The sequence below is a fragment of the Hemitrygon akajei genome, chromosome 15 (assembly GCF_048418815.1).
Source record: "Hemitrygon akajei chromosome 15, sHemAka1.3, whole genome shotgun sequence".
NCBI classification, from domain to species: domain Eukaryota; kingdom Metazoa; phylum Chordata; class Chondrichthyes; order Myliobatiformes; family Dasyatidae; genus Hemitrygon; species Hemitrygon akajei.
Window position 1 is genome coordinate 11,589,752 of NC_133138.1, and position 144,179 is coordinate 11,733,930.

Consider the following 144,179-nt stretch of genomic DNA (forward strand, 5'->3'; position numbering starts at 1 on the left):
GCTGGGCCAAGGGCATTACTGATTATGGAAGGAAAAACAGCATTGACTATACCAGTGATACCTCTTTCCCTGATGCTCTAAACAACTTATATGCACACATTGAAGCATGCAATACAGTGCCATCCTCCTCACAGGGGAGCAGTTACTGTCTGTACCAGCAGCAGAAGTGAAAAGGACGCTGCCCGTAAGGTAGCCGGGCCAGACAGCATCCAAGGGCGAGTACTCAGGGAGGGCGCACACCAGCTCACTCACGTCTTCAACACTTCACTCATCCAGGCTTCAGACTCAAAAACAGTAACTTTCCCCGAGCAGCAAGGCCGATCAAACATTTCAAAGATGATTGATGAGAGTCATAGATTTTTGAAGTGAACTTAATGTTTGAGTAATCCACTGCAGTTCTTTCAGAATATATCTTGATGTGCAAATGGGGAAGTATTTGGATTTTTTTTTAAGGGTTTTCTGAAACACCCTAACAGTTAGACAGGTTAACAATTTAGAGGACATGAAATTGTGGTTTACCTACCAAAGTGGATAGGGAATCATCAACAGAAAACAAACACGTCAGCAGCTTGTGACTTGTGGTGTACCACAACATTGAAGCTTGTGTCCCAACTACACTCTGTAATTTTGTAAATTATAATAAATAGATTGAAAAATGTGGATTTCCAAAAGTACCTAGGTGTTATAGCATGCAATTTGGAAGGTAAATTATTTATTTGTGTCTTTTGCAAAAGGATTTGACTACACGTATAAGGGTGTCTTGCTCAATTATTTAGGACATCGATGTGACTGCTTCTCAAGTGAGATTTAACTAGAGTTGTAAAGGGATTAAGGTTTGAATTACTGTATTGAATTTGTCAAGTACAACTCACGCCGCAAATATACCATATTTGCGTATTACCATACCATATAACTAAGTTTGCCACCTAGAAATCAAAAAATACAGATTCATTGTTTCTTTTTCCCATGCATTATTATACTAAAGCACTTCCTAAGTTCTGTATTTATAGACTGTTCAGCACTTACAACTTCCTAGTTTCTCAGGGCAGTTATTGCTTACATGACAAAATTAAATTCAGAAATGAACATTAAACTATTGAAATTTAGGAACTAGTGTGGTTATGAAGTATAGTAGTTCAAATTTTATTTGGACTTTTAAAATAGTATTAGTATTTAATGTTGCACTCATTTGCATATAAGATTAGCACACTTTAATTTAACGATACTCTGTCTATGCAGTAGATTAATCCAAGTATGATCTGCAGTTGAGATTCGTCATCAGTCTGAGACAAGTAATGCTGAAAGATCACAGTAATTTTTAATGAAGCTTGTCCTCCAGTTGATTTGAGTACTTTCAGAATTTTAATCCCTCTCTGCTTTTGTGTCTGATTGTTCTTTGACTGTGCCAGTTTCAACCATACCATTTAGTTAGTAATCCATTAATTTAATCCATAAAATAATGAAAAGCATTCTCCAACAACCTTTACCTTGCGCTCAAAACACCTTCCCCCTCCTCCATCACGCCCCTCTCCCATTACCCTCTTCTGGCCCCATATCTTGCTCCGACTCCAACTCCTGCTGGGTCCTAACCATCCATCCCACCCCCAGCCTTACCCTCTCACATCTGAGCAGTGCAGTCTTTAGCAGAGACCTTACTTTTGCACCTGTGTACCTCAATGAATTCCATCATGGTATCGAGTTCTTCTTCCATCCTCACCACCTCTGTGCCTGTGTCTTTGACATGATGTCCTCACTCCCGCAGATAACCTTCTTGCATCTCCAGTGCTCCCCTTTCCTCTTGGACAGCCACCTCAGGTCTTCTAACTTCTCCCGATCCTTTCATCTCCAAATATCATTGTGATATATACTACCTTAACTTTCTCCACTCCCCTCATCCATTCTAGCCTCACCCCCTCCAAACTTGCAGCATTTATTCACTTTCTACAAATCCTAACATAGCCATCAAAATTGTAAGTAATGGTGGTGCTGTTGTGGTCCGGTGGACTGACCTACCTTGAAGAGACCGGACGCAGCCCTCAAATTACTCTTCACGCATTCGTTGGACCTTGACCCCACCAACAAATAGCAGGCCACAGTTTCCAGCACTGTCACAGATCTCATATCACATCCGGATACCATTCCTCTACAGTCTCCACATTCACTGTCTCTCCTCTCCGCTCTTACTCTTGACACCCAAAGTGTTGACAATTCCACTCTCCCCAGAGATGCTGTTTGATGTAGAGTTTCTCCACCAGATTCCAACATCTGCAGTTTCCTGTGTTTCCAGATAGATAGATCGGATAGGTGGATTTTTAACTCTCCCTGGTTTGCAGGAATGGACAAAGGGCTCAATTAAAAACCCCAGAGTGATACGCACAAAATAAGAACTCGGTAGGTTAGGCAGCATCAATGGACATTTCACACTGAGACCCTTCATCAAGACTTGATTGAGGATTTCTGTCTGTTTATTCCTCTCTATAGATGCTGCCTGACCTGCTGAGTTCATCCGGCATTTTGTGTGTGAGCTTCTGTAGGGTTTTTCAGCATTTAGAGAATCTCTTGTACTTATAATTAAAAATGTCCATTTCCACCTTGGCTTTAGAAGAATGAGTAATTTTATTTCCTGGTAAAGGCCTGATATATAATACATGATCAGGGTCATATGTTGGCATTTTAATTTCCATAAACGCAGGCATATTTGAGGTAAAACCGACAGAAAAGGAACATGACTACTGAAAATCTTGCTTCATTGAAGCAAAAGGGAAGAAGGTGTGATTCTGTAAGTACCAGCATCACCCTGCCATAACCACTATCATCATTCAGGTTCTCATCTGGTGGCAGCCATCTTAACTCTGCCAGGTGCCTGCCAATTACCACTTTTTGTTCAAGCTGGGCAAGGTGCCCTCTTAGATTATTCAAATGAGGCTCAGTGGTTAAAATTTTCTGACCATCTGAATGAAACTCCTATGAAGGAATGATGCCTGTTGTCATTGGGAGTTATACGTCTATAATGGGAAAAATATGCTTTTCATTTGTAACGTTAAGTGCTGTGCATGAAAGGTCCTGCATGACTGTATAGCCAGATTTTTTAAAAAACAGCCTCACCACAGAAATAATCGTCAATTTGATAAGGTTCTCAGAGAGTTGCATTAAATGATGCTCCATCAAGGGCTGATTAAAATATTCCTGATGTATTTTCACAACAAAGTAGTTAACAGAAAGCTTGATATAATGAATACAACCTGACATCCTCCAAAATGTGAAAAGCAGAATGACTTTTCTCAGACAGGATATGACACAAGAGCAAATATTGTTCTTTAAGCTACATAACTTATCAAAAGAACTGCTTAAGTACCAATGAACCACTGTGTGAAAAAGAGTAATGCCAGCGATTGATTACGTCTTGAACCCACGTGATAAACAAATCCACTTTTAAATGTCTGTTACAGATTGTTCTAATGCATGAATTAGAAATAACAAGAATATCCCCATAGTCCTAGCAACATACAGTATTGTGCAAAAGTCTTAGACACACATGTATATAACTAGGGTGCCTGACACTTTTACACAACAGTGTAGTAATTTTATTTATTGAACTGAACTGCTGCTGCAAAAGAACAACAAATTTCATGATGTGTGAGTATTTATTTAGCTTGTCGCACTAGAGAGTCAGCCTTTCTTGTCTGGCACGTGGTGTCAGGATTGGTCTCCTTTCGGATTAACTGGGTCATGGTACGAATGCTCCTGACTCGACTCTTCATTTTTTTTATGAGGCCGAGTGGCTAGCTCAACGCTCAACCTAGCACAGATGGAAAGTGTGCCCGGGGTGGGGGGCTGGGGGCGACTTGGATTCGAACTCGGGAGCCTTCGCTCTGGAGTCCAGCGCTGATGTCACTGCACCACCGACCGGCAACATATGAGTATTGATAAAGCCTGACTCTGATTGATTCTGATACGGGCCTCTTTTGGGACTGAGAGTGGGCAGGGGACAGGGAGAGAGGAATCGTGGCTGGGAAAAGGCAAATTAAGTGGGAGGGGGTGAGCAGGAAACATTGAAGAGACATTCTGTAATGATCAATAAATCAATTATTTGGAATCAAATAAACTTGCCTTCTGTATTAGGGCTGGGGATGTCTGCACTCTTGGCACCAGACTGCCCCGGGACTCCTTCTCTGCCATCTGTCCACCTCCCTTCCTGTGGTGCTCCTCCCTCACCATTCCCAACATCCTTTGCTCCTGCCATATTTACAAGCTTGCTCCCTGCTCTACGTTGACAAACACAGTACTGTGCAAAAGTCTTAGGCACCCTAGCTATATACGGTATATGTGCCTAAGACTTTTGCACAGTTCTGTAGAGTTGATGTGTCAAGGCATCATGTATACACGTCATACAGTACTAGAAATGTTTTCATTTTTAATATGTTGTTACAGTTCAGTTTTATGACAACAACTTATCTCATCCTAATCTTCTGAAAAACATTCTTTGTGGAAAGAACAAAACATCAGTTTCATCACCGTGACCACAATTATGCTTCAACATGATGTGCTTCTATTGAATTTGCTTTACTGTAACAACAGAGTGAGGGTGCCATGATTTTACAGTATTTCATACTACTGTGTTTTTTTTTAAATCTACTTTTCTTTTGTAAAAATAACTTATAGGTTCATGGAGTCACAAAGAAATGCAGCATAAACACAGGCCTTTAGCACACGGTGTCCATACTAACCAACAACTACCCTTTATCCTACATGAATACCATCCTTATTCTCTTACGAACTCCCCTTAGATTCTAAAACTCATTCAGGGGCAATTAGCTTACCAACGATGTATCATGGGATATAGGAGGAAACTGGAACACCTGGAGGAACCATGCAGTGACAGGAACAACACGCAGGCTCCATACAGACAGTATCCAAAGTCAAGAGTGACCTGGATCTCTGGCACTATGAGACAATGGCTTGAGCAGCTGTGCCACCATGCTGCTCCTGGGTGTTTCAGAAGAAGAGTTGTATGGAAATGACAGAAATTGTTGTTTTTAATGAAAATATCAACACTGTGCTCAGTCTGTGGTTTGGGATGACTTTATTTTATGACGTTTAAAAATAAACAGAAGGAAATGCCTTTTATACAGTGTCATTCATTTGTAGAGGTGAATTCCAACCACTATGAAAAAAAAATCCTTTCTGAGATCCTGGAGAGACACACAGATCTCTGCCTGATTTTAAATATACATTAAATTTTCTTACTTACTGAAGAATTGAAATTCTTCACAATTCTTCTCATCAAATTATATTTAAAGTGGAGGACGATAGGTTCTTGATTAGTAATAGCATCAAAAGTTACAGATATAAGGCAGGAGGACAGGGTTGAGAAGGAAAATAAATCAGTCATGATTGAATGGCGGAGCAGACTTGATGGGCTGAATTCTGCTCCAATGTCTTATGGTTTTACCACAGCATGATGAGTCTACTTGTCAACACATTTTTATGATGTGGTTTGTTGGGATCAAAGATAACACCAGTTCCATGGCTTCTGAGGTAGCAACGAGGCCAATATGCTACTTGTAAACTCCATCACATTTGAGGCAGGAGGTGCCTGACAAGTAGGTAGTTTGCAAGGTGGTGTTTTCCTTTGGGTGGTTCCATTTAGCCCCCCCATGCTTTCCATTCATGTGAACTAAATTTTCACAATGTTCATTCTGCATTGTAAGTGGTTATGGACCAGGGTTCACAGAAGTCAGGATGTTGACTTTTTCCCCCAAGAAACGTTGGGAACATTCATTTGTTTTTGCTTTCTGTCCATCTGGTCATCTCTTCCACACCAGGGCTCAAAACAAGGTGTTTTTTTTTTGGGAAGCTGTTAATCCATGTGTACATTAGGACTTGTCCAACAGAACCGATCTAATGATGCCAATGCTGCCAACACTGGCTCCACTGAATTTGGAGGATTTTGTGAAGGCACAAAATCTGTTGGCTGTACAGTAAAGGTCCAATAAACTAGCAGTTTTGGGACTTTTGTAGAGCTGGACTGGTAGATTTTCCAGTTTATTGGATACTATTCATCCCAAACACGTTTTAAATTAGTTTTTAAATTACTTTAAATCGTAGTACAATACATTTTCCAGAATCTAGTGGGTCTCAGGACAGGTTTCTTCAGGCTGTTGAATTTGAGGACAATGCCCCACAGTCCAATACAGTTCTAGTGAAATCTGAAAAAGGACCAAGTACAATGGTCGATATTCTTTGAATTTCACTTGGAGTTGCCATGTGGTGAAAATTAAATTGACTTTGTTTCTAGATGGATATAACTTGGGCAAAGCTCTTTGAGAAAAGGTGATTGAGGAGAATCCTGACAGTGACTTCCTTTGTGGCGTGACTGAAGGAAGATCTCTCTGTAGTTAAGCATTTGGATCATTCCCCTTTTTTGCATGTAGTCATAATTAGAGTGTCCTTGATGTCCTTTGGCATGCCCTCCTTTTCCCAAATGTGGACAGTAATGTTGTGGACATTCCTTACTCTCAGCAGGGATAATATCTGCTTTTGAGCCTTTGTAATTTGTTTTCATTAATGCATGTCTTTCTTTGATTTCCTTTCAGTTAGGAGAGGTGGCAAGGCTAGAAAACATAGATTGCTTTGGCATAGGTAAGTTGGTTCATAGCAAGGCCTGAGTTGTTAAGGAGATACGCATCTTCCAAGTGCTTCTTACAGTAGGAACACCTTCCATCTTAGGCAACTTCACCTCGGTTCTAGGCGGTCGGTAGGGTGGGCTTGGCAGCTGAGGGCCTTGCCACTGCTGGAGAACATGCAGGTTGTCTGCAAATCACCGGGCTTCCTGTGGTCTGCCCACCAGCTAACTGTTCCATATGTTGCAAGTCTTCTACGAGACTTCAGCCTTCAGGTGCCTGTGAAATATTTCACCATGAGCTCCTTATCCACCTTTCTTTTGCTCCCAGGTCTCCTGGTCATTCTTGCTGAACCAGTCTTGTTGCTAGAGAAGCCAAGGATTTTTTCCACAGATGCTAATTAAGGTGAACCAGGGCAGTCCGTACATTGTAGGCATGTAGCAGCTTCTGCTGAAATACAAAATGAATGTCAGATAAATATGTTTATATAATGCTAGACTTCTAGAGTTACATATAAGTAGAATACAATTTGTATCTATTGGATGCAAATATCTTTCAGATGTAGTGAACTAACACACTTTTGATAATACAAATGTGTTTGTATCTATTAATGGCTTAGAATTTCTTTCAAGTGTACTTCTATCTACTCTTATTCTGTGTTAGTGTTTTCTAATCATCATTTTTTTTTGCTTGGAAACATCAATACCTTTGAATGGAAAAAACAACACAAAGTAGTGGACAAGGCCAGTTAGAGCCCCCCAGACCATTGAGCACATTTACAAGCAGGGCTGTCGCAGAACATCAGCATCATTCATCAAAGACCCCCACTAATCAGGCCATGTTGTTTTCAGGAAGAATGTACAGGGGCCTCTGGACTCACACCACCAGGTTCAGGAATAGTTATTACTCCTCGACCATCAAGCTCTTGAACCAGAGGGTATAACTTCAATCACCCCAACACTGAACTGATTCCACAACCTATAGACTCACTTCTAAGGACTCATGTTCTTGATATTAATTGTTTGTTTGTTTATTTGTTATTATTATCTTTTTGTATTTGCAGTTTGTTGTCTTTTGTCTCTGTCGTGTCTCGAAGTGCATATGGTGACACATATGCCCTTTGATAATCAATTTACTTTGAATTTGAGAATGAAATTTGGCAAGATATTAATGCTTTGTTCAATTTTTTCTCAGGTGTGCTTGAGACAATGAGTTAGAAGTCTGGCTTCAAACCACACTCCAGAGAATTGTGTAGTTATACAAAATAGAACAGTACAGCATTTACCACTCCTGTACTATTCAGACCCTCATCAAAACATAGCAATCTCTTCCATTGCTTCCCATAGTAACTTGAGGTATTTGCATCCCACCTGGCCCTGTGGACTTATTTAAATATCCTAATGTTTTTCAAAAGCTCCAGCACAACCCTTTCAATAACATCGATATTCTAATATTTCTGCCTGTTTTGCACTGTCTTCACATTTGCCAAGATCCCTCTCACTGGTGAATACTGAAGCCAAGTAATTATTAAGGAATCCTGCCCCTAGCCCCCCACCACTTCCCCTTCTGACTCCGGCATGTTTCCTCTTCTATGGCCGATCAGACCTACCTTCACCCTTGTCATACTCCTGTTCTTCACATATGTGTAGAATGCCTTTGAATTTTCTTTAATCCCGCTCGCCAAAGTCTTCTCATGCTCACTTTTAATTTACGTGTCCATTCTTAAGCTCCTTCCTGACTACCTTATACCTTAGGCTCTTGTCCAAACTAAGCAAAACAAATGGAAATGATTCTACTAAGAGTCAACAGCCTTCAATAAATGGGCAGATGTTTAGACCAATAGCGATTATCCTGTCTATGGTAACATGGGTGCATGCTAAGTGAATAATAAGGATCCCTTGGTATTAGTTGGAGAGGAGAATGTTCTTCTCAGATACTGCTTATCATTCAACACTTAGTCAACTTCTCACATATCTTATTATGAAGGAAATGTGGAAATGCTACCTTCTCTCCTTCACAGAGACATGTCTCATTCTAGACATTCTCAATACATTGGTAAGACCAGAAGGGTTCTCGATACACAGGATAGACCGGACTGCAGATTGCGAGAAGGCAAAAGGTGGGGGTCTGTTTGCTGAGTGTGTGTACCTCCTCCTTGATGGTAACAATGAGAAGAGGGCATGACCTGGATGACTGCTGGGGGGGAGGGGTGTTCTCAATGATCAATGCCAGCTTTTTGAGGCATTGTCTTTTGAAGGTGTCCTGGATGCTAAGGAGGCTAGTGCTCATGATGGAGCAGGCCGAGCTTACAACTTTCTGTGGTGGAGAGTATATTGACTGGTTGCATCACAGCCTGGTATGGAAACACCAATGCCCTTGAACAGAAAGGCCTACAAAAAGTAGCGGATACAGCTCAGTCCATTACGGGCAAAAGTCCTCCCCACCATTGAGCATACGTACACAGAGAGCTAACTCTGGAGAACAGCACCCACTACTCCGGTCATGCACTCTTCTCACAGCTGCCATCATGAAGAAGGTACAGGAGCCTGAGGACCCACCCCATCAGGTTCAGGAATAGTTATTACCCCTCAACCATCAGGCTCTTGGCGCCTCAGAGGATAACTTCACTCAACTTCATTCACCAACTGTTCGCACAACCTATGGACTCACTTTCAAGACTCTTTATCTCAGGTTTTCCATACTTATTGCTTATTTATTATTATTATCATCTCTTCTTTTTTTCTTTTCGTATTTACAGAGTTTATCATCTTTTGCACTGGTTGTTTGTCTGTCCTGTTGGCTGGAGTCTTTCACTGACTCTATTGTTCTTCTTGTATTTGGAGGTCGTAGATGTGAAACAGTGCCCGATTTGGAAGGGCTGTATCTGAGATGTTTGTGAGGGAGCAGGTGTAGAGGCAAGTGCTGGACTTCCTGTCGTTACAGGGGAGTGTGTCAAATGAGGGGGAGGAGTGGGAGAATAAGGATGAGTGACACAGGGAGTCACAGAGACAGTAGAAGTGATAAAGGTTGATGAACTGGATGTGGAGGCTTGGAGAGTAACAGATGAGCTCCAAGTGATCCATTTTGTTTGAGGGGATGAGGAGTGAGTTCGAAGTGTGAGAAATGGAGGAAATACACCTGCAAGTCTGTCAACCACAGTAGAAGGGAAACCATATTTCCTGATATAGGACACCAGAGAACAAATGCATAGAGACGCTGAGAGAAAGGGATTGTATCTTTACAAGAAACTGGATAGAAGGAGGTGTAGTCAAGTTAGCTGTGGGACTTAGTGGGTTTATAGTAAGTTTCAGCAGATAGTTTGTTTCCTGAGAAGGAAAAAAAGTTCCAAAAACAGGAGAGAAGGTTCAGAAATAGGATGAGTAAATTTGAGGAAGTTCATAGCGAAGCTGTTAAAATTCAAGAGTTCTCTGTGAAGGAGGCAGCATCAATTCTGTCTTGATGTGATGGGAAAAGATTTGGGAAACAGTGACAGAGGAGATTAAGAACAAAAGCTTATTTGTTGATTTAAACAAATTTTCTTTGCCCAAATACATATTTTTCCAAGATTTGGTGAAGAAAACTTTTAATGATTATAATTTTGATAATAAAGCATTGCCATCTGAATTAAGCCTACAAACAAATCTAATTTATCCATGTCAAAAGGTTATCAATACTTTTCTTTAGTTCAAAGATAAACTTATAAAATACAACAATGTACAGAATACAAAATGTACCAAAATTGACGCAAACAAATTTTAATTACCTTAAATACAAAGAGTAGTTACAGATTAAGAGACCTGCCTGAACATTTATGAACTTCCTTTTTTTAAAAGCTTGCTCAATTTATTTACGCCATAAAGCAGATTTCTTTATATAGGAAGAATCCTTATATATTTTAAATGCTGATGTTATAACTTCTTACTTAATGGCATCCCCACCCATTAACATTATGTGTCAATTATGTTCATTGCATAAATCTGCAGAACTATGGACACATAAAGCAATCTTCAAAATCTTAGATGCTTCTACCTTGTGATCAACTGGTATTCAAAATGATTTTAACTAGCTTTTCCTCCAGTGTATGGGAATATCTACAATATTATTACATGTAGATACAATACATGGTGAGCCACTGAATGTGATCTCCTTCACATAACTTAACCCAGCCAATTTACAATTTAATAATTAAGTCCAGGTTGATTACATCTTAGTTTAGATGAGTGAATTAATCTGAGTCACCCCATTTGTTCAGCGGCCCCAGATGAATCGTTAAAAATTTTACTACTTCCTGGGCTTTAATCAGACATAATTTCAAAGAAATGCTTTAATGTATTTACCTCTGAAAAGGTATATGACAATTTCCCTGAATTGGTCTTTGTGCAGTTTTAGGACACTATTTTACCTCAATTGATAACAATGCAGCTTTGACCAAAATGTTATGGTTTATTTCCTACTCGAGAAATTTTGCACATTGTCTACAATTCAAAACTCAGGGACACCTGTGTTGACAGGGGAGCAAACTTTTTAATAAAACAAATGAGATTCTACCTGTCCCTTTGCACCAATGTAAAAGATCTGATAATTCTAGCTAACAATTGTGTGTGGGCCAACTCTTCTCAGTTATCTCATTTCCTTTGTTGTCCTCCAACGTACAAGACACAGAAAATGTTAATATTAAATATATAAATTTCTTGTTTGAATAACAATGTAACAGATGGTTCAAGAATTTAAAGTTTACAAAGTTAAACTGTTGTTGGGAAACATTCCAGATTCTCTCATTGTATCATTAATAGATCAAAAGACATCAGCTTATCAAGCAGACTTTGATATTCCACCTGCCACTCCGCTTGAAACTGATATCAAAGAGAAGGAAGTTAATGTTACTTGAATTACATTTTCAATTGTCTGAGGAATATATTGCCTTAAATTTACACCCTCAAATTCTTGGTGTAATTCATTGGACTTCAATGCATGAGAGTAGTTCCCCTAACGTAAAAGGAATAGTTCCATTCTGTAGATTGCTTTCTCACTTCTTCTTAAATCTCAGGTTACAGCACACAGATCACCAAACTGAGCGATTGGTAGGATCAGGCCTCTGTCCGGTTTCTGGAATGAACCTTGGCAATTATCACCCACTCTCCACCACGCCACCTTCTATTGTTTAATGGTTATGATCCTAAAGGATGACAAATTGTGTTGAATTGCAAGCTGCTGAGTTCTAACTGTGTTGAATATAAATTATTCTCATGGCTTTAGTCAAGCCTGACCTTATGCTTCTGCTTCCCAATGAGAAGTCTGATTTTCTGTAAGTTTCTGCTACTCTGTACAGTAACCATTTCTTTTAAAAAGGTACAGCACAGTAACACACCCTTCTCGCCCAACGAACCTGATGCCACCCATGTGACTATTAACCTGCTAACATACATGTCTTTTGGAATGTGGGAGAAATCTCAAGCATCCAAGAAATCCATACTGTCACAGGGGAGAGTACAACCCCCTTACAAACAGTCACAAACAAGAGGAAATCTGTAGATGCTGGAAATCCCACACACACGCACACACACAGTCTGAGGAAGAGACTTGGCCTGAAACGTTGACTGTTTACTCTTTCCATAGATACCACCCGGCCTGCTCAGTTCCACCAACATTCATGCACGTCCTTTACAGACAGTGGCGGGAATTGAACACAGGTCGCTGGCACTGTGAAGTGTGACACTGACTATGCCACAGTTACCATTAATTGTTGAATGAAGTTGATTCAGCCCTAAAACCTGTAATAATTCATTGGAAAGTAAACATAGAAAACCTACAGCACAATACAGGCCCTTCAGCCCACAAAGTTGTGCCGAACATGTCCCTACCTTAGAAATTACTAGGCTTACCTATAGCCCTCTATTTTTCTAAGCTCCATGTACCTATCCAAAAGTCTCTTAAAAGACCCTTTCGTATCTGCCTCCACCACCATTGCTGGCAGCCCATTCCATGCACTCACCACTCTGAGTAAAAAACTTACCCCTGACATCTCCTCTGTACCTACCTCCAAGCACCTTAAAACTGTGCCCTCTCATGTTAGCCATTTCAGCCCGGGGAAAAAGCCTCCAACTATCCACACAATCAATGCCTCTCATCATCTTATACACCTCTCATCCTCCGTCGCTCCAAAGAGAAAAGGTCAAGTTCACTCAACCTATTCTCATAAGGCATGGTCCCGAATCCAGGCAACATCCTTGTAAATCTCCTCTGCACCCTTTCTACGGCTTCCATATCCTTCCTGTAGTGAGGAGACCAGAACTGAGCACAGTACTCCAAGTGGGGTCTGACCAGTGTCTTATATAGCTGCAACATTACCTCTCGGCTCCTAAATTCAATTCTGCGATTGATGAAGGCCAATACACCGCACGCCTTCTTAACCACAGACTCAACTTGCGCAACTGCTTTGAGTGTCCTATGGACTCGGACCCCAAGATGCCTCTGATCCTCCACACTGCCAAGAGTCTTACCATTAATACTAAATTCTGCCATCATATATGACCTACCAAAATGAACCACTTCACACTTACCTGGGTTGATCTCCTTTTGCCAACTCTCAGTCCAGTTTTGCATCCTATCAATGTCCTCCTGAAACTCCGACAGCCCTCCACACTATCCACATATGTACCACGATCTCTAGCTGTTCTCCCTCCCACTGCAGGATATCTTGGACGTGATCTGAAACATCCCAGACCCTGGAACCTGGGAGGCAAACTACCATCTGAGTTTCTTCCCTGCGTCTACAAAATCGCCTCTCTGACCCCCTAACTATACAGTCCCCTATCATTTCTGCCTTCCTCTTCTTTTCCCTACCCTTCTGAGCCACAGGGCCAGACTCTGTGTCAGAGGTATGGCCACTGCCGTTTCCCCCAGGTAGGCTGGCCCCTCCAGCAGTACTCAAACAGGAGCACTTATTGTCAAGGGGTACAGCCACAGGGGTACTCTCTAGTACCTGACTTCTCCTTCTCCCTGCTTTGAGATTAATTTTCTTGCAGGCATTTACAGGAAAAATGAAGAACATCAGAATTTATGAAAAAATATACATAAATGAAGACTCACAAACAACCAACGTGCAAAAGACAGATGGTGCAAATGATATAAATACATACCTAAAAATATAAATCCGTAAGTAATGCAATAACTGAATCATTCTCAATGAAGGCAATGCAAAAACTGATGCCTTCAGGTTAAAGAATTTGTAATTGCAAACTACATTCTAATATCTTTTTAAATTATGACCTAATTATACATACCTATTTTATTAAGTACAGTTGGAAAGCGGCCATTTAAATTGCAGTTCTTCCTGTAAGAGCAATTTATTCCTTTACTTCCATAGACTTTGGATTGAAGTGTTATCAATTATGCTGCTCTATGAGTAAAAAAGAACAATGCCTCCCGAACCAGTACATCTTTCCTCAAGTAAGAAGACCAGAACTGCACGTGGTAATCCAGGTGAGGTCTTACCCGCACCCTTTACAGTTGCAGCATAACTTCCCTGCTCTTAAACTCAATCCAAATGATCGAAGTACATATATATTACCATATACTGCCTTGAAAGTAATTTCCTTGCAGGCATTTACAGGAAAAATGAAGAACATCAGAATTTATGAAAAAATATATATAAACGAGGACTCACAAACAACTGACAGATGGTGCAGATGATATAAATACCGAGAGCATGAGTTGCAAGGGGTCCTTGAAAGTGAGTCTGTAGGTTGTAGAATCAGTTCAGAATTGTGGTGAGGGAAGATATTCATGTTGGTTCAGGAGCTTGATGGATATTGGGTAATAGTTGTTCCTGAAGCTGCTATTGTGGGACTAAAGCTTCTGTAGCTCCTGTCCGCTGGGAATAGTGAGGAGATTGTGTAAGCCTGGATGGTAGCTGTCTTTGATGATTGCTTCTGGTTTTGTGTGGCAATGCCCCATGGTCGGGAGAACCATGGTGATGGACAGGGCAGTATCCATCACTTTCTGTTGTCTTCTCCTAGGCACTGGTGTTTTCATACCAGGCATGATGTAACTAATTAGGTTACTCCCCATTGTGCATCTGTAGAAGTTTTTCACCATTTTTGGTGACATGCCAAATCGAAGCAAACTTCTGAGGTCGCAGAGGCACTGTCACACCTTTCTTCGTGTTGACACCTCCCTCCAGCAACGAAGTTCTTCTGCAGAATGCTCCAATATTACACCATTTAAACATTCTAATCTACAATTTTTACTTCCAAAGTGGATGAACTACCATATCTTTGTGCACTCACTTACCCTATCTAAATCTCTCGGCAGACTCTCCATATCCTCTGCACAATTTGCTTTTCCACAGAATTTAGAGTCATCAGCAAACTTAGATACACTACACACAGACCTTTTACCCCAAAGTATTAATGTATATCATTCATAGTTGTGGGTCCAGCACCGATCACTGTAGTATTCTGCTCACCAAGGGGAGAAATACCCATTTACCCTAACTCTGTCTTCTATTGTTTAACCAATCCCCAATCCATTCTAATACATTAACTCAAACTCCATGTATCCTTATCTTATGGATATATCACATCCATCTGTTCCCCACTATCTACAATGCTCATTAAATACACAAAATACTCCAGTAAGTTTGCCAATATGTAACTGCCCTACATGAATCCATGGTGAATCTGATTGATGGAACCACTTCTATCCACATGTCTCACTATTTCTTCCTTAATAAGAGACATTTTCATGAGTACAGACATTATGCCGACTGCCCTATAATATCCTGCATTTTGCCTACATACTTTTTCAAACAGTGGCATGACATTTGCTGTCTTTCTCATTTGCCGGGACCTGCCCCGAGTCCAGACAATTTTGGTAAATTATCACAAATCTGTATAACTTCTGCCATTTCTTTCATATCCATCTGATGAGAGGGGAGAAATTTGAAGGAGATCCTAAAAGGACGTTTATGATAGGCTGGTGATTGCTTAGAACAAACTGAGGAGGTGCCTGAGGCAATGTCTAAAAGGCACTTGGATAGCTACTTAAATTGGAAAGGTGTAGAGTGATGCAAGACAAATGCAGGCAAATAGGATTAGCATAGATCGTCATCAGCATCGGAGTTGGTGAAGCGGGCTGAACAGGCCCATTGCTGTGCTGTATGCCTTTGATTAGCTGTTGTCATGGTAGTATAGTGGTTAGTAAAATCTATTACAGACCAGGGCATTCTGGAGACAGGAACTCAATCACAGCTGTGGAATGCATGGGTTTTTCATGGGAGCTCTGGTTTCCTCCCGCAGTCCAAAGATGTACCAGTTAGTAGGTTAATTGGCCATTGTAAATTGCTCTGTGATTAGTTTAGGGTTAATCGGCTGTCGAGGGTTGCTGGGATGGCGTGGCTTGAAGGAGTGGAAGGGCACTTACACTCTGTCACTAAGTAAAATAAGTAAATGACATTTCTGATTAAACGCCAGTGTTCTACAAAGCCGTCATCAAGTTTGGATTCGGTTTCATCCGAAGCATAGGAAATCACACAGTGAGCACTAAAACACAAAACTGGTGGAATGAAACTGTTTTATTTGGAAGGACTGTTTGGGTCTCTGAATGGAAGGGGGGGGGGGCATGTGAATAGGGAAGTGCTGTGAGAATGCATTGGTTGGTTGAGGTCAAAGAGGAAACTAGGAGTCACAGAGGAAATGGTCCCGTCAATATGATGAAAAGACAAAAGGAAGGGGCTGAAGGGTTTGGTGGTGGTGGTAGTAATGAAGTTGTGTTATGTGGTGGAACCCTCTTGAAAAAGGCAGACATGAGAGAACGTGATATTGAATGAGATTAGAGGGTGTGAGGTGAGGCCAAAGTGAACCCAATACTTGCTTTGCCTGGAAACATGTAGGTTGAAAGCAGAAGAGCAGGAAATAGACATGGTTGGGAACCCTGTCTTTTATGGTAGAGAGGAAGTCACGGTTATGGCCGAGGGAACGAGTTTAGCAGCACTAGTATGGAAAGTCTCATCATCAGAACAGTGACACACTGGTTGAGTTGCTGCCTCACAGCTTAGATTCAGTCTTGACCTCCAGTGCTATATGTACTGCATCATGTGCCTGGGACCACATGGTGCTCTGGTTTTCTCCCACATCACAAAGTGTCCTGGTTGCCAGGTGAATTGCCAGTATAAGTGGCAGAATCTTGGGGATGTCAAAGGAAATGGGGGGGGGGGAGAGATTAAAAAGGGATTACAATGAATGAGTGTTTGAAAGTTGTTGTGTACTTGCCTGTTTGAAGTGTACATTGCCCTGTTGTAAAACCCTATGAGCATATGACTTTATGCTTTGATGAGGCCAGTGAAACTGAGAGAACGGCATGGAGTCTTTGTAGAAGGAGGTGCTTTTGAAGCAGATGTGAGGTTCTGTAGGAGTGTAATGGATACTGATTGTAATCTATCCTCTAAGAAGCAGTTAGAGAAGACAAAAAGAGTCAGTAATAGACCATCCAAAAGCGAATTTTGTCTAAGTGGAGGAGGCAGCACCAAAGCTGTTAACATACTGAAACAAACACGAGGAAATCTGCAGATGCTGGAAATTCAAACAACACACACAAAATGCTGGTGGAACACAGCAGGCCAGGCAGCATCTATAGGGAGAAGCGCAGTCGATGTTTCGGGCCGAGACCCTTCATCAGGACTGGAAAATACTTTGAGGGATGATGCCCGAGAAGGACTGAAGTAAGGAGTGGTCCACATATCCCACAAAGAGACAAGTTTACCTTAGATACAAAGATTCAAAGCACATTTATTATCAAAATGTATAAACTATAATGCCCCTCCTCCCCTTCTTACCCCATCCCTGACATATTTAGTTGTTTGCCTGTTCTCCATCTCCCTCTGGTGCTCCCCCCCTTTCTTTCTCCTGAGGCCTCCCATCCCATGATCCTTTCCCTTCTCCAGCTCTGTATCACTTTTGCCAATCACCTTTCCAGCTCTTAGCTTCATCCCACCCCCTCCGGTCTTCTCCTATCATTTTGCATTTCCCCCTCCCCCCACTACTTTCAAATCTCTTACTATCTTTCCTTTCGGTTAGTCCCGACGAAGGGTCTTGGCTCGAAACGTCGACAGCGCTTCTCCCTATTGATGCTGCCTGGCCTGCTGTGTTCCACCAGCATTTTGTGTGTGTTGTCACTTGAGATTTGTCTACTTACAGGCAGCCACAAAGCAAGAAACCCAAATAAATCAATTTTTTAAAAAGACCAAAAACCACTGTGCAGAGAAAGAGAGAGAAATCCCACAGATCATGCAGACAGTAGAAGCAAGCCAATAGTATTCCAAGCCAGACTGAGTCTCTAGATCCACTCCCAAAGCAGCCGGTGTAGGCCCAAACCTTGGTCCCAGTTCATCACTCCAGCGGGGCAAAAACACACAGCAGCCAGGTCAGTTCACAGACTCAGTACCACAGCGGGGGAGCGAGCAAAATCAGCCCCACCCTCGCCTCTGCTACCGACGCTCGGGCTTCCAGTCTATCTGTGCCACTGCTTAAATTATCCAAGCACTGGGTAGTGCCTCGCTCTACGACCTGGATCCCGGCACCACATAATACTTGGGCCACACATTCTGAACCCATTCTTGATCTCACCAAATCAGATTGGCGCTGGTGCTTAATGCCCCAGGGTTTTGATGTTTTAGAAAAGATAGAGTGGGAGGGTAGAATTTTTTGTTTTTTGTGGGTAGAATTGCTCTAGTGCTCAGTGACAATCAGAGCTGCATTTAGAGGAGGCAAAGTGGAGGGTATGTCCACTGAGTTTATGGAACTCAAAGATAGCAAGCGCGCAGTCACTCTGGTGCGATTGTACTACAGAAGGTCCAATAGCCACCGGGACATTGAGGAAAAGATATGTAAGCAGATTAAGGAAAGATGTAAAATCGACAGGGTTGTTGTAATGGGGGTGTTCAACTTCCCTAATATAAACAGCTTGGAAAAGAATCGAAAGACCACAGGTCATCCTGGTGTGGAATGGAAGTATTCCATTTGTGACCTGGAAAGACTACCAACGTAGCAGGGAACATTAGAGCTTAAACAGACACTGGTGGGAAGGGGCTTTACAAAAAAGAAAGGATAGTCAAGATGGGAAGGCTGAAACAGCCTGGTGATAGGTCTTGGGAGTTGGGTAGAAAACAAAGCTACAAGGCTGGGGAACATGGAGGGAATACTTCCTAAACAAAAAATGAGGCCAGTGAGTCTCTGGGAAATAATAACATGATATTCAATGGCTGGGTCATGGTCATGTGAGATGTCAGTGGATTGTTGTTGACCTTCTATATAGAAGAAGTCAATTTGCAAAACCATGGCTACATTGGTCTTGTAATAAGGTTTATTCATGGCATATTTTATAATGAAAAATAAATCACATTGATCAAGATATCAAAAATTATCTATACGCCTGTTGGAGAATCTCTCTTCCACATCAAATAATTTCTTTTCTGCAAACTATCCCTTGGAATACTGTCCTTGTGAATACAATAAACTGTTCTTCATTCCACATCTGGAGGATTTGACTAAGCATAAAGGGGATCAGCAATATGTATTTTCGTATGTATTGGAGTGCCCCGTATTTAGGTAATAAATGACAGAAGTGTGTATCATTTCATATCCAAAGATACTTAAACTACATCCCTCATACTTGATTACATAAAATGCTAAATGAATTGACCCTTAATAATTGACATAGTTGATGCATTAAGATAAAAATGCACAAATCCGTAAAGAAAATTGTCCAATTTTGATTGACACTTAAGCATAGATTTAAAGTAGTTTAAAATACTTAAGTGCCAGTGCAACTTAATAGCTCTGAGCTGATTTCTGAAAAAGGATTAAGGGTAGAAACTGCTTAGATTTCATTTTGGGTGTGCTGTATAACCTAAATGTTTTCAGATCTAAATTTACTGGAGGATATTTTTAATGCTTTAAGAAAGTATCATATTGGCCGTGCCCATACTTGCATTGAAAAAGAACATGCACATACCTCTAATGCAACGGACCACTACATCCTTACTTTTGAAATTACCTAGGGTTACTCATAGCTCTCTATTTTTCTGAGCTCCATGAACCTGTCCAGGAATCTCTTAAAAGACCCTATTGTATCCACCTCCACTACTGTCGTCGGCAGCCCATTCCATGCACTCACCACTCTCAGCGTAACAAACAATACTGACATCTCCTCTGCAGCTACTTACAAGCAACTGGAGATGTCGGCTCTGGGAAAAAGCCTCTGACTATACAAATGATCAATGCCTCTCATCATCTTATAGAGCTCTATCAGGTCATCGCTCATCCTCTGTCGCTCCAAGGAAAAAAGACCAAGTTCACTCAATCTTTTCTCATAAGCATGCTCCCCAATCCAGGCAACATCCAAAGGGGGTCTGAGGGGAAATTCTGTATTTAGGGAGTGGTGTGTAACTTCATACAACTATATACAATCTCCTCTCATTCTCCTATGCTCCAGGGAATAATGTCCTAATCTATTCAAGCTTTTTCCTGTAACTCAGATCCTCAAGTCCTAGAGGCATCCTTGGAAATTTTCCCTGTACTCTTTCAATTTTATTGATAATGTTCCTATAAGTAGGGGTCCAGAACTGTACACAATGCTCCAAATTTGGCCTCACTAAAGTCTCAACTCGTGTACTTAAACTCAATGTTTTGATTTATGAAGACCAAAAGCTCTCTTGACAACTCTATCTACCTGTGATGCTACTTTGAAAAAATTATGGATCCATATTTCCAGATTCCACACCCCTCAATGTCCAACTGTTGAGTTAAATGCAAACTTTCTGATCCAGTTTAACACATTATCATCCAGATTGCTGATACGGATGAGAAGCAACAATGGACCCATCACAGATTCCTATGGCATATCTCTAGTCATATGCCTCTAGTCAAAGAGATAACCCTCTACTACCACTTTCTGGTTTCTCCCACTAAGTCAATGTTTAATTTAATTTACTGCTTCATCTTGAATGCGAAGCAACTGAAAATTTTTGACCTGCTCTCCATGAAGTGCTTTGTAGACAATATTCGCTGCCTTTCCTTCATCTACTTCCCTTGTAAGCGCCTCAAACAGCTCTACATGATTGGTTAGATGCAACTTACCACACACAAAGCCATGCTGACAATTCCTAATCAGGCTCTGCTTACTGAAAATAGAAAGTAACAGCAGAGTACATGGCCTGCAATCCATAATGTTGTGTGAGCTTTTAACCTAAGATCATTCTAACCCTTCTCTCCTATATAGCTCTCCAGTTTTCTCTCATCCATGTGCCTAAAAATTTATTTTTATGCCTCTACTATTGTTCTACCATTGTTGGTAGAATCTCAGGTGGTGATGAGAGGGCGTACAGGAGTGAGATGTGCCAACTAGTGGAATGGTGCCGCAGCAACAACCTGGCACTCAACGTCAGTAAGATGAAAGAGCTGATTGTGGACTTCAGGAAAGGCAAGATGAAGGAACACGTACCAATCCTCATAGAGGGATTAGAAGTGGAGAGAGTGAGCAGCTTCAAGTTCCTGGGTGTCAACATCTCTGAGGATCTAACCTGGTCCCAACATATCGATGTAGTTATAAAGAAGGTAAGACAGTGGCTATACTTTATTAGGAGTTTGAAGAGATTTGGCATGTCAACAAATACACTCAAAAATTTCTATAGTTGTACCGTGAAGAGCATTCTGACAGGCTGCATCACTGCCAGGTATGGAGGGGCTACTGTACAGGACTGAAAGAAGCTGCAGAGGTTTGTAAATCTAGTCTGCTCCATCTTGGGTACTAGCCTACTAAGTACCCAGGACATCTGCAGGGAGTGGGGTCTCAGAAAGATAGTGTCCATTATTAAGAACCTCCAGCCTCCAGGGCAAGCCTTTTCCTCACTGTTGCCATCAGATAAGAGGTACAGAAGCCTGAAGGCACACACTCAGTGATTCAGGAACAGCTTCTTTCCCTCCGCCATCCGATTCCTAAATGGACATTGAATCTTAAGACACAACCTCACTTTTTAAAAAAATATACAGTATTTCTGTTTTTACACTTCTTTCAATCTATTCAATACACATAATTGATTTACTTGTTTAGTTATTTTATTTATTATTTCTCTCTCTCTGCTAGATTATGCATTGCATTGAACTGCTGCTGCTAAGTTAACAAATTTCACATCACATGTTGGTGATAATAAACCTGATTCTGATTCATCTGCCTCTATCCCCACCAATGGCCGCTCATTCCGCACACTCGCCACCCTCTGTGTAAAAACCATATCTGTAGACATTCTCCTTTACTTTCCTCCAATCACCTTAAAGTTATGCCCCTTCATATTAGCCATTGAAATACTTATATATCCAATAATATACGCATGATTAACATCAGGCTTTCTAGCTTATTCTCAGAGCCTTTCTGAAACAATGGAACAACATTTGTGATTCCCCCCTTCCTCTGGCAACTCACTCGTGGCTAAAAATGTTTTAAAAATCTATATCAGACCCCTGCAATTTCTGCACTACCCTCCTGCAAGGTCTGAGGGGGCACCTCACAGGCCCTAAAGATTTATCCACCCTAATTTGCCTGAAGGCAGGAAACACCTCCTCTTCTGTAATCCAGATATGGTCCATAACCTTACTACTCTTATGCTTCAGTTCTGTAGACCCCATGTTTGTCTCCCAAGTAAATATCATGTAAAAAAAATACACTTAACTTCTTCCCCAGCTCTTTTGGATCCATGCATAGATGACCACACTGATCTTCAAATGGTCCAATTCTGTCCCTTGTTATCGTTTATCTTTAATATATCTGGGCCTGTACAATTGGGACAGTTTGCAACTGTACTGGGGGGGGGGGGGGGACCAATATCCTCACTGGAAGATCTGCAGGTGCTACTCCGGAGGAGTCTAAATGAGAGTTGCATTGGGGTTGGAACCAAGGAGGCAGGTCAGCAAATGCAGTGGCTGTAGAGAAAGCAGATGTTAAGCCTACATGCAAAGAAAGGAATTGAAAGGTTGAGCATGGTATGAGTAATGTTCTGAGTTGTATACATTTGGTTCTCCTCCAGTTCACGTGCAAACCATCCCATTTGTACAGGCCCCACCTTCCTGTACACAAAGCCTAATGATCCAAAAGTCCAAAGCCCTCCCTCCCGAACCATTTCATTAACATATGTTAAACTGAATTATACTCCTGATTTTGAGTCTCATTAGCATGTCCTCATTAGCATGTGGCACAGATAACAATCCTGAGGTCACCACCCTGGAAATACTGTCCTTTAACAGAACTTCTAACTCCCTGTACACACTTTGCAGGAATTCGTCTCCCTTCCTGCATATGCTATTGGTACCAATGTGGACCATGACTCCTAGCTCTTTAACCACCCTTCCCATTAAGAATGCTATGGACTTGATCAGAGACGTTCCAGACCCTGGTAATTGGGAGACAACATACCATCTGGGAATCATGTTCTTGTCCACAGAATCTCCTGTCTGTTTCCCCTAACCAATGAATCTCCTATCACCATTGTTTTCTCTTATGCCCGTCCCCAGACTCAGTGCCAAGAGATCTTACTGCTATGGCTTTCTTCTTCAAGGTAATCCACCCCAACAGAATCCAAAACGATATACTTATTATTGGGGGAAATCACTACACGGACTACTTGCACTCAATGCCTATTGCCTTTCCCTTTAGGATTAATATAGAGTCATGGAGTCATAAAGCACTAAAGCACAGTACTTCAGTCCATCTAATTTTTACCAAACTATTATTCTGCCTAGTCCCATCAACCTGCAATGGCACCACACCCCTCCCATCCATGAATTTGTACAAACTTCTCTTAAATGTAGAAATGGAACCCACATCCACCACTTCCACTGGCACCCTCTGGGTGACGAGGTTCCTGCTCAAATTCCCCTTCAATATTTGATTAACGCTCTTCTCTCCCAAACCTTTCAATAAAAATGCTCCCAAATAAATTTCTAAGTCTTTCACTAAATCAGTATTTAAGTCAGCTCTGCTCAGCTTGGATTCAATGGAAATGTTTCCTTACACCTCTCTGAAACACTTTGAGACTTCAAAAATGAAGTAGTGCCAAATGAGTGTCAGTTGTTAATATTAATTTCAAATTTTTTCTTTGCCATTTTAAGGCAACGAGCCTTACTCTCTCAACACTGTGGAAACTTGATCATTCAAACACTGACAGTCCCAAACAAGAGGCCAAACCCTGACCTGTTCTATGGGGCACAGGATATGAGCTGATGTTGAGCATTGACAACAGGCAAATTTAGCCAAGCATGTGACTTCACATGTAAATTCAAATGAAATTCAACCTTGGCTTCAAATAAACGCATTCATGTGAGCGGAAAAATGTTTGCTGCTTGTTGTGCTCTGCTTTCACCTCCTTGCCAAAGTTTACATTTCAATTTTCCAAATTTCCTAAACTTCAATCAGAAGATAAACTTCCAAACATTTTAATAAACTCTTGATACAAACTAGGAGTTGCTAATGCTTTATAAAACTCCTACACCAAGATATAAACAATCTGATAAATCAGCAGGGCAGGAAAATAATAGTGGACAAACTACATCCAAAGTTCATCAACTATTCTATATGGAAGACACAAGCTTTGCAAGGAGTACGATCCACTTTACTAGACTACAGAAGCAAAATTTATGAAGAGGTTACAAGCTAGAAATTTATTCCTTGCAATTTAGGCTGCGCTGTCAATGCTCCAGTCATTCAGGCCAGACTGGCAATAGTGGCAGTGAGGCATTAGCTCATTTTTTCCTGTGATTGTGTAATCATCCCGAGTGCTCAGGCTTCTTCATACATCCCCAAAACATGAAGATTAATAGGTTAATTAGCCTCTAAGTAGCTCCAAGTTTGTAGATACATGGTAGAATCCAGGGGTTGAAGGGGACGCATGGAGAATAAAATGGGTGCTAGATGGTTGGCGCAGATATGGTGGGGCACAAGACTTGACTCCTTACTGTATCTCTCTATGACTCTGTTTTTGAGATGCTAGAAGATAATAGACATTATAATGTCTAATTTGCAAGGTGTAAAGAACGGTATGCCTTCTGATCTCAACCTTTATAACTTGGATGAAGATATCAAAGGTCTGGTGGCTAAGTCAGGCAGCTGTGAAGAGGATGCAGGAAGACTACAAAAGAATATGGACAGGTAACATGGGCAAAGACCTGTTAAGTGGGGTCTAATACTGCAGAATGTAAAATTCTTCGCCCTTTATCTAAATAATGAGAGAATGTAGAGGTCTGAGATGCAGGGAAATCGGGGTGCTCTCTGACTTCAGATGTAGTCAGTTACTAGAAAAACTAACACAACATTATAGTTAATTGCTAGATAATTGCTAAATTTTAAAAAATGGAGAGGCTTTGGTTTATTTTATAGGTTGTTAGTCACTATTATTCATTTATTCTATATAACATTGTTTAAGGTAGTACATGAAACAGTTCACCTAAGATTTATAAGACCAATATCAGAATCCAAAAGATTAGATGCTAGGCTTGTTTCTGCTGGAGATCAGAAACATTGATGGTGACTTTACGGAATCATTTCAATTCTGAGGGATCTTGATTGCAGAGAATATGTTTCCCCTTGATGGAGAATCTAGAATTAGAGATTGTTGTTTAAGAATTAAAGGTCATCCATTCAAGACACAATGAGGCAATTCCCTCTCTCTCAGAGGGGTGTGAATCTTTTATGCCTTCTCCTGAAAGGGTAATAGAAGCACTGATCTGAACAGTTTTAATATAGATATGGAGGTATGTTCTCAATCTGGAAGAGGATGAAAGGATCAGAATAAAGAGCTGAGGTGACAATTTGGCCAGTCATAAATTGTAGAGCAACATTGGTGTATTGAGTGGCCTGAAAAGATATAATCTGCACAATGTATGTAGCTTGTAGCTTTTATTCAAAATACCTTGCCAATGTTTTTGTACTGTAGCTTCTGTTTTCCGTTAATTTGCTCTTTAATTAAATGAAATATGCTGAACTTAGTCAAATATTTTTTGCACACAACTGAGACAGACTGGGAAAAACAATGCAGTATCCAGGCTCAGGAATTCTGCCGTCAGGAGAGAACTGACCTTGACAAACTGAAAATTTTTCGCAATGCAGCACCATACACAGAATGCTGGAGGAATTCAGCAGGCATCATCCATGGGGGGACAATGAGCAGTTGACATTCCTGGCTGAGACTCTTCAGCAGGTCATTTCCCTCTGTAGATGCTGCCCTAACCTGCTGACTTCCTCCAGAAGTTTGTGCCTGTCGCTCAAGATTTCCAGCATCTTCAGAATTTCTTGTGCCTCCATTCCCCTCCCTGCCCCCAACTCTTCTGAGAGAAGTATGTAGAGTCCAGGCTTCCCAGGAATAACTCCTTGCACTTCCGTGACAGCTGTAAGACTCACAAGGCCACATGCATTCTGACATGTTGCTGGGTCCCTGTTTTAGTGCCTTTAGTATCTTTGTCCTTTATTAGCTGTGCCTAACAGCTGCTAGTAATTGGAATGTTTATATCAACAAATTGTCAATAGAGCAAGGATAATTTAAATGTGACACTATTAGAGGATAAATAAAATACTGGAAAACACTACAGACTACAAGAATAACAAACGTTTAGAACGGGCATGTATTTGCCAAAAGAATTTTAAAATAGAGATGAAAAATGCTGCATCTTAGTTGAAAGAATCAGCAGGTCATAGATTCGTTGATGGCTATTTAAACAGAATGTCATTATGTAATAAAAGGTGTTCTGTAAAGTGGCCATGGAATTTGCATTTTGTTGCTTCAATATAGAGGAGGTTATTGTTCTTTCTATTGCTCTCCCTCTCTGAAACTTAAACCACACTTGTTCATGAAAGGTCACAAACCTGAAGCACAAACTGTTTTTCTCTCTTCACAGATGCTGTCTGGTCTCCTGCATTTGCTGATTTTGATTCACTTGCAACACTCAGTGGCACAAATTCTCTGTCTCCGTCACATTTGCTCTGATACCGTCACCCTCCTCACCTGTGCCCTTTATCCTTTATATGGAATCACCCCCTCTCTGCCTTCATTGTCCTGTTACCTTCATATCTGCTTTCACTTTCCCCCCCTCTCATCAGGAACAGGAAAAGAAGTCAACTTGTCCCCATCAGTCCCTCCTCTCATCAGCAACGAGCCATAGATTGTGTGGATAACAGACAATTTCCCAGGGCAGAAATGCTAATTGGAAGGAGCATAGTTTTAAGGCGATTGGAGGAAGGTGTAGGAGGATGTCAGAAGTAGGTATTTTTTTAATCTCGAGAGTGGAGGGTGCATGGAATACATTGCTGGGGTGGTGGTCGAAGCAGTGATACATTAGGCATTTAAGAAACTCTTAAATAGGCACATGGATTACAGAGAAAAAAAAGAAAGGCTATGTAGGAGGGAATGGCTGGATTAATTTTAAGAGTAGATTAAAAGGTCAGAATAACATGGAGGGCTGAAGGGTCTGTACTGTGCTGTAATGTTCTATGTTCTACAATGCAGTGCCACCACCAGACTCACCTTCCCCTCCATTTCAGCATCTTTAAGAAGCTGCTCCTTCCAAAACACTATTTTCACCAATAACCTCTCCACTTCTTGCAGCATTTCCCAGGCAGTTTGAACTTTGAAACCTTCTCTTTCCCTGCTCAAATCTGACCCTACCTTTTCATGCCCCAATCTATTGAACCCCACCCCCCCCACACAATTTTCCAGGATAGGATCCCTTGATAGGGTTCCTTTTCAAGCCCTGACAAAGCACCACGACTGGATACACTGCCCTCCCCTCCAAGACAAGCTACAGATTCCTAAAGTTTCACAGTGAGCTCCTTTCATGCTGTGAAGGCCTGCTTTTGCAGCAATGACCTGCACTGACCCAGATCATCAGAGGCTGCAGAAATAGTGTGCAAGCATGCACTAAGTGTCACTGTGTGCCCTGCCACCATGCATTTTTGAACTATAATACAACAAAGGACTCTGGATGGAAAATTCTGGATATTCCCAAGCGCACGTCAAGTCCCTGATTTTCTTTTCTGATGCTCTTTTCAGGGAACTTACTTGGCACAGAATACATGGATGCTGCATTATGCAACTGAGTTACAAAATCTATGATTCTATGAAGAAAGGAAATGTCTTCTGCTCCACCTACAGCAAAATGAAAAACCTTGAGATAAAAAGAGGGAATTTTTTCTCCTTTATACACATCAATTCATTGTTATTAATATCCTGTGTTAGGTCTTCCTGGACTTTCTGAACCATTTTCTTTAAATTTTATGGAAATATTACAATACTAATATCTCCCTTTCATCTCAGATTTTTTATAGAGGGGTGAAATTTCACCCCTTTATCTTAATGTTCTAAAGTTCAAAGTTCAATATAAATTTATTATATGGTACATATATCTGGCATATGGTACATATATTTCACCATATACTACCCTTGTGGGCATACTCAATAAATCTATAGAATAATAACCATACTAGAATCAGTGAAAGACCTCACTAATTTGGGCATTCAAACAGTGTGCAAAAGACAACAAACTGTGCAAATACAAAAAGAAAATCTGGACATTGAAAGTTTTGAGAGGAGGGGATTTCGATCAGGTCCACTGCCTGAGTACAAAAGGCAGGAGCAGGTCAGTGCAGTGCAGTGAAAAAGACCACTGACCTGCAACCAAATGACGTTTGCGATTGATTAGCAAGAGCAAAGTAAAGGAAGGCAGGGGTAAGTGTAGCAGCCATCGTCAGAGTGGGCAGAGTCAGAGTGGTGATCTTGAGCGTTAGCTCTTTTGAGGATTCTGCAAAAAGGGGCTAAGTCAGAGAAAGCAGAGTTAAATTTTTTTCCTTCCCTTCTTTATATCTTCTCAGCTAGGATAGCAGAGATGCCAGGCAGGAGAGTTGAATGCTCATATTGTGGGATGTGGGAAGGCAGGGAGACCTCCAGTGTCCCTGATGACTAGAACTACAAGAAGTGCATCCAGCTGCAGCTTCTAGCAATCTGCATTAAGGAGCTGGAGCTGGAATTGAATGAACTCTGGATCATTTGAAAATATAGGAAATATAAGTGGTTACACCCAGGGTACAGGACGGAAGAAACTGGTTGACAGTCAGGAAGGGGAAAGGAGTTAAGGAGTCAGTGCAGAGTACCCCTGTGGCCATCCCCCTTAACAACTGGTGGTGGGGAATGACCTAACAGAGCAAAGTCACATAGTCAGGCACAGAGCCTGCCTTTTTGACTCAGAAGGCAAGGGGGGACCAAAGGCACTCTATGGTGATAGGGGATTTGTTAGATAAGGGAATGGACGGGACATTCTGTGTGCAAGAATGAGATACCTGGATGGTACTTTGCCTTCTGGGTGCCAGGGTCTGGGATGTCTTGGATCCAGTCCTCAGCATTCTTAAGTGGGAGGGTTAACAACCAAAGTCGTGGTCCATGTAGGTAACAATGACATGGGTAGGATGAGGGATGAGGTTCTGCATAGGGAGTTCAGGGAGTTAGGTGATAGATTACAGGGCATGACTTCCAGGGTGGTGATCCCAGAATTGCACCCACGCCACATGCTAGTGAGGCCAGAACTAGGAAGATTATACAGATTAATATGTGGCTAGGGAGTTGGTGTAGGATGGAGGGCAGGAAAGGTGGACTTTTACAGAAGGGATGGTTTGCATCTGAAGTGGAGAGGGACTAATATCCCAGCAGGAAGGTTTGTTAATGCTGCATAGTGGGGTTTAAACCTGACTTGCAGGGGAATAGGGACCAGAGTGCCAGAACAGTTAGTGGAGAGGTTGTGGAGGCAGATGCTGGTAAAACCACAGACAAAGATAGGAAATGGAAAGTTGAGCATGATGTGACCAAGGTCCTGAGCTGCCCATATTTCAATGCAAGAAGTATCATAGGAAAGATGGATAATAGTGCTGAAGATTAAGCAGCTGGTTTACAAACTGAGGCAATCTCTAGCGAGGAGCGGCTGTCGATAGGGCAAGACTGCAGTCAACAGGATGAGTTGCAACATAAAAAAGTGGACAAAATTGAAAAGGGTGAGTACAGGACTAAAGGTGTTGTATCTGAATGAGCGCAGTATACAGAATAAGTGAGATGAACTTGCAGCACAGTTGTAAACTGGCAGGTAAGCTGTAGTTATCAGGGAATCATGGATGAGAGAAGAATGTAACTGGGAGCTTAATGTCCTCATAGGGTCGAAGGGTGTTGTGGATAGAGTTAAGGAACTGCAAGGGTCAAAAGACTCCCAAACAGTAGTAAGGATATGGCCTACAAATTACAATGGGAGATGGAAAATGCATGCCAAAAGGGCAAAGTTACAATAGTCATGGGGACCATCAGTATGCAGGCAAATTGGGGGGAAAAAATTGGGAAAATCAGTTTGGTGCTTGATTCCAGGAGGGAGAATTTCAAGAATGCCTGTGAGACGGCTTTTTAGAGCAGCTCATGGTTTTGCTTGCTAAGGGATTAGCTATTCTGGACTGGGTGTTGTGCATTGAACCAGAATTGATGAGTGAGCTTAAGGTAAAGAACCTTTAGGGGAAAGTGATCATAATTTGATCAAGTTCATTCTGAAATTTGAGATGGAGAACCTAAAGTCAGATCATCAGAATTACAGTGGAGTAAAGGCATGAGAGAGGAGTTGGCCAGAATTGATTGGAAAAGAACACTGGCAGGGATGATGGCAAAGTAGCAATGGCTGGATTTCTGGAAGCAATTCAGAAGCAAAGGGTAAAACATCCCAAAGAAGAAGAATTTTAAAGGAAAGATGACACAACTGTGACTAACAAGCGATGTCAAAGCCAACAAAAAAGCCAAAGAGAGGGCATATAATTGAGCAAAAATTAGTGGGAAAGCAACAGTAGGCAACTAAAAAGTCATTAAGAAGATAAAGATGAATACAAAAGTAACCAATAATATTAAAGTCACCAATAATATTAAAGAGGATACCAAAAGTTTCTTCAAGTATATGAAGTGTAAAAGGGAGGCGACAGTGGATATTGGTCTGCTGCAAAATGATGCTGGAGAGGTAGTAATAGGGGAGAATGAAATGGTGGATGAATTGAATAAGTATTTTGCATTAGTCTTCACTGTGGAAGACACTAGCAATATGGTGGAAGTTCCAAGTGTCAGGGAGGATGAAGTTGTGAAGTTACCATAACTAAAGAGAAGATTCTTGGCAAACAGAAAGGTCTGAAGGCAGATAAGTCACCTGGACCAGATGGTGTACATCCCAGGTTTCTGAAAGAGGTGGCTGAAGAAATTGTGGAGGGATTAGTAATGATCTTTTAAGAATCATTAGATTCTGGAATGGTTCTGGATGAATGGAAAATTGTGAAATTGCAAACGTCACTCCACTCTTCAAGAAGGGAGAGAGGCAGAAGAAAGGAAACTATAGGCTAATTAGTTTGACTTGAGTGGTTGGGTAGATGTAGGAGCCAATTATTCAGGATGAGATGTCAGGGTACTTGCAGGCAGCTGCTAAAATAGGCTGGAGTCAGCATGGTTTCTGCAACGGAAAATCATACTTAACAAATCTTTCTCTGAAGAAATAACAAGCAGGATAGACAAGGGAGAATCAGCTGATGTTGTGAACTTGGATTTTCAGAAGGCCTTTGACAAGCTGCCACACATGAGACTTAACAAGTTATTACAGGAAAGATTCTAGCATGAGTAACGCAAGTGCTGATTGGCAGGAGGCAAAGAGTGGGAATAAAGGGAGCCTGTTCTGGTTGGCTGCCAGTGACTGGTGGCGTTCCACAGGGGTCTGTGTTGGGACAGATTTTTTTTAAATGTTATACTGTACATCCATGATTTGGATGATGAAACTGATCATTTTGTTGCAAAGTTTGCAGGTGAAACAAAGATAGGTGGAGGGGCAGGTCATTTTGAGGGAGTAGAGAAGCTACAGAAGGACATAATCAAAAACACACCCCATCCCTATCGTGAAGCATGGTGGTGGCTGCATCATACTGTGGGGCTGCTTCACTGTAGCAGGCCATGGAAGGCTTTTGAAGGTAGAGGGTAAAATGAATGCGGCTAAATTGAGATATTAAGAATTTTGGTTGTCCTGCTCTCAGAAACCTATAGGAGAGCAATGATCACTGTTAACACGGAGATAGAGTTGTACTTAGTCCAAGCTCTTGTACTTCAAAAAAATTTTTTACTTCAATTAAAGGCTGTAGTGATATATTCACATCAGTGGTGAATTGCGTCATTGATTGTTGAGACCGAGCTCCTAAGATATATGAAGTAGTATGACTTTTCCAGGGTTCTATTATAAACCCTTATTGAAGTAAATGAGAGTATGAGCCTTATGTTCGACTTCCACAAGATGGAGATCCTCCACCAATCTGACTGCCCTCTGCGCTGCAATCTCACAATATCTCACGTGACTTTCTGCAAGTTTTGTTTGATGGTGCTCCTATAAAATGCTCCCATCTTAGGTTTGCTATAGAAGTGTAAGTTTTCTTCCTTATCACTCAGAATTATTCCAAAATATGATTTGGTTGTGAGTTCATCACTGTATCTTGATTTATTAATCTAACTACTTCCTTTACAGTAGAAAAACATTGCAGGAAACTGGCTGTCTGGAAATTCTGGAGGACCAATTTGTTTGTGGGACAGGAGTGCCAGAACCCAGAAGCTTTTCCGAGGGAGGGATATTGGTTAATTATAAAATGGTGAATAACAGCATCTTGCAATCAAATTTCTTGGCAGAGGTTTCTCCATTTTCAATGTTCCCCCACTCCCCACATCATCTCCCTAATGTTTCTACCATTGGTTAGTCTTGGTCACTCTTGCTCATCTTACTTCAGAAGTCTTAAGTTCCTCTTGAGGCCTCGTGCATGTTTCTGAAATTGATCCGCAGATTTTGTAAATTTGAGGAATTTTCTTTAGTGCAAATGACAATTTCTGGTAATGGTTTTCAGCACGCGCACGTCAGAAAGTAGCGTCTGTATGCTAAAAGAGAGCAATAAGACTGATCCCAAGAGTAAATGAGCTGGACCACAATAGGCATGAACAGAGAAGGTACAAGGTGGCGATCTGATATGAGGTAATTAAGCCACGTCTTTGGTGAAATATGTAAATATGTGGTAGAAATATGGCAGCTTCAAAATAAAAACAATGCCGTACTAACAGAGCCAGGATACAAGGTAAACTTTTTTTTTCCAGCAGAATTACTTCTTGTTTGATGATCTATGTAAATGATACCACTAATCTCCTGATTCTCTTATTTTCCTATTTGCAGCCAGGTTTTCATACGAAGCATGGGAAAGAACCTATCACAATAGTCCAAAGATGCATAGAAAAGGTCTTCACTTTGACAGCGATTGTGAACACACTTAACTCACTGTCCAGATTTCAAGAAAGTGAGCAAGAAATCTAGGTCACATACTGCAATTTTATTATTGAACTGAATGTCTAGCTGCAAGGATAGTGAAGGAATCTGATGAACATTTTAAAATAATGTAGAAGTGGCCAGTCATAATACCCTCAACACATGATTCACAGCACTTCCTGCTCTCGCCCACACAATGCAGAGGCAGTTATTTCAAGCACCATTAAAAAGGGAGGCACGGATAAAATTACAATGCTTTCAGCTAGATTTTTACCCTGATAGCTCATCATTTCTTTACATTAAAGAGGATCTTTGGTGGTATTTTGAGTTCTGAATCTTCAAGGAACTTTACCTGCTGCAGCTGTTCCCTGACAAAGCTTAACGCACTCTCACAGTGAAGGGAGTGAGGAAGGATTAAAGGAACAACTGCAAAAGGAAAAAGGAACAGAAGTTGTAAGTAATAAAAAAAAATTTGCAAACGGAATCTACGGCCCTCAAAATAAATTTTGCTGCAATTTTCTGAGCATCGCTTCAAACAACAGCTTCATTTCTCTGCCTGTGATGCAAATGTCACATTATTGATTTCATCAAAATAACCAGTGGGTTCTTTTGTAGAATTAAGAGCACTGCACTGGCAATTCAGGAAGCACATACAATAAGAAAGATACCACAAATATTGGAAAATGACAAAAAGAACAGAGAAGTATAAGATGGCCCTTCATAGTGTTATTTTAATTCATAGTCTGGAGAAAGACCACCATTTCCCACCCTTCCCACCCACCTGGCTTCACCTGTCATCTTCTAGTTTCTTCCCCTTCCCCCACCTTTTTATTCTACCATCTTTGTCTTCCTTTCCAGTCCTAAAGAAGGGTCTTGGGCTGAAATGCGAACTGTTTATTAATTTCTATAGATAAAGTCTGATCTGCTGAGTTCCTTTAGTACTTTATGTGTGTTGTTAATGAACAAGGTCAGAGGAGAATGGCTAGACTAGTTCAAGCTGACAAGAAGGCACCAGTAACTCAAATAGGCACTAGAGTGTTGTGCAGAAAAGCTTTTCTGAATGTAGAATACATTGAACTTGAAGTGGATGGACTATAGCAGCAGAAGACCACATCGTGTTCCCATGTCTGTATCGCTGGACTTTGAACACATCAGAGGCCGAGACTCTGGCCTAACTTCTAATTTCCCCAACATTCATACATACCTATCTCTAAACTGACGCTTAACTCCCCACTCTGTGCACAAAATCATTCCTATGAAGTAAAAACAATTTTAGTCGGCGTACAAGGACCCAACTCTGGCCGCGAATGTATGTAATTGTATAGGTAATATGTTAATTAGACTCCAGCATTAGCTGCATGGCTGTTACTTTAAACAAAATCATGTCAATATCAAGTTTATTTTGTAATCAATTGAGACAATGGTTACTGGTCATTGATTTCTATGTGTTTTTTAGAATTAAGATATGATTATGAAATATCATCTGACTTCATTGAGTAGGCCTTCTATTTTGCATTCCTCAAATCTAAACACACATTAGTGTATTTGATCACAAGTGTTTTAAACAGGGTTACTTGAAAAACACTGGAAAGGTTGGTAATTAAGAAGATCTCCTTGCCATGATGGTTTCAGCCTCTGATGAGATTAATACAGCCAGATATGTCACATGTACACCTAAACATCGAAACATAGAGTGAAATTTGTCATTTTGCGTCAATGACCAACATAGCCTGAGGATGTGCTGGGCAGCCTGCAAATTTCACCAAGCTTCCAGCACCAACATGGCATGCCGACATCATACTAACCCTTACTTTGGAATGTGTGAGGAAACTTTAGCACACAGAAGAAAAAACCCCACATGGTCATTGGGAGAATGTACAAACTTCTTACAGAGAGCGGTGGGAATTGAATGTTATCACTGATGCTGTAAAGCGCTACGCTAACCACCATGATACTCTGCCATGCAAGCTGCAACAGGCAGTAGATGTGAAAATTGAAGGTGTACAGGAGAATGAGGAGTAATAATCATATTTTTCGAAGGGCAGTTCACAGGTTCTTTGGCCAACAATGTCTGTGCCAACCATGATACCAATTCATACAGCACGTCTGCTTATCTAGATACACCTCTCAATTCCCTGCATATCCAGGCACCTATCAAAATGACTTTTAAACAGTGAGCCTGTATCTGCTTCCATCACACTCCAAGGCAGCATATTCCAGACACCCATTCTCCTTGTAAAAAAATTGTAAATCACTTTAAACTTCCCCTCAAATTGCAGTTCCCAACACCTGACATTTCCATCCTGGGAGAAAAAAGCACAAGACTCTGTACATCTACCCTGTCTGCTATTTTATATACTGTGAATGACAATGATGGCAATACTAACTTAATCAGCTCAGTCTGTTTTGTTAGTTTTGGAATCACTTTGAAGGTGAACAGTTAACTCAGTTCACTGTAGGTAGCTGAGACCAACAACCAAATTAGAGCTTGTTATCTCCAACACAATTTTTGCATCAATTTTATGCTATGTAACTTTTGTGAAATTATTAATAGAATTGTAATTCTATTATAATTCTGCTTTTTAAAGTGGCAATCACTTACTGTATCATATTGACTAAGAAATGTTTCAAAGGTGCAAAGCCAGGTGGTGTGACTGTGGAGGAAGGATCAGATGCTAGGGGTCCTAAAGGAATTTTTGCAGGAGCATGTGCTGCCTCAGAGTTTGCTATCTTTGGGGAAGATTGGGTTAGAATTGTTACTGTGGAATCTCTGGAGGAGAAAAAAAAATGATTCCTCATCTATTTCCTCTTCCCCTAGCTCCTCATTCATGGTTGTCCTTGTAAGTCTTTTCATGTTGCTAATCTTGCTGGTCTTGCTCTTGGGCAATGGCTGAGTATGTCTAATAACCAAGCACTACAGTGCACAACAAAGTTAGAATCTGGCTCCTGAATTCTGCTTGGCGTAGACTGCAAAATTGCTTTTTTTTTTGACTGGGTTATAGCAGCCCTATTGTGGTCACCGCTAAGCACTATAGAAGTGGTAGCTGCATGGCTGTTCCAGTGGTAGCACTGGTCATCTGGGTTTGCAGTTCTCGAATGGAGTGATTAACCCTTTGAGCAACAGACTGCCGATCCCCCAGAAATGTTCTTTCTCACCAATGAAAAACAGCCCAAGAACGAATGGAAAATATCAGTTATTAGCAGACCTAGAATTGTCCACCATGAATGTAAGGGCTTACATTGCCATAGTGGGCTGCAAAGTGAGGTCAGGCAGCATTGCTGACAACTGCACATCCTTTCCCAATTGAACAGAAGGGGTTTGAGATGTCACCATCCACCCCAATAGCCTCCAATGCACCTGGGCACACAGTCATCATTGTGGATGTCTCCTAGTGAACCTGCGGAAAGCAACTGTCCTTGATAGTATCTCTGGCTGTGTCCTTAGATCCTGTGTGGAGCTGATGTAGGGTAATTTGCAGATATTTTTAACCTCTCCCTGCTTCACTCTGAGGTTCCCACCTGCCTTAAGGTGGGAACCAATTTGCTTACTGTCAAAACAGGTTGATGGCTAATATCATTTCCCTGGCCCTACACTCATCTCTGGAGCATCTGGAAAGTAAAGACACCCATGTTAGACTATTGCTTATTGATTACAGCTCTGCTTCCAATACTATAATTTGAAGCAAATTCAGCTCTAAGCTCCTAGACCTGGAACTCAATATCTCCCTTTGTGACCGAATCTTTGACTTTCTGACCAACAGACTGCAATCAGTAAGGGTAGGCAGCAGCACTGTCATACTATCATGATTAATCACCACACTGACACCCCCCGGGCTTGCTTCTTCAGCTCAGGGTGTACATCGTGTACACTCATTAGCGTATGGCCAGATTCTGCAGGTGATACCTGCAGTGGGCCGTACCTCAAATAATGATGAGTTGAAGTTGAGGAAGAAGATAGATAGCCTAGTGAATTGGTGTCATGCTAACAACCCTACCTTCAGCGTCAGCAAAACAAACAGCTGGCCATTGACTTCAGGAATGGGGCAGTGCAGACGCTCCTTTTTAAATCTATTGTACTAAGATTGAGAGGATTGAAAGTCTTAAGTCTAAGGGGTGAACATCACCAAGAGCCTCTCCTGGTCCAGCTATGTTGACTTCATGCCTTGGTATGGCAACGGCTCTGCCTGAGGTTGTAAGAAACGGTGGACATAGTTCAGCAAATCACAGAAACTACCCTCTCCTCCATGGATTCTGTCTACACTTCTCACTGTCTTAGTAATGCAACCAGATTCCATTCTGGATATTCACTTCCATCAGCACATACCACCAGGTTCAAAGACAGCTTCTATCCCGCTGTTATAAGACTACTGAATGTTTCCCTTGTATGATAAGACGGACTCCTGAGCTCCTGCTCTACTCATTGTGACCTTACACCTTGTTGTCTACCTATACTGCACTTTCTGTCCTCTAACACTTTATTCTGCATTCCATTATTGTTTTACCTCAGACTACTTTGATGCACTCTTGTAATGAATTGATCTGTATTGACGGTAAACAAGACAGGTTTTCACTTTACTTTGATAAATGTGACAACAATAAACTAATTTGTCAATTTATTACCAACTGAGAGAAAACACTTCCTTTCCGTAACTGTGAGTGGGAGCTCTATGAAAATGCTTTGCAGTAATTTTCTTGCAGAAGTAGAAAAGGTTTTCTGCTCTGAAGCAGAGAACATTAGTGGCCTAACTGATCCAACAGCCAACTGTGATATGTGTCATTTATCAGCAGCTGTGGCCTGGTATGATCTTTAGAGCAAGTTGCTTTCTCTTTGGGCAGGGAGAACAGGTAGAATTGTAACTGACTGGGTGCAGAGTTAGAGAATGGCTGAAACTGAAGTATGACTTATTTAGCAATCACACCTTGGCAACAATGAGTCTGGCCATTGGTCCTACATGATGGTGGTGGGTGGGAGAATGACAAGATCAACGGGGAAGTGGTTATTGCTTTCTTAAAAGGACTGGGCCAATACATGGTCTAATACATGAAACAGGAAATGCCACACCAACTTTTCTACTCCTCTGTTTCCACCACTCAGGGACTCAAACAATCTTATTAAGTGAAACAGTGATTCACTTGTACTTCTTTTAACTGGAACATGGTCTCTGCTAGATTGTAGAAACAACAGAATGAGCGACAGCTTTGTGAAGCATCTATACTCAGGCTCCAGGGGCAACTTGGAGCTCCCGGTCACCTGGCAATTTACAGTATTTTCTGTCTCTGCTCTCAGTGATCTATGCCCTATGACCACCTACCCTCTGATCATGATGCCCAATATACAAGCTGGAGCAATAGCATCTCACAGTTCATCTGGGCAAGTTGCTCCCCTGCTTTCTGCAAGTAACCCATTCTTTCATTAGCCCTTTTTGCTGTGTTATCTGTCTGTGATATTGCCTCAATTTTTCTTTCTCCACAAGTACAGTTTGGCTTGCTCTCTAGTCCTGCATTTTGGATGTTAAAGTGATTTCTAGGTTCAGCACATTTTCATTTAGGAAATGACTTCTGCGACCAGTTTCTGGTCCGAGTATAAATTGTGCATTTAATTTGGAATGCAGCTCTGAGTAATGGGTTTCTAAAAGATGTGAATCTCAGACCAGACAATGCTGATTCATATTGATGTCTCTGGTGTGGGTGCGAATCAGGAGGTATGAAGCTCTTGTGTAAGGGAAGCACTGCAGATACATTGTAAATATGGAATTGTCCTTTGGTGTTTAGCACATAAAATATTGAGTCCCACGTAGGGCCAGCCAGCCTTTTCGACCGAAAGCATCTCCATATGATGCCTGCTGTACCTTGTTTTGCCGAATAAAGAAGCTGCTTTGTATCTACCTGTACTTTCCTCTGGTGACTTCATTCACACAACAACATTGGACCTTTTCCCTTTTCTATGTTTGTTTTCTCAATCTCCAACTTCCCTTATCTCATAACTTTTGTTCTCCAACTGCCTCCACTAACTCACTCAACAAGGTGACCTTCACAATTTATTGCAACCCTGGCCCCACTCCTCCCCCAGCTTCTCTGCAATTTAAAACTACCTTGATTTTCCTCTTTCCTAGTTCTGATGAAGGGTCTTTGACCTGAAACATCACTCTATTTCTCTTTTCACAAATGCTGCCTAACCAGCTGAGGGCTTCCAGCAATTTTTAAAAAAATATCAGATTACAACCTTCTGCAGGTTTCCATTTGTCCTCTTTGAATGCTGAAATTGTTATCAGAGATTCTGAAAGATCTTTGATGTCACTTATTCAGCATGAGTCAACAACTTAATGTTAAAATGACCCGGTTTAAGACAGTGCTGGTGAATCTCAGTGACCACTTGCTGTCAAGAAACAAAAAGAAAAATACAAACTACTTCATTAATTACACTTCATATGGTGAGAGATAATTGCAAACAATCACCTGTAACCTCCCTTTCAGAGTTGAGCTTTTGAACTGCCAGTACAACCTGGCATTTTTTTGCCATTTGAACTGAAATCTCAAAGGTGCAGGACAGCTGCGGTGAGGAGCAAACAGGCCAAGTCGAAGCGGCAGGGCCCAGGCCCCAGAGCGAGGAGTGAGTCAACGTCTGGTCATAGCTGGAGCGGATACGGTTCAACGCGGCAGAACAGAGGTGAGCAGATGGGACCCAAGAGTGAGGAAAGAACAGAGGTCCGATTGATTTAAGCACTGGGCCAAATTGGAAAGGTCAGTACAGACTGAATCGAAGTGACAAGGTCCAGGCCCTAGGGCGGGGAAGGCCAACCTGTGGCGCATTGGATGATTAGAAGTGGTGCATTGCACCCCAGTGATAATAATAAAAAAGTAAGCCTACTCATGCAAAAAGTATTAAACGAAAACCGAATTGTAGAAAAAAAATCTATTACAGGAATTCAAGTAGCTTAAAGCTAGAAATGGGTTTTACTGAGAATAAATCTAAAACTTAGCAATTTTTTTTAGCAATTTTATTATTTCATGCACATCTTTCTTTCACATTAATCTGTTTTCTATTTTAAAAAAATTTCAATGAGTCAAACTAGGAAAGAAGGACTTTTGTTCTGCAGTTGTTCCATAATTCTTCAATACATGTTTGATATTTGTTTGATCGAGGCGCCAGGCATCTGCACCAGCAGTGCGTCGCAGGTTTTTGTCAGTCAGTTTGCAATTGAAAATCGTGCGCTATGGGGTTGTGCTTTGTTCGTCCTTTGTGAACATTTGCAGTTTTGTACTTTTTTGAAAATTAAGCCATGTTTTTACATTCAGTTATCCATCACAGTGCAAAAGAAAATGAGCAAAAGAAAAGCAGAAAGTGATAGTAAGCGTGAATTCAATGAACAGTGGGAAAATGAGTTCTTATTTATAGTGGGTCTGTCAGGAAAACCGTTGTGCATTGTTTGTGAAAACATTTTCTCACATAATAGAAGACAGGATCTTAACAGACACCATAAAACACGACATCAGACTGAAATAGAAGGAAAACTGAAGCTAGTGCTTGGGTCTGAGTTACGGAAAGAATATGTGATTTAAAAAAAAGAAAAAGGAAGAAATCAAAAGAAGAAAATATATTTGTTAAAAGTCTCATTCAGGTAAGTAATGTTTATCTTGTTTTATATTAAATCAATATATCATGTAAAAATGCTAAATATGTCTATATTAATATACTTTTACAAGAATTGAATGGGGGTACAAGAGTTACATGGCGCATCTGAACTCATATGTGAAAATATTGATGCATGGAATGTAAAAGGTTGGCCACCCCTGCCCTAGGGCATTATCAAAGCAGCGGAACCCAGGTCCAAGAGTGAGGAACAGCCAGAAGTTGGACAATTTAAACACTGGGCCAGATTGAAAGGATCAGAGTGTCAGAACCGAAGGCGAGTGACAGGCCGTTTCAGCCCACTGCACTCCGAAGTTTACTCATCTCCGTGCCGAACTAAGACAGCACTGATAACTGTGACAGTTATCAGTGACAGCACTGATAAGTGGCTGTGGACTCACTTTCTTGAACTTCAGTTGTTTGCACATTGGGCTCCATTGGGTTTCTTTGTTTTGTGGCTGCCTGCGAGGAAACGAATCGCAAGGCTGTATACAGCACACGTAAATTGACAAATGTACTTTGATGTTAAAACCTATTGCTAAATTGGTCAGAGATAAGATGTTAAATTTGTTCCTTGTTTCAATGTTTTAACAAAATAGAAAACCTCCAAAAATCATTTGAAAAGTTTTAATCATTACAATAAATTCATTACAAAAAATATTTTTGCATTTCATCTTGTTGCTGATTGCAACAGCAGATATCAAACAGGACTGTCAAAAGCCAGAGTGAATTTACTACAAACATTGAATAGTTGAACAATTGCATTACCAATTGATTGCATATCATTTCCTCAGAGGAAATGCACAACCACATGATGATCTGTGAACAAAGCTGCAGAAACAAAATTTTATTATATTAGCACCCACATAATATTGTTTGTCTTTGTTGTCTGCGTCTAGATGTCTGATGGTGTTCACTGACAAGGAATACAATAATAAACAAGCACAATACTTACTGTCATTTAGACTGATCCCATCTGGGACTGAGTGTGATGCAAATACTTGGAGCAAACTAGTATTAAACAACCTTAGCAGTCTCAACTTGAAGTGGAGCAGCCCATGAACCCAACATACATCAGACACTGGCTTGTATTTACTGATGGAAGGTCAAAACTGTATTGCAGGACAACTGATTTGATAAAGAAATATGAATACCTCAACCACAGAATCTAATGGCAAAAACTTAAAAGCTCTGGAATCTATTTTTAAAGGGTTTTAATTGAAATGTCAAGAAATTATGCTATGTGTGGCTAAACCACACTGCCCATTGTGATGAGTTCTTTTCAGTATATTAGAAATATCACTCTGAAGGTGCATGCCATTCAGTGCTCCAGGTTATCCCATTGTAGCACAATACCAGGAAGCTTGAGAAGTCTATATCCCTAGCATAAGAAATTCTGCAGATGCTGCAAATCTTGAGTAAGATACATAAAGTGTTGGCGGAGCTCAGTACGATGGAGAGGAATGAACAGTCACTGTTGGCAGAGACTCTTCATTAGGACTGGAAAGGAAGGGGAAAACAGAAACCTATATCCCTTTGCAGTCTCCTCTACCTTAAAAGAAAGCCCTGATCTCCAGGATATCATCCCATCCTTGTTTTTTGGTCTGTAAATGGCTCAATCTCCAGTATTCAAAAATCAGAATCAGGCTTACTATCACCGGCATCTGTCATGAAATTTGGTAAACATAGTGGCAGCAGTACAATGCAATACTGAATCTGAGTTGACTTTATTTCTTACATCCATCACATACATGAGGAGTAAAAATCTTTATGTTACGTCTCCACCTAAATGTGCGATCATAGTAATTTATAATAAATAGAACAGTCATTGTAACATAGAAATACACTCAAATCAGCATGAGTTAATCAGTCTAATAGCCTGGTGGAAGAAGCTGTCCCGGAGCCTGTTTGTACTGGTTTTTATGCTGCGGTACAGCTTCCTGGATGGTAACAGCTGGAATAGATTGTGATTGGGTGACTCGGGTCCCCAGTGATCTTTTTTCAAACCTGTCTTTGTAAATTTCCTGAATCATGGGAAGTTCACAACTACAGATGTGCTGCGCTGTCTGCACCAGTCTCCGCAGAATCCTGTAATTAAGGGAAGTACAGTTCTCATACCAGGCAGAGATGCAGCCAGTCAGGATGCTCTCAGTTGTGCTCCTCTAGAAATTTCTTAGGATTTGGGGGCCCATACCAAACTTCCTCAACCATCTGAGGTGAAAGAGGTGCTGTTGTGCCTTTTTCACCACACAGCTGGTGTGTACAGACCACGTGAGGTCCTCGGTATGTGGGTGCTGAGGAACTTGAAGCTGCATACCCTCTCAACCCCAGATCCATTGATATCAACATGGGCTAGCCCGTCTCCACCACCTCCTGGTAGTCCACATCCAGCTCCTTTGATTTTCTTGACGCCACTGTGTCAGAAAGATGATTTCTTCCCTGTAGGCCACCTTGTTATTGTTTGAGATTAGGCCAATCAGTGTAGTGTCATCAGCAAATTTAATTAGCAGTTTAGAGCTGTGGGTGGTGACACAGTAATGGATATACAGGGAGTAAAGGAGGGGACTCAGTACACAGCCCTGAGGGGCTCCTGTGTTGAGAGTCAGAGGTGTGGAGGTGAGGGAGCCCACTCTTACCACCTGCTGGTGATCTGACAGGAAGTCCAGGATCCAGCTGCACAATGCAAGTTCAAGGCCAAGGTCTCTGAGCTTCCTGTTGAGCCTAAATGGAATTATGGTGTTGAATGCTGAACTGTAGTCCAATAACAGCATTCTCACACAAGAATTCTTCTTCTCCAGATGTGTAAGGACAGTATGGAGAGCAGTGGTTATTGCGTCATCTGTCAATTGCCTGTGTCAGTAGGTGAATTGTAGGGGGTCCAGCTTGGGTGGTAGTAGGCCACACATAATCCTTGACCAGCCTCTCAAAGCATTTGCTTATTATTGAGGTGAGTGCAACAGGATGCCAGTCAGTCAGGTATGTTACCTTGGTCTGTTTTGGTACAGGGACAATGGTGGATAATTTGATGCAGGAGGGCACTCTACACTGGGAGAGGGATAGATTAAAAATGTCAGTAAACACACCTGCCAGTTGTGCTGCGCACATCCTGAGTACTCGCCCTGGGATGCCGTCCAGTCCCGCAGCCTGGTGACTCCACTTGTTGGAAACATCTGCGTACCTTAGCCTCGGAGATGACCAGGTTGCAGGTTGTAGCGGTGGCTTTCTTTGGAGGCTCAGAGTTGGCAACATTGAACCGAACGTAGAAGCGATCGAGCTCATCTGGGAGAGAGGCCGCGATGTTACGGCACCATTACGTTTGGCTTTGGAGTCTGCGATGGTATGCAACCCTCGCCACAAGTCGCGCGTGCTATTCGTTGTGAATCCTGACTCAATATTGTCCTTGTACTGTTGTTTCACAGCCTTGATAGCTTTGCACAGATTGTAGGTGCTTTTCTTGAGCTCTTATTGATTACCTACAAGGTAAGCTCTATGTCACACTGTAAGAGCTGCTCGCATGGAACTAGTGATCCAGGGTTTCTGGTTCAGGAAGACCCTGACCGACTTCTGGGGGACAACATCATTGACTCCATCCGTGAACTCGGAGACATCCGAGGTGATAATATAGAAAAATATGTATATAATAAAAGTAAGGTAGTGTTCTTGGGTTCAATACCCAGTTAGGAATCAGTTGTCAGAGGAGAAGAAATTCTTCCAGAGTCACTGAGTGTGTGCCTTCAGGCTTCTGTACCTCCTTTTTGATGGTATAATGAGTACTGGGTGATGGGGGTCCTTAATGGTGGGTGGCACCTTTCTAAGGTGCCACTCCTAGAAGATGTCTTGGATACTACAGAGGCTATTACCTAAGATATAGCTGAATAATATTACAACTTTTTATAGCTCCTTTCGATCCTGAGCAGTTGCACAGCCCCCCACCCCCCCCATGTCAGAATGCTTTTCATGATACATTTGTAGAAGTTTTTGAGTGTCTTAGGGAACAAATCAAAGTTCCTCATATTCCTAATGAAATATAGCTGCTGTCTTGCCTTCTTTATAGATGCATTGATATGTTGGGAGCAGGTTAGATCCTCAGAGATCTTGACACCCAGGAACTTGAAATTGCTCACTCTCTCCACGAGGATTGGTTCATTTTTCCTTGTCCTACCCTTTCTGCAGTCTATAATCAGCTTTTTGGTCAATGATGTTGAGTGAAAGACTGCTGTGACACCACTCAATTAGCTGGTATATCTTGCTCCTGTATGCCCTCTCGTCTCCATCTGAGATTCTGCCAATTGTATCATCAGCAAATTTATAGGTAATTTTGGTATTCATTGAAAATTCTTGTTTTCTGCAAATAATAGCAGGCCAGTGACCAACTAGGTCAATAGTTCCATCACGTGTTCATCACTCTGACACAAGCTAACACTGAGTCCTTTCACACAGAAACGGAAAACTAAATTTAGAGAAAGTTTCATTCTGCAGAATACTGTGGCTGACAGGTTCCTGGGTATGAGTGGGTTGCAACTGAGGGAAATGAAGTTTTCTGCAATGCACCAATGATCAAAAAAATTTGATCCTACCTCTGCTGTCATAAAATTTGAGACAATATTGTTTTATTATACTGGATAGCCATTGCACTTAATTATAAGCTGCATACAAAATTTGAGTTTGCTTGAACAACAACTCAAAAATTGCCAGATAAATCAATGGTAGCAGACACCAATTGAGACTACCACCCACTTGTTGTTCTTATATTGTGGCATCAATGATCATATCCTTTAAACTGGTTACTTAACGCGCTCCCCCCGCCCCCAGCACATCTACACTCTGTTCTCTTGCAACACTGGCATTCCATTCACCATTGTGAAATGGTACAAATGGTTGTTAGTATGGTGTATACTTTAACCTTTTACTCCACTTATGGTGCTCACTGACAATGAATACAGCAACAAACAAACACGGTACTTAATAACTGGCATTTAGATTAATCCCAGCTGGGTTTGACTGTAATGCGAATGCTCAGACCGAAAGTGGAACAGCCTGTGAACCAACTACACATCAAGAATGGAAGGATTAAACTGCACTGCAGGTCTAATGTTTTGATAAAGGAATAAGAAAACTTTAATCATAGAACCTAATTCATGCGCACCAGTGAGTATTTGAGAGACCTCAAGATTAAGATGGAGGAGGGTGGGAATAGGTTTGCCATTTGCTGTGGTACAGCAGGCATCTTCTTCCACATGGGAGTGGGTCATATTCACACGTCTTGTTTCCACATAAAAACCCTCTCACCATGCCCTCCTCACTCCCCCTCCCTTCATCCATCGAGCTGATCAGAGCCGAGAGCAGCACCAGGCAGGCTCCCACTCACTCACGAGGCCAATGAGGTGAGCTAACACCATTCTTCCCTCATTTTGCTCACTTGCCTGCACCTGTAATCCTCTCCTAGACATTGCTTTTTAAAAATTTATTTCTGACATGAATAGTTCAGGTGACGGACAGCTCTCAGGAAGAGAATACTGTTGTAATCTGTGGATTGCTTGGAATTACGAGTACACAGATTCAAAATATATTGAAATTCAGGGGACTTTTTTTTGTGAGACCATTTTCCACTGTGAGATTATATTTCCTTTCCATTTTCAGGTTTTCATTTACACCTTTCTGATCTGTATGCACCAGTGTTAGTGAGTCCTTTATAGATAGTGTTCTTACCCAGCTAGCATGGTTGTGGCAGGGTGGAGAAGTTAAAGGAACTCACACAAAATTAATGGAATCCTGCCAAACCTGGGAAACTATTAAAGATACCTTTACATCTGTTTCTTAATTCAAATACAAAGTGAAAATGCTGTAAGAACTTCAGCAAGGCAGTTAGCTTCTGTGGAATAAGAAAGAGAATTAATATTTCAGAAGGAAGACCCTTTATTACTGCTGGGAAAATGATAAAAACAAGTTAACTATTAATTGCAGAGGGTGGAGAAGGGAACAAAGCAATCATCTTTACAAGGGTGAGGCCAAAGTTGCTGGTTAATTCCCCTGTTTATGAAGTTGTCCAGTTGATAGATTCAGAAAGGCATTTGGAGAGGGAAGATGAACAAAGGGACTATAAAATCCAGGTTAGAGTTGTTGCTGAGACCTGAAACCAAAAGCCAAATGCTTGAAATGCCCACTGGATAAGGCACCCTCAAAATAGAAAAAACTGTCAGTACTACAGTAGGATAACTGAATTTTGATGACGGGCCTTTGACTTTAACCATTAATATTCTCTCTTTTTCCACAGATGCTGCCTGACAAATTTATGAGGGGCATAGATAAGGTAAATGCTAGCAGACTTTTTCCACTGAGGTTGGATGGGACTACAACTAGAGGTCATAGGTTAAGGGTGAAAGGTGAGAAGTTTAAGGGAACATGAGAGGAAACTTCTTCATTCAGAGGGTCATGGGAGTGTGGAATGAGCTGCCAGCACAAGTGGTGCATGCAAGTTTGGTTTCAACATTTAAGAGAAGCTGAGACAGGTACACAGGTATTAGGGATATGGAGAGCTATGGTCACAGTGCAGGTCGATGGGAGTAGGCAGTTTAAATGGCTTTGGCATGGACTAGATGGGCTGAAGGGCCTGTTTCTGTGCTCTACTTGTCTATGACTTTATAACTCCACCCTGCTGAGAATTTTCAACACTTTAAAATTTTATTTCACATTTCTAACATCTTCAGTTTCCTGTTTTGTTGCTTGTTTTGTCCATTTACTCTGATCAACAATATTTTCGCTACTTGTGCAACTTTATATTCTGAGCAGGATGTTTAAGGGAGGAAGTAAGGAAAGCACATTATCTAGCACATTTCCTGAATAAAATAGCATTATAATATTACCAATTAATAAAAGCATTACGTCTTGTGAAAATGAAAAAAAAATAGAACTAGCAGATTCAGGGTTTGTCTCTTATTTTCTTGTACATCTACAGCCATTTTCTCACCTTCCTCAGCCAGATTATTTGTTGCTTTTCCATTCCTTTTCTATGATGATGTTTCAGGAGACAACTTGCTTATTTGTAATATTTAGCTTTGTATTGTGCTAGCAGTGTTTTTAATTTTACCTAACCATACATAATGTAGGAAGCTGAATTTACTAATCTAATTCCCATGTAAAAGACTAGAGCTACCCAATAGCTTGATGAGGGTGGGTGTATATTTTAGTGAAAGGTACATTTTATGAGCAGATCGAATAGGAATTTGATAAACAAAATAATCATTCAGATTAGGTACACAGATTATTTCAACGAGAACAAATATGGAGGAAATGTGCTTAGAAGTTACTTAAGAACAGGTTCGGGTACACGTTCGGGAGGTTTGCAATTAGTGATATGAAACAAATCATCCAAAATTACCGGATGTTCCACATGTTCAAACTGTGGAGTTTAATTTCTAAACACAATAAATTTATTTTAATGAACAACAAATCTCCCAGGATGGTGGTTCTTCCTCCAAATCAATAAAACCTTTATAGCTCTGTGGAGGGACTGAACTGTTTCTATAACCACTTTCAAGAGCTCATCGTCTCATGTTCCCAATATTTATTACTTATTTATTACTATTAATTCTTTCCTTTTGTATCGGCACAGTTTGTTGTCTTTTGTACACTGGTTAACTGTCCTGTCGGTGAAGTCTTTCATTGATTCTATTACGGTTATTGGATTTATTGGAGTATGTACACTGAAATTAGTTTCACTCTGTTGGATACAACCCTCAGTATGGGGTTTCAGAGTTCAAAGTAAATTTATTATCAAAGTACATATATGCCACCATACACAACCGTGAGGTTAACTTTCTTGTGGACATTCACAGCAAATACAAGGAACACAACAGAATCAATGAATGGCTGCGCCCAACAGGACAGGCAAACAACCAATGTGCAAAGGAGAGCAAACTGTGACAAAAAGAAAAGAATAATGATCAGAATTTACTTCAAGGTGTAAGAAAATCTGAACTGATAATTCTGTCTGGTGCATTTCATGTATCTACAGCCAGTGTCATCCCAAAGGCACTACACAATTAGGGCTGCACAGTAATATCTAGCCACAATACTAACCACCACTAGAACAGTCCAAAAGCTCCTAGCAATTGACAAATGAGTGTGCTTAGCTATGCCCGTACCTCAGTTTTACCAGCTTGAGCTGTGAAAATCTAAATAATAAAAGAACAATAAGCAACAAATATCGAAGACATGAGATGAAGAGTCTATATATGTGGGGACTGTTCAGTGATGGGGCAAGTAAAGTTGAATGAAGTTATCCCCTTTTGTTCTAGAGTCTGATGATGAGGGGTAATAACTGGAGGCATGTGTTTCCCCTTTAACTTGTGTTGCAGTTCCCTGGGACACCTGCAATTGCCCTTCCATTACTGGCCCCTGTTGGGGACTGTTTAAAAACAAGGCTGCTCTCCTCTCTCACTCCCATTCTGCAGCCAGCACTGTCACACCACACATCACCCATTTCCCCTTTACTTAATTCAATAAATATCTTTTGTCTGTAATACCTTTCGTGGCCTGGCTCCTTGATGCTACTTCCCGAGAGCAGAGGTTGTAACACGTATCGAACCTTTATAAACTTCCAAGAAAGTAGAGGCATTACCATTCTTTCTTCACAATGGTGCTAATGTGCTGGACCCAGAGCAGATCCTCTGAGATGATAACACCAAGGAATTTCAAGTTGCTGACCCTCTCCACCTCTACCCCCCCCATGAGGATAGGCTCACAGACCCCTCGTTTCCCCTTCCTGAAGTCAATAATCAGTTCCTTGGTCTTGCTGACATTGAATGAGAGGTTGTTGTTATGGCACCATTCAGCCAGGTTTTCAACCTGCCTCTTGTATGCTGATTCACCACCACTTTTGTTTCAGCCTACGACAGGGCTGTGATCAGCAAACTTAAATATGGCATTGGAGCTTAGCCTCACAGCCATAACTTTAAGGTGCGAAGAATGCTAGATATTTTTTTTAGATCAAAAGAAAAGCTAGCATTTCTACAAATGGAAAGGTTATCTATTCCAGATAGAAGGCTTCACAGGTTTGATTTTTTGGGGCAGGGATGTGTGGGGAGAAAGATAGGAAATGTGGTGGAGGAGTAAGTACAGGGATTGCAGAAATTTGGTTACAATTTTCCCCTCTTCCCTAGATTCACTGATTGTGCCAGAAGACTGCAGAATTCAAAATTCTGCACTCTTGTTCAGAAAGACAGGGAAAAAAATCTCCTGGGCCAGTTTAACAGTGATGGTAGGACAATCAATAGTTAAAACATCAGAGGGCTTACTCTGGCTGAGAATTGATGACCAAAAAGTTTACAGTAAAACATGATTAGCCTAAGAATGAAAGGCAACATTATGACCAGCATTTGCAATGCTGCTTGATAAGATAGTGGAAGATTCAAAAGCAGTTTTTGGTTAAATATTGTTGAAGAAAAAGGATCAGAGATAAAGAGAAAAAACTGCGACTTGTTAAGATTGCTGTTTAAAACACTGTAGACTCAATGGTGTGCAATCCACTTTCGAGACATAGTACAGGTACTCAGTTATCCCTGCCCACAGAGTTTATAGAAACCATTTTGAGGCAATTGTGGTGCTTGTTTGTTCATGCTTATTTATATTTATCTAGAAACACCTCAGACCAAACAACTCACACAGGTAATTCCCCATCATTTCATACAAAAGTCCCCTCGTCATAAAATTTTAGGGGAGACCTTTGGTTTTTATATAGTGTTACATACAGGCCTCTGAACAGTAGACAGGATGTGGGCTACAAATTACAACAGGAGATAGAAAGAGGCATGTAAAAAGGTTTAATATTGTGACGAACATGGGGAATTTCAACGTGCAGGTAGGTTGAGAAAATCTGGTTGGTGCTGGATACTAAGAGAGAGAGAGAGAGAGTATGTAGAACACCAACAAGATGGCTTCATAAAACAGATTCTGGTTGAGCCTATAAGGGAGAAGCAAAACTGGATTGGGTGCTATGTAATGACCCAGATTTGATTAGGAAGCTTAAGATAGAGAACTGTTAGTAGGCAGTGATCATAATATGATAGAATTCATCCTGCAGTTTGAGAAGCAGAAGCTAAAATCAGATATATCAGTATTACAGTGGAGTAAAGGGAGTTACAGAGGAATGAGAGAGGAGCTGGCCAAAGTTGATTGAAAGGGGACACTAGTAGGGATGACAGCAGGACAGCAATGGCTGGAGTTTCTGAGGGAAATTGGGAAGGTGCAGGTTAGATACATCCAAAAGATGGAGAAGTATTCAAAAGGAGAATGAGGCAACCATGGCTGACAAGGGATGTCAAAGATGGCACAGAAGCAAAACAGGGCATATGTTATTGTTAAAAATTAATGGGAAATTAGAAGATTGAGAAGCTGTTAAAAATCAACAGAAGGCAACTAAAACTCCATAAAGAGAGAAAAGTTGAAATATGTAGGTAAGCTAGCCAATTATATAAAAGAGGTTACAAAAAGTTTTTTTTTCAGATACATAAAGAGTAAAGGAGAAATGAGAATAGATATCGGACCACTGGAAAGTGATGCTGGAGGAGTAATAATGGGAGCACAGAGAAATGGCAGAGCTATTAATTGAATATTTTGTGTCGGTCTTCACACACAAAGACACTAGCAGAATGCCAGAAATGCGAGAGTGTCACAGGCAGAAGTGAGTGTTGTTGCTAATACTAAGGAAAATGTGCTTGGAAAGCTGAAAGGTCTGAAGGTAGATAAGTCACCTGGACCAGATGGACTACATTCCAGGGCTTTGAAAGAAGTAGGTGAAAAGACTTTTCCCCCCCCACAGAACTGCCGCTCACAGGATGTTTTTTTTTTGCATCGTCCTCTGTATACTATTGAGACTGGTGTGTGTGAAAATCCCAGAAAATCAGAAGTCTCTGAGATACTCAAACCACCCAATTTGGCAACAACAATCACTCCACGGACAAATTCAATTAGATTACATTTCTCCTCCATTCTGATGTTTGGTCTGAACAATAACTGAACCTCTTGACCAGGTCTTATGCATTGAGTTGCTGCCACATAGTTGGCTGATTAGATTTGTATTAACAAGCAGGTGTACTTAATAAAGTGGCAGTTGAGTGTATATTATATATGGACAAATTGATTAAGATTGAAAAGTTTGGAAGAATAAGAGATGATGTTATTGATAATTGCACTATAGTGAAATTCTGATACAGTTGTTACTGACAGGTTGTTTTCTGAGGCTGGAGAACAGGGTTGCCATTGAATACTGAAACAAGGAAGATTTTCGTTTTACTCAGTGTCTCTAAAGTCTTGAATTCTGCATCCTTGAAGGTTGTCGATGTTTAGCTGTAGAGTATACTAAAGGTAATAATAAACAGATTTTTGGACATCAAGGGGAAATGGCTCAACATAGTAACATTAACAGTGTTTTATATATTGGAGAGAGTTTGGTCTGTACTCCCTGTTCTTCTTTTGATTTCTCCTTATTTTCTTATATAGAGTGTGCAGATGCAAACTCCCTCACATGGTATTTCATCTTTCTGTGTCAGAAATTGCGTGCAAATGGTAATTGCCATTGTAGATCCTTAAGAAATGGCTGATGCCATGTCATTCGATTCAGAATACATACCGTCCTAAAATAGCTAAATAAAGGAAAAGAAAAACTGAGGAGACCTTATTGCATATCCGTTCTCCTAACTCGTCTAAAGATATGTTGAATGTTCCCTCAGAGTTAATGGAGAAAAACAATTGCATCTACTGTGGTAGTACAGGACTCTGAGTATTTCTGAATCACAAACTGGACTGCATTGCATACTATGTTGGTAATTGAAGTGGCATTTGAGGTGAAGAATCAGAGAACAATTGTAAATAAATCATCTACTGACAAGAACTGGTGGAGAGCACGAGAAGAGTGGCAGTTATGACTTTAGTCTGATGCTTTCCTGTGCCTTGCACCTTATCAGCCGTGGATGGTGGGTTAAAGGCCTGCTCTCAGACCACACAAACACATAACTCGTTACACTAAGGAAATCCACAACAGCTATTTGTAGTTCACTGTGGGAAGCTTCCACCCTCTCTATTCACCATCTCTTTGCCCGTAACAACACTGACAACAGCACAGGCACAGTATCATATGTAAAGATAAGCGGAAGGAGCCCACATCCTCCTACTTATTCACATCAGATTCGACAGCTTTAATTTGTAATCACATAGAGGTCTATTTTCATTCACTGGGGCAAAATACCCCTCATGTTGCTTTACACGATAATAGGTCTGCTGATGTCCATTTTTCTTTTTTTAATTTTTCATTTTTTAAAGAGCATTTTTAAAATATATTCTAGCCTTAATGCGCCTATTTTATTTTTAATGGTTAGCTATTGAGTGTGAGCAAATGGCATTGGGGAGGTGAGGGGGTGGTTTGCCACATAGTCCTGCCTTTCACAGTCAGGCCACCTCTGACCTTATTATATGGTACAACAATTCTGCCAATGTGACAAGATTCCCAAAATATAATTGCAAATCAAAACCATTCTCTGATGCTGGCCATTTGCTAGGCCTTGGAGTCAACTCTTGTAGGATGCTCCTGGGAGTAGCCTTCTTCTAGGAGGCTGGCTCCCAGCAGCTCAGAAGTCCTGTGAAGAGCTGAGCCTCACTTACTGTAACTGATACATTCTGTCCACGAGATTGTTTTCATTGCTTAAATTGAAACGGCATTCACAAATGTTCAAAAAACACTCAGTTACTTTTAAAAACAAATCCATACATAAACACGACACAATATAGAAAAAAGATTAAAATACACAAAAATGTACATATAACTGAATTCAAATCAAACAAAAAAGAATCAAGTGTAATTGTCAGATTAATACTATTTCTTACCATCACAATACGTTTGCTGTGTATGCGCATCTTCAAGCTCTGAGAATGCCATGTGGTAGAACTTTCATATATTTTTTGAATCAGGCAGTGCTGCTACTTTTTAACCTCCCAAATAAATATTTTTGTTTTGTCTATTGCTCAAGCAAGCTGCTACATGACGGAACACAGCAGCAACATAGTGTTGCTACTATGGATCAAAGTCTGAGATGACAAAACCAGAGGGAATGCCTAGAATTGACCTTGGCATCAAATTTTTAAAAAACGGCAAAGTTGCTTCTAGCCCAGTTATCGTTGCAAAGCCTTCCACACAAACGTCTTGGGACTAGTATCTAAATTGACAAGAGATGTTTCACAGAGCTCTTAGATTCAGATTCATTTATTTATCACATGCACATGGGAGCACGCAGCAAAATGCATTGTTTGTGTTAACAACCAGCACAGCCTGTGGGCAGCCCGCTAGTGTCGTCACACATTCTGGCACCAACATAGCGTGCCCAACATGTTCAGCATAACAAGCAAGAAAACAACAACTGCAGAATAAGCCTCCGTCCTCTCCTCCTCCCACACAAACAATCCCCCAACTCCAGTTTAGCAACTTCCTGACACCGGGTACATTTTCCATCACAATCTCCAGCTATTTATTGTGCCATCAGCAGCACGGACTTGTCAAGGGGTGTGATAATGTTGTTTATGGATGATACACAGAAGCCATTATAGTTCTTAATTTTTTTAATCTGAGTCCTCGTGACACGCGGTGAAGTATTGCAAGGGAACTGGATTAATACCCATTGTCCTATCTTAGCTGATGGTCAGTTCTCCTGTTGGACATCACTGGCAAGCACAGAGGGGAGCAAAGGCATGCAATGTCCACCACCCAAAGTGGCTTTGTAGCACCACCAGTGACTAAGCTAGCAGAGATCGGAAGGTCACAGCTGACAGACCAAAGCCTGCAGCAGATGGGGAGTGAAGCAAGACAGGAAATTAACTTACTTCATCTTATCCTTGTTACAAAGGATGAACAACTCTGATGGGCAGAAGGGTGCAGAATTGCCCATGCCCCCCTCCCTTTTGGAGAATCGCAAATCGCTATTATTTTGATGCTGTTATCAAGGAAGTAAGAGAGACAAAGGAAATCTGCCAGGGCAGTTGTTATTGATAACAGCTCATGAAAGAGAATGAGAGAGACACACAGCTAAGGTGGAACGTCTCCTACTGACAAAAGCCATTGATTTACTGCTATTGTCTCTTGGAGAAGGATTGTTTACTTGGTACTGTTCTATTCATTGAAACCCCTCAGGGGGCAACCAGAGTGGGCTGGTTTGATGGGTTACATCATCCCAACCTGATTGACACCTGAGACCCCGTGAGTGGGGATAAAAGTGAGGTCTGGGATAACACCCCTCAGACGCACCAGGAGAATCGCTAGTGAGCATCAGAACCCCCATGAGACAGGGTGGGAGATCGGAGACCGAACGAAGGGTCGGTAAATTTTAACTCACAGTGTTTTGTAGCGAGACCAGTGGGGGCTTGTGTGTGTGTCCACCCTTGCCTGGGTGACGAGTCCACCACGGAAGAATGGTCTAGCCAAAGGACGGAGGGGTCATACGTGAATGGCCACAACAACAACGCATCGACGGATCAAAATCGTAAAGGAAGGTTGGCAAGATAATAGCTGTTACTGTTCACACGTTTTCTCTCTCTCTCTCTCCAACAATTGAAACACAGCGACAAACAACTACCACAGCCTACGTGAACTGAACTGAACTTTATATTTCCATCTGACAATTCATTATCCCCTAGACAACGATAGAGCTTGTTTCTTATTGATTATTATTATACCCGCACTTTTAGGTTTAGTATTGCTGATGTATATTATCTGTATATTTGCATTGATATTATTTTTGTATAGTTTTACTAATAAATACTGTTGAAAATAGTACCACCAGACTCCAACAGACACTTCTATCTTTGCTGGTAAGACACCCAGTTACGGGGTTCGTAACATCCTCATCTGACCTCCAAGCAGCTGTGATATCTCTGGTATAAAGTGTTCACACTAAGGACTCTCACCACCTGGGTCATGCCCTCTTCTCCTTGCTACCACCAGGGAGGAGGAATTGGAGCCTTAAGACCTACACTCAATGCTTTAGGAACAATTTCTTCCCCTCTCCCATCAAAGGCCCATGAATCTATGAACACTACCTTGCTATTTCTGTTTAGCATTACTTATTTATTGTAACTTGTAGTTTTTTTTAATGTCTTACTCTGTACTTCTACCACCAAACAACAAATGTCATGGGTGCCACAGTAGCGTGGTGGTTAGCACAACGCTGTTACAGCTCTGGGTATTCCAGGGATTGGTGTTCAATTCCAGCACCGTCTGAATGGAGTTTGTATGTTCTCCCCATGAACTCTGTGGTTTACTGCTGGGTGCTCTGGTTTCCTCCCACAGCCCAAAGACCGGTTAGCGTGTTAATTAGTCACTGTAAATTGTCCTGTGATTAGGCTGTCAGATGTTTTTTCAAAACTGAAATCTATAACCTTTTTCTGTCCCTTGCATATTCAAAATATGCATATCCCTCCATATTCAAAATATCAACCATCATACCAGTCCCAAAGCAGTCAGCAATAACATGCCTCAATGACGACTGACTGGTTGCACTCACCCCCATAGCCACCAAGTGCTTGGGGAGACTGGTTATGCCCCACATTAAGAACACCATCCCTGCTACTCTGGACTGGCATCAGTCTGCCTACAAAGCAATCAGCTCAACCGAGCACGCCATCTCCATCGATCTCCACATTGCACTGGAGCACAAAGACACCTACACTAGAATATTTTTTTAAAAATTGGCTACAGTTCTGCCTTCAACACCATACTCCCCAAGCAGTTGGCTGTTAAACTGCACAATCTGGGACTCATACATCAATTTTCAACCTGATTCTGGACTTTGTTACCTATCGCACCCAGACAGTGAGGCTTGGCAAGGACACATCAATCTCCCTGACCCTGAACACCGGTGTACTGTGCCCACTCCTTTACACTCTTTTCACCCATGACTGTGCCCCTGCCTATGTCACCAACTCCATCATCAAACTTGCATACAACACCAGTGATTGGATTAATTACAAATAACAATGGAACAGCATACAGAAAGCAGGAGCAAAAACTGTCTGAACCACAACGTTTCATTCAACATCAAAAAAAACCAAAGAAATGATTATTGACTTCCAGAAAATCAAGAAGGTGTGAATAAGTTCCACTACTCTTAAGTAGTGAAGCACTGGTAAGGGTCTCCAGCTTCAAGTTCTTGGGAGTGAACGTCACAGAGGATCTCTCTTGGACCACCAACACCTCTTTGATAGTAGGGAAAGCTCAGCAATGCTTATACTATCTTAGGAGTTTAGAGCTGCTGGTAAACTTTTATCAATGTGTAATTGAGCGCATGATAGTATGGTGCACTAGCTGCAACAAGGTTGACCAGAAAGCCCTTCAGTGAGTGATCAGGATTGCACAGAACATTGCTGGGACACAACTACCGGAAATAGAAACCATCTACAAATCACGCTGTATGAATTGGGCTCACAACATCATGATGGGCTCATCCTACCCCAGTAATCACCTGTTCGATCTCCTACATTCCAGCAGAAACATCTCTGAATTGTCATCCAGACTGAAAAACAGCTTTTCTGCCCAGGGCTGTTGTGCAACTGAACAATGCCCCATTTTAGAGTTGTTTGTTTTTAAAATCAGTTGTAACTTAGATATCACTCTAAATAACTCAGACGTTATCTTAAATTTAGTCATTATGTTTTTAGTAACTTGAGTTGTCAGCATGCTGTTCTGCACGGAATACAGTAGCAGTGAACCTCACTGTCTTCAGCAATGACAATAAAGCACTAATTAACTAACCCTTGACCTTTCATATCCACTTGGCTTCACCTATCACATTCCAACAAGCCTCCCTTCCCCCCCCATCTTTTTATTCTGGCATTTTCCCCCTTCCTTATCAGTCCTGATGAAGGGTCTCGGCCAGAAACATCGACTGTTAATTTATTTCCATAGTTGCTGCCTGACCTGCTGAGTTCCTCCAGCATTTTGTGTGTGTAACTGAATGGGTGGGTTGCTAGCTGGTGCAGCCCGTTAGGCCAGAAGAGCTTGTTTCACAGTATATCTCCAAATAAACTTACTGCAGTGATAATATACCTCATTCTGATTTTGACGTTGAGTCGCTAAATTCTACGAAATGGTTTAGAGCAGATATGGCACTTCAAACCACGCCATCCAAGCAGTACAGCTATGTGGAAATATCTCAATCTGTACCTTCAAAGCCTAGCACGTGCCTCACTCTACTATTACAATCAAGCCAGGGGAATCAATCCTGCTTCAAGAGATTCCGTAGATGCTGGAAATATTGAGCAATGCAGACAAAATGTTGCAGGAACTCAGCAAGTCAGGCAACATCTTGGAGGAGAATAAACAAAGTTTTGGGCCAAGACCTTTCATTGGGTCTTTTTCAGTCCTGATAAATGGTCTCAGCTTGAAATGTCAACTGATTATTTTTCTCCATAGCTGCCACTTCAGTTGCTGAGTTCTTCCAGCATTTTGTCTATGTTCTTCAAGAAGGGTATACTGGGAACAACAGATGATATGTCCAGCATGATGAAATCATAACACAGAACCGCATGCATGACAACCAGCCAAAAATGCAAAAGACAGACAAAGCTAACTCATCCACAAGGAAGTGTATCACATCAAAGCAGGATCCAAAGGATCCTGGGGTCTGAGTCCATAGGACACTCAAAGCAGCTACGCAGGTTGACTCTGTGGTTAAGAAGGCATACGGTACATTGGCCTTCATCAATCGTGGGATTGAATTTAGGAGCCGAGAGGTAATGTTGCAGCTATATAGGACCCTGGTCAGACCCCACTTGGAGTACTGTGCTCAGTTATGATCGCCTCACTACAGGAAGGATGTGGAAACTATAGAAAGGGTGCAGAGGATACTTACAAGGATGTTGCCTGGATTGGGGGGCATGCCTTATGAGAATAGGTTGAGTGAACTCGGCCTTTTCTCCTTGGAGCGACGAAGGATGAGAGGTGACCTGATAGAGGTGTATAAGATAATGAGAGGTATTGATCGTGTGGATAGTCGAAGGCTTTTTCCCAGGGCTGAAAACGTTGTCACAAGAGGACACAGGTTTAAGTTACTGGGGAGTAGGTACAGAGGAGATGTAGGGCTAAGTTTTTAACACAGAGAGAGGTGAGTGCATGGAATGGTAGACATCCCACCTCTCCCAGAGGTTCCGGGAGTCTCCCGCATATTGATAACGGCTCCCTGATGCCCACAAGTTATATACAATATCCAGGAAATCAATTTTTTTAGGGGGAGAGGGGGACAGGGAGCATCCCTGGTTGGTCTCTCTTTGTGCTAAGTAGACCTATCAGTTTTCTCTGTGGGTGGGCTTTACAGTCATCTCTCCCTCTCTCTCATTGTCTATCAGTTCAGTTTAGTGTCCTGCAGCACCATGGCAGAGTGTTCCAAAAAAGAAAATATAAAACGTACTTCACCCCAGACTACACTAAAGTGTACCCCTGCCTAATAGGGGTCAAAAATAATGACAGTGTTGCTCATTGCACTGTTTGCAACAGTGACTTTTCTATTGCCCATGTGGGTTAAATGACAGTAAAAGACATGTTGAGGTGAGTTTAACAGGTGTCAGTCGTTCATTTGCATAGCTAACGTTATTTAAACTAGCTGGCTAGCTGTTAAGGAGCTACTCTATTGATGTTTTATGTGATGAGGCCAAACTCCCTGTAGACTTGCTTAAAGTTGTAATAGAATAAAATGATAATATAACATAAGTACATATTTTAATGTCACATTTTTTACATTTACAGATTAGACAAAAATCATTAAACAAAATATTACATACCCCCTTGGAGGTCGACCGGGGGGGTATATGGGGTTGTGGGGGGGGGGGGGGGGCGGGGGTGCTACCTCCCTGAAATGAGTTTTTGCATGATGGGATGTCTGGAGTGGGCTGCCGGCGACAGTGGTGGAGGCAGATACAATAGGGTCTTTTAAGAGACTTTTGGATAGGTACATGGAGCTTATAAAAATAAGCCTAGTAATTTCTAAGGTAAGGACATGTTCGGCACAACTTTGTGGGCCGAAGGGCCTGAATTGTGCTGTAGGTTTTCTATGTTTTCTCTGAAGCAGTTCAGTCCTGTCACAGCTGACAATGAAATGGCTCACAAGAGAGATGGCTTCAAGAACATCCCCATCCTTAATGATAGCATGGCCCAGCATGTGAATGCGACTGAAAAGGCTGAAGCATTCGCAATTATATTCGGCAAAAAGTGCAAAGTAAAGGATCCATTTTGGTTTCTTTATGAAATTCACACCACCATAGATGATCTTCAACCATGCAATATCATGAAAAATCTGAGAGCTCGGCATAGAGCAAAAACTACAAACGCCATTTCCAGAAAAGTTGGGATATTTTCCAAAATGCAATAAAAACAAAAATCTGTGATATGTTAATTCACGTGAACCTTTATTTAACTGACAAAAGTACAAAGAAAAGATTTTTAATAGTTTTAATGACCAACTTAATTGTATTTTGTAAATATACACAAATTTAGAATTTGATGGCTGCAACACACTCAACAAAAGTTGGGACAGAGGCATGTTTACCATTGTATTACATCACCTTTCCTTTTAATAACACTTTTTATTCATTTTGGAACTGAGGATACTAATTGTAGTAGATTTGCAATTGGAAATTTTGTCCATTCTTGCTTGATATAAGACTTCAGCTGCTCAACAGTCCGTGGTCTCCGTTGACTGATTCTCCTCTTCATGATGTGCCATACATTTTCAATAGGAGATAGATCTGGACTGGCAGCAGGCCAGTCAAACACATGCACTCTGTGTCTACAAAGCCACCTTGTTGTAGCCCGTGCAGAATGTGGTCTGGCATTGTCCTGCTGAAATAAGCATGGACGTCCTGGGAAGAGACGTCGCCTTGATGGCAACATACGTCTCTCTAAAATCCTAATATACGCCTCCGAGGCAATGGTACCTTCACATACATGCAACTCACCCATGCTGTGGGCACTGATGCACCCCCATACCATCACAGATGCCAGCTTTTGCACCTTTCGCTGATAACAATCAGGATGGTCGTTTTCATCTTTGGCACGGAGAACTCGACGCCCGTTTTTTCCGAAAACTAGCTGAAATGTGGACTCATCTGACCACAGCACAAGGTTCCACAGTCTTTCGGTCCACCTGAGATGAGCTCGGGCCCAGAGAACTTGCCAGTGTTTCTGCATAGAGTTGATGTATGGCTTCCTCTTGCATAATACAGTTTCAGGTTGAATTTCTGGATGCAGCGACGGACAGTGTTAAGTAACAATGGTTTTCCAAAAGTACTCCCGAGCCCAGGTGGCTATAATTGTCACAGTAGCATGACGATTTCTTAGGCAGTGCCACCTGAGGGCTCGAAGATCACGCACGTTCAACAGTGGTTTCCGACCTTGCCCTTTACGCACTGAGATGTCTCTGAAATCTCTGAATCTTTTCACAATATTACATACTGTAGTTGTTGAAAGACCTAAATTCTTTGAAATCTTGCATTGGGAAATGTTCCTTTTGAACTGACTAACAAATCTCTCATGAATTTTGGCACAAAGGGGTGAGCCATGACCCATCCTTGCTTGCAAAGACTGTGCCTTTGATGGACGCTACTTTTACACCCAGTCATCATACCTCACCTGCTACCAATTAGCCTGCTTAATGTGGAGTCTTCCAAACCGGTGTTACTTCAATATTCTGTGCACTTTTCAATCTTATTTTAACTCTGTCCCAACTTTTGTTGAGTGTGTTGCAGCCAACAAATTCTAAATTTGTGTATATTTACAAAATACAATTAAGTTGGTCAGTAAAACTATTGAAAATCTTTTCTTTGTACTTTTGTCAGTTAAATAAAGGTTCATGTGAATTAACATATCACAGAGTTTTGTTTTTATTGCATTTTGGAAAATATCCCAACTTTCCTGGAAATTGGGGTTTGTAATTGCCGAATGCTCAGACTATAATACTGAAGCCATGTGCTCCAGAACAGGCCCCATTTCAAGCCAGGGTGTTTAATTACAGTTATGGGGATTTACTCAACAATGTGAAAATTTCCCAGATATACCTGGTTTACAAGAAGCAAGGGCATTCAAACTGCTTTCAATCGTATGCCAAGTGATAGGGAAAGAGTTGTTTGTAATGCTATTAAGTGGCACTGTCTCACCAATATAATAAAAGGCTAGGTTTTACCCAGGTATTACCACAGCCTTGGTTTGAACTTGGTGACATCTTCACTCACCACAAAACTGAACTGATCATTGAATTCCAGAAATGATGTGAAATTGGCTGTGCTCATCATCAGAGGAATACAAGGACAATGAATGGACATCAAGCAAAGAGCACATCAATGCTTAGATTCATTCTTTGCACAAAGGAAGATTATTGAGAAGCTTGGAATTCAATCAGCCGAGACCATGAATATTGCTGGGAGACCCTCAGAACAGCTCCCTTAGCTGGACCACATCATCAATGAAGGTTCAAGACCTCCCCACCAGACTCAGAGATTCGCAGATTTGGTTCTGGCCAATGGGCTCAACTTCTGACTTCTGATTGGCCCTCAAGCCTCTATCCTTGACATTGATCCTGTTGCATGCTGATCACTGAACACCAGGCCTCGAACTCTGGACTCGATGATGGCAGGAACTGAAACATTAGGCCTTGAATTCCATTCTCGTCAATTCACAAATCGGGGTGGGGTGGGACTTTCTCCACTCGCTACCGGTCCAACATCTGGTATCCAACAATGGATGTCTTACATCCACATCAGTGGTCTTCAAACATGGAGTGGAGACCTAGACTCCAGCCCGACATCAAATTCCCCCATATTTCTATCCCTAAACCCTAACGTGGCCCCTAACTCCCCTGTCTAACCCCTAAAACATCATTACAAACCTAGAAAAACACAATTAAAAAAACAACTGAATCCGAGCTGCAGCTCAACGGAGGTCACAGCTGAGTGACATGTTGGAATCTGTCACAAGACACAAGGGGCTGTAGGTGCTGTGATGTGCAGCAATAAACATGGTTCTGGAGGAAGTCACTGGGTCAGGCTGTCCTGCTGAGTTGCTCTAGTGGTTTGTTTTTTTTAAATGCCACTATCGTAAGATCAGGAGTGGAGATGTTCATGCACAGTTACACAATATTCAATTGTACTCGCAATTCATCAGCAAATGTTGCAAGCATTGTCTTATGGAAAAAAATGCAGACTACAATCAGGGTGCAAGATGCTTCTACCCCGAACACTTTGACTGCAGTGTATAAGGTCAACAAATGTCATGTGGATACTTGCTTAGGCAACTTTGACGACATCTGGCAAATCTCTCACCTCTCAAGATGGGCTCAGGAAGCAAGACTATGGGTATCAGCTGTTTATCCTCCAAATCACACAGCATCCTGACCAAGAAATACAGTGAAAGCACTCAAGCGGAAGACATGCTGGCTCAAATACATCAGTTAGTGTTGTAATCAGCGTTGATAAAGTTATAGAATAAGGAATATGAAATGTAACATCCATCATCAATGACCTCCATCACGCAGGCATTGCTCTCTTCTTGCTGCTACCGTCAGGAAGGAGAGTCAGGTGCCCTAGGTCCCACCCCACTAGGTTCAGGAACAGCTATTACCCTGAAACCATCAGGCTCCTAAACCATTGTGGACATCCTCACTCACCACAAACCACCAACTGATTATTGAACGCAACCTATGATTCACTTTCAAGGGTTCTTCCACTCATGTTCTCAGTATTATTTGTTTACTTATTTCCTTATTATTACTGGTTTCTTTTATGTACTTGCACTGTTCATCTTCTTTTGCATATTAGTTGCTTGTCAGTCTTTTGTGTAGGCTTTGATTCTAATGTACTTTGTTCTACTGTTAATGTCTGCAGGCAAATACATTTCACGGTAAGATTTTGGTGACATTTGTACTTTGATAATAAATTTACTCTGGATTTTGAACATTTTATACTAATCACAAATCAGATCAGACGCAATGTTACAAGACTGCTTTGACAGTGTCACCTGGGTGGTACTTCGAGCTGAGGACATCTCTGAAACCACGGAGGTGGTCACAAGCTTCATTTGGAAGTGCACTGAAGGTGTTCTTCCCCAAAAATCGGTCTGGGTCTACCCAAACCAGAAGCCTTGGATAAATAGTTCAGTGCGTGTTGCTCTCAGAGCAAGGGATAAAGTCTTCTCCTCCAGGGACCAACAGCAGCTCGAGAGATGCCACTATGATTTACATAGAGCCGTCAAGGTGGCAAAATAGCAACACAGGGACAATATCCAGTCACAAATCTGCGACAATGACACATGCAGTGTATGGCAAGGAAATGTAGCAGTACAACCAACAGTGGCGCATTTTTAAATGTGTTTTTGTTACGCTTGATTCGAGGCTGATAGGACTGAAATCCTGAGGAGGGTGGCTGAAAAATACACTTTGGTCATCTCCAAGGCTAAGGTACATAGAACATTCCAACATGTCACAGCCACAAGGCAGCGGGGCCAGACCGCATCCCAGGGCATGTCCTCAAAGTATGTGCTGAACAGCTGGCTGGTGTATTTACACAATTTTTGATCTCTCCCTCTTCCTGAGTGTAGTGCCTTCCTGTTTCAATTTGTCCATTATTGTCCCTGTGCCTAAGAAAAACAAGGTAGCATGACTGAATAATTGGCGCTCTGTCACACTCAACTCAATTATAAGCAAATGCTTTGACAGGCTGGTTAAAGACCATATCTGCAGCATGCTACCACCTACACTGGTCCCCTACAATTCGCCTACTGATGGAACTGGCCTAGCAATGACGCCATAGCCACAGCTACACACTATCCTCACTCACCTGGAGAAGCGGGATGCATATGTTAGAATGCTGTTCCTGGACTACAGTCCTGCATTCAACACCATAATACCCTCCAGACTTGACAAGAAGTTTAGAGACCTCAGCCTGCACCCCGCCGTGTGCAGGTGGATCCTGGACTTATTGGATCGCTGACTGGTGGTAAGGATGGAGTCCCTCACTTCTACCCCACAACTCTCATGCCCCCAGGGTTGTGTTCTGAGTTCCCTTCTCTACTCCCTTTACACCCACGACTGTGCTGCCACACACAGCTCCAATCCGCTGATCAAATTTGCAGATGACATAACTATGATCGGTCTTATTTCTGGTGGTAATGAGACAGCTTACAGTGGAGAGGTTGACACACTGACACAGTAGTGCCAGGAAAACAACCTCTCCCTCAATGTCCTAAACACAAAAGAGCTGATTGTGGATTACAGGAGGAACAGAGACAGGCTCGGGTCTGCAGTTGAGAGGGTGAGTAGTTTCAAGTTCCTCGGTATACACATCACTGATGGTCTCACCTGGACTGTACACACGGGCTTTGTGGCAATAAAAAAGCACAACAGCATCTCTTCCACCTCAGGCAACTGAAAAGGTTTGACATAAGCCCCCAAATCTTACATCCATCCCACAATGTGAAGGCGTAAAAATCTTTATTTAAAAAATTTAGATGAAGGCATTGAGAATAACATCAGCAAGTTTGCTGATGATACTAAGCTGGGTGGCAGTGTGACATGTGATGAGGATGTTAGGAGAATTCAGGGTGACTTGGATAGGCTGGGTGAGTGGGCAGATACTTGGCAGATGACGTTTAATGTGAATAAGTGTGAGGTTATCCACTTTGGGAGTAAGAACAGGAAGGCAGATTATTATCTGAACGGTGTAGAGTTAGGTAAGGGAGAAATACAAAGAGATCTAGGAGTCCTTATTCATCAGTCACTGAAGGTGAATGAACAAGTGCTGCAGGCAGTGAAGAAGGCTAATGGAATGTTGGCCTTTATTACAAAGGGAATTGAGTACAAGAGCAAGGAAATCCTTTTGCATTTGTACAGAGCCCTGGTGAGACCACACCTGGAGTATTGTGTACAGTTTTGGTCTTCAGGGTTAAGGAAGGACATCCTGGCTGTAGAGGAAGTGCAGCATAGATTCACAAGGTTAATTCCTGGGATGTCTGGACTGTCTTACGCAGAGAGGTTAGAGAGACTGGGCTTGTACACGCTGGAATTAAGGAGATTGAGAGGGGATCTGATTGCAACATATAAGATTATTAAGGGATTGGACAAAATAAAGGCAGGAAATATGTTCCAGATGCTGGGAGAGTTCAGTACCAGAGGGCATGGTTTGAGAATAAGGGGTAGGTCATTTAGGACAGAGTTAAGGAAAAACTTCTTCTCCTAGAGAGTTGTGGGGGTCTGGAATGCACTGCCTCGGAAGGCAGTGGAGGCCAATTCTCTGGATGCTTTCAAGAAGGAGCTAGATAGGTATCTTATGGATAGGGGAATCAAGGGATATGGGGACAAGGCAGGAACCGGGTATTGATAGTAGATGATCAGCCATGATCTCAGAATGGCGGTGCATGCTCGAAGGGCTGAATGGTCTACTTCTGCACCTATTGTCTATTGTCTATTGTCAAATCCTCAAGACCTTCTACAGGGGCACCATTGAGAGCATCCTGACTGGCTGTATCACCGCCTGGTAAGGGAACTGCACCAAACTAGATCGCTGGGCACTGCAGAGTTGTACGGACAGCCCAGCGCATCTGTGGATGTGAACTTCCCTCCATAGAGGACATTTACAGCAACAGATGCAGAAAGAAGGCCTGGAAGATCATCGGAGACACCAGTCGCCCACGCCATAAAGTGTTTCAGCTGCTTCTATCTGGCAAATGGTAGTGCAGCATTAAAGTCAGGGCCAACAGGCTATGGGACAGCTTCTTTCTACAAACCATTAGACTTTTAATTCATATGTCTGTACATTACAATGGAGTCATAAAGCAAAGATTTTTACGCCTTCACATTGTGGGATGAATGTAAGATATAAATAAACTCTAATCTATTTAATAAGTCAGCAATCAGCATTACACTGCAGCCAAAGCTGCAAATCTCAGAGCTGACCTCTGACATTTAAGCACTAATCAAACAAAATACCCAGGTCATTAGCTGCACAAAGCATCTCCCATATGCTTTATCTCTACCATCTCAAGAGTTGTAGACACCAGAATACCTATGATCTGCAGACCCCTCCATTTATCCCAAGTGGGGCATATATTGTCACATTTTCTTACCCAATCTTAAAACTAAACCTCCACCATTACCCCCTGCTTCAAACTACTATGTAAACTTTGAATTGAATTTGTCAACTTTCCTTTAATCCTATGGCATTGAATGTTATCAGACCAATATCTCATGTGGGATCACATCAAAGGCCTTACTGAAATCCATGGAGATTTGTCAACCACACTGACCTCATCAGTACATTTTATTAACCCCTTAAGACTGAGATATTGAACAACTTCAACCATCAGAATGATGACAATGTTTATCACTTAGCTGATCATTAGATATGCTTAGGGTTGAGGCAGAAGGATCTGTAGATTACAGGGGCACCAAGGATTATGGGATCAGATAGCAACATTGAGTTGAGAACGAAGATGAGGTCAGCCATCAAATCTTACTGAATCCTACTATTGTAGAACATTATAATGCTACTGCAAACTTAAAACTGTTGGTGCTAATGACCTGTGCAAAAGCCCATCTGCAATTTCAGTGAAGCTGTCATAATAGCAATGCTGGAAGTATTCACATCAAACCATCGCCAAGTTATTACCTGCCTGTTACAATTCATTCAGTGGTACAAGAAACCCTCACTCTTATGCCATAACTTAAAATACATAAAAGGTTTGAAAGTCAATTTTTAAAAATTAATCTGTCTTTCTCATTGCTCTATATCCAATTATTTATAAGCTTGCAGCTCGGTTGCATTCAAGCTACAAACTGAAGAGAATCACGAGGAGAAATTCTTCAATTCTTCATAACAGTCTATTTCACTGATTTAATGTTTATGGAGCAACGGTATTGAAAATAATGAAAATTCATGTTTTTTCCCACTATGTATTAATGTGACTATCTGATCAGAAAATTTTACAACTGTATTCTTATAACATATATAATAAAAGATCCCATGAGAGCTACTACCCTATAAATTTAGAACACAGAGAAGTACACTCATGTCTTCTTCCACCATCACCCTGGCAGCAGGTGAGTTGTCATGTATTAAATATTGTAAAAACATTAGATGAATATCTGAACAATTCCAAGTGACACTTTAACTCTTTGTGAGCTTGCAGCGTATAAGGTGTCTACACAAGTTGTACACTAGAAGCTTGTTAAATGTTTGCTAACAATGGTTGGATTCTTTCTGGCCTTGGGCACAATGGCATCAGTTTGTCTGTCGATGAACACGAGTTCTTTGAATGAAAGAAACCATGCTGACTTAGTGGCATGAGAATGAAAAAAAGTGATCAAACAGTTTATCTGTCTCTGTGTGTCTCACTTTGCTTGTGGATTGAGTTCATATTTATTGAGGCACCTTTCCTTCAGTTCTTGGGACTTCACCTAGACGGAGAGACTGCAATCAGTGCCTAGGGCAGACCCAGGGTGAATTCACAATTCAGAATTCAGAGTCCCCCAATGACAGCAGCAATCAAGTGAAGATGAAGAATCATGAGCCCTGAAATCTTTGTAAACTACTACAAAGTATTTAGTGTGATTTATTTGTGCTTTCTGTTTTATGATAATACATTAGATTTAAGTTATTTTGTTATACTTGTATGCTTGTTACCACATTTCCTGGACACTCAAGTTGCTTGGTTCTGATCAACCCAGCCCATTACACTTCGGTGCTGTGAGCAGGATCCAAGAACACGCAGTGATGGACAAGCTATTTGAGTGATACCATAGCTGAGACTTATCAGGTCCCTGGATGGACAAATACCAGGGTTTTGGATCACTGGCTAATGCTCTGTGTAAAAAGGAGTCCTCCCAGATGTTGGGAGAATAAATTTGCTGAATTGTCTGATGTTAAGCTTCCATGTGCAATTATCACAAAGCTTTAGCATAAAGCTTTTCCCTCCAAGAGAGACTCTCTGCCTCTAGTAGGGTACTTTTCTACCCTGGAAGATTCTCACCGTCCAACCTACCTATACCTCTCAATATTGTATACTTCTGCCAGAGAAAGCAACCCAAGTTTGTCCAACCTCTCTTTATAGTTCATTCAGGCAGGGGATCCAGTCAAACCTCTTCTGAACCCTCACCAAATTTACTGTAGGATGCTTGAATGTTTGTATTTAAGTGTACAGCGTTCACCTTTCTTTCGGCAACACAGAAGAAAAGCAATGCAGCTCTTGTGAAACCTGGCAAGAAACAAAAATAATGCTGGGCTCGCCCTCATCTAAATAATTGAAGGTTATTTGAAGGGTTCTGCTTTAGAAAAGGGAGTGGTCCAGTGTCAACTGTTTTACTTGTGCGCTCTAGATAGACCTCATCTTTCTTCCTGTCATGGTAAGTTATTTTAGGACTTGAGCTTGACCAGATAAATTGAAAAAAGTTAACTACCTCTACCTCAATATTTTGTTATTTATTAAGTCAGAATCAAAGCTATTTTTCTGTTTATGTCAATAAATAATGTTTAGAAAGTAAAATAGTTTGCATGATTCCATACCTACTAGTTTTCAAGTGATTAACCAATTCAACTGGAAAATTTAACTAAAATGTTTGATGACTGGATATGATTAAATGTAAAAGTTATATATGCTGAAGTAGGAGAAAAGTACTGCCTTTCAAGATCTAGTGAGTAGGTAGCAATATAATTGGTTTGTTTGTATACAGGGTACAGCCCTTGCATGGGCATTTATTTCAACACAGATGCCTTAGTGCCACAATATAGCAAACAGGTCACCAATTGCTGTATCCTGTGGAAAAGATTCAATATTTAAGATAAAATCCCCAATTTTGTATAATTGCATCTTTGAATAATAAAAGCTTAAGTATATGTAACAGAGTATTATTTTTCTTTGTTATTGATGAAGTCAAAAACAAATATCAGGCTTAATACTTGATTGCCAAGACAATAAATATTGTCCAATTAGGCATGAAAAACAATTTCCATTGGTATGAAATATTTAACAGAAAAAAAACCTTTCTAAGCAAATAGGTAAGACAAAATATTCATTATTATGCGATGGATTGGTAAGTTTAGTCGCCAGCCTAAGCACAAGATTGATTTTTGGAAGGCTTGTTTGTGTGGAATAGGAGTTTGAGGAGATTCCCGAGAGTACAATTAAAGTGGCTGATTCAATGGTATGGCTATATACCAGGTGGAGCAAGGCTCCTGATTATTGCGAGGTTGCACTACTAAATGTTTGAATGGACATTGGGGTGGGGGGTTGGGGAAGGCAATGTGTCTGGATACATTAAGTAAAGTAAAAATCAATTGATAAGATTCAGGAAAGAGAACAACAGGCACAGGTGAAGTACAAACCCCTTTTGCTTATTCCAACAAGCTGATGTTACAATATTTACAATACAGTACCAACTTCAACAGCAAAACACTGCTTATAGTTTTGAGAGGCACACATCACAAGCTTCTACTGATCTTGCATTAATAGTGGAAGGAGTGGACTGCCTCAGACTCAACACCTCTCTTTGTAACTGGAGCCTTGTCCTCCTGACTAACAGAACACAATCGGTAAGAATAGGCAGTGACACCTCTAGCGCAATTACTCCACACACTCCCAAATGTGTCACTAGACTCTGCTCATACTCGATTTACAAGTTTGCAGATGATGCCACCATTGTAGGTTGTATATCAAATAACGGTAAGTTGGAGTACCGGGAGGAGGTGGAGAGCCTAGGAACGTGTCATGACAATAACCTTTCCCTCAAAACAAAAGAGCAGGTCAGTGATGCCACAGCCAAGAAATATCACCAATGCATCTACTGCCTCTGGAGGATAGAGAAATTTGGCATGACCCCTTCAACTCTCATCAATATTATTAATACATCATAGAAAACATCCTATCTGGATGCATCATTGCTTGACAGCTGCTCTGCTCATGACTACAAGAAACTGCAGAGTTTTGGACATAGATCAGCACATCACAGAAACCAGCCTCATATCCATGGACTGTCTATACTTCACTACCTCAGTAAAGCAGGCAGCATAATCAAAGACTCTACCCTCCCCAGATATTCTCTCTCCTTCCTTCCCATTGGGTAAAAGATACAAATGTTCAGAATCAGAATTAATCTCATTGGCGTATGTCATGAAATTTTTAACCTTGTATTATTTGTTAACTATAAATTAGAGAGAAAACTGAATAAAACTAAATAGTTAAGTTAAAAATAAGTCGTGCAAAAATCAGAAATAAAAGTAGTGAGCTAGCATTCATAGGTTCAATGACCTTTTAGAAATCAAGTGGCAGAGGGGAAGAAACTCTTCCTGAATGGCTGAGTATGTACCTTCAGGCATTTGGGTGATGGGTGAGTCCAGAACTAGAGGCCACAGTTTAAGAATAAGGGGTAGGCCATTTAGAACTGAGATGCGGAAAAACTTTTTCACCCAGAGAGTGGTGGATATGTGGAATGCTCTGCCCCAGAAGGCAGTGGAGGCCAAGTCTCTGGATGCATTCAAGAGAGAGTTAGATAGAGCTCTTATAGATAGCGGGGTCAAGGGATATGGGGAGAGGGCAGGAACGGGGTACTGATTGTGTATGATCATGATCACAGTGAATGGCGGTGCTGGCTAGAGGGGCTGAATGGCCTACTGCTGCACCCATTGTCTATTGTCTATTTGTACCCCCTTCCTGATGGTAACAATGAGAAGAGAGCATGTCCTGGGCTGTGGGAGTTTGCAAGCATATACCAAAGTTCAAAATTCAAAGCAAATTCTTTGCAAATTCCTAAGGCAGTAGAGGTGCTGCTGTGCTGCCTTTGTAAATGCACTTATGTTCTGGACCTGGGACAGGGTCCACTAAAATAATAACACAGATGAATTTAAAATTGCTGACCCTCTCCACCTTTGATCCTCCAATGATGAATGGCTCGTGGACCTCTGGTTTCCTTCTGCTGAAGTCAAAAACCAGCTCCTTGGTCTTGCTGACATTGAGTAAGAGGTTGTTGTTATGGCACCACTCTGCCAGATTTTCAAACTCCCTCAGACATGCTGGTTCATCACCACCTTTGATTCAGCCTACGACAGGGGTGTCATCAGCAAACTTGAATAAGGCATTGGAGCTGTGCTTAACCTCATGGTCACAAGTGTAAAGCAGGCAGGGCAGGGGGCTAAGCACACAGCCTTGTGGTACACCAGTGCTGATGGATATTTTGGGGGAGATGTTGTCAATCCAGACTGACTGGGGTCTGCAAGTGAGGGAATCTAGGATTCAATTGTACAAGGAGGTATTGAGTTGAAGCCAAAGTCTTGAAGCTTATTGATGAGTTTTGAGGGGATTATAGCATTGAATGCCAAGCTGTCATTGATATAGAGCATTCTGATGTATGTACTTTTCCCGTTCGGGTATTTCAGGATTGAGTGAGGAGTCAATGAAAGGGCATGTGCTGTAGACCTGTTGCACTGATAGGCAAATTGGAGTGGATCCAAGTTGCTTCTCAGGCAGGAGTTGATATGTTTCATCACCAACCTCTCAAAACATTTCATCACTGTGGATGTAAGTGTCAGTCATTGATGCAGGTCACCACCTTCTTCTTAGGCACGACTACAACAAAACCTGCTTGAAGCAGGTGAGAACCTCAGACTGCAGAAGTGAGAGGTTAAAGACCTCAGTGAATAACTCCAGCCAGCTGATCAGCACAGGTCTTTAATCAGCTCAAGGATAGCCTTAACTCCACTGTTGTAAGACTATCAAAGGCTCCATCATGGGCACTAGCCTCACTAGCATCCAGGACACCTTCAAAAGGCAATGTCTCAAAAAGGCAGTATCGATTATTGAGGACCCAGGACATGTTACCATCAAGGAGGTGGTACAGGAGCCTGAAGACACACAGAACATTTCAGTTACAGCTTGCCCTCCTCCACCATCTGATTTCTGAATTGGCAATGAACCCATGAACATCACCTCACTATTTTCCCTCACTCTTTCTGAACTACTTATTTAATTGTCTTTTTCATATATACTTCAATTGTAACTTATAGTTTTCATGATTATGTATTGTAATGTACTGCTGTGCAAATCAACAAATTTCACAACACTTACCAGTGATAATAAACCTAATTCTGATTTCCTGAAAATACAAGATGGACTCTTGACCTCACATTCTACCTCATTGTAATCTTGCACCTTACAATCCACTTGCACTGCACTTTCCCTGTATTGTAATAATTCATTCACTCCTGTCCTTGTTTCACCTTTTAATACCTCAACACACCACTGTAATGAATTGATCTGTATGGATGGCAAGCAAGGCAAATCTTCACTGTACCCGAGTATATGTGACAATAATAAACCAATTTACCAAGCTAACAAATTTTATAAACCACCAACGAACCTGGTCCATTGGCCACCAAATGCCCCATCAGTAGAAAAGCCTACAGTTCCATAATTGGCCTCATCAACTACTTTAAACATGTAACACAGCTGTGGAAGTAATCTTGAACTCAAGGAAAAGAAGACAAGGAAAAAGGAGAAGGATGCTGTGCTGCCAGAACTGAAAATAACCGCGTCCTCCTTGACACTGTGCTGGAAATCATCCTTCAACTGCCCCGTTATTTTCACTGACACTTTAAATTCCAGGTTGATGCTTTTTGATTGAATCTATACACTTAAACACTGACACATCTCTTAATTCTAGATTTTTTTTTCCAAAGATGAAGTCAGATTGTTAAATTGCCATAGCAGGATTATAGTTGGATATTTGCAATTTACAGTAGCAGTACTTTAGTGATTAACGTTTTCCACTAAAACAAGTGAGGTGATTTCTTGCTATAACTTGTACCAATTATAAAGCAGATCAACTTTCACGAGGTTTTCAGTGAGCAATGAAGAACGTACAGCTTTGCCTAACATTCATCTTTTATTTATTCTGATTATTTCTCACGGTTACTTTTCCATTACCATTGCTCGTCCTCTAGACATTTAATAATGAGGCCATTCTCTGTTCTGCAGTGTATCACCACATTACTGCAATTTGTTCTCATGAGACCTTAGTTTTAAATACAATGTTACTCATTTAGTATTTGCCCACAAAACAATGATTCATTATAGCATTATAGGTCTTAAATCCAAAGCACTCACAGATATGACTACCCTATACTCTCATGAGAAGAACCACGCGGGTTGTGTGCCAAGTCTGCTGTGCTGCCAAAACTGAAAATAACCGTGTCCTCCTTGACACTGTGCTGGAAAATTTACTACAAATTATATGCTCAGAGCTTGTTGTAGAGATTTAGCCTGTGAGATCTGGTGTGGGCAGGCTGCAGCAAGTGGTACCAAAAAGTTGGGCTCAGGCTTTCACCCTGGCCAGGACGGCAAATGCCGACCATTGCTTGGGTCTGAGAGCACCAGCTCCATGTATTCTAAGACCATTCTAGATTATGCAGTCTCTCTCATTGCCTCCTGTTGGATGTGATCGATGCTGCTGTTTTACTCCATGCCTCTCAGCAACCCATAGATTTCTAAGTCAAAATCCAGTTTATTCTCATATGCACAAGTACTGTGTGAATAAATACAAAGAAAAACTCGTTTGCAGCAGCCTTACCGGCACTTAGCAGCGTTCGCAGAAATAAACACAAATTATACACCATTTTTACAAAAAAGAACATAATTGGAACCAAAAAAAACCTTTTACACCTATTGCAGTGAAACACCGAAGTAATGGTCTAGTGTTGCTGAACTGCAGCAATTAGGGTTCTATTGGTTGTTTCACCAAGTGATTGAAGGGAAATGGCTGATATTGAACATGGTGGTGTGGGACATTTGGCTTTAAGGTAGGGGCTCCCAACCTTTTTTTATGCCATGGACCAATACCATTAAGGAAGGGGTCTGTGAACCTCATGTTGGGAACACTTGCTTTAAGGTAATACGTTCAGCCGGCAGTCCATCTGCTAGATTCACATGTGTTTCTGCCACAGCACCTACATTGGCAGGGAGAACAGGGACTTAGTCACTTTTCTGGCACCTAATTGAGTTGGATTGTGTTTGAAGGTGCCAAAGGTTATTTTCTCACCATTTACTGGAAGCCATGTGACCTTATTCCCACTTATCTACAAGTATTTATTTTATTACAACTCTAGAATGAACTTGTGTTACATATTTACTAATCTTATTTGAAATTTTATTATTGTCATTCAATGTCTTGTTTAACTAACAAGATAATTAGATAAAGGCCATTAAAAATCATAATGTCACTCTAATGGACTCCCATCATCTCATGAAGAGAGTTCCATACAATATTTTGTGCAGCCAGCTTGCTTCTAATCGGCAGCTTACAACATAGAGTAGGACCAAAGTATATAACTGCACTTCAGTAAATTTTGTATTGAAATTGATGAACATTGGAGATTACAGTAGACAGCAGAAAGTGCTGCCTAAGATCTTTACTTACAAATATACTGGGAAATAATAAAAACAAGAAATAAGGAAATTCTTCTATTTCAATATATATGTCCTTTATAATGTTTCAAAACACATTACAAACAACAAATTTCATTTTTTTAGTGTTGTTAGAGCTTTTAGGAAATATGGATGTGAATTTGCCTCCAGGAAGTTTCCCCAAAAAGTAAATTGCCAATGGCCAATCTGTTTTACTAATATAGATAGATAAATAATTACCAACCAGAGCAGTAAGAATGACTCCTCTGCTCTCCTTCAAATATTGTTAATCTTTCACATGCAACTGGGTGCTATGTTATCACAGAGGTTAACTCTAGCATCCTCTGTAAGGAGTCTCTGTACGGAATGTGTGTGTTTTCCCTGGGTCTTCTGGTTCTCTGCACAGTCCGAAGATTAATTGGGCATTGTAGATTATCCTGTGATTAGGTTAAGGTTAGACTGGGGTTGTTGGGTGTTTCTGGGGTGGCACGACTTGAAAGGCCAGAAGGGCCTAATCTGCGTTGGATTTCTAAATAACTAAATTAGGTCCTTGAAATGTTTATGCACAAAGCCAAAAATATTAGTGTTGTGACATTGAACATAACATAAATGCAAAGGCATTTAGTGCATTTTTCAAGCCTCAGTTGGTTTCCATTTATGGGTGCTTACTCTTTAATGAGATTTTCCTGTTGACTAGTGCTCTTTCTTTGAAGTGAAATCTGCCCAAAAAAAGTCAACAGTAGTGCAGTACCTCAAATCAGCAAGATCTTCAACATGCTTGGTCTGAAAAGTAACTAGTACCTGTTGACTCACAGAGAAATCAGCTTTTATTAATGTTAAAAAATCTTTGATCAAGAGTTCATAATAACAATCCTATATTGATTGGCTCACTGATATATAATATTCTATGCATTCACAGCTTGTTCTAAACACTACTTACATAGAACACGAACCTTCTTTTGCATCTTCAAATATTAGCCTCTTTGCACCTTCAAACTCCTACTGCAATCAAAACTGTTTTCCAATGTCTACTCATCTAGCTTTACACTCCTCTATGGATACATTGGTGGTGTACCCTAGGCACTCAAAAGACGATGCTCTGTGGGGCATATGAGGCTCAGCATCCAACAGCTTGTCTATTCAGTCTTCAACGGAGGCCACACAGTTGTACATATTTTTGAAAACGATTTCTACACAAAATTTCCACAAGGCATTCTCAATAACATTCGTGACCCTTAAAACCTTAACTGCAATCCCACACACATGCCTGAACAACTTTCACTGTGGAAGTCAGGGTCACCCTCACTCTCTGTTTCCCAACCTCAGTTTTACTTCAACCTGCATATATTGTATGCTGATTTCTACCCGTTTGCTTTTTTGCTATTGCATTAGAAAAGTAATTAGTAGTCTCACAATACTAGACCAATACTTCTTCATTCTACAGGAAGCAGCAGGCAGATCAGTAGTGTACAGACCAAGCAGATGCCTTTATTAAAGTACCTTGGTCTGCGTGTTGAATGTTTGGACTCCTGGACCAAGACCACTATAACAAATTAGCATTTTGCAGGCCCATGCTAATTGACATGCCAGTGTAGATGCCTTTAAATAAAAATTTCAGTTATAGAAATAGTCCTCTATTTAGATATTTTAATTCAATTGGTTGACTATTAATTTTACTAAAAGATCCAGGTCAGAGAAAGCCTTTAGTAAACGTCCTATAGTTCACTACTGCAACAAAACTTTATTTCAACATTGCAGTAACTTCCTCCTCAATAGTAAATGATCCTTTAAATATGCAATAAAAGCTCATGAACCTTGACCTGTAAAGCCTCACAAGTCAAATGCTCCATCATGACTTATACACATAACCATAAAGCAGTGATATTTAAAACTGTTATTGTGCTCACGTAACTTATTGTTACAGGAATAGGTTACTTCACCCCCTCACTATTAAACTATTAGATAAGGCAGGATAGGTGGAATGATTATGAACAATTTGAATTCTTGCCAGGTCTGCTTCACTTAGACTTTGTGCTAGGTACACAGGTACATACATACTTAGATACTTAGGTAGGTTTTCCACTATCTCAGCAAATTGAATGCAATTGAGTGCCAGAGCTGGCTTTTCACATTAATGGGCCAATGGGGATGATGCAGGGAACTGAAGACACAGAAACATTTTACTTGAAGGGCTCAATGTTACAACAGCACTCTTCCAATTTATACAACATCAGGCCGTAGTAAGGGACCCACTAACCTTAATTATAGGGCACAATGTAGAGGACGACTGCCCTTCCACGAGCTCTGACCGTGTTGCAATTGCTCACGTCTCTGCAATATTTCTGGGAAAGCAGAAAAAAATCCTTTATTTAATCATAATATTTTATTTAAGAATCAACTCCCAATGGAGAAGGCTGTCTCTAAAATCCTGGTGGATAGAAATGAATGTCTATTTTATTGTGCCAACGGCTGTAACATTGAGATATGTAATGACAAGCATTGAACTTCTGAGTCAAAAATCTCCGACATTACAATCAGAATGTCTTCACCTGATTACTTTTCAAATCAAATTTTAAAGTCCTTCTGGCTCCCAATTTACTTTTTTTTGCTCTGATAACAACATAAGAAAAAGGAGTCAATCCGCAATTTCAGCCTACTTTCCCTTACAGTAATGTCTAATGTCTTGATATCCTTTGTTCAATCTGCCCACATCCATGTTAAGTATATTTAATGACTTAACATCCAGAACTCCCTATAGTGGATAATTCTAAAGAATTGCCACACTCAAGAAAAAAAATCCCCATGTTAATCTTAAAGTTCTTATTCTGAAACAATGCCACCTAGATTTGGATATTCTCACTGGAGGAAACATCCCTTTTGAATTCATCATGCCAAACCTGCTCAAAATTTTTATGTTTCAATATCATCTGTAGTTTTTCTCTACTACTTTCAGTGTAGTCCCAGACTGTTCAACTTTTCTTAATACATAATAACCCCTTCATTACATTGAGCTGGTCACTTCTCTGACTGCCTTCAACGCCAGAAAAATATCCTTAAATATGAGGACCGCAACTGTCACCAGCATTTTTGTAAAGTTGCAAAAGATCTTTCCTACCTTTATACTTAGTACACAAAATATTCGACAGATGCTGGAAATTGAGAGCAACACACAAAATGCTGGAGAAACTTAGTATTTCAAGCAGCATCTATAGAAGGGAATAAACCAATGAGTTGTCAGGTTGAGGCCTGTCGTCAGGACTGGAAAGGAAGCTGGAAGAAGCCTTCTTCATTAAGCTGACTTCTTCCCCCTTCCCTTCCAGTTCAGATGAAGGGTCTTTTCTTGAAACATTGACTTCTTCAGAATCAGAATCAGACTTAATATTACTGGGATACGTTGTAAAATTTGTTGACTTTGCGGCAGTAGTACAATGCAATACATGATAATATAGAAAAAACTGTGAATCACAGTAAGTATAATACATACAAATATGTACATACACACATATATATATATCAAATACAGCAGTTAAATTAAGTAAGTAATGCCAAAACAGAAATAAAAAAGGTAGTGTGGCAGTGTTCATGGTTTCAATGTCCATTCGGAAATCAGACTGCAGAGGAGAAGAAGCTGTTCCTGAATTGCAGAATGTGTTCCTTTAGGCTTCTGTACCTCCTTCCAGACAGTAACAATGAGAAGAGGGTCCTGGGTGCCGGGAGTCCTTAATGATGGACACCACCCCTTTGAGGCATCACTTCTTGAAGATGTTTTGGATATTATGGAGGGTGGTACCAATGATGGAGCTGACTAATTTTACAACACTGCAGCTTACTTCGATCCTGTGCAGTAGCCCAATCCCACTTCCACCAATACGAGATGGTGATGCAGACAGTCAGAATGCTCTCCACGGTACAGCTGCAGAAATTTGAGTGTTCTGTCCCTGTTTGTACCTAGTACTTCGTGCATTGAAGTCCTATTGCCTTACTAATTACTTGCTCCACCTACATGCCAACTACTGCTGCTGGTAGATCAACTGTCAGATCTTTTTATCCTTTATCCTATATCTTCATAACTTATACCACTTCTGTCTCCAGATGATACATGTGATGGTCATTTCTGTTAATGCTAGATGCATTTGTCATCGTTAATTGGTAAGAATGAGGTCATGAAGGTTTGAGAAAATGACTAAGACTTTCAGTGTGGAATCACAAACACATTCACTCTGTTACCTCACATTTTATGATTGCATGAAGTCATTTAAAGACTCATGCCTGCTTCTCCATTTAATAAGATCATGTATGATCTTCTGACTTAGTGCAACTCTCCAACACTGAAGCCATATATCGATTCTCTTAATACCAAAAAGAAACTATAAAACTTTAAAAAAAATTAAATACATCACCAGAGCCCCCACAGTGCTATTGGTTAAAGAATTTTGCAGCAAGTATCCTGCCATCATGTGCAATAACCAATGACATTGCTATGACTGAACAGAGTAATCTGAAAGACTTTGAAGCTTATTGAAAGCCTTTATTCAACACGACAAGTAGACATTTTCTTCAAGCTCCTCTCAGCAAAGTCTCTCTGAACTTAAAAGTACATCAAATATTTTAAGTACTAATATGAACATCGATACTAATATCGGGTAGATGGAACTCGTCAGCCTGGGAAGGCAGTCCATCTAAGATTTCAAACCTCCGCTGCCTTGCGGTCATACCCAGTCATGGGAGAGGCTTTAGGAGTAAACCCTGAGGACAAATCCGGAGCAGGAGTCCCTAAGGCAGTCCGATGTTGTCTTCAACCTCGTTCCGGCAACTCCTGCGAGGTCACTGGTGCCGAGCTGTATCAGCCCTTGCCCTTCCCTTGGACAACATCAGTGGCGTGGAGAGGGGAGACTCGCTGCTTGGGCAACTGCTGGTCTTCCATACAACCTTGCTCAGGCCCGCGCCCTGGAGAGACTGAAGCAAGACTTTCCAGGCATCCAATATGAACAAACTTTCAATACAATTTCAATAGCTTCAATATTTTGTATTTGATAAATCATCCTATTGAATTGGATATTACTACTAGTTTATTGTTGTCACATGTACCAAACTGTAGTGAAAAGCTGTGTGCCATTCAGGCAGATCATTACATACAAGTACACTGATGCAGTAAAATAGAAAACAAAATGCAAAGTAAAAAGTGTTACAGATTCAGAGAAACTTCTGAGCTGGTAGAGAACTGGCAAAGGATCTCAGCCCAAAACATTGACTGGTTATTTCCCTCCACTGATGTTGCCTGACATGCTCAGTTCCACCAGCATTCTGTCTGTTATTTAACTAGTGTTGCCTGGTTTGATGCAGGCCAATCACCATACTCCCATTGCCTTACATTTGGCTGATGTATACCAGAGTGTGTCATGAAAAATTCACCTTCTTGTAGCCTAGTGCTGTTCAGCCATCACTATTTATTTACAAAGTTACTCTTTTAACTCTTTTAATTTCAAATTGAAGCAAGTAGGGAACAAAAGAAGGGAATAAGGAAAGCCAGGAGCAGCCATAAGAAGTCCTAGGCAAGTAGAGTTAAGGTGCATCGCCAGGCATTCTATACCAATGATCCCTTTAAGGTGTGTGTGAACATACACATCTTCTGCTACTGGCACACAAAGGGTTGTCGCCCTCTACCTCATTGGCATGTTAAGTATATTTCACAATCATACACAATCACATTTCTTTTTCCGGTTTCTGATGTAGACAGTGTTGACAATCAAAAGAAAATTTGCAGATGCTGGAGATCCAAGCAACATACATAAAATGCTGGAGGAACTCAGCAGGCCAGGCAGCATCTATGGAAAAAAAGTACAGACGACCTTTTGGGTCTATGCTACACTGACGACTGCATTGGTGCTGCTTCCTGCACCCATGCTGAACTCGTCAATTTCATCTGCTTTGCCTCCAACTTCCACCCAGCCCTCAAATTCACCTGGTCCATTTCCGACACTTCCCTTCCCTTTCTCGATCTCACTGTCTCTATCTCTGGAGACAGCTTATCCACCGATGTATATTATCGACCAATGGACTCTCAGCCAGCTGGACTATACCTCGTCCCACCCTGCAGCTTGTAAAAACACCCTTCTCTCAATTCATCTGTCTCCACCGCATCAGCTCTCAGGATGAGGCTTTTCATTCTAGAATGAAGGAGGTGTCCTCCTATTTCAAAGAAAGGGGCTTCCCTTCCTCCACCATCAATGCTGCCCTCAATCGCATCTTTTTCATTGCACGCATGGCCGCTCTTACCCCATCTTCCTGCCACCCTACCAAGGATAGGGTTCCTCTTGTTCTCACTTACCACCCCACCAGCCTCCACTTCCAGCACACAATTCTCCGAAACTTCTGCTACCCCTGACTGGATACTACCACCGAACACATCTTTCCTCCCCCCCCCCCCGCCTCCACTTTCTGCTTTCAGCAGGGATTGCTCCCTACGCAACTCCCTTGTCCATTCATCCCTCCCCACCGATCTCCCTCCTAGCACTTATCCTCGCAAGCGCAACAAGTGCTTCACCTGCCCCTACTCCTCCTCCCTCACTACCATTCAGGGCCTCAAACAGTCCTTCCAGGTGAGGCGACACTTCACCTACGAGTCTGTTGGGGTTATATACAGTGTTCAGTTCTCCTGGTGTGGCCTCTTGCATATCGTTGAGACCCGATGTAGTTTGGGAGACCACTTCGCTGAGCATCTACGCTCTGTCCGCCAGAACTAGAATGACCTCCCAGCAGCCACTCATTTTAATTCCGCTTCCCATTCCTGTGTGTCTATTCATGGCCGCATCCACTGTTGGGATAAGGCCACTCTCAGGTTGGAGGAACAACACCTTATATTCCGTCTGGGTAGCCTCCAACCAGATGGCATGAACATCGATTTCTCCAATTTCCAGTAATCCCTCTAGCCCACCTACCCCTTCACCATTTCCCACTCCCTTGTCCCTCTCCCTTGTTATCTCCTTGCCTGCCCATCATCTCCTACTGGTGCTCCTCCCCCTCCTTTCTTCTTTCTTCCATGGCCTTCTGTCTCTTTCACCAATCAACTTCCCAGCTCTTTGCTTCATCCCTCCCCCTCCAAATTTCACTTATTGCCTGCTGTTTTTTTTATCTCTTCCCTCCCCCCCCACCTTTCAAATCCACTCCTCAGCTTTTTCCCTCCAGTCCTGCTGAAGGGTTTCGACCTGAAACCTCCAATGTACTTCTTCCCCCATAGATGCTGCCTGGTCTTCTGAGTTCCTCCAGCATTTTGTATGTTTTGCTCAGTGTTGACAATGGGGAGTTTGCGATGATTTGTCTGCAGATTTTAGAACTGGTTTATTTATACTGTTTATATCAAAGAAATTATTCAATGCACACATGTTGTCGTCCCTGGGCAAAAAATAGCATTGCACAGATTTTTGTGCATGCTAGTCATTACAAATTTGAGAGAACATTGTTTTTTTTTTACATCAAGAGCAAGAGGAAAGCTAAGGAGACAGAAGGACTACTCAAGGATAAAGTGGGGAATATTTGCCCGGATGTGGAGAATGTGAGTGACTTACTCAATGAATACTTTGCGTCAGTATCTACCAAGGAAAATCACATGGAGGACAGGAGATCAGTGCTAAGTGCATAAACGTGTTAGGGCACTTAGAGATGTAGGAGGAGAAAGTGTTGGGTCTCCTAATGAGTATTAAGGTGAGCAAGTCCCCAGGGTCTGGTGGGATTTACCTCAAGTTATTGAGGAAAGAGATGAAATTACTGGGGCCTTGACATTATCTTCTTGCCCTCTCTAGACACAGGCGAGGTCCTGAACGACTGGCTTGTGGCTAATGTTGTACCTCTATTTAAGAAGGGAACAAGGGAAAATCCTGGAAACTATAGACCAGTGAGTCTCACATCAGTTGTAGGGAAATTACTGGAGAAAATTCTTAGGGATAGGATATATGAGCTTTTGGAAACCCATGGCCAAAGTTTATGGATGATATCAATATTGGTGGAGTTGTGGATAGTGTAGAAGACTGGCAAAGAATAGAGTGTTTTATAGGTCAGTTGCTGATAGGGGTAGAGAAATGGCAGATGGAGTTTAACCCAGATAAATGTGACGTATTGCACCTTGGTAAGGCAAGTGCAAGGAGACTGCACATTGTTAGGTGCAAGATCCTTAACAGTGTTGCTGAGCAAAGAGATATTAGGGTCCAAGTTCAAAGCTCCATAAAAGTGGCTACACAGGTTGATAGGGTAGTTAAGAATGTTTACAGAAAGGCTGCTTTTATTAGTTGGGTCATTGAGTTCAAAAGTCAAGAGGTTATGTTGCAACTTTACAGATCTTTGCTTAGGCCACCTCTGGAGAATTGCTTACGGTTCTCCTCAGCCCACTACGGGAAGGAAGTTGAGGCTTTGGAGATGGTGCAGAAGAGATTTACAAGGATGCTGCCTGTTATTATGCAAAGTTGGACAAACTTAGGTTGCTTTTGGAGCAGCAGAGGCTGAGCGGAGACCTGGAAGAGGTTTATAAGATTAGGAGAGGCATAGATAAAGTAGACAGGGAATATCTTTTTTCCAGGATAGGAATGTCCAATTCCAGAGGGCATGCATTGAAGGTGAAAGGGAGTAGATTCAAAGGGGATGTAAGGGGCAAGTTTTTTTACTCAGAGTGTGGTAGATTCCTGGAATGTGCTCCTGGTATGGTAGTAGAGGGAAATACATTACAGACTTTTAAGAGACGGTTAGGTTGGCACATGAAAATGAGTAAGACGGAGGGATGTGGACATTACGCAGATAGAAAGGACAGGTTTTGTTTTTTTTTAAAGTTACTGTTTAGCTGGTTCAGCCCAACACCGTGGACCAAAGGTCCTGTTCCTGAGTTGTCCTGTTCTATGTTCTATGTACTGCTTGCTGAAGGAACTCAGTAGGTCAGGCAGCCTTAACGGAGGGAAATGCACAGTTGACGTCTTGGGCCAAGACTTTTCACTTTAAAAAAAAAATTAATCTCTGCCATATTCACATAATTCCATTGCTTTTAAATCCCTAAAGAGTGTTGAAGATGTATAGGCTGGCTCTAAGCTATTTAGGCCAATCTTAAGTGATGTTACCTACTCACAAAAAGAGCTCAATGTTGATGGATAAATTAATGAACACTTAATACATGTCAGCTCCACACAACAATCATTTGAATGAACCCCTGAATCAATTCCAGGGGTTAACTGATTTAGAAACACCCCGCCCCCCCCCACACCTGACAAGGCTGATAATCATTCTTTTCACTCTGTAGATTAAAATGATAGAACAGCCATTCATTACAATTCACAAATACTCAGAACATCCAAAAACAATTTGCAGTGAATGTTATGTTCTACGTGTTTATCAAGTTCCCAGGAAGAACTAGAATGTTAAAAAGGTGGGCTTGTTTTGCAGATGCTGGTGAGATAGCAATTCTACATCCTTCCCTGGAAAATGTTAAATAAAATTCTTTGTTTGCCTCAAAAGGTAAGCAATTTAGTGTTTTGTTCTAGCAATGCACACAAAGTGTGAGGTTCAATCTACAGCAGACTATAAAACCACAGACTGCTATACAAGTTAATTAACGAAGCCACTATACAAACTAACGAAGCAATATACATTTCCGTTCTTACCACAAACGAACACAGGTTCATTTTGCAAAGAGACACAGCTCAATGCTTAATATTTATTTTGGAAGTCAAGCAGTCATAACTTCTGAATTTTTCTTTTATCTATTCTGTTGCTTTTTCCATTCGGCAATTTTAGTCAATGTTTACCAAAGCAAATTGCCTACTGTTATTTTCTGATATGTGACCCATGTATCAAAGTCGAGGCCTATGCCAGTAAAGCAGGTAGTATATTTCTTGTCACCTTCAAGATCATTCTCTTTGGCTGTCATAAAATAGCACACAGCGAACAAAAAAATGCCATTGCTGTGTACTTACGCACACCATCTATTAGGTTAATCGGAGCAGCAAGGTGGCAGCACCCCACTGGCACTGCAATGGACTGTCAAGCCAAGCTTTTCCTTCAAATCTCAGTAGCTGAACATTCAATCTCCTGGCACAGGGATGTGAATGATAACTGACTAAGCTGTAGCTAACACTTTGATAACAATTAAGTCCGTTTCTTTCTAGTCTTGAATGGAGAATCCTACTAAAAGTAATGGATATGCCCACTCCATCACAGGTAAAACCCTTTCCACCATAGAGCATATCTACACGTATCTTGATGCAGTAAAGCAGCATCCATCATCAGACCCTGCCACCCAGGACATGCTCTTATTTCACAGCTGCCATCAGGAAGACAGCACAGGGGCCCCAGGACTCACATCACCAGGTTCAGGAACAGTTATTACCCCTCAACCATCAGGTTCTTGAACCTGAGCAGTTAACTTTACTTGCCCCATCACTGAAATGTTCCCACAAGGACTTTTCACCTCATGTTCTCTATATTTATTGCTTATTTATTATTATTTCTTTCTTTTTGTATTTGCACAGTTTGTTGTCTTTTGCACATTGGTTGAACGACCAAGTTGGCACGGTCCTTCATTGAATCTCTGTTGGCTGTTATTCTATTATGCATTTAATGAGAATGCCCACAAAGAAATGAATCTCAAGATTGCATATGGTGATAGAGATGTACTTCGATAATAAACTTACTTTGAACTTTGAAGCAATTTGAGAACACAGAATAAGCAAATGTTGAAATGAATAGGGCAACCCTGAGGAATATGTAACTATGCAAAACATATCATGAACTCACAAAATATGTGCAGATGCAAGCTCTGCACTCTGCACTTGTTAATGAAATGTGGCGCCTTAGACTGCAGTAGTGAATATGTAGGCACCAGGGCGTCTCGGCTGTCACTTCCCCAAATGACACCCTTCTTTCTTCACACAAAGTCAGCTGGGCAGCAATATGCACATTCATCATGTTAGGCAACTGGATCATGTGAGTAATTTCCCTCTTTGTCTAAAAGAGCATCTTGGCTTGGATCTGTAACTTGACAGGTGTGTGGAGGTTGGAGGGGGTGGAGTGGGTGGTGCCTCCCAGTCTTTGATATAGACAGACTGAAGTAGGTTGTCTTCCTGATGGACAATATCTCATCTCTCAGTGTCAGCAAAGCAACCCCAGAGTGCCTGGGGGCTTTCTGCTTTTGTAATGCTGAAGTATGTAAAGAGAGCAGAACCACGAAGTTCTGAAGACATGGGATCTATGGTGTGGTTCGGTATGAAATCATGACCAATGTGTTGAGCGCTCCAGCAGTAAATGGGGAAGAGGTGGATGTGAGCTAGGCTTGAGAGTGGAGTGCAATCAGGATTTATCACTCGAGTAAGCTGCCGAGATAGTCGAAATAGTCGTGGAAGATGGGAGGTTTGCAACCTTTGAGATCAAGGAGAAGTTTCTCTAAACGATGAGTAGCATTTCTAGTTTGGATGGGGGCATGGTTCGCTATTAATGGTTGAGTACTGTTAATGGATATTCAGGACAGATGCGAGCAAATTAAAGGCACTTGGAGGGTGTAGTTTGCTCACAGCATTTGCAGGGTTGGAACAGACTGCTTCAGGAAGAGTTTAATGCTGAGTACCTGCTGCAACGTGAGGTAAATACCCAGCATTAAGTTACATGCATGAGAAGAGCTCCCAATCCTGACCAGTGCAGGATACTGTTGGCCCACAGAATCCGAGTTTGTGGGCATTGTTTCTGGAAGTATTTCGCCTCTTCTGGCCTTTTCAACCAAATTGATTTGAATTCTATGGTCTTGTATACAAAATCACCACTCACTTTGCAATCAGTGTGTAATTACAATTCAATTAGCTGGATTTAAACACAAACAAGAGAAAATCTGCAGATGCTGGAAATCCAAGAGATACACACTGGAGGAACTCAGCAGGCCAGGCAGCATCTATAGAAAAGAATACAGTCGACGTTTTGGGCCAAGACCCTTCGCCAGCCCTGCTGAGTTCCTTTAGCATTTTGTGTGTGTTAACTGAAATTAAATTCCACAAGTTAAATTTGAGCTCATGTCACTATATAATTAATGTAAGCTAATGGATCAATATTCCAATGACATAATCAGCTAATGACTGTATCTTACAGAGGGTATAGTTAGTGAACAGAGGTGACGCTGGAACGGATTCTTGCACCACATCAGTAACTACAGCCTGGCTACCTGACCTGAGTCTGGGGAGGACACAACCCTACACTGGCTCAGGTCAATATTCTGGGAAAACATCTGAATTCAAATTGGATAAGTTTATGCTTTGCTGACCTGGCCCAATATTTTCTTCATTCCTGCTGGCCTTGTCAGTGGATTATATTATTCTGTAAGGGAGTTTACATTTAAAAAAAAATGGTATAGGATTGTTGTTCTCACACTAACCAGTGCATTGAAAATGCCGTACTTCTTGCTTTTCTTACATCAGTTTTTTTTCCCCTAAAAGGTTCTATTCCCTGTATCTTTCACAATTCCATACCACTTCAACTGTATCAAAGAACTTCAGCAATTGATAACCAACCAGAGCTTTGGTACTTGACAGGAAAGGTTTACCAGTTCTCTTTGTAGTGATGTTTAAAGGAAGAGTGGATTTTTACACCTGCATTAACAGGGCAGGATGACTGTGCAGAAACTCTGCAGCAAATGCTGGTTTGTGAGCACAGACCAGAAACTGACCAAAAAGTGTCAGCCTTCCATAATGCTTCCAGAGAACTAAGCTTTTATAAATCCCTGCATGCGGGCTGTGAGAGATCAGCTGTATGATAGCAAGGAGACAACAAGTCTGGACACATGGGGCGTTCCTTTATCTGGGAAGCCAACCTTCAAAATGTCATGTTATCTGAATTTTGTCCAATGATTATTTGAGCAGGAATTATTTGTTTACACAAGTATGAGTATGTTTTAACAGCAGAAAGCAGGTGTTTGACAGTATGAAAGCTTTTATTTCCTTACTTAGAATTAACTCTCATTGTAAAGATTAAAATTATATCAATCAGCTGACATGGGAACCAGACAGTAAACTGAAGTACAGTTGACCTGGGTCAGGCAGGAAGGGAGTATGCAAATAGGGTTAGATCAAATAGAGATTCTGCATTTCCTATTTGGTGTAGAGTTGGATTTTCATTTTAAATAACCCACCAGTGGCAGAGTTGCTAGAATGAGGACAGGAACTACAGTGAGCACACAATTCCTGCAGTCAAGACATAGAGTACAATCAGTTTAATTACTGCAGTTAGGAAAAGTGAACTGCTCATTGACCAGCATATTTTTATTGCTAGATGGACCTCTTTCTGTTAGGTCTCTCAAATCAAGGGTGACTTACTTCCACTCCAGCTTTGGCAATTACAGACTCTTCCACTGATGGGGCAGGATGTGGTTGAGGGTGTGGGCAACTGAGTAATTCTTGAGGTGGTCAATTCTTTTACTCTTTATGCAGGGCTCCTGATGCATGAACCTGAGTTCTCATTAGCGTCACTCCATTTCAATTGGTCATAGACCAGAGGCTCCAAGAATTTATGGAGATGTTGCAGTTCTTCATGGAAGCTTTGAGCACATCCTTAAATTTTTGTTTCTGTCCATTTTATTCTTAACACTACGGGAGGATTATAAAGTGTCTGGTTTGGAAGTGTCAGGCTAACAAACGATGTGCTCTCCTGTATTGCTGACTGAACATAACTTTAGCTTCCACACAGAGGATGTTATCCTGAGAGGTGACTTCAAGGACCATTGAGACATGGACTATAGTCAGTTAAGTGAATTGGCCATTCAATGCAAGTTGTATAATGTCAGATAAACACTAATTGACCCTGAGACGGTTATATGTATCTGCAGGCAAGGAGGTGTAGAAGAAAGAGGAGAGGGTTCTACTTTTTGGAAAGCTATGCAATTTGTAATTCTGACACCAAACTCCTGAACCAAACTCTATATTCCAAGAATAAAAACACAAAATGCTGACAGAACTCAGCAGGCCAGACAGCATCTATGGGAGGAGGTAGTGACGACGTTTCGGGCCGAAACCCTTCATCAGGAGGGTATTCCAAGTTCCAAGTTCTGCTGTGGAAGGCAATTACCAGGAGCACACAGAGAAAGACTTAAGAATCTGCTTAAAGCTTCCTTGAAAAAGTACAACATCCTTACCAACCATGACCACTAAAAGTGGAGAACAAACATTCAGGATAGTATCACTTCATGCATTGGGAGCACACCCAGAAGGTTACCTGCCATAGAAGTGGCGGAGTGAACAGACCACTTCACAAATGTCAGTGTTGTGGGATTCAATGAGATGATTTCCCAGCCCAAGGGAGCAGAAGACCTCCGTCTAGTTATTACTCCGTTAAGGACTTTTTGCCCAGTGGATCAATGTGCGGAATGCATGCCACACTGTGTATTTACCAGATGAACTCATTCTAAGAAAGTATCTTGTATAATAATTAATGAGAGCCTTCAGCTATTTCCTGCTCATGCAGTTCTTTATCTATACTTTTGTGTGTTTTCATCTCAATACGAATAGACAACCAGAAAACATTCCAGTGTTGGATAATTTAAATGGTACAAAATGTATACATTTTAAGTAAAAGACAGAGTCTCACCAAAAACTGTTGTATATTTGTCCACTTAATCTCCTTAATGATAAATTAAAGGCATCCCATTGCAGAATGAAAATGTGAAGGCACCTATAAAAGCTGAATTTTTTAAAAAAAACTGACTTTCAAGAACAGTTATATTGAACCATTTCACCTGCGGGTCTGCATTGGATTTACAATATTGGCTAAGATCCAAGATGCTTGGCCTTCCTGGAGTGGCCAGACACAATGAAAGGCATACCTTTCAAATGCTGCACCACTGCAGCTAATGAAAAGGAAATCAGGGAAGCCCAAGGCTATAGTGAGCTCCGTATAGTAAAGGGGAAGAAAGACCTGTTGTAGAAAGAAGGTTATGATTGGAGGAATGGGTTTAAGGCAAATGTTGGCTGCTTTTGATGGGGAACGTCTTCTGATTATCAGTTAGTAGACTGGGGGAGGTGGGATGGGGATGGTGGTAGTGGTGAGGCATGTTCGGTGGGGTGTTGCAAACTTAGTAGAGGTTCTTGAATGGATAACTGGCCACTAGAATGTGGGCAATCTGGTAGAGCGACTGGTTGGATGGGAGTTTAGCTCTCTGAAAAGGTGGCATCAAGTAAATTGATTTGTGTGGGTTGAGGCAATGACTGAATGAAACTTGTTGGGAAGAAGTAATGTTTAAGGGGTGGGGGAATTGATAATATCAGGATGAGTGATGACTCCAAAAGTGAGGTGGTCAGTGAATGGGGCCTACCTGAGTCGAGTTCCCAGGTCTCACTCAAGACCATTCAGGCAGCCTGACTAAATTATGCAGAAGCAAGCTTCACAAGATGCAATCTGCACCGGCCACTCTCGTGTGAAAGAAAATCCTGTACAACTGCATTCCACATTCGTTAAAAGTTGCTGTACACCTTTTGGGTGCTCTTTGCATTACATGTTAAATACAGGAGAGAACCAAGAATGAGAATTGATTTGTAAAGTTCACAATCTCAGAGGTCCCGATTTCTCTTCTATTGATGATGTGCACAACAAGGTGGTGGAATTTGACTGTGAAGTTCTCATTTGAGGTTCTTTGTTTAGCGTTGCTCTGTTGAGTGTAGATTTGTAATTGTGCTCTGACTACCCAGGGCACTCTAGGCAACACTTGTTTAACTTCACAAGTCTGACAATTTTGGGTAGACAACTATCTAACTCTAACACTTAAAACTATTTTTGGCTATTCAACCATACTTTTAATTGTGAGGTATTTACCAGTAGGAAAGACTACAGCTATTTAAAAAAAAAACAGGAATTGAATTTTTTTAAAACTGTTCTTGGTCACTACTAAAAACACAAACAGCAACCATATAAAATGTAATTAGGCAAGTTATTACTTGCCGAAGGCTGGCACTTAGCCATATTGATAAGTCATAAGCAAGCCAGGCAACTGAGATCAAACACAAGACAAGCATCCAATTTGGTAGAAATTGAGTGGATAGACCAGTTTTAATTTACAACTGAAGAATGGATGTGGATTTCTGCTTGAGATTCTGCCAAGTGCCAGATAGTGTAGCAAAACTAGCATCCAACCAGAACTTTGTTCCAGCTGCTGGTTGTACTTTAATATTAAACACCCCTCAAAATATAGCTTTGCATGCAAAACCAGATGCAAAACTGGAAGTCAAACTCAGGTCAGTATGAACTTTCAAGATTCTAGTATAAATTTACAATTATCAAATGCATGTATATCAGCAACTATTTACTTGTTACCACAATTTTTTATTACCTCAACAACTTACATACAGTGCTCATTAATGATCTAATGTCTTTCATTTCCCAAGATAAAATTTTAATGCTTCTCAATTCTAATACATGGGATAATAACATCTGTCGATCCTTTGCTCATGGTGAAATATTCCCAGTGCAATGCCTCCTAGAAGGTATTGTTCCTATGTTTAAGAAGGGTTCATAGGGATGATCCAGGAAATTAAGAAAGTGAGCCCCATGTCAGTGCTAGGGAAATTATTAGAGAATGTTGTTGGAAAAGCACAGACTTTATAGGGATAATCAGCGTGTGTGAAGAGAAGAGTGGTTTCAAAAAATTGACTAATTTTTTTAAGAGGATGTTACAAAGACAATTGATGAGGATAGGTTTTCTATGTGGACTTTAGCATTCAACTAGGTTGCTCATGGTTAGCTGGTCACCTGGGATTAAGTCACACGGGATTCATTATCACTCAGTTTCATTATCACTGTTTTATATGACATGGAATTTGTTGTTCTGTGTTAACAGAACAGTGAAAAGCAAAAATTACCATAAATTATAAAAAATAAATATGGTGGAAAAAAGTACAACAAAAGAAATCATGAGGTGGTGTTCCAGATCCATTCAGGAATCTCATGACAGAGGGGAAAAAGCTATTTTTGAATTGGTGAATGTAGGTATTCAGGCTCCTGTGATGATGGCTGGTTCTTTGCTTGTGAAGATCAGGAGGGAATTGCATTACCATCAGACTTTTTCTCCTTGCCTGTGCCGCATAGGCTTATAGTGAGGATTGGTGCACGCAGACCGACTGCACTCTTTAGGCCAGGGGACGTTCCACAATGGCACAGTGAGCAGCAAAGACTTCATTGGCCACAACCTGTACCATCTTCCTGACTGTAGTAACGAGAAGAATACATGCTCCAGATGGTGTGGGTCCTTAATGATGAATCCTGCCTTCTCGAGGCATCACCTCTAGAAGACACCCTCAATGAAGGGAAGGGCTTTACCCATAATTGAGATGGCCGAGTCAACAACCTTTTGTAGCCTCTAGTGATCCTGTGCATTGGAATCTCCATACTAGGCAGTAATGCAATGAGTCAGAATGCTCTCTACAGCACACGCGTAGAAATTTGCAACAGATTTGGGTGACGCACCAAATCTTCTCAGACTCATATGAAGTCTGAGAATGATTCCTTCATGATTGCATCAATACGCCTGGCCCAGAAATGATCCTTGGAGATGTTGACACCCAGCAAACTAAAGCTGCTCATCCTTTTCAATGAGAAATTGTGCATATGCTCCTGAATTCCCTTTCCCTGAAGTCCACAACTAATTAGTCTTGCTGATGTTCAGTGAGAGGTTGTTGTTGTGACAGCACTTAACCAGCCCATCTCACTCCTCGTATGCCTCCTTGCTGGACACAAAATTATCTCTGTCATAGAAGACAGTGTACAGGGTTGCTTTCCTGACTAGAGGTCTCTGACCAGTGAAGTTCTGCAAAGACCAGTGCTGGGACAGCTGATATTTATGATAAACAGATATGATTTGGATGAAACTGTGGATGGCGTAATTGGTAAGTCTGCAGATGACACACAAGTTGGATTGTGAGGAAGTTTGGCAAAAGCACAGCACAATATTGATTAGTTGGAAATTTGGACAGAGGAATAGCAGACAGGTTTGAACTGTGACATTTTGGGAAGTCAATGCAAGAGAAAAGTAGACAGTAAGTGGCAGGACATTTTATGTGTGGAAGGATTTTAGGGTGAAAGTCCTCAGCACCATGAAGAGAGCATGGTAAAGGAAGTATACTGCAAGCTTATCTTCACCAGTTAGTCATTCAGTTTTGAAGTTAGCAAGTCATGTTGCATCTGTTGGGCTATATTTAGTGTATTGTTTACAACCCTCGTTATCACATTACAAGAAGGATGTGAATGTTTTTGAGAGGCTGCAGAAGTTCACTGGGAGGCTGATTAGATTGGACTGTAGTAGCTGCAAGATGTTGAACAAATTTGTTTTTCTCTCAAAGGCTAAGAGGTGACCAGGTAGAAAACTATAAAATTGTGAGCAATATAGACTGTCCAAAAACTTTCAGAGTGGAAAACATCAAATACACAGTGGCTCAGCTTTAAGGTGATGGGAACGCTTAAAAGAAGATTGACAAGGCATTTCTTTTGTCTAGAATACACTGCCAGGGTAGCTAGTAGAAGCAGATTGACATGACATTTAAGAAGCATTTAGACAGACACATGAACGGGCAGAGTGTAGAGGGATAACAAGTACTCCATACTGAATACTGTTGGGAGGAAAAACCTAGCTGAGGCAAACAACAGAGGCCATGCCCCTGGCACTGAGTCTGGTCCTGTGGCTCAGAAGGGTAGGGAACTGAAGTGGATGGCAGCAGGATTAGGGGACTCTACAGTTAAGGGCCAGATAGGTGATTGTGGACACGAAAAGGAAACACGGATGGTAGATGGCCTCCCAGGTGCCAGGGTCTCTGGATGCATCCACAATATCCTGAAAAGGGAGGGTGAGCAGCCAGAAGTCATGGTACATATTGGTAACAATGACATAAAGGGAGGAGGTCCAGAAAAATGAATATAGGGAGTTAGGAAGGAAACTGAAAAGCAGTACCTCAAGGGTAGTAATCTCAGGATTGCTGCCTGTGCCATGTGAAAGTGAGGATAGGAATATAATGAAGTGGCAGATAAATGTGTGGCTGAAGAATTGGAGCAGGGGGCGGAGATTCAGATTTCTGGATAACTGGGACCTCTTCTGGAGCAGGTGGGACCTGTACAAAAGGGACGGGTTGAACTTGAATCCGAGGGGGACCAATATTCTTGCGGGCAGATTTACTAGAGCTGTTGGGAGTGGTTTAAACTAATATGGCGGGGGATGGGAACCAGTATGATAGAGCTGAGGATGGGCCAGCAGGTTTACTATGTTAGGGTCAATTTGCGACTGCCAGTTCAGGTCAGGAGTGGCTCGCGTGATATTAGAAGACAGGAATACAAGGGAGGGAGCGAAACAAGGGATTTCTTTGTTTCGAAACTGCTAGTGTCACGTGATTCAGTAAAACAGGGAATTCGTGAAAGAATGGTATCAGACCAATGAGAAGGACAAAAGTGTCCAATATTACCAAATATGTATAACAAAGTTCAGCATTATCAAAAATGTGTAGCGGGGGGTTGGGCTAAGGGAAAAAGGGTATAAACAAGGGCAGAAGAAAGGGGAGGGCAGAACGCGCCTTCTCCAGCGATACTTGTATTCGCTGTGCTAGTTACGGTTCTGCATTAAAGCCAAGTTTTGTAATATTCCGGTGTTGGTTGACTCTCTTCCTAAACGAACACAGGGCAGAATTTAAAGCCCAACAACTAGTAAATGATGGATGTAACATGAATGTAAGGAAGGACAAGCCAATGACTGGGTACAAATGCAGAGAGCGTAAAGAGTTAAATGGTACCTCAGTGGCAAAATTTGAAAGAGCGAAGAATGCAGGACTGAAGGTGCTGTATTTAAATGCCTGTAGCTTTTGGAATAAGGTGCATGATCAATTAGAGATTGGTTGGTATGACATTGTGGGCCATCGATGAGTTGTGGCTGAAAGAAGACCATAGTTGGAAGCTTAACATCAAAGGGTATACTTTGTATTGAAAGGACAGGCAGGAAGGCATAGGCAGTGGGGTGGCTCTGTTGGTAAGAGATAGAATTACATCTTTAGAAAGAGCTGTCATTGGGTCAGAGAATGTTGAATCTTTGTGGGTGGAGTTAAGAAATTGCAAGGGTAAAAAACCATTATGGGAATCATACATAGGCCTCCAAATAGTAGCCAAAATGTGCAAAGGGAGCTGGAAAAGGAATGTAATAATGGTAATGACACAATTGTAATAGGGGACTTCAATATGCAAAGGGATTGGGAAAATCAGGTTGGTATCAGATCGCAAGAGAGGGAATTTGTTGAGTGCCTACAAGATGGCTGTTTAGAGCAGCTTGTGGTTGACCCTACTTGGTGGAAGGCTGTTTTAGATTGGATCTTGTGTAATAACGCAGATCTTATTAGGAAGCTTAACATAAAGGAACCCTTAGGAGGCAGTGATCATAATATGATTGAGTTCATGCTGCAATTTGAGAGGGAGAAGCAGAAATCAGATGTATCAGTATCGCAATAGAATAAAGGAAATTACAGAGGCCTGAGAGAGGAGCTAACCCAGGTGGATTGGAGGTGAATACTGGCGGGGATGACGGCAGAGCAGAGATGACTGAAGTTTCTGGGAATAGTTCACAAGGCGCAGGATAGATATTTCTCACAGAGGAAGAAGTTGTCAAATGGCAGGGGGAAGCAACCGTGGCTGACAAAGGAAGTTAAGGACTGCATAAAAGCCAAGGAAAGGGCATATAAGGTAGCTAAACTGAATAGGAAGTTGGATGATTGGGAAGATTTTAAAATCCAACAAAAGGCAAACAAAAAAGTTATAAGAGAGAAGATGAAATATGAAGGCAAACTAGCCAATAATATAAAGCAGGATACCAAAAGTTTTTTCAGTTATTTAAAGAGTAAAAGGAGGTGAGAGTTGATATTGGACCACTAGAAAATGATGTTTTTGAGGTAGTAATGGGGAACAAAGAAATGGCAGAAGAATGGGTACTTTACACCTGTCTTCACTGTGGAAGCCACTAGCAATGTTCAGAGGTCCTTCAGTGTTAGGGAGCAGGAGTGAGTGCCATTGCTATTACAAAGCAAAAAGTGCTAGGCAAACTCAAAGATCTTAATGTGAGTAAGTCACTTGGACCAGATGGACTACATCCCAAAGTCCCGAGAGAGGTTGCTGAAGAAATAACAATCATTGGTCATGATCTTTCAAGATCATTTGATTCCGGCATGGTCCCAGAGGACTGGAAGATTATAAATGTCGCTCCACTTTTAAGAAGGGAGAAAGGCAAAATAAAGGAAATTATAAGATAGCTAGTCTAACCTTAGTGGTTGAGAAAATGTTGGAGTCTATTATTAAGGATGAGATTTCAAGGTACTTGGAGACTAATGATAAAATAAGGCATAGTCAGCATAGTTTCTGTAAAGGGAGGCAGTGGACGTCATTTACTTGGATTTTCAGAAGTTATTTGATAAACTGCCACACACGAGGCTGCTTAACAAGATAAAATCCTATGGCATTACAGGAAAGATACTGGCATAGATATCAGAATGGCTGACAGGCAGGAGGCAGTGAGTGGGAATAAAAAAGGCCCTTTCTGGTTGGCTGCCAGTGACTAGCAGTGTTCCTCAGTGGTCAGTATTGAGACTGCTGCTTTTCATGTTGTTTGTCAGCGATTTAGATATTGGAATTGATGGCTTTGAGGCAAAGTTTGCGGATGAAATGAAGATAGGTGGAGTGGTAGGTAGTGCTGAGGAAGCAATGCAATTGCACCAGGACTTAAGTCAAATTGGAAGAATGGGCAAAACAATGGCAAATGGAATGCAGTGTTGGGAATTGTATGATAATGCATTTTGGTAAAAGGAACAACAATGTGGACTATTATCTAAATGGGGAGAAGATTCAAACATCAGAGGTGCCGAAGGACTTAGGAGTCCTTATACAAGACACTCAGAAGTTCAATTTACAGGTTGAGTCCATGGTAAAGAAGGCAAATGCAATGTTGTAATTTATTTCAAAGGAAATAGAATATAAAAGCAAGGAGATAATGCTGAGGCTTTATAAGAGATGAGTCAGGCCGCACAGAGTATTATCAACATTTTTTGGAAGTGATGTATGTGCAGTGAAAATTACAACTGAGAAGGTGCTCAGGAAGCTTAATTGTCTGAGGGTGAATAAATCTCCTGGACCTGATGGAATATACCCTTGAGTTCTGAAGGAAGTAGCTGGAGAAATTGCGGAGGCATTAACAATGATCTTTCAAGAACTGACACATTTTGGCATTGTACCGGATGACTGGAAAATTGCAAATGTTACTCCGCTATTTAAGAAGGGTGGGAGGCAGCAGAAAGGAAACTATAGACCTTTTAGCCTGACATCAGTGGCTGGGAAATTGTTGGAATCAATTGTCAGGGATGAGATTATGGAGCACCTGGAGGCACATGACAAGAAAGGCCAAAACCAACATAGTTTCCTGAAAGGAAAATCATGCCTGATAACCTACTGCAATTTTTTGAGGAAATTACAAGCAGGGTAGATAAGGGAGATGCAGTAGACATGGTGTACTTAGATTTTCAGAAGGTCTTTTACAAGGTGCTGCACATAAGGCTGCTTAGCAAGATAAGATCCCATGGAATTACAGGAGAGTTACTAGTATGCGTGGAGCATTGGCTAGTTGGCAGAAAACAGAGAGTGGGAATAAAGGGATCTTAATCTGGCTGGCTACCACTTACCAGTGGAGTTCCACAGGGGTCAGTGTTGGGACCGCTGCTTTTTACAATATATGTCAATGATTTGGACTATGGGATTAATGGATTTGTGGCTAAATTTGCCAATGATACAAAGATAGGTGGAGGAGTGGGTAGTGTTGAGGAAACAGAGAGTCTGCAGAGAGACTTAGATAGTTTAGGGGAATGGGCAAAGAAGTGACAAATGAAATACAATGTTGGAAAGTGTATGGTCATGCACTTTGGTGGAAGAAATAAACAGGCAGACTATTATTTAAATTGGGAAATAACTCAAAATGCAGAGATACAAAGGGACTTGGGAGTCCTTGCGCAGGATACCCTAAAGGTTAACCTCCAGGTTGTGTCAGTGGTAAAGAAAGTGAATGCAATGTTGGCATTCATTTCTAGAGGTATAGAATATAAGAGCAGGGATGTGATGTTGAGGCTCTATAAGGCACTCGTGAGACCACACTTGGAGTATTGTGTATAGTTTTGGGCTCCTTATTTTAGAAGGGATACACTGACATTGGAGAGGGTTCAGAGAAGATTGACGAGAATGATTCCAGGAATGAAAGGGTTACCATATGAGGAATGTCTGGCAGCTCTTGGGCTGTATTCCCTGGAGTTCAGGAGAATGAGGGGGGATCTCATAGAAACATTCCAAATATTAAAAGGCCTGAACAGATCAGATATGGCAAAGTTATTTTCCATGGTAGGGGAGTCCAGGGCAAGAGGGCATGACTTCAGGGATTGAAAGATGTCCATTTAAAACAGAGATGCTGAGAAATGACTTTAGACAGAGGGTGGTAAATCTGTGGAATTTGTTGCCACAAGTGGCTGTGGAGACCAAGTCATTGGGTGCATTTAAAGCAGAGATAGATAGGTTCTTGATTAGCCGGGGCATCAAAGGGTGTGGGGAGAAGGCAGGGGAGTGGGGGTGACTGGAAGAATTGGATCAGCCCATGATTGAATGGTAGAGCAGACTCAATGGGCTGAATAGCCCAATTCTGTTCCTATGTCTTACTGTCTTATGGTATGCACCATGTATAGACAGATGAGATTGATTTAGATTAGCATCAAAGTCAATAGACATGGAGGGATGAAGGCCTGTTCCTATGCCGACTGTTCTATTTAAGCAAAAGCATGCATAGATTGTACTTCTATCATTAAAGAAACATTCCTGGCAACAACCTGCTTGGAATTCCTAGATGAATCCCTGGATGGCATAACAAACATACCTCCTGCAGGCACTGTCTTGATCCCTCTGACTGACTATCCCAATCTCCCCCTATCAATATAGCATCTATTATTCAGAAACAACTCATCCCTAAACCTGGAAGATTGTTTGGTACTGTGACTGCAAAGATTGCATCTTCTGAGCTATGATCTAACCAGTGCAAGATGTCAGCTGCTGCAACTGACCGTAGTGCAGTTTTAGCCAGTGGAAACAACAAATCATCACAGATTTGTTCTCTTTGCATGACTTTCTACGAAGAACAGGATTAGAGCAGTCTGCACTTTCTTGGGCACACCAAAATCTGTTTTGTTTGTGATTTGTTTGAACTTTACTTCTTTATAAACCAGATTCCCACAGGCATGTTTTCATTTCCTGCTACCTATAAAACATGAATACAACAAATTTAAAATCAGTGTCTTTCTATAATGCTTAATCCCTGATGGAAGTCTAATCTGAGACAGAAGGGGGTAAAGAGTAAAACAAACTCCTGTCAGCTGTTTTTCCTGACATTCTCTAAGAAAAAAGATCATCTAACTTTTATTAAGGCACTGTTAATTTGAAAACTTCTCTTCATTCCTCTGAAAGTTTAAGTCTGTCCTATCAGGAAAACCTGGACTAACACAACTGCATAATACTTATTCAGTTGGTTTCCCCAAATATGAAGTTTGATGACAGATTTTTTTCACCACCCCAATCTCTAGATGGTGCTACAATATTCACTCTTGGATGTGGAGTTCAGTACTACCATTTAGGAACAATTTTAAGAATATGGATTTAATTACTAAAAAGAACATTCATATGTATCCATATGTTGAGCTGCAGCACCTGCCACCTTTTTTCTCTCCATCTGTGGAGATCCCGGGTGTGCAGGAACTAAAAGAAACAATTGATACAACACTAATAATGTTAGCTTCAATCTGCAGGTATTTCTGAAGTAATGGGGTTTTTAAAAAAAAGAGAACATTTATTGTAGCTCGACTTTAATTGAAGCCAAACAACAATTCAACTGTCAAAATAAATCAATAGAAGTATATTATTCTAAATCTTAAAAGCAAAGCCAAGCCATCCCAAACTTCAATTCACCCTTCAAGAAGCACTGTTAATTCAAGCAAGAAATACTTTCACTCAACCATTTTACTTAAACTTGTTTATCTTTCAATCACAAATCGCATTCGTACATGTGAGATGTCAGGATTTTCTTTCAAAATTTCTAAATATGCAGTAGTGATTTAAATTTAATATTCAAGTTCCTTTAATTAATTGGTCTCTTAACTTTTATAGACATCTGTTAGAATGTCATATACTGGAAAGCACTAGATCCTTTTTCATCTGTTAGAACCCTCTGAATTCTTCAACAAAGATGGACTATAATCTCATTTATAATCCAGCTTCATATGAACATTTAAATTGGAAACAGTGGAGGCCACTTGACTAGCCACTCATCAGTTTAATAAAATAATGTCTGATTGATTATAACCCAAACTCTGCAGTCTTGTCTACCTGTGATGGGTTTTTCATCCACTCATCGGGTATATATCAACATCTATCTTTAAACTGTTTAAAGACGTCATGGGCATAGATAGTGTGAATATGCACCAGTCCTTTTTCCAGGGTTGGAGAATCAGGAACCAGAGGACATACAAGCTTACGGTGAGAAGGGAGATTTAATAGGAATCTGACGGGCAATATTTTTGCCCAGCGACCTGTCAGTATATGGAATGAGCTGCCAGTTGAGGTGGGTATAGAAACAATATTTGAAAGTTGCTTGGACAGGTACATAGATAAGAAAGGTTTAGAGGAATATAGATCAAACACCAGCAAATAAGATTAATGTAGATGGGAACTTTGGTCAATGTTGATAATCTATGGCTCCGCTTTTATCATCCTACCATTAAGAGGTTTCCAAAATCTTACAAACGCCAGAGAAATGATTTCCATCTCATCTCCATCTTAAATGGATGACCTCTATTTTAAATACTGATGGCTAGTTTGAGATTTTCCCACAAAGCGAAATACACAGTCTACATGAAAGTATTTCTAGCTTGGACGAGGAATGATTCCTTGAGGAATGCACTGAAATTTGCGATAACCAGACTTTGCTTTTATGGCTGAGAATCATACAATTCAGTGATTTGCTTCTATGCTGACATTGCATTCAATCATACAAAACTGTATTTAATGTATCTTTGAATTTGTAATAAGGTGGTTTGTCCTGATTCGTGATTACAATTGCTCCACTGAATTATCAAACAGTGTTCATGGTAAATGACTGTGAGAAAGAGGAAACTAATAAAAATCTGCCAATTGAAATGCTCCAATGTGATACGATCAATGAATTTATCAAGATTTTTCAAGGAATGTTGTGCATAACCTAATAATGCTCTGAGATAACAGATCTAAAATGCTGAGGGACCTCAGGTCAGGCTCTAGATTTCCAGCATCTGCAGAATCTCGTGTTTATGATTTACTGCTCCAAGGTTCTCATTTTAATCAGTTTAAATTTTGCATGAAGCCAACAGCCTAAAATATTTGCTTTAACTGCCAAACAGTATAGATGCATGCATTGAATAAAATCTTCTACACTTTTCATTGATTTAGGGAACATACGGTAATTTCGGTAAACACATGCATGGAAATGTGAAAGAGCAAAATTTGAAGTCAGGGCAGCTACAACACATTTTGTCCACTGGAGTTGTGTGGGACTGAATTTGTTCACTTCTGCACTTACCTGAACAAATTGTGAAGCGGGAAATTTTGAAACAAGGCAATCAATCGAATCATAAAAGATGGAAGTGGCCCTTTCCACCAATTTCATCCTGGCCAACCATTGGATGACTATATATACTATTCCCATTTGTCCACATTAAGTCCATATGCCTCCCTTTCATATAAAACCATAAGATAAGATATTGGAGCAGAATTAGGCCATTCAGCCCATTGAATCTGCTCCACCATCCATCATGACTGATCCTGGATCCCACTCAACCCTATACACCTGCCTTATTGCCATACCCTTTGATGCCCTCACTGATCAGGAAACTATCAACTTCCACTTTAGATATACCCATAGACTTGGCCTTCATCGCAGTCTGTGGCACAGCATTCCACAGATTCATTAATTAGGCTAAAAAAAAGTTCCTCCTAACCTCTGTTCTAGAAGGTCGCCTCTCCATTTCGAGGCTGTGTCCTCCAATTTTGGATACCCTCACCATAGGAAACATCCTCTCCACATCCACCTTATCTAGTCCTTTCAACATTTGGTAGATTTCAGTGAGGTCGCCCCACATTCTTCAAAATTCCAGTGAGTACAGGCCCAAAGAAACCAAACATTTCTCATATGTTAACCCCTTCATTCCCAGAATCACCCTCATGAACCTCCTCTGGACTCCTTTCTGCGATATGGGGCCTAAAACTGTATCAAGTACCTCTCTAAATGCCTTTTAATTATTGTACCTGCCTCAACCACCTCCACTGGTCCAGATAACAAGCAACTGCTGTGTGAAAATTTATCTTCATATTGTTTAAATTTCTGCCCTCTCACCTCAAACCTGTGCCCTCTAGATTATAGACTCCCCTGCCCTCAGGAAAAAATATTCCAGCTATTTATGCCCCTCATAATTTTATAAACCCTTATGAACATCCCTCAGCCTCCTTAGTTCCAGTGAGAACAAACCCAGTCTATCAGTCTTTTCTTACTAATAAAACTTTCCTTTCCTGGCTGCCAAATTTCTTCTGTACACTCTATTGCTATCACTTCCATCCTATAATATCATGTCCAGAATTGAAAGAAATACCTCAAGTGTAGTCTAACCAATGCTTTGTACAATTTCAACATGATGACCCATCTCTTCTATCACATGCCTTTTCCACCACTGTATGTACTAGTATTGCCACTCTTAGCTAATTATGTACTTGCATCCCAAGAACCCTCTACAGGTCAATGTTTCCAAGATCCCAGCTATTTACTCTAAATATCTTATTACAAGTTGGCTTCCCAAAGTGCATTTCATCCCCTTTTCTCCATTAAGCAACATCTGCTACCATTTTCAAGGATCAACTTTATTCGCCATATACATTTATGTGTATTAGGAATTTGCTGTGGTGTGTTGGTCAGGGTGCAGCACGCAATGAAAATAAACATTCAATTATTATAAATTTGTATAAAAATTGATTTATATATAGTTAAATAAGTTAATAATGTTACAGGTTAAAGGATGGATATGGAATAAAATGAGCATAAATTAGTATTAGCATGTATTTACAATGTAAGCAGCAGTATAAAAAGTGGTTTAAAGTGTCTACAGTGCAGTTCCTTGGGTAACAGATAGAGGGGGCAGGTGAGGGCCCACTAGAATAGTTGATCAGATAAACTGCCTGGGAGAAGAAACTTTTAAGATGGCGTGAGGCTTTGGTTTCAATAGTCCTATAGCGCTTTCCAGAAGGGAGCTTTTGGAAATGGCAGTTTGCAGGGTGGGTAGTGTCCACGATGATTTTTCAAATTTTACCCAACTTTCCAGCTGGTCTACATTTAACTGCATCCTTAGATAACCATCTTCACCACTTACAACTCCATAATTTTGGTGTTGTCTGCAAATTTATTAATCTAATCATCTCCACACTCCTCCAAGTCATATTACAAAGAACAAGTTCAGAACACCACTCACAGTGATGCGCTACACGTGAACACATTTCCAGTCAGAAAACCACCCATCTTGGTGAGGCCTCCTCTCACCAAGCTATTTTGGATCCTGTTTGTCAACACATCTTGGATTTCCTATACCTTAACCTTCTGGACCCAGCCTATCATGCAAGACTTTTCAAAAGCCTTACTTAAGTACTTGTAAGCCGTATTTATCATGCTGCCTTCAATTTTCTTAGTTACCTCCTCAGGGAACTCGTATTTGAGAGACATGATCTGCCCTGCATAAATCCATGCTGACTCTGCCAAATCTGTCCCTGCATTTTCAAATTGTCCTTCAGAATTTTCTCCAGCAAATTTTCTACCATTGTTGAAAGGCACTCCTTGGACGAGATTAAAGAAAATTACCTTCTCAGGTGAATGTTTTTCCTCACCTCCAGATCAATTGTTATTCTTTCATCAAACAACCGAAGAAGATTATCTGGTCATTATCACAGTGCTGCTTGTGGAGCTCTTTCTCGGCAGCTCAGGCTCAGGGAGTGTAAGGCTACGTCCACACTAGACTGGCTAATTTTGAAAACGCCGGCTTCGCGTAAAAACGATAGGCGTTCACACCAGGTGTTTTTGAAAATACCTCCGTCCACATTGAACTGGGTATTTGGGCGAATCTCCTCCTACTGGGCATGCGCAGGACACATCTACAGAAGACAAGCAAAGAGGAAACGGTATACTATTTCCGTTTCCACGGCGGCATTGTGCTATTTCCATCGGTCAAAAACTAGAATACTTATAACAACAGTGAAAGAAAGTTGTGCAGATCCATTGCACAGCAACTGAGTACAAAAGATGCCTTTGTGTACTTAGGTATGCTGCCTGTACATGGTGGATAGCTATGTTTAACTCCAAACAATCTATTAACGTAGACAATAAACAACACACGCATGAAGCCGTCCGCCATTGTTGTTGTGGTGTTGGAGGTTGCGTTCTAGAAAACAATGAAATGCCGCGCTGCCGCCACTATCCGGCACGTCATGACAGCGTTTCTAAAAAGCTCCGGTTACCCTGTACACACTACACTGCCCAACTGGTGCTTTCAGATTTACACACTCTGGAGCGTTCTGGAAAAGCTCCATTTTCGGGGGAGGAAAATGCTGTTTCAGTGTGGACGGAGGGTTAAAATGAAGAGAAAAAGCTTCAGTTACGGATTTATCCGGACCAGTGTGGATGTAGCCTTCTAATTTTCCACAGATAGAATGGGAACCCCATACTGTAAAAGGGATGGATGGTTTGGAGTTTGTAAATTGTGTGCAGGATAGTATTTTGCAGCAATACATAGAGGTACCAACTAGAGTGGCAGTGTTGGATCTCCTGTTAGGGAATGAGATAGGTCAGGTGGCGGAGGTATGTGTTGGGGAGCACTTCGGGTCCCGTGATCACAATGCCATTAGTTTCAATATAATTATGGAGAAGGACTGGACCCAGGGTTGAGATTTTTGATTGAAGAAAGGCTAACTTTGAGGAGATGCGAAAGGATTTAGAAGGAGTGCATTGGGACAATTTGATTTATGGGAAAGATGTAATAGGGAAATAGAGGTTACTTAAAGGTGAAATTTTGAGGGTACAGAATCTTTATGTTCCTGTTAGGTTGAAAGGAAAGGTTAAAAGTTTGAGAGAGCCATGATTTTTAAGGGATATTGGAAACTTGGTTCGGAAAAAGAGAGATATCTACAATACATATAGGTAACATGCAGTAAATGAGGTGCTTGAGGAATATAAAGAATGTAAAAAGAATCTTAAGAAAGAAATTAGAAAAGCTAAAGGAAGATACGAGGTTGCTTTGGCAAGTAAGGTGAAAATAAATCCAAAGGGTTTCTACAGTTATATTAATAGCAAAAGGATTGTGAGGGATAAAATTGGTCCCTTAGATAATCAGAGTGGACAGCTATGTGTGGAGCCAGAAGAGATGGGGGAGATTTTGAACCATTTCTTTTCTTTGGTATTCACTAATGAGAAGTATATTGATTTGTGTAAGGTAAGGGAAACAAATAGGGAAGTTATGGAAACTATGACAATTAAAGAAGAGGAAGTACTGGTGTTCTTAAGGAATATAAAAGTGGATAAGTCTCTAGGTCCTGACAGGATATTCCCTAGGACCTCGAGGGAAGTTAGTGTAGAAATAGCAGGGGCTCTGACAGAAATATTTCAAATGTCATTAGAAACGGGGATGGTGCCGGAGGATTGGCGTATTGCTCATGTGGTTCCATTGTTTAAAAAGGGTTCTAAGAAGGGTTCTAAGAGTAAACCTAGCAATTATAGGCCTGTAAGTTTGACGTCAGTGGTGGGTAAATTAATGGAAAGTATTCTTAAAGATGGTATATATAATTATCTGGATAGACAGATGTACTATTCGATGTTCTATGTTCTCTCTAGCCACTGGCCAGGTCCCAGAGGACTGGTGAGTGGCTAATGTTGTACCTCTGCTTAAGAAGGGAACAAGGGCCAGTGAGTCTCTCGTTAGTTGTAGGAAAATTGCTAGAGAACATTCTTAGGGGTAGGATATTTGAGCATTGGAAACCTATGCTAATTAGGGAGAGCCAGCCTGGCATTGTCGATTGAGTTATTGACAACTTGATGAGAGAGATTGATGAGGGTAGGGCAGTGGTTGGTGTCTATAAGGATTTTTGTAAGGCATTTGGCAAAGTCCCTCATGGGAGGCTCATCCAGAAGATAAAGATGCATGGGGTCCACGGCGAATTGGCTCTTTGGATAGAGCCGGCTTGCACAGGGGAAACAGAAGGCAGTGGTTGAAGGGACTTTTACGAACTGGAGGTCTGTAATTAGTGATGTTTCCTGGGGATCTGCATTGGGACCTCTACTGTTTGTGATGTGTATAAATGACCTGGATGAAAATGTAGATGGGTGGGTTAGTAAGTTAGTGGATTTGTGGATAGTGCAGAAGACTGGCAAAGAACACAGCATGATATAGATCATTTGCACATATGGGCAGAGAAATGGCAGGTGCAGTTTAAGCCAGATAAATACAAGGTGTTGCACCTTGGTATGACAATGCAAGGGCAAGACCCTGAACAGTATTGCTGAGCACAGAGATCTTGGAATCTAAGTTCATAGCTCCTTTAAAGTAGCTACACAGGTCAAATCGGTGGTTAAGAATGCTTAAGGAATGCTTGCTGTGGTAGAAATGGTTAAAACTAGTGTATGATGGGATTCTTGACCATTCTGGAGCAGTTGGGCTTAAGACTGCTGATGCATTTGAAAATAACCTTGGATGATAAGCGCAATACCAGGGACTCCAATTAATAAGATACTAGGCCCCTGGAGCCAGGAGGGAGGATGCCTCTACAGGTAAATTATGAGTCCTGATAACAGGAAGCATGAAGAATTGTTAGACTTGCTCTGAGAGATAATTGACATGTCTTTTAAATGACTGGTCATGTACTGACTGTGGGATGCCAAACAAGGTTACGTGAAGTTGTTTGTCTTGCTGTATAAATATGAGCTCTGTATAACCTAAAAATCAGAGTTCTGGTGGTGGTGGGGACTGCTGCAGACTCTCCATGATATCGTGTGAATAAACTCTTAAAACGAAACTCGAAGTCACTCTGGCGTGCTTAGTTCATATTTCCACAGCAGAATCTGGCAACGAGGATGGGATCTCCATTTCGCGAGATTGAAGACAGGCTAATTAAGAGGGCTGAGTTAAATAGGGGAGTGCTCCAGCTGAAAGGGAGGTAGTTGCCAAAGACCGCCCTGGGAGAAGGGGAGGTAGTCAGTAGCCTAGCATTTGGCTGGTGACTCAGAGTAACGAAGATTCCTGCACGGCTGCGGTTGGAAGAACACCCAAGAAGCAGACAAGCTGGGCTTATGGAAAAAAAGGAAGGGAAAAAGAGAAGCGTAGCTATGGGGAAAAAGGTGGGAGGATAGGAGGAGACTTTGAGGTTTGTAGATGAAGATTCAGTGAGTGCTTATTGTGTACGTAGTGTGTATAAAGAAACTCTGTGCTGCCTTAACTGAAATTAAAATCCTAAACAGGAAAAATAAGAAATGGCAGCAGTTGATTGGCTGGCCCAGATCCTGCCAATAAACTGAAGAGATCCAGGGGTAAGACAAAGGCTTTGAACATTCAACAGCAGGTAGGAAAAAAGACCTCTGAGAAGATTAAAAAGATAAAATGGCACCGCCAGCAAATAGGAGACCCCTTAGTCCCGCCTGGATCCCCGGCGGATATGGTAATCAGAGAGACGGGATGATCGTTATGCAGTAACATTCAGTAGTGATTTGTATGAGTGGTCACATGGGGGTTGGCCATATGGGAGAAGTTTTAATTTGAGACTAATATAAAACTGGGAGGACACCACCTGAAATGGGGACGGGGACCCAAATTGGGATGCCGATTACATGTTAAGATGTTTTGAATGATGGAAGGAGGTGGCTAAAAGACAACAACCGCCAAAGAAAAAGTAGCCTGAAACAGAAAAGGGAGGGGCTGAAACGAAGTGCAGCGTAGATTCACAAGGTTAATTCCTGGGATATCTGGACTGTCTTACGCAGAGAGGTTAGAGAGACTGGGCTTGTACACGCTGGAATTAAGGAGATTGAGAGGGGATCTGATTGCAACATATAAGATTATTAAGGGATTGGACAAAATAAAGGCAGGAAATATGTTCCAGATGCTGGGAGAGTCCAGTACCAGAGGGCATGGTTTAAGAATAAGGGGTAGGTCATTTAGGACAGAGTTAAGGAAAAACTTCTTCTCCCAGAGAGTTGTGGGAGTGTGGAATACACTGCCTCAGAAGGCAGTGGAGGCCAATTCTCTGGATGCTTTCAAGAAGGAGCTAGATAGGTATCTTATGGATAGGGGAATCAAGGGATATGGGGACAAGGCAGGAACCGGGTATTGATAGTAGATGATCAGCCATGATCTCAGAATGGTGGTGCAGGCTTGAAGGGCCGAATGGTCTACTTCTGCACCTATTGTCTATTGTCTATTGAAACCTGACCCGGGACTTTTTCACGACCTCCCGTACCGGCCAGTGCCCCATCGGCACCCCATAGTGAAACAGACGATTTAATAATGACGACAGCTGCCTTGGGACAACACGCACCCCTTCCATACAAACCCCCATGTCAGAAGTTCAGGCACCTGACACTCCCAGGGGAACAGATATCACTGTAACGAGAGAAGGGCCTCAGGAAAGAGGAATGGAAGCTGAGGAAGTGTTAGCGGTACTCGTGATGACTCAAAAAATAAACCTGAAAAGGCAGGCAAAAAAAGGCAGGAAAAGATTTTAAAAAAAGAATGAAAGAAGGAGAAGAGGACCCGGGAATGAAAGTATCACAGGCCCCGCACATGATGATTGGCAACGTTCCTGTGTTAAAACCATGGACATCCATAGAGGCAAGAGCTATGGCAACGGAGCCAATGTGTTTCATAATTGGCTTGTGCAGATGGACTCGCCCTTGCCCGGGGTTGTGCAAATGCTATTAAAATGTACATATCGGACCTCCTGCTCTCCCTGAAGGAGGTGTTTGCCGTACCACTGGGCAAAAATGCAGATTGGAAAAAAAAATGACAATCTGACATATAATGGAAATCAGTCTCTGGACCACTGGCTGAATAATGGGGAAGGGAAGCTAATGAGAGGTGCGTGAAAACACAACAATATGGGGAACTAACTCGCTGCCTGCAGGAAAAATGGGAAACCTATCCCAGACTTTATAGCTCATTATAGAAGTAAGCGGGAAGAGCATGCTGGAATACTCGTGGTTGAAAATGGGCCGCTAGCCGTTCACACTTTACTGAACCGTATGTTAGCCAGCAGGAGCAAGCACATAAACTGGTGAATTTAAACTGGCAAAAGGAGGACTGGGAAGGGATGGTCACCGCTTTAATGAACATGGAAAGCGAAGGACTATTTGCCTCCCAGGGGGATAATAAACCAAAAATGGCAGGGGCAATTCTATCAGAAAAGGGGGGGGGGGGTCTCTCCCAAATCGGCAGAGCTGGCCGTGGAAGAAGAAGAGGTGGAGGACAGTTGCCACCCCAGGAAAAGTCCCAGGATCAGTACAGGAATTGTGAGAAACTGGGTCACTAGATTGTAAATCCATGAACTATCCCCGAGATGGAAGCTTATATTCAGAACAGGCCCCGATGCCCAGCGAGTTACCAGCTCCAGCTATGGGGACAGCACCTTTTCCTTTAGCTACCCTAATCAGTCAGCCTAGGGGTGCCGCAGAGAAAAAGTGCTACAGGCGACGGTAATCAGGTTGTCCAAAAATATGAAAGAAGAACCCACGGCCACTGTAAGAATAAGGAATTTGGACTGTCTGATTGACACCGGTGCCACTATGTCGTCTGCACATCCCCCATCCTTGGACATCCCTGTGAGTGATACAACTGTTAAAACCATTGGAATAGCCGGTATTTCCATGATAGAGCCTGTCTCCACACCAGCCTCTGTGCAGGTGGAGGATAAACCTTTAATAGACAACTTCATTATATCAAAACAGCCCCACATCCCCTGCTGGGTCAACAGACCCTACGTAAATTGGGGCCAATACTGCACTGTACAGCTTCCTCAAATTAGGGTCCCTCAAATGCTAAAATTAATGAACGGTCTAGAAAAGGACAGTTCAGAACCCATACTAGAGTGCTGGCAGCTGGATAGCAATCCCTTTGCTTGGCAAGTCCTGAGACTGTATGACACCTTGACAAGACGAGCCAGGTTCTACATACAAAATCTGCAAAATGTAAAAGCGTTGTGTCAGGAGGCAGGAAAATTGTATGAGAGGGTCCAGCAAGCCCAAGCACCTTTAAAAGAAGGTAACTTGCACCCGTTTAAGCCAGGAGATAAAATATATATGAGATCAATGAATAAAGATTCTTTCTCTCCCAGATAGAAAGGCCCCTACCTAGTGCTGCTGACAACCCATACAGCCATTAAAGTGAAGGAAAAACCTGATTGGATACACACCACCAGGTGCAAGTTGCACCACGACAAGGACAAAATAAACGCTGAACAAGTGGCATCTTCCCCAAGTGAGAGGAATGACACTGAGACCCAAGAACCAAATGTTACTGAGAGACTGAAAAAGAAATCTAATCTAACCTGTAGCTCATGTGAAATATATAGTGACTGCGATTACTAACAAAATCTTCTCCATGGATTGTCACCTTGTCGTGGTGGAGAAGCTTGTGTGGTCCTGAGATCCCGAGAGTGATGCTGTTTGGAGCTATGCTCCTGGTAGGGTCACCCATGGCGGTAAGGTCAAGGGTGAGGTCCCTGACAAAGAACAATCCAATCAAGACCTCAACGGTGGAAGAGGCGGATGAAGTTACTTCGAATTCAACGGCTGTGAAGGCGGATGAAGGCTGCAACAAATCCATCAGCTCAAATCGTTGTGGTTTCCATGCCATTGGAATCAGTTGGTTGATTTGTGAAGTATCATGTGCTTCTTGGAGTGCAACATCAAGTACATGTTAAATAAATACACGCACAGGCATCTTTGCTCTGTGATAGATCAACGGAACGAAGTCCATCATCCTCGACCTCGAGGGATAGCCACGACGATGACTAAAAAATATATACTCGATAGAGGACTAACATGTTGGAAGTAGCGGTAATTATCATAACAGCTCCAGAGGGCCAATACAAAGAAATAGGGAAGTGCAGAAGAAGTTTTGAGCCTGTGAAGGAAGGATGGGGGTCACTCACACTTATACATGGTAGCAGTTTGCTGAATATAAAGCCTACCGCGCAAATTTAACAAACTGTTATGTTTGTATGGCAGTTTCTCATTCCGCACAGAGTCCAGTACATTGTAAACCTCTGCCGGTTGGAAGAACATCCTCGCTATATATATTGGTAGGATTATAGACCTTTACTATTTCAGGCAGTGAGTCAGCTCGGAGCCGTCTCGACTCTGTAAAGTATCTGGTCTTGAGTAATCTTAAGTTTTGGGGAAGTACCATCGCTAACTTTCTAATACTGTGCTCTCCTATTGTCTCCAAGCTCAGGCCTTAGATCATAGCTCCAACACTACCACTGTGCTGAGAGGTGGATGTAAAAACACATATAGCCCTGGCTCCGGTCTGTTTGTGTTCTGGACTAGGTCTAAGAACAACTGGCTAGGATTTTCCTTGTGATGATAACCTTGGATGATAAACACAGTAACAGGAACTCCAATTAATAAGATACTAGGCCCCTGGAACCAGGAGGGAGGATGCCTCTAGGGGTAAATTATGAGCCCTTATAACAGGAAGTAGGAAGAACTGTTAGACTTGCGCTGAGAGATAAATGACATGTCTTAAGTAATTGATCATGTAGTGACTGTGGGACACCAAATTTATGTGAAGATGTTTGTCTTGCTGTATAAATATGAGCTCGTTATAACCTAAAAACTGGAGTTCTGGTGGTGGTGAAGACTGCTGCAGGCTCTCCACGTTATCATGTTAATAAACTCTAGATGAAACTCAAAGTCACTCTGGCGTTCTTACTTGGCGTTTCCATGACGCTTACTATTATTAATCAAAGCATCGAGTTCTAAAGCCAAGAGGTTATGTTGCAACTTTATACAACTCTTTTTCGGTCACATCTGGAGTATTGTGTACAGTTCTGGTCTCCCCACCATAGGAAGGACTTTGAGTCTTTGGAGAGGGTGCAGAGGAGGTTTACCAGGATGCTGCCTGGTTAAGAGGGGATGTGCTATCACGAGAGGCTGGATAAACCTGGGCTGCTTTCCCTGGAGTGCTGGAGGCTAAGGGGAGATCTGTTAGAGGTGTACGAGATTATGAGAAGCATAGATGGAGTTGACAGAGTATCTGTTTCCCAGGGCTGAAGTGCGTAATACCAGACGGCATGTATTGAAGGTGAGAGGAGATAGGTTCGAAGGGGCTGTGAGGGGAACGTTTTTTTCACTCTGAGAGTCGTGGATGCCTGAATGCGTATGTTGTTGATAGGAGGGATTAGCATTTGGCTGATTTTGACTTGCTTTGTAGCTGGTTTGGCACAACACTGTGCGTCAAATGGCCTGTTCCTGCGCTGTACTCTTCTATGTTCTCTGGTTTTTGTCTCTGCTGTTTTCTGCCACTGAGCTCATTTGGTACTTCACATCTACTATATATCTGGCTGCAAAACCTTTCAAGGACATTCTGAGGTACTGTAAAATGCTACTGGGACAGAAGTTTCTTTCCTCTCTTCCTGCTGTACAGCCATATTCTAAAAACAAAAAATAGCTACGCAACGTTTAGGATGACTTCCCCTGAAACCAAAGTTTTGGGTTTTCCAGCTCAAGAAGCAAATTTATTTAGAACTGAACATTTACAGAAGTTGTGCCAGGATATAAATGCCATTAATCTCAGAGTGTAAATTCACAGCCTAGGCTAGAAGGTTCAAAGCCGGGGAGAAAGAAAAACTTCACAATATTGTATTTCATTTTAGGCCGCTTACACTCATTGAGAAATGCTCACAGAAAATCTGAAGGGACAGTACTTGTTATATAGGTAAATTGTAAAGGATGGACCTACAAAAAGCAAAAGGGAAAGAAAAGTGATTTTGGATGCAACCTATAAGATAATTTCTGTAAAAATTACATTCCTTGCTTCTGCAAAATCTAGCAAGAAAATAAATGTTAAAAGTCATTCTATGGACATAAGCAATTACAGGAACAGCAGCATTTTCCTGGAATTTAATCTCTGAAAAACAATAGCCACAGAGTGATCCAGCTCAGTAACTTCCTTTCACCATATTGTACTTGTACTCTTAAAAGAAAATTACATCCTTTTCTTTGCCAGGAGGTTAAATGGTCACAGCAAAAGTAACACTGCAAATTGGACTTGGAAATTCATACTACCATCTGGGTGAAAATAACACTCACCTCCTGTTTAATTCTTGTACCAGTTACTTCAAATCTATGCCCAAAGTTTTAAACTTCTGCTTCAGAAATAATCCCTATTTACCTACACTCTTAACTTGGTGTACCTTATTTATGTACTTCTATAGCCTCCTCAGTTTCAAGGGAAATACACTAGCTCTCTCATCCTCTCTCACAATATTTTCTAGTTCAGGAAATATCTACACAAATGTTCCTGCAAATATGGTGGCCAGAATCTGTTCTGTAAAACCATTTTTTAATATTTTATGCCTTAAATATAGCAACATATCCTGCATGATTTACTAACCATTTTATTGACCAATCTACTCTTCTTAAGGATAATAAACAAATCTAAGGCCCCTTTGTCCCTCCACACCACTGAGTATTTCTCATTCATTGTGATTCCATCTCATTCGTTATTAATTTGTTGAACCTCAATAAAACCTTTAACTTGCAATGCTCTGGATTAAACTCCATCTACTGACCAGACCAGACCTGACCAGACATTTACTGATCAGAGGATAGTGTCTGTAAAACCCTCCTAGCTATGTTAACTTTAAATGAATTATATAGTGCATGGAAATAATAAGATACCTTTGAAATCAATATAACAACTGGTGATACTATTTAGTACATTTAATATTACTGACCAAGAATGAAATACTTCTCGTATCTACTTTAAAAATATGCAGATTAGTCCTGCAAATATTAAAAGTATATTTTAGAGTAATATTTAAAAAACCTAAAGCAATCTTCCAAATTCACATGATTAAATTCCTAACCTTAAAATTAAAAATAAGGAACTTTATTAGAACACAGAAAAGTACAGCACACTACAGCCCCTTTTTGCCCAAAATGTTGTTCCAATCTTTTAACTTACTCCAAGATCAATCTAACCCGCTTAGCCCTCCATTTTTCTGTCATCCGTGGGCCTATCAAGTCTCCTATATGTCTGTAATGTATCTACCTCTAACATTACCCGTGGCAGAACATACCACACACTCCACCACTCTACTAGATTTCCAGATTAAAAGTAGTTCTGAAATGAAAATTTGACTAATCGTGGCCAAGACAGTGAATCAGTGTACCATAAAAGAATTCTTCCAAATGAGTTTCATTGGTCAGATTTGTGTATCAGAAACAAAGTTACCTACTTGTTGGATATGCTTGTAGAACACACGTTGTTATGACAAACCTGTGCCTACAGAGACAGTCTGCTGCCTTAGAAACGTATGCCAAAAATACAAATAAACATGCTTCAAGATCTGATACTGCATAGATATTTTAAATAGTGTACCTTTTAGTGTACCTTTAGTGCAGTCACATTTCCAAAGAACATAGAAATATTTTAAACATAGATAAACAAAGATAAGATTCATAACTCTGGTAACATTTAAAACTGCTAGGAATGTACCCGCATACTGCAATTATTTCATATAATAAAGCATTCATTTAAATCAATAGTTTTACTCAGAATCAAACCACATTTTGACACAGATCAGTATTTCTACAATAAAATGTGAAGATGCAAATAATTGCAACATTTCAAATAGCAGAAAATATGGTGACTTTTCTACCAGTATAGATTAATAAACAAATAACTACTGGCAACGTACTTGTATATTTATGAGGTAAAATGTGATTGGACAACCTGAAAATAAATTAGAAGGAACACAAAAATATATTTGCAGATTCTAGATGCCAAGACATTTATTTTTTAAAGCTAGTGCTCGTTCTGTAGGGAACTGCCATTTTAAATGCATAGATTGTTTGCTGGTTGCTGAGAAACACAATTCAATATTAGTCAAATTATCTCTCTGGCTTTCTGTCAGAATCACTTTCTGTGAGAGCAATTTAGTTTAACTTGCTGCACTGCACAGAAGTAATTCAAGGTCGGCTAATGCACATTAATCCATTATTACAAAGGATCATTATGTCAGAGTTTTGAAATAGTCATTGAAGATCCACATATAAAAATGCTTTGAAAATAAATAACCATCAGATAGGTTGCACAGCTTTTAATCAAGTTTGAGAAATGTTGATTTGGGAAGAATGCCAAGCATTTTGAGAGACTACATATGAAATTCCTAGATGACAATCATACCCAACTTGCAAAACTGGCACTCTTTTTATGAGAACAAGGAAACTTAAGCAGGTTCCCAATGGTTGCATACAAAATAATGTCAGGTATTTATAAGGTATATTACCAGTCTTTGGTGTACATAGTTTTTTCTTCTTAGAACTGAATACTTGATGAGAGTAAGTATGACGGAGCACACTCAATGGGCCGGATGGCCTAATTCTGCTCCTACGTCTTATGGTCTTACAGTAAAAGAAACACAACAATTCAAGTAACATATCTGTCTTCAACTGTCTAGGTTCAAAGCAATGAAGTTCTTTATAAGCTACCTTATCCTGGTTGTCTTTGTTTTCTTTCACTCTTTAAAATTTACTACTTTGACCAAGGCTCTGGCCACTGTATGGGCCAATGCCAACACTGTTATTTAATTACTGTTTAGTTGGAACATTACAGCAGAAACATGAGGAGACATTTTGCTTCTCTTCCATGTTCAGCAGTTTAACAAAAATCATGACCTAGGCAAATACACAGCTTAACCCCATATCATCTAAAACCTATGCTTTAAAAAATTATCACAACTTCAAATTAGCAATGCTCTAATGTCAGTTTCAATGTTCAGAAGAGAGATGAAATTTCTGTCACACATAGCATAGAGGAATGTTTCTCAACTTCATACTGAAAATTCTTCCTTTAATTGAATACACACTAGTTTTACCACTCATTGAAATAGATTTTTAAAAAATCTACTCTGTTCGTTTCCATTAATTTTTTGTAAACTTCAAACAAATCACTTAACCTTAAAAATTTCAGGGAATGAAATTTTAGCTTTAGTCATTGCACCCCATGGTGAATTTATGCCACATTCTCTCCAATGACAGTGTATCCTATATGGTTTCCTGATCAAAATTGCCCAAGAACTTGTGCTGTGATCTACTGGGTTTTATATACAGTTGTGTAATGGCTTTATTCCCTTGAAGTGAAGAGTAAGAGGAGTGGCCACGGTTGGAGTGCACTATGTTAAGAGTGGCCAGACTTTGGCAAGAACGTGTGAAGGCTAGAACTTATACTTGACAAGTTAGAGGTATAATGAGTGAAGGCAGAATGAATGCTCCTCCTGTAAGACATGGGATTTCAGGGTACCTGATGACTCAGAGAGAAGTGAATCAAACTTCAGCTCCTGATTGTTAAGGTCAAGGAAAGTGAGCTGGAGCTGGATATACTCAGGATGAAACTTCTATTGTGGTGACACCCAGAATGCAAGCTTCCCAGTGTAGATGTGCGACTACCAGAAGCAATAGTAAGCAGTCAGTGCAGGGTTGACCTGTTCCAATGCCCTCAGCAAAAACTATGCCCTGCTGGGCACTGTGGCCGGCTCTAAGCTTCAGCAGGAAGGGCAAGGTCAGGCAGAGTGATAGTGATTGGAGACTCAAAAGTTAAGGGGATGGACAGGAGATTCTGTGGCAGTGAAAGAGACACCAGGAAGGTGTGTGCCTCCCAGGTGCTAGGGTTCAGGATATCTCCGAGCAGCTGCAGAATATTCTCAAGAGGGAGGCCAAGCTGCCAGCTACAATGGCATTTCATTGCTAGATACATCCTTGCCTCCCATATTTCAGGATTCCAACGGTTTATTCCCTTTGATTGTCTCTGCATTTTTCCAGACAATTATAGAACTAAAATGTGCCTTTTCCTTTCCCATCATGCAGTGACCAAAATTGTCTGCTGGGAGCATATCTAGATGTAGGTTATAGGTGATTGGCAAACCAATATAAAGTGCATTACCACCACCTACTAAGTTGGAGTGTGAGATAAAGAGACAGGAATTATACCTACTAAATTCCACCCCCCCCCAAAAAAAACACTCAAATAATAGCAAAATGGCCAAAGGTTTTCAGAAAGTCAAATGCACACATACATATTATGATGACAGCCATATCTTAATTAACTTTCCATTTTAAACTCTGTCTGTACCAAAGATCTCAATTTAGCAATTAGATGCTTCCTTAGCATCTCACAGGAAATGCATTCAAACAATATACGTGGCACCATTTCTTTGTGCACTCCCCACAAATGCCGGTATCATGCATATTAGTTTTGAGCAAAGAATTATTCAATCTAGTATGTCCAATACATAAACATACAAGTATAATTTCTTCTCTCCTTTTATAACCCATCTCCCAGTTGAGTTCACACATTTATATGAGCTTCATATAAATGATACCCTTTCTTTTCCTTATCCCAACTTTGTTGCCACAGTGATCAAATAGACTATTTAATTATGGCTTTCACCACCCCTTATGTAAATATGTACATTCATATCCTTAATTTTAAGTGATTGCTCCACTCGAATATCTTCCACCTTATTTCCTTCAACCCCCAAAATGGGCAGGGGCCCACAAAAATTAGATACACAAGCCCGGACCCTGCAGCCTCAACAAATGTTGTCTGATCTCTAGAATATCCAGCCAATCAATAATTGGGGCATACTTCTTTGATCTGTTCCAAGGCTAAACTGATCTCAGACGTGAATACTGATACTTTGTCTCATAGTTCTTTTTATTATCGCCTGAAACTTTGGAACACAAGCAGAAACGCCCGAATCATCTGTTTAGATATGTAAAACATCACAACATCTAACTTGCATATATCGTTGCACTAGCTATGCTAATAACATACAATCACTCTTCATCTTGATATTTTCTTGAAAGCTTAAAAGGACCATCAGTTTACAAGGTGCGATCATTAAAACCGGGTAAGTATTTAAGCAGAGTTGACAGCACTCGGCTGCAAGATGCGCAGTTTACGTGAATAGTGCACCGGGCACCTGCTGTTTCAATTAAGGTTTTAAGGAGATAGAACGGTCTACAAAGCACGAGGAAAAGATGGAATTTAAATGTTAAACATCAGAACCTAACTGGTTGGATGGAGAGTACGTGGGACTGGGTTTGAAAAAGCATCGTAGTGACAGATGGAGTTAATTTCAAAAGCGTAAATCGTGATCACAAAGCTGAGAAGGCAAGGTGGAGCGGTGGAAAAAAAGGAAATAATTTCTGAGAGGGGGGTTTATCATACTTAAATAAATCAGATTGTGTTATTAACAGAAATTAAATTTCTTATTATTATGTATTACAAATCTTATTCAGGCGAACCAGCTCAAGAAAACACAAGAACGAACGCCAGCATGGAAAGTGAAACTGAAAGGAAATAAAATAAACATGAAAACATACCCATCTTTAAATACTGTCAACTTCGAGTTATTTTTCCTCACCCTTTATACATTTTACAAGACAATACTCTGATTTTATAGTACTCTATAACCAGCAAAAGTGAATGCCCTGTTTTTTGTTACCGTTCATTAACAACGTACACATCTTATAATTTCCAAATGAGTCGATAACGCTGAGTTTTAAATTTTGCTCTCGACGAATTAGATAAATATATTTTATTGTGCAAACCTCTACATATTAAGTGGCGAATAATCAGCGAAACCTACAAATATTTTACATTCAAATCAACTCGCCATAGCATTCGAACCTTACAGAGGAGAAATAAACGATGTTATTTACCTTTCATTAAACGTTGGAGTTCAAATCGAACTGCATAGAACAGCTTCTTAAATCCGCACGATAAAATCCCAAATATTCGCTAAAGCACTCAAGGCATTTCTAAGTATAAGCTGTTAGGTTTGTGACTGGCACAGTGCAAGGTAAGAAAGCTGCCTTGTTCTATGCTGCAAAACTAACGTGCGTTTCTACTTTCACTTCCACTTCGAGTACCGAGGTTTCGATTTTGTCACCCCTAGCCCCGTTTATCCTACAATAGACAGAGTTGTATCCTGTGACAGAATGCAAAACCAAGTCACCGGCAGCGTGCATGAATAAATATCAGCTTTTGTTCGAAAAAACTGGGATCCTATTTCTGTTTTAAAAAGGAATATGATTGTGCATTAATACATTTTAAAGGGGTATGGACAATAAGATGATTGTGGGGGTGGGGCGGGGGAGACGGGGTTAGATAGTTATAAAGAAAGAGTCTGGAGGTTGTGACTCATAACACGTTAAATTCAGGTTCAAATCTGTCACTGGCCCGGGTGAGCTTCTGGTCAAATGTAAACCACCAGAACCTTAGCGAAGGTGACTACGTTGCTCCCAAATGTAAAGAGGATGCTATTCTCTCTAGTTGAGGACATTGCCTGGCACTTGTATGGCAGCTACCTTATATGAAAATTATCAGTGTGGTCCTAAATGTTGTACAAGTCCTTCTGCAAATGGACAATTTGGGCTTAAGGAGTGAGATCTATCTTGCTATCTCCATCCCTCTCCTCCACCTCTCCCTTTCTCTCTCAACCTCTCCCTCTCTATCTTCCTTTCTCTCACCCTCTCTCTCATAACCATTCACTTAATATTCCTAAATAACTATGACAAAGGTGCAGGGACAAAGGATAGTTATTGCAAATCATCTAGGAATCAGGAAACAAAAGGTTTGTAAATTTGGACAAGTGCTTCTGGTAACATAAATATAGCATGTGCAATTATGTATTTAGTCAATGAAGTTGATTTAGTTTTACATATTCTTGTCCCTGGCAAGCTGTGATACCAGAAAACAGTGGGTCAAAGGGTACAACCCAACCAGTACCATGAATACCAAATGTCTCTCTTAAAAGATTCTGAGAAGTAATTGATAACTGACATATCCAGAGTGAAGTAGACTGGGGGTGTTCTTGTTGAACCAGATCAACACACACAAAATGGAAAAGAATTAATAGTTGATGTTTCGAACCGAGACACTTCATGATCTCTCTCAGCCTGAAATGTCAACTATATATATTTTCCATAGATGCTGTCTGGCCAGCTGATTTCCTCCACCATTTTTTTGTGTATTGTTTGGATTTCCAGCATCTGCAGATTTTCTGAGCCTGATTGCTACTTTGAAATGGCTAAAGGAATGTGCATTTCCATTTTTATTTGGACCGGTTCAAATCAGGAACACCAGGTGTGGGTCAAGCTTTTTTGGGTTGAATTTGTGCAGCTGAAGATTATTGAAGGCCCATTTTCTTTACAGGCTTTCTGCTCAGCAAGGCCAAGTTACCCCTGAACTACCACTTCATGACCCAAGGTACACAAGCAATCTTCTGAAAAGCAGGCACATTTTCAGGCATCATGTGAATCTGAAGTAGAAAGACCTGAATTTTATGTGTCTATCCCTGCAAAGCACCACCACAAGGAGTAGCTTTGTGAGAAAACAACATAGATGAGAGGGTTTAATTTCACAATGGGAAACACCTGGCCCTAATAGACATCAATCAAACAGAGGGAAAGAAGAGTTCCTATCTCAGATGGACAGAAGTGAAGTCCAATAAGTACTTCAGGCTGGAGGATTCAGATGACCTTACAATCAGGAAGCATTTCAAAGAAGTCTAATGGACAATTTCTCAGATCCATCCACCTCCTTGAGATGAATAGGAATGTGTCCAGCTTCTCTTATGAATTTTGACAGAGCCAAAGGAGTCACTCCTACTACAGAAATAAATGCACTTTGGCATGAAGTACTGAGGATCCATGATATTTGCTGGAGTTGATTCTGCTTGGGTTGAGGTTCAACCGCAGTCCATTGTGAGCCAGCACCTATAGACTTCCAGTGAGAATAGATTACTGTTCTTCATGAGATAGTGAAACTTCAACAAACCTTAATGCAGTTGCCAGGGAACCATGTTGTTTAGAGCAGGGGTTTGCAACCTGGGATCCACGCACCCCTTGCTTAATGGTATTGGTCTATGACATAAAAAAGGTTGGGAACTCTTAGTTTAGAGCTAAAGGCAACACTAATGCAATCTCTGTTCAACCAGTTATCAGATCATTATTGCAAGATATATAGTGGCAGAACGGAAAGTAGAAAACAGAAATTCCTTTCCTCTTTCACGATCTCTCCTGTGACCTCTCTGTCTTAGGCATTTCGCTTGTCAGTGTGTTTATTCCCACTTTTTCACACTGTAGACACAGCAGTTATGACTGCCATCCAGAGCTGGTCCATCAGGAGCAGGGGCTCACTATGGGCATCCTGAGAGGACATCTGAATCTTGCTTTATAGGCGGAAGCCAATCTTCCAGCAGATAGATAGCAGCCACATCAACGTTACTTTTTTGTAAACAAACTAACTTGGAAAGTCACAAAGAAGGTGATGCAGTAATGATAAATAAATAACAATTTATTGTTATAATGTAGTATCCAGAGATGTCAAGTATCCCATCAATCTCTGGATGAACACACGGTTGATTAGAATGAAATGCCAGGAACCAAGGACACAGAAGGAAGGTCACATGATTGACACCTGGTCAGTATCAATGTGAGAACATCACTGAGATAGCTTTACATCCTACTGGGAACGGTCCTACTACAAACCCTCTGGAGAACAGAACAAGCAAATGGGAATGTTTATTGGACTGATATCTTGTGAAAGGGTTAAATTGCGAAAGCACAAACAGACTCTCTCACAATTAAAGAACCAACAAGTGAGATAATTGTAGAATGGTGTCAGAGGTTTGAAGGGGTTGAAGAAACACATACTTGTGAAAATGTGGACTAGGCTTACGGTTGTGTAATTTGCAATAAAAAAACTAAGCAATATCTCTAAGGTATGTGAATTAATGTACAAAAGGCTGCCCTATGGGATAACAGTGTAGAAGGTGATTTTGAGTCAAGGTCTCAGAGAACTTGTCAAGATTGAATCCCTGCTAGGTTCATCATGTAGATATTTTAATGATTTATAATATTTGCTTACTTTCGAAGCAGTGTTAGTCTTTTACCTCTTCCATCTACCTTTCACCTTCTCCTCATCCTCTCCTCCTTCTCCTGTAGTCCACTTGGATCTCCTAGCAGATTCCTTCCTCTCCAGCCTCCTATCCATCTGACTTCACCTATCACATTCCAGCTATCCACCTCACCCCCCTGCTTTTTTATTCTAACATCTCTCCCCTTCCTTTTCAGTCCTGAAGAAGGGTCTTGGCCCAAAACATCAACTGTTTGTTCATTTCCTTAGATGCTGCCTGACCTGCTGAGTTCCTCCAGCAGACTGTGTGTGTAGCATTAGCAAAATGTCAGCGTTGTAATTTAGTGACATCATGGCAAGTCAGATCCCATAAGCAGAGTCACTGCTCATTCTGTTAAGATGTCTTTGGAAATAAGATGATATTCTTCGTCATTTTGTTGTGTTTCAAGATGCAAAACATCAGAGCATGTGCCATTCTTCATATCTTGCCAGATGAGAAAACATTTTCGACCATTACTCTCTGTAAATGATTTACAAAGTAATACATATTGATATATCTGCATGAGCACATTGTTATGTTTCAATGGTCCCTTTCTTTCACAATGGCCATTTTAGAACTTTGCACCTGTGACTATGTTGTGAAGGCTTTCCTATGTAAATATATAGGTTAATTGGCAGAAATTAAGTTGAAGTGTTAGAAATTAAGCAGCAGTTTCAATAATTCCAAAATGTTGCTGAGTATGTTGTTGATTAACTTGAGTGATAACAATCTGCATGTGACTCTCAAGTTCTCCATGCAATCTGAAGGTGATTAGCAAGTGCCTGATCTTCAGAGTTCATTGGATAGTCTAGATTTGCTGATTCTGGGAATCCATTAATGCACTTAGTACCACATTTTATTAAGTGGTTCATGAGGTAAGCATATGCAAAGTTTACCAAGGCAAAGCATTTCTTAGCTTGATGACGATCACTGTCTGCTGAGATATAATTCAAGACGTAGCATTTATTATGGATGAGAGGTAAAGGGAACATATGGATAATATGAAGCAATACGCACAATGTGCTGGAGGAGCTCAGCAGGTCAGGCAGCATTTCTGGATTTGAATAGTCGGTTGACGTTTTGGGCCAAGACCCTTCCCCAGGACTGGAAAGGAAGGGGGAAGGAGAGAGTAGGAAGTTGGGGGGAGTGGAGGAAGAAGTACAAGGTGGCAAGTGATCTATGAAACTGGGAGAGGTGGGAAGTAGTGCTGAGAATTTGATTGGTGGAAGAGATAAAGGGCTAGTGAAGGGAGAATCTGATGGGAGAGAACAGAAGACCATAGAAGAAAGGGAAGGGAGGGGAGCACCAGAGAGAGGTGACGGGCAGGTAAGAAGAGAAGGTGTGAGAGGGAAACAGAAATGGGGAATGGTGAAGGAGAGGAGGAGAAATTACTGGAAGTTCAAAAAATCAATGTTCGTATCATCAGGTGTGAAACTATCCAGGTGGAATATAAGGTGTTGTTTCTCCAACCTGAGTATGGCCTCATAGTGGCAGTAGAGGAGGCCATGGAATGGGAATTGGAAGTAGAATTGAAATCAGTGGCCACCGGGAAATCCGGCTTTTTGTGGCCGATGGTGCAAAGAAACTTAATGAGCGGGCTCCCAGTCTATGTTGTGTCTCACCGATATGTAGGAGGTCATACCAGGAGCACCAGATACAATAGATGACCCGAACAGAGTCATAGGTGAAGTGTCACCTGGATAATACGAATTTATTTTCAAAAAATGGAAGAAGCAGTCACAAGTAATAAGTAGTTAATACTTTTGAATGTGTTCTTACTGTAGTAAATACCAGACAGTGTGAACTATGAATCCAGTTAATATGGCAAATTGAATTAAATTTAAACAAGTGTGAAGTAATGCATTTGAGATTTGCAACAAGGCAAAGGAACACACAATAAGTGAGTGACTATCAATAAGTATGGAAGTACGGGGGATGTGTGGGCTGACAATCCCATTTCTATGGTGTAGAACGCCATGTCTCGATGATTATTATAGTGACCAGAAGTGTTCACAAGAACTGAGCTTTGATCTTTCAAGGATGTCATGCAATTCTTGGCTAACCTTCCTGATTTTATTCTATGCTTCATCTTATAAACATAAAGCATTTCCTACGGCTTTCAACACTTTATTGAGCATAATACTACCTTAAGGAACTTGTGGTGTGGAGAATGGTTTCCTTTCACCTCGTAGGGTGGTAGGGGCATGACAATCAAAGGTAGGGTGGGGTGGCATGCTAGTGTAGCAGTTAGAGTGATACAGTGCCAGTGACCCCGGTTCATCTCCTGCTGCTGTTTGTAAGGAATTTGTACATTCTCCCCGTGACTTTGTGGACTGTCTCCAGGTGCCCTGGTTTTCCAAAGACATATGGCTTAGGAGGTTGGTTGTTCACGTGGATGTAACTGAGCGGTGCAGGGTCATTGGGCCAGAAGGGCCTATTACTGTGCTCTCGCAGTCAGAAAGATTGATAGAGACAGAAACACATCTAAAAGGTATGTGTTGTGTATTTGAACACCTGTAATCTACAGGGCCACTCACCCGGAGTTGTTGGTGGGATTATTTTGGTTGGATAGCCTTTTCACGACTTGATGGATCTGATTTCTGAATAGCTTCCCATTTTGTAATTTTTCTGTGTGGTGTACAACATCTAGTTTTTGGGCCAGATTATGTTTGATCGGTTCCACTTTCCATTTCCTCCGCCACGGAAACTCCAATCTGCACAAGGAACTGAACGAATATTTTGCAAGAAACTGAACGAGTATTTTGCATCAGTCTTCACTGAGGAAGATATCAGTAATATACTGGACATTCAAGGGTGTCAGGGAAGAGAAATATGCGCAGTCACAATTACGACAGAGAAAGTACTCAGGAAGCTGAATAGTCTAAGGGTAGATAAATCTCCTGGACCAGATGAAATGCACCCTCGTGTTCTGAAGGAAGTAGCAGTGGAGATTGCGGAGGCATGAGCAATGATCTTTCAAAAGTCGATAGATTCTGGCCTGGTTCCAGAGGACTGGAAGATTGCAAATGTCACTCCGCTATTTAAGAAGGGGGCAAGGAAGCAAAAAGGAAATTATAGACCTGTTAGCTTGACATCGGTGGTTGGGAAGTTGTTGGAGTTGATTGTCAAGGATGAGGTTACGGAGTACCTGGAGGCATATGACAAGATAGGCAGAACTCAGCATGGTTTCCTTAAAGGAAAATCCTGCCTGACAAACCTAGTGCAATTTTTTGAGGAAATTACAAGTAGACTAGACAAGGGAGATGCAGTGGATGTTGTGTATTTGGATTTTCAGAAGGCCTTTGACAAGGTGCTGTACATGAGGCTGCTAAACAAGATAAGAGCCCATGGAATTAGGGGAAAGTTACATACAGGGATAGAGCATTGGTTGATTGGCAGGAAACAGAGAGTGGGAATAAAGGGATCCCATTCTGGTTGGCTGCCGGTTACCAGTGGTGTTCCACAGGGGTCTGTGTTGGGGCTGCTTCTTTTTATGTTGTATATCAACAACTTGGATTATGGAATAGATGGCTTTGTGGCTAAGTTTGCTGATGATACAAAGATAGGTGGAGGGGCCGGTAGTGCTGAGGAAACAGAGAGTCTGCAGAGAGACTTGGATAGATTGGGGGAATGGGCAAAGAAGTGGCAAATGAATTACAATGTTGGAAAGTGTACGGTTATGCACTTTGTTAGAAGAAATAAATGGGCAGACTATTATTTAAATGGGGAGAGAATTCAAAGTTCTGAGATGCAATGGGACTTGGGAGTCCTCGTGCAGGATACCCTTAAGGTTAACCTCCAGGTTGAGTCGGTGGTGAAGATGGCGAATGCAATGTTGGCATTCATTTCTAGAGGAATAGAGTATAGGAGCAGGGATGTGATGTTGAGGCTATATAAGGCACTGGTAAGACCTCACTTGGAATACTGTGTGCAGTTTTGGGCTCCTTATTTAAGAAAGGATGTGCTGACATTGGAGAGCGTTCAGCAAAGATTCACTAGAATGATTCTGGGAATGAGAGGGTTAACATATGAGGAACGTTTGACCGCTCTTGGACTGTACTCCTTGGAGTTCAGAAGAATGAGGGGGGACCTCATAGAAACATTTCGAATGTTGAAAGGCATGGACAGAGTGGATGTGGCAAAGTTGTTTCCCATGGTGGGGGAGTCTAGTACGAGGGGACATGACTTGAGGATTCCAGGGCACCCATTCAGAACAGAGATGCGAAAAAATTTTTTTAGCCAGAGGGTGGTAAATCTATGGAATTTGTTGGCACAGGCGGCAGTGGAGGCTAAGTCTTTGGGTATATTTAAGGCAGAGATTGATAGGTATCTGAGTAGTCAGGGCATCAAAGGTTATGGTGGGAGGGCGGGGGAACGGGACTAAAGGGGAGATTGGATCAGCTCATGATGAAACGGCAGAGCAGACTCGATGGGCTGAATGGCTGACTTCTGCTCCTTTGTCTTATGGTCTTATGGTCAAAACATTTCTGCATGTGTTTCTCCTCTAATAATGAGACATATTTTGAAACAAATGATAATTAAGTTCAATAATCTAAAAAAAATATTATGTAAAATATTACAAATCATTGAAATAATATTTACTTAAAATCCAGATTAAAACTATTTTTGCTCATTTAAAACTTAAATATATACAAGAATAACAAAAATAAACATGTTCAGCTGAACCTCTTCAGTGAAGTTTGGCAATCCAATTCAAATGAATAGGCAGCACTAAAAATTCCAATCATAAATTTTTTGGTTCTTCAACTAAGAAAGTTGTGAAACTCTCTGGACTCAGTAGTAAGTTCAGTGTTGGAGCAAAATGTCTGAAACACTGGCTTTTGACCTCCACAATTCCTTACTTCTGTGATTTCTTTTTTTCTGTGATTTGTTAGAAAAATACTTCGACTTGCTCCATTTAGGACCTTACCAACCAGGTGATCCTGGATTCACCTGAAGACACCTGAATGATGTCTAACTTAGTGAAGAAGCATCCCTCACCAGCCTCAAAACATCTGACAGCTGTTGCACTCACAAGAATCCTCAGGAATATAAGAGCAGAAGTAGGCCACTGATTCAAATATGTCTCCGCCACAGGTCTCAGCTTTGTTTTCTGTGCAAATTTTCCAGAGCTGTTAAATACTCTATCCAACAGAAATGTATTTACCTCATATTTGTATATTTCCAGTGGTCTAGAATTTAAAACCTTCTGGGGTAAAGGATTTTAGAGATTAATTACCCTCTTTGAGTGTTGTGCGGTAACAGACACAGGAAACATAAGTAACCGGAAAGCTTTTTCTTGCTCATATTTCATCTGATAGTGTATAGTTAGGGCAGTAAGAATGACTCCAGCTCTGTGTTTTGTTCTTTGTGTGAGACGTGGGAATCCTGGCAGACCTCCTCCCTCTCGGATAACCACATCTGCATCAGGTGCACTGAGCTACTGCTCCTCAGGGAACGTGTTAAAGAACTGGAGCTGCAACTCAATGACCTTTGGCTCATAAGGGAAACCAAGGAGATGATAGAGAGGAGTTAAGGGAGGCAGTCACCCTTAGGTTACAGGAGGCAGGTGAATAGGTAACTGTCTGGAGAGGGAAGGGAAATAGGCAGCTGGTACAGAGTACCCCTGTGGCCATTAACCTCAATAACAAGTATACTGTTCTGGATACTGTTAAGGAGGAAGACCTACCAAAGCCATCAATTCCATCATCCAAATCATTGAAATGTAACATGAAAACATGCAGTGCCAATACCAACTCCTGTGGAACACCACTAGTCATCGGTAGCCAATCAGAATAGGCCCCCTTTATTCTGATACTTTGCCTCCTGCCAATCAGCCATGTTAGTATCTTTCCTGTGCAGCACCTTGTCAGATGCCTTCTGAAAATCCAAGTAAACAACATCCCCTGACTCTTCTTTGTCTATCCTGCTTCCCTCAAAGAATTCCAGCAGATTTGTCAGATGACATTTCCCCTTCAGGAAACCATGCTGACTTTGGCTGATTTTATCATGCACCTCCAAGTACCCTGAAGCCTTATCCATAGTAATGGACTCCATCCTCATTCTGACCACTGAAGTTAGACTAACTGGCCCATCATTTCCTTTGTTCTGCCTCCCTCCCCTCTTAAGGAGTGAAGTAACATTTACAATTATCCAGTCCTCCAGAACCATTCCGGAATCTAATGATTCTTGAAATATTACTACTGATACCTTCACAATCTCTTCAGCTACCTCTTTCTGAACCCTGGGGTGTAGTCCAGATGGTTCAGTGACTTATCTATCTTCAGACCTTTCAGATTCCCAAACAGCTTCTCCTCAGTAATAGCATCTACACTCACTTCTGCCCTCTGAAGCTCTCAAATTTCTAGCATACTACTAGTGTCTTCCACAGTGAGGGCCTATGTAAAATACTTATAAAGTTCATCCTCCATTTCTTTTTCTCCTGTTACTATCTCTCCAGTGTCGTTTTCTAGAGGTCCAATAGCCATTCTTCCCTCTCTTTTACTCTTTATATATCTGAAAAAAATCTTTTTCTATCCTCTTTTATATTATTGGCTAGCTTACTTCCATATTTCATATTTTCTTTTTTTCACTGCCTTCTGTTGGTTTTTGAAGGCTTCCTGATGCTCTAACTTTTCACTAATTTTTGCTATATTATATTAAAAGAGGGCTCTCTTTTGCTTTACTGCTGTCACTTGTCAGCCACAGTTGCTTTGTCCACCCTTTAGAATACTCAGTCTTTGGGATGTACCTGTCCTGCAACTTCCAAACTCCTCCAGAAACTGTAACCATTGCTGTTCGGCAATCATCTCTATTGGTGTCACCTTCCAGTCAAGTTTGGCCATCTCCTCTCTCATATCTCTGTAATTCCCGTTACTCCACTGTAATACTGATACATCTGACTTTATCTTCTCCCTCTCAAACTGCAGGGGGAGGTCTATCATATTATGATCACTATCCCTTCAGGGTTCATTTACCTTAAGTTCCTTAACAAAATCAAGTCCATTACACAATACACAATCCAGAATTGCCTTTCCCCTAGTGGGCGCAATCACATGTTGCTCTAAAAAGACATTCTACGAATAGCCTCCCTTGGGATCCAGCACCAATCTGATTTTCTCAATCTACCTGCATATTGAAATCCCCTATGACTTTCATAACATAGCTCTTTTCTATCTCCTGTTGTAATTTATATCCCACATCTCGTCTATTGTTTGAGGGCCTGTATATAACACCATTAGGATCTTTTTACCCTTGCAGTTTCTTAACTCTACCCACGAGGATTTTACATCTCCTGATCCTATGCCACCACTTTCTAAGGATTCAATTTATTTTTTTACTAACAGAGCCACCCTAGTCCCCTCTGCCCACCTGTCTGACCTTCCAATACAATGTGTATCCTTGGATGATAAGCTCCCAACTATGATTTTCTTTCAGCCATGACTCAGTCATGCTCATAATGTCATAACTGCCAATCTCTAACTGTGCTCCAAGTTCATCTACCTTATTCCATATACTGAGCACATTCAAATATAATACCTTCAGTCCTGTATTCATCACCTTTCTGAATTTCGCCCCTATGTTACACTTCAACTCATCGCACTGACTGCAATTTTGCCCTATCATCTGCCTGTTCTTCCTCACAGTCTCACTATACACTGCAATGAACTTTCTACCAATTGTCCCATCTTCAGTCCTATCACTCCAGTTCCCATCCCCCTGCCAAATTAGTTTAAACCCTCCCCAATAGCTTTTGCAAACTTTCCTGCAAGAATATTAGTCCCTCACGGGTTCAGGTACAACCCATTTTTTTGTACAGGTCAAATCTTCAACAGTAGAGATCTTAATGATCCAGAAATCTGAAACACTGCCCTCTGAACCACTTCCTCAACCATTCAGATTCAGATTATTGTCATTTAGAAACCACAAATGCAATGCAGTTAAAAAATGAGACAACGTTCCTCCAGAATGATATCATAAAAGCATATGACAAACCAGACTACACCAGAAAATCCACATAACTTTTGGCAATCCCCAATCCAGAGTCTGGAGAGGCTGCTGCGTATTAATATCGTCTTAGCACGTTCCCCGGAAAGGAGCTCCAAATCCACCAGACAAACAAGCCCAAAAACTAAAGCTACAAGACCTGCACAAAACCACATAGTTACAACAGTGCAAACAATAGCATAATTGATAAAAAACAGACCATGAGCACAGTAAAAATAGTCCAAAGATGTTAAAGGACTATAAGTTCAAAAGAAATCACCACACAGTTTCCACAAGTCCCCAGGGTCCTGACAGACTCGCCATCCCACGCAGGCGGCAGAAGGGAATACCCCCACTATGGACTTCCACGGCACCGCCCGACCCAGCCTCGCAGACGCAACACACAGTGAAAGCGACCTGACTGCAGCGGAATTCTAGTCCGTCGAACCTCCGAGCCGATGACCATCCCCTCCAGCACAGCTTCTCCGAGCACCATCCTCTGCCGAGCGTATTAAGACACCCCCGCTAACGGCCATTGGCAACGCGACCCCGAGGACTGGGGGCCTGTTCTTCCCAGCAGAGTCCCAGACCTCACAGCAGCAGCAGCAACGAAGAAGGTCTTCCTGGAGATTTCCCGATGTTCCTCCATGCTCCGACGTCCATTTTCAATCGATTATGATTGCGCACGGCACCCCACTTCACAAATAACAGATAATCAGCTCCGGAGTGGCTGCTGCAATCTGCGTCGCGCCGCCATCTTGGATCATCATTCATTCATCTATACTATCATCCTATTGCTGCCCTGGGATAATGGGATAATCTATCTTCAGGGTCCCACTCTTCGTCCTCTTCCCTAACTCCCTAAACTAACTGTAGAGGAGCTCTTCCCCCTTTCAATCTATATCAGTGGTGCCAATGTGCTCCACGACGTCTGGCAGTTCACCTTTGCTTTTGAGAACCTTCTGCTGCCACTCTGTGACACCCTGAGCCCTCGCACTTGGGAGGCAACCCACCATCCTGGCTTCTCTTTAGCGGTCACAGAATCTGCCATCCATCTTCCTAACTATTGAGTCTCCTATCACTATCGCTCAGCCTGACTTTACTCTTCCTTCTGAGCCTCAGAGCCAGTCACAATGCCACTGACTCAGCTGGTATGTCCTGGTAGGTTATGCTCCCAGCAGCATTCAAAGAGTATACTTCTTGCTCAGAGGATTAGACTCAGGGGAACCTTGCAGTGACTGATTACTCCCTTCACTTCTTGTGGTCACTCATCTACTATCTGACAGCCTGTACTCTGGGAGTGACCACCTTAGTAAAAGTCTTATCTGTGAGGTCTTCTGCCTCCCAGGTGCTCCCAAATTCATCCATCTCCAGCTCTAATTCCTTGACCTTGTCAGTCAGGAGTTGCAATTGGATGCTCTTCCTGCAGATGTAGTCATCAGTGAGACTGTTAGGTACCCTAAAATCTCACATCTCACAGAAGGAGCATTCCACTGCCTGAAATACCATTTTGCTTACACTTGTTATACCTCTATATTCCCAAGCTTAAGTTCTAACCTATGCTTTTTCTCGCCTCTGCCTGTTGAGCCAAAAGTTGACCACTCTAACAATGGCCTTACACCTTACACCTTACACCTCAATTCTTTTTAGTTACTCTTACCAAGTCCCTAGATGATTGTGAAGATTGCCATCCACCAAAAAGTTCCAAAAGGCCCTGACTGCTTTTTAAACTTCGTGCAACCTCACCAATGAATGATCTCTTGTGCTACTTACTGCCTGTTGTAAATTTATTTATTTATTATAGAAATACAGCACAGAAGAGGCCCTTCTGGCACAGTGAGTTGCACTGCCCAACAAACCCACTGGCCTGATTGTGGGACAATTTACAATGACCATTTAACTGTACATTGTTCTTGTTTTTGTACTGTGGGTGTAAACTGGAGCACCCAGAGGAAACCGCTCAGTTCACGGGAAGAACATACAAGCTCCTTACAGATGGCACCACAGTTGAACTTTGAACTCAAGAATGCCCCAAGCTGTCATAGTGTCACGCTAATCACTATGCCACTGTACTTGCTGGCTTACCTACACTTTCAAAGCTCAAAGTAAATTTATTATCAAAGTACGTATATGTCACTACATGTCACTCTGAGATTCATTTTCTTGTGGGTATTCACAGTAGATTCAAAAACATTTTCTCAATCTTTATTAGGTTCTTGGTGCTTCACTGCTGCTTCCTGAAAAATTCCTAGTGCTCTGGTCTGGCATTAGCTTTTTTCAGTTTACTCAAATGCAAGATTTAATATTTTCCTTGATCCCCTTTGTTTTCTGCAGATGGTCTCTCTGAGCAGTCTGGTATTAATTAGTTTCTGTTGAACATTACAACATGGCTGCTTAAACATGACCCCTCCCACTGCTGCTTCATTGACCTTTCCTTTAGTTACTTTCCAAGCACATTCTTGGCAACATTTCATCCATAACTTCGAAATTGTTCTTATTTAAACTGATGGCACTGTTTCTGTACTACGAGCCTCTAAGTTGTCAGATTCATGATTCAGTGCACAGGGAGTGGAGTCCAGAATACTGTCGATATTTCTTTGCAGACCTGTCTGGTACCATCTGGTGTCTTTTCCCTTCTTTTTATGAATTTGGTTGTATTTAAACTAATGCTGTACACTTAGGTTCCAACATGTCAGTGTTTTGCAGAACATTATTGCTAATCTTAATAATTCTATGGTGAACATTGTACTATGATCATGGGTTATTTATTTATTCATTTATTGACATACAACATGGAATAGCCCCTCGATCCTTTGAGCCATGACATCTAGCAATCCCCTGGTTTAACTCTAGCCTAATCACAGGACAATTTACAATGACCAATTATCCTAGCAATCAGTACATCTTTGTACAGTGGGAGGAAACCCACAGAGTCACGGGGAGAATGTAGAAACTTAGTATTGAACCCAGAACACAGGGACTGTAAAGCATTGTGCTAACCACTATGCTACTGTGCAAGCCCATGTTATATATTTTTAAGCTAATTTATGTTTAAATAGTCAAAGTTGTAACTAGTGGAGTGTAAAGATACAAATCTCAAGTTTATAACAGATCTGTGATTCTAGAGATTACAATTTAATTAAAATTAGAAATGAAATTATTTTTAAAAAGCTTAAATTGTGCTGAACACTGCCTTATGATTACAGGTATGTATATGCACATTGGCGAGGTTATGAGATCAATATTCCTGATGCAACAATCCACTTTGTATGCTTGTTTTAAGAAAAACAAGGGTTTAAACTAATTTGCAAGGGGGATGGGACCCGGAGCGATAGAACAGTGAAAGAAGTGCATGGAGTAAAGCCAGATCTAACATATAGAGAGGCTTTGAGGAAAGAGAAGCAGAATAAAGGGTGTAAAGGTAGTAAGGTAGAAGGACTAAAGTGTGTGTACTTCAATGCAAGAAGCATCAGGAACAAAGGTGATGAACTGAGAGCTTGGATATATACATGGAATTATGATGTAGTGGCCATTACGGAGACTTGGCTGGCACCAGGGCAGGAATGGATTCTCAATATTCCTGGATTTCAGTGCTTTAAAAGGGATGGGGGGGGAGGGGGAGGAGGGGTGGCATTACTGGTCAGGGATACTATTACAGCTGCAGAAAGGGTGGGTAATGTAGCAGGATCCTCTTTTGAGTCAGTATGGGTGGAAGTCAGGTACAGGAAGGGAGCAGTTACTCTATTGGGGGTATTCTATAGGCCCCCTGGTAGCAGCAGAGATACCGAGGAGCAGATTGGGAGGCAGATTTTAGAAAGGTGCAAAAATAACAGGGTTGTTATTATGGGTGACTTTAACTTCCCTAATATTGATTGGCACTTGATTAGTTCCAAGGGTTTAGATGGGGCAGAGTTTGTTAAGTGTGTCCAGGATGGATTCCTGTCACAGTATGTTGACAGGCCGACTAGGGGGAATGCCATACTAGATCTAGTATTAGGTAACGAACCTGGTCAGGTCACAGATCTGTCAGTGGATGAGCATCTGGGGGACAGTGTTCACTGCTCCCTGACCTTTAACATTATCATGGAAAAGGATAGAATCAGAGAGGACAGGAAAATTTTTTAATTGGGGAAGGGCAAATTATGAGGCTATAAGGCTAGAACTTGTGGGTGTGAATTGGGATGATGTTTTTGCAGGAAATGTACTATGGACATGTGGTCAATGTTTAAGGATCTCTTGCAGGATGTTAGGGATAAATTTGTCCCGGTGAGGAAGATAAAGAATGGTAGGGTGAAGGAACCATGGGTGACAAGTGAAGTGGAAAATCTAGTCAGGTGGAAGAAGGCAGCATACATGAGGTTTAGGAAGCAAGGATCAGATGGGTCTATTGAGGAATATAGGGTAGCAAGAAAGGAGCTTAAGAAGGGGCTGAGAAGAGCAAGAAGGGGGCATGAGAAGGTCTTGGTGAGTAGGGTAAAGGAAAACCCCAAGGCATTCTTCAATTATGTGAAGAACAAAAGGATGACAGGAGTGAAGGTAGGACCGATTACAGATAAAAGTGGGAAGATGTGCCTGGAGGCTGTGGAAGAGAGCAAGGTCCTCAATGAATACTTCTCTTTGGTATTAACCACTGAGAGGGAACTTGATAACAGTGAGAACAATATGAGTGAGGTTGATGTTCTGGAGCATGTTAATATTAAGGGAGAGGAGTTGTTAGAGTTGTTAAAATACATTAGGACAGATAAGTCCCTGGGGCCTGACAGAATATTCCCCAGGCTGCTCCACAAGGCAAGGGAAGAGATTGCTGAACCTCTGGCTAGGATCTTTATGTCCTCGTTGTCCACGGGAATGGTACCGGAGGATTGGAGGGAGGCGAATATTGTCCCCTTGTTCAAAAAAGGTAGTCGGGATAGTCCAGGTAATTATAGACCAGTGAGCCTTATGTCTGTGGTGGGAAAACTGTTGGAAAAGATTCTTAGAGATAGGATCTATGGGCATTTAGAGAATCATCGTGCCTAACAAGCCTGGTAGAGTTCTTTGAGGAGGTGACCAGGCATATAGATGAGGGTAGTGCAGTGGATGTGATCTACATGGATTTTAGTAAGAACATTTGACAAGGTTCCACACGGTAGGCTTATTCAGAAAGTCAGAAGGCATGGGATCCAGGGAAGTTTGGCCAGGTGGATTCAGAATTGGCTTGCCTGCAGAAGGCAGAGGGTCGTGGTGGAGGGAGTACATTCAGATTGGAGGGTTGTGACTAGTGGTGTCCCACAAGGATCCGTTCTGGGACCTCTACTTTTTGTGATTTTTATTAACGACCTGGATGTAGGGGTAGAAGGGTGGGTTGGCAAGTTTGCAGACGACACAAAGGTTGGTGGTGTTGTAGATAGTGTAGAGGATTGTTGAAGATTGCAGAGAGACATGATAGGATGCAGAAGTGGGCTGAGAAGTGGCAGATGGTGTTCAACCCAGAGAAGTGTGAGGTGGTACACTTTGGAAGGACAAACTCCAAGGCAGAGTACAAAGCAAATGGCAGGATACTTGGTAGTGTGGAGGAGCAGAGGGATCTGGGGGTACATGTCCACAGATCCCTGAAAGTTGCCTCACAGGTAGATAGGGTAGTTAAGAAAACTTATGGGGTGTTAGCTTTCATAAGTCAAGGGATAGAGTTTAAGAGACGTGATGTAATGATGCAGCTCTATAAAACTCTAGTTAGGCCACACTTGGAGTACTGTGTCCAGTTCTGGTCTCCTCACTATAGGAAGGATGTGGAAGCATTGGAAAAGGTACAGAGGAGATTTACCAGGATGCTACCTGGTTTAGAGACTATGGATTATGATCAGAGATTAAGGGAGCTAGGGCTTTACTCTTTGGAGAGAAGGAGGATGAGAGGAGACATGATAGAGGTGTTCAAGATATTAAGAGGAATAGTCAGAGTGGACAGCCAGTGCCTCTTCCCCAGGGCACCACTGCTCAGTACAAGAGGACATGGCTTTAAGGTAAGGGGAGGGAAGTTCAAGGGGGATATTAGAGGAAGGTTTTTCACTCAGAGAAAGGTTGGCGCGTGGAATGCACTGCCTGAATCAGTGGTGGAGGCAGATATACTAGTGAAATTTAAGAGACTACAAGACAGGTATATGGAGGAATTTAAGGTGGGGGGTTATATGGGAGGCAGGGTTTGAGGGTTGGCACAACATTGTGGGCTGAAGGGCCTGTAATGTGCTGTATTGTTCTATGTTCTTTGTTCTATGTAAATTTTATCCTAACTGTTGTTGCTATGCTTCTTCTGAAATGCTTTGAGATAGTTGCTGTATTTGAAATACTATATAAAGGCAAGACACTGCAATGGAAAGCACAAGTAATTAAGACTGCAAGAAACTTGTCTTTGAAAAACTTCTTATAAATCAACATGACAATTAACTAAGGTTCTGCTGGTTACTGATAAACTTTGGTAAAGTTCAAGATGTTGCTTAACTAATTGACCTTGTTAATAGTGTCATCTCATCTTTCTACGTAAGTCAAAATTATGTCAGCGGCCAGAAAAAGTCTAAACATGAAACTAATTCTTGTAATAAATCTCGGAGGATTAACATCTAAAAAATCACTTCCCCCCTCATTTAGGCTTTAAACCAGCATTACAAATTCTCTGCTGAATTTGGATTGCTGATAATTGGCAAAAAGACCAAAGTTATGGTGATAAGCAAAGCTACAATTTGAGCTGACATCTACATTGGAAACAACAAGGTTGAACAAGTGTTCTCCTTTATATACCTTGGTGCCGAACTAAATGACGCAAACGAATGCAGCAAGGAAATAAGGTGAAGGCTAACAATGGCACGCACAAGCACTACCGAACTCTGGAACATCTGGAAAGATAGATCTGTGAGCACTGACACCAAGATACGCCTCCTCAAGAGACCAGTATAGGGTTCACAGTAACCCTATATGGCTCTGAAACGTGGACCCTAAAAACAGCTGATGAATAGAAGTTGACAGCATTTGAGATGTGGACATACAGACGGATCCTCAGGGTATCATACATTGAAAGGAGATCCAAAAATTTCATCCTAGAAAAGATTGGCATGAAACCAATACTTCTGGAAACTGTTATCCAAAGGAAACTTTGTTATTTTGGACACATCTCAAGAATTGATGACTCACTGGAACGCAGTGTTCTTGAAGGCAGAATAGAAGGAAGTCACTCCCGAGGCAGACAGAGGACAACCTGGATCAACAACATCAAGAAGTGGACCAGCCTCACCGCCAGAGATGCAAGAGGTTTGACTGCTGGCAGATCGCAGTGGAAGAAGATGGTCGCCAAGGCTCTCGCAGAGTATGGCACATGATGATGATGACGTTTTACACTATCATTCAAATAGGTCAATTGTAAGAAGGTGAAAAGTTCATGAAAAAGATATTCAGATATCTTTGTTCAGACATTAGTAAGAGAGTTTAAACAAGAATGTGTAAATGATGGAACCTGTGTGTTTGCCATTGGGACACATGCAAAGGAATACAGCTGGTGATAACTTGCTGGGCATCAGCCCTGAGGAAGGGGACAGCCCTTAATGGCACATACAGCAAAACACCACAGAGAGGAAAGAGACTGCTGGGGAGATGGACAGATCCTTAGCAGCTTCATTATAGTAGGATGTGGAAGTTTTGGAGAGAACGCAAAACTAGGGCTTTTCTCTTCGGAGTGAAGGATGATGACAGGTGACTTAACAGAGCTGTGTAAGGAGGATGAGGGCTGACTTGATAGAGGTGTATAAGATGATAAGAGGCATGGATAGGGTGGGCAGCCACAGTTTTTTTCCCAGGATGGTAAGGACATAATTGTAAGGTGACTGGTGAGAAGTATAGAGGGATGTCAAAGGTAGGATTTCTACTAAAGAGTTGGAAGTGTGTGGGATGCCCTGCCAAGGATGGTGGTTGAATCAGATGAATCAGGGAGTTTTAGATAGGCATATGGATGAAAGAAAAAATATTGTGAGAGGGAAGGGTTAGATTGATCTTGGAGAAGTTTAGCACAACATCGTGGGATAAAGAGGCCTGTACTGTGCTGTACTGTTCTAGTTTCTATGGTCTACTTTCAATGTTAAGTGAAATACATACTGTACTTGTGTGCAGATCCTGTATGTGGCACCAAAAGTCTTGGCAGCCCCACCATAGGAAGTCCCTGGCAGAAAATGACAGCACCCACCCCCTAGATGTGTGAAAATCCTCGCTTTTTCAAGCGTGCAGAGCTAAATTTTATATCCTCACTATATACATCAGGGTGAGCTGCTATCCATTGAAAATGCAGGTCATTTCAGTATTTGGACAATAAGGACCAAACTATGCCATGCAATAACAACATTAGTGGAGACAGGCCTGTCAAGGAGAATGTGAGGGATTATTGTGTGTTATCTGTGTTTATCTGACTGGTTAATGCTGAAGTATATTAACGTTAATGTTTGTAAAGTGGAAATGATGACTTTACCTACATTGAGGACTGTGTTGTAGTAAACTCCTTAGGAAAGCATCACATGTAGTCAATGTCTCTGCTTGTGCTCAGTTGGGAGATGAGCTTGTTGACGAGTATGAACGTTGGTTCATCTGCCAGGAGCAGCGAAGGAGGCTGAAGTTTGACATTAAAGAGGTTTAAAACCATGAGGTGGAACAAGTTGGACGGTCACAATCTTTTTCCTGGGTAGGGGAGTTTAGATCTAGAGGCCATAGGTTTAAGCTGAAAGGGGAAAAACTTGAAAGATATCTAAAGTGTCAGGAAATGTAGAGGAGGCTGCAAGTCGATCTCCATGACAGGGTATCACCTAAGTGTTCTTGGAGCTGGGTCAGTAGAAGATGGTGAAGTTGAATTGCTCAAAGAAGAGGACCCAGCAAGCCTGACGTGGGTCTGTTGTTATGGATTTGAGGTTCTGGTAGTTTGTTCAGATCAGGAAGGGCTCAGTGATTTTCATCAGCCAATGTTTCCGTTCATCCAAGGCCCATTTAATTCATCCCAGCCTCCTACTCCATAATGGCACTGTGAGGATTTGAACTTGTGTGAGAAGAAGGCACAAGAGGTGTTGACCCATCAGGTCCTTGCTGGGAGAGGATGGCCAGGCACCCATGTCAGATGCATCCACCTCTACGATAAAAGGTCTGGAGGATTTCAGATGGCAGACAATGGGAGCAGTTGTGAAGCGCCTCAAGCTCCTCAAAAATATGGTCCACAGCAGCAGATGAGGTTGTCCGTGAGGTGACAGGAGCAGTGATTTGGCTGTAGTTTCTGATGAAATAGTAGTAGAAGTTGGAGAAGTCCAAGAGGTGCTGTTACAGTTTGAAGGAGTGTGGTTGGAGCCAGTCAACGACAGTGTGCCTCAGGTGGAAGGAAGGAAGTGACTGAGGTTTGGAGCTGGCATTTTTCTAACTTGCAGTATAGTTGGTTTTTGAGGAGATGCTGAAGGACTGAATGGACATGACAGATGTGATCTTGGGGGTCCTTGGAAAAGATGAGGATGTTGTCGAGGTAGACAAGCACATACCAGTGTCACCTTTTTTGGAGGATCATGTACTAAAGGCTTGAAAAATGGCTGAACGGTTGGAAAGTCTGAAAGGCACCACCAAGTATTCGTAGACGTGAGTGGGAGAGAGGGTGTTATGAATGCCATCTGCAGCATCACTGGTGGGAGCCGCACCATTAATTTGCAGGGCCTGTCACTCAAGGTTTTGGACTATATATATATTTTTTGCGTGACTGTATGTTGGCTAGCTACCTTGAATGTGCTGTGTGTTCTTTGGGCTTCGTATGTTTTGCACCAGAGAAATGCCATTAGTTTGTCTGTAATTCATGTATGGTTGAATGAGAATTAAACTTGATCTTGAAATTCCACTCATCCCCAATGATGGATGCGGTTCAGATTGTATGCACTCTGTAGATCCAGTTCGGTGAAGATCTGGTTCCACGGAAAGTTTGAACATGCTAGCCATCAAGGAGGAGAGGGTAACGATTCTTAGTGGTAATTATGTGGAGTCCACTTTAGACAATGCAGGGATGAAGACCTCCTTCTTCCTTTTTTTGCTAAGAAGAATCCTGCACTGGCCGGAGACTGGATTAGTCGAATGAAGCTGTGCTGTAGCGCTTTGGCGATGTAGTCATCCATGGCTTGGGTCTCTGGAAGGTATAGGGAGAACAGATGACCTTGGAGAGTGGCGGTGCCCAGTAAGAGGTCAATTATGCAGTCATGTGGTCTGTGAGGCAACAGGGTGCAGCTTCTCTTTTTCTGAAGGCAATGGCTAAGTTGTGGTATTCCTGTGGGAATATGGTGAGGTTAAGGAGAGGCAGACAGAGAGAGTGAGTCAGGGCATGGTGCAGGAACAAAGGGCCTGGGGAGCTTACCAGTTAGAAAACCCCTCGTCTCTACCGGGTGGTGCTGATTTCCAGATGCAGTGGACATTTAATGCATGTGTGATCGTCTACTCCACAGCAAGCACGCAAGATATTTCTCCACTGATGCTTGTTCTCTTGGGGGGAGGGTGGTTATGGAAGCTCTCCCTAACTGCCTGGGCTCTGGAAGCATTGATGATGAAGGTCCTGCAGCCTGAAATAGTTCTGGGACTGGAAATGGGTTTCTGGCTGATGAGGGTCATTCTTTAAGACGCTTGTCAACACAGTGGACTAGGGAGATGAGGCTTTCAAGGTTGGTGGGCATCCCCTGGGTAGAGAGCTCATTTTTTAAGTGCTCTTAGAGGCCATGATGGTAATGGGCCAGTAGCGTCTGGAGGATTCTGAATTCCATGGTGTAATCCAGCAGAGCGTTAGCCTTGATGCAGCTGAAACATCTGAACCTTTTCCTCACTTCCACTTCCCAAACTTGGTGCACCTCAGCAGTGAAATCCTCATATTTGTTGCAAGTGGGGGTTTTATTGTCTCTGTTAGGGGCAACCCATTTCCAGAAGAGAGAGAGATGATGTAGGCAATCTCGGTTCAGTCTACAGGATACTGAGGTGGCTGCAGCTCAAAGTGTAAGATGGACTGGGACTGGAAGTTGCGACATTGGCTTGGGGATCTGTTGTAGTGTTCGGGCACTGGAATCCGGGGCTCTGTGGGAGACTGACTGGTGCAGGGTTGCCGCACTGAGGTGGAGAGTTGTTGAGAGTGGCGAGCAGATGATCAACGGTTTCCTGCTGCTTCCGGACCGTGTGCTCATGTCAACAGACAACTTTCTTTAGGCAAACAAAGTCTGCTGAGTTGATCGTTGGTTTACTTATCCTGTCAGGAATTATAGAGGAGGATTAACCAAAAACAGAACAGTGGAGACAATCCAGCGGCAAGTGATAACTTTACTCATAGACGCTAAACAGTGAACCATGAGAGAACAGTAGTAGCTGAAGGCCAGGAGCAACTGGTTAAGTCTGGCTTTTTCAATGAGCAAACAAGGGCTGCAGACCACTGCTGGGTTTAAAAAGCCCGCAGGTTACTAGTTGGAAACAAGTTTCAAGCTTCTCCTGTTAGCTGGTTGGACTCTGGGAGGCAGCTACCTTTGCAGGCCTGACACTAAGGCATGTTTTTCATACAGTTGATGTGAAAAGTTCCCAGAGGAAGTGGTAGGCCCAGGTGTAATGGAGGCAGCATGGTAGTGTAGTGGTTAGCACAACACTTTACAGTACTAGTGACCTGGGTTCAAGGAGGAGTTTGTGTGTTCTCCTCATGACCACGTGGGTCTTCTCCCACAGTGCAAAGACATATTGGTTGGTAGCTTAAACTGTCATTGTAAATTGTCTTGTGATTAGGTGAGGATTAAATCGTGGGATTGCTGGACAGCACGGCTCAAGGGGCTGTAAGGGCCTTTTCCACACCGTATCGCAATGAAATTTTAAAAAAATTACGACATTTAAAATACATTTGAACAGGTTACTGAATAGGAAAGGTTTAGAGGAATATGGGCCAATGGGGACTAACTCAACAAAGCATCTTGGTCAGCATGGTGAAGTTGAGCCGGGGGCTGTTTCTATGCTGCAGAACGATGTGACTGTAAAACGAGTGCTATCTGATCCAGGTTCTAAGGAACATTTTTCATCTACAGGTAAACTATTGCTGGTGAAACCAAAATTCTTCTTTGAAGTTAAACTGAATTCTGAGACACTAAAATCTAGAATTTAATGATCTTTATTGCCTGAGCCATTTTTGCTTTAGTTTTGAAACTGCTTATAATAACATGTTGCTCACAACACTGCTCCCTTATGGTTACTAAGAGTTATAATCAGAAGGCAATTACCAACAAGAGTGACAAAGCTTGAATTTAAGATTCTTTGCCAAGGATTAGTCCTGCAAGAAGGTGAACAGCTCACCATGTGAATGAGCGAGTGTATGCCCGGGAAAGCTACTAATGCTGCTTGTACTCATATATCAGTTTTGAAACTTGAATTCTGTTTGGTTAAATAAATTACATTCACCATATTTGAATCATATCATGAGGAATATCACACAATAAAGAGGAGTGAATTAATGATATTGATTTTCTTTCTATAGTAATTACTAACTTCTTGACACAAGTTCTGAGGACTCATCAAGCTTACTTTTTTTAAAAATCCCTTTGGTTTTCCAAGGACACATCAAGCTGACAAATATGATATTTTCCAAGTATCAGAAAGTTGGTTTCAAACACTGAACTTATCCATTTAACTAAAAGCTGCATAGCTGGAGATCAGAACATGAGAGAAGTGCAAGGTAGCAGAATTCAGCATTTTCCATTTATTTGGACCAAAAGCCCAGTGTGGCCAGATCTGCTAACTTCCTCCAGCATTTGTGTATATTGACAAAGCCCCGTGACTGATTGGCTTGTAAAAGCTGTGCCATGATGCCAACTTTGTTTGCAATGATGTCAATCAGAATTTGACCTTTGATCTGCATTTCAAACTGGCTTTCCACAGGTGCAATGTGTTGTGATCTGCTTATGGGCCTGGCTGTATGAATATCTGCAGGTCAAGCAAGTGTGTTGCTGAGATCAAAGATCAGCCATAGATGAACAGCAGAACACGCTCAAAAGGCCAGATAGCCTACCCGTGCTACTATTTCCCCTGTCTATACGTCTGCAACAAATGGTGAGGTACTCTTCAGCAACACCTAGAGCAAAGTGAAAGAGTGACCCTGAGTCAGTTTGAGGAGTGGAGAACTAAACGTTGAGCACAGCGGACAGTGGAAAACAATTCCATGACGCCCTTCACATGCAGCAACTGTGGCAGAGTCTGCTGTTCTAGGATCAGCCTCAATAGCCACAGTCGACGCTGCTCGACAAACCAGTGACTACCAGAGGCGCAGTACCCATGGTCAACCACGACCGACAGAGGCCACACACGCAATGTCAACTCATTGTCTTGAAATGCCATTCATATCCAGAAGAAAATTAAAATATTAAAATGATGTCAGAAAGATGAATAAATCAAAAATTTACAGAGCTGATCTGCTTTACTGATTAATACTATCTGTCTTTTTCATTATGGGAAACTCTAACAAGATAGTGTATGTTAAAATGAATGGTATTAGGTGCAAGGTAGTCATTAATGCAATATAGTCATTATCACTGACAATATTTATGACCCATGGGATTAATGTACAGATATATTCATCAAAATGCCACACAGTTCAGACTTGGGACTAGTAGCTGCCAGTGTCTCGCCAACATTTCTTTTTATTTTGCAGTTTGCATCAGTGTTTCCATCTCTTTCAAAATTCAATCTCAGATTTACATTCTTGATGGTATGTCACGTACCTTTCTTAA

At 41.4% G+C, this 144,179-nt stretch overlaps 1 long non-coding RNA gene across 2 annotated transcripts; it reads right to left on the minus strand.

The window, feature by feature from the left end:
* Positions 1 to 5,066: 5,066 nt before the first annotated feature.
* On the minus strand, positions 5,067 to 119,367 carry LOC140739562 (uncharacterized). Of its 2 annotated transcripts, none has more exons than XR_012101669.1 (3): positions 119,192 to 119,367; positions 77,357 to 77,441; positions 5,067 to 7,070 (listed from the first exon to the last, which is right to left on the minus strand). It is a non-coding gene; the product is annotated as an uncharacterized lncRNA (long non-coding RNA). The 2 variants fall into 2 exon arrangements; XR_012101668.1 differs by having other exon boundaries at positions 5,067 to 7,073.
* Between the last annotated feature and the right edge of the window lie 24,812 nt (positions 119,368 to 144,179).